This window comes from Schistocerca americana, chromosome 7, assembly GCF_021461395.2.
Source record: "Schistocerca americana isolate TAMUIC-IGC-003095 chromosome 7, iqSchAmer2.1, whole genome shotgun sequence".
In the NCBI taxonomy this organism is placed as follows: Eukaryota; Metazoa; Arthropoda; class Insecta; order Orthoptera; family Acrididae; genus Schistocerca; species Schistocerca americana.
The window spans coordinates 366,531,599-366,675,777 of NC_060125.1; positions in this window are offsets into that span (position 1 = coordinate 366,531,599).

The window sequence follows — 144,179 nt, forward strand, 5'->3', positions numbered from 1 at the left end:
TTTGAGAAAGAACTTACTCTCCAGCAGGAACATGTTTGGAAATGGGTCTTGAAAAGTCTTATTTGGAGTTTGGCTTTACAAGGTGGCGAAACTTCGCCAGTAGGAAAACAAGAGGGAAGACGATGGAGATTTGTTGCTACAGAAGGATGAGGAGGACCAGCTGGAGAGACAGAGCTCCCAATGAACAGGTGCTGAGAAGAGTACAGTTTAGGCACGTCCAAACAAGAACAGACAATCTCGTATGACACATTTTAAGACCCAATAACATCACTGAGACAACAGCAGAAGGGAAAGAATCGCCGGTGATGCCCAAGGATGTCATACATGCAGCATAGCATGTGTAATGTGGGATGCACTACACACGTGGAAATGAAGTGAAAGGCAGACAGAAAAGGGGAATGGCGTGCTGCTGCAAATCAACCTCAAGATTGAATACGAAAGAGAGAAAGAATTCCTTTTCAGCGTCTGAATTAGAACAACGCTGCAACAATCCATGCTAAGTTAGTGGAAGGGTACTGCATCAGTGCACCAAAGTATGACGCATTGGTCAGACAGCGCGGATGCTTCCAGCGTGGTCAATAAAGTAAGAAGAGGCAGCCAAGTCAAATCGTCGGGGTGTAAGTTACTCAAAGAGGTATTCGTACTCGAGAACGATGCACCTGCCTATTCTGCATGACACACATTGTCTTATTCTTCTTCTTTCCTCATGTGAAGAAACCATTGGGCGGCGGACATCTACAGAGTGACAACGAAGTGTTTTTAGAGGTGGAACGTTGCTTGGAATGCCAAACTGCAGACTTGTACGTCCAGGGTCTTCGCCGTTTTATCCATCACTGGGAAAAAGTATTGAAGGGTGAAAGTGTAGAAAAGAACTAACATCACGAGCCTTTTCATGGCCGCAGCTTGATTATTTATAGATGATGATTAAAACTTCCCTTGTAATTTTACTACTAAGTTTGGATATGTAAATGTTTAGAGTTTATAGATACAGTAATTTGGGATATGTAAATGATTAGAGGTGCAGTTCTTTGTGACAGGTATAACAGCCACCAGAATGTATTATTATTGTTCGTGTTTAGTGTTGTCAGATGTTGAGCGATCAGTGTGGAGGATCAGAACACGGAGACTTCGCGTAGTGGTATGAGACAGCGTTATCAGCACCTGATAAGAGTTTGGAATGGACGTTATTGTGCGTCTCAATTTGGCCTGCTGGCCGAAGCGTGCAATATCCAGATTTGTGGAGCGTTCTAAAAAATGGCTCTGAGCACTATGGGACTTAACATCTATGGTCATCAGTCCCCTAGAACTTAGAACTACTTAAACCTAACTAACCTAAGGACATCATACAACACCCAGCCATCACGAGGCAGAGAAAAATCCCTGACCCCGCCGGGAATCGAACCCGGGAACCCGGGCGTGGGAAGCGAGAACGTGGAGCGTTCTGATGTGACAGTGGCCCAATGTTGCATGAGAACGTCTGACCACCACAAGAGAGGATCGCCGTGTTGTGTAGCAGGCATCATAACCTCTTCATATATGCACCTACCATACGAGAACAAGTAATGGACCTTCTGTAACATACTGTGCAAGCCTACACCACTGATCGGAGACTAGCAACAGCCAGTCTAAGAAATTACTGTCCCATGCCTAGGTTGCCCTTAACACCACAATATAGTAGGCTACGTCTAGAATGGTTCTGTGATCAGGAAGTAGGACCACTGATGTGACGTCACAATTCTGCAGGTCTGCACTACCCCCCCCCCCCCCCCCCCCCCCGATTATCATCATCGGTGAGTATGGTGGTCACCTGGGGAGAGGTCCCATTCCTCTAATCTTTTGCAGGGGCATAACGGTATTAATATTTGCAGCCTGCCGTCCGTGAACATTCCGTATTAAAGGGCAGACACAGATGACACTCTGTTAGCCATGCCAACGCACTATATGCTGGCGGACGATGTTGAAACCTTTATCAAATGGTTCAAATGGCTCTGAGCACTATGGGACTCAACTGCTGAGGTCATTAGTCCCCTAGAACTTAGAACTAGTTAAACCTAACTAACCTAAGGACATCACAAACATCCATGCCCGAGGCAGGATTCGAACCTGCGACCGTAGCGGTCTTGCGGTTCCAGGCTGCAGCGCCTTTAACCGCACGGCCACTTCGGCCGGCCAAACCTTTAACAATGGATCTAATATCGCCCAGGTGGATGCCGTCATCGGATCAATATCGACGTCTTCTTACCAGGTGTACTGTTTTTTTTTCTCCGGCAGTGTATTTTCCCCTGCGCGATGCGATGCAGCCGAACATTTCCCCACATCCGTTTACCATCCACTCGGCTCCTGCCGGCGATGGACGCGGGGTGGCGTAACGACTTGCAAGAAGACACCGGCCCGGCTGATGGATCGTTATAGAGGGCGGCCGATTGCTACATGGCTTGTAACGGCGATATTGCCATCGGCCGGTGTCCATCTGCTGGCGCGGCCAGTAATATTTCGTCTTATTGGTGTCGCGGAAACAACGAGCGCGGGGCTTGGATATTGCGGGGGTCGCAATATTTCCCCCTTGCCCGACGCGGTCATATTTTTGTCCGGCTTGTTTACGGCGAGGGCCCCGTCGCGCGGCCGTATTGGAAACTCCGCCGGCAAACAAATGGACTGGCCCGCTGACAAATCGCCGCGACCGGCACAGTATGGCACAGGCGAGGCGGTCCTAGCCGCCGCCGCCGACTGTGGGCGGTTGCTACCGTGCCGATATTTGCCCACCGTTTCCGCGGTTTTATTTTATGGTACTCGTCTCTGCTTTGAAAATGGGCCGTGCTGACCGGATACGCCGCTGTACCGAAAGTGGTGCCGTATAGAAAGCAAAAAACGACAGTCATTTTTGAAACTTTCATATCGACTCGTTTCATAAAGAAAGTTACAAAAATTAACATCAGTGGATAGTAGCGGATCATTATGATTAAAGTGCAGCTACTCACAGAGGCCCAATGTGGGCTGTTATTGTCGTATATCAGTGAAACTCGGTAAATGTGCTAATGTATTAATGCGAAACCGATTTACGTTGGAAAAAAATTAGTTCGAATTTTGATGATGTTTGGTTTGTAGGGCGCTCAACTGCGCGGTCATCAACGCCCGTACAAATCGCCAATCTGTACACAGTCCAATCTAGACACTTTCACGAATGATGATGAAATGATGAAGACGACACAAAGACCCAGTCCCTGAGTAGAGAAAATCCCCAACCCAGCCGGAAATCGAACCCACGACCCCATGATCCAGAGGTAGCAAGTTCGAATTTTGGCTACCATGTGCAAATCTGGCGCTGTACAGCATCTTATCGATGTCTCCAGTGCTCGTACTGAACAAATTATGCAAGCGGCAGTTAATGATAAAATGAATATTATTTCATTCACAGTTGTTTGACCTTTTCTGAGTATTTCCTGTTCGCAATCCACTACATATGGAAATATTTCTATACGTCTTTCTAGTACTCACAGCCCCAGATTTGCACCTGGTGGCCATAATTGGAACTATTTTTTCCCAGTGTAAATCGGTTCCTCATTAAGACATTAGCATATCTACCGAGTATCTCTGCCATACGATAATTACAGCGCAGACTATACCTATGTAAGTAGCTGCAGTTTAATTATAACCACCCAGCACATTAAATATTAGTCATCCCCTTAAAAGGACACATACGTCCCTTCTTGACCGCTTTAGATGGTGTAGAACTGGTATCTGGTGGTTATGTGACGCTTCACTGCCGAGGTAAGTCATGGCAGTGAAATGGTGTATATGTGCCACACGGTTGTATTCTGTCACCTCAGTAAGAAGAGTCGACGGGGAGGCATGAATAATTGCAGAAAACAGCTATCGTGTTCGGACGTGAGAACACGTTGAATGAAGTCCCCCTATTTGTTGGTATATCAACATATACTGTCCAGCGTCTCTAATGGCGTGCCGCTCACAGACATGTAACTAGGCGTAAGAAGAGTGCTCCTACGAGGTAGGTTCCCAGATAATGAAACTATTTTTCAACGTAATCATCCTTTGCTTCAAAACACTTTTCACATCTGTGAATTAAAAACTCCATCTCTTTCAAAAATTAACCTGATTTTTTGTCGCCAAAATGTTCTGTTACAGCAACATCAAATGTTCTGTTACAGCAACATCAAATTTCCTTCCTCGAAGATCTTTCTTCAGTTTGGAGAGGATACAGTAATCACTTGGAGCTATATGTGGACTCTAGGGCGGGTGGTTTGCCTACTTCAGCCTTCGCAATTACCGCGGTGTGCAATGGCGCATTGTCGAGGAGAAGACGAACACCGCGTGACAACCTTCCACGCCTCTTTAGTTGAACGGAGTCGCATAGTTTGTGTAGAAGTGAAGCATAGTACTGTGTGTTCACAGTGGTATTCCTTTCTTTGAAATCAGCTAAGAGAGTTCCCCTGGAATCCCTGAATATTGCTGTCGTAACCTTCTTTGTGGACGGAGTGACCTTCGCCTTTCTCAGTAGAGTTCACCTGGTTTAGGCCACTCAAGAGATTCTCTTTCGCACAGAGGATGGTAACACAGAACCATCTCATGTAACAATGGATTCCAGTACTTCTTTCTGTTTACCACAGCACAGCTCCAAAAACTTGGTGCAATAAGACATGTGCTTCTCCTTCTGCGAAAAAGCCTGCGCACCCATCTTCCACTAACCTTTATCAGGCTTTCCGGGCGGGAAGGAACGCCTGGTCCCCGGCACGAATCCGCCCGGCGGATTTGTGTCGGGGTCCGGTGAACCGGCCAGTCTGTGGATGGTTTTAGGCGGTTTTCTTTCTACCTCGGCGAATGCGGTCTGGTTCCGCCTAAGTTACACTATGTCGGCGATTGTTGCGCAAACAAGTTCTACACGTACGCGTACACCACCATTACTCTACCACGCGAACATAGCGGTTACACTCGTCTGGTATGAGATGTTCCCTGTGGCATCCACCGGGGGCCGAACCGCACAATAACCCTGGGTTCGGTGTGGGGCGGCGCTGGGGGGAAGTGGACTGCAGTAGTCGTGGGGTTGTGGACCACTGCGGCTGCGGCGGGGACGGAGCCTCTCCGTCGTTTCTAGGTGCCCGGTTAACATACAATACAATACAATACAATCCGCCTTATTCTTCTTCTTCACTTCATGTGTTAGACAACTGCCTGTTCCGGTACTCCATCTCTTATATGACCTTCCTAATTTCTTCTTTTACTGCAGTTTTAATTGCGAGCCTTCACCGGAAGTCTTACTCCACCGTTTGTTGAAAGTTTTCTGTAAGAGGGGGAAGAAACTGTGTTTAAGTGAATTTCTCACCATGAATCGGAAAACTGCCTGACTTCTAAAATTCCGATTACAGATTCAGATCTAGAATAGGCGTAGCGTCCGTACTTTTGAGCATTAACTTACTTGTGCAGATTACTTTTTATGAGTGCGATTTTATTAATCTAAAATGCATTTGGTTCTCTGCAAATAAGAGTGCATAAGAGAGCGATCCAGACGAATACTCAGACTGGTTAAGGGTTACATAATTTAAATGTGCTGTATTACAAAAACGCATGTGTTGAATTTATGTTAAATTTCACCAGCACTATTTCTAATACTCAAAAATGATCATTTATGCCGGCCGGGGTGGCCGAGCGGTTCTAGGCGCTACAGTCTGGAACCGCGTGACCGCTACGGACGCAGGTTCGAATCCTGCCTCGGGCATGGATGTGTGCGATGTCCTTAGGTTAGTTAGGTTTAAGTAGTTCTAAGTTGTAGGGGACTGATGACCTCAGATATTAAGTCCCATAGTTCTCAGAGCCATTTGAACCATTTTTGATCATTTATGCCCTACAACAAATTCTTGCCGGATAACTCGACTCTGCTCTGACTGCACTGCAAATCATGACCTGAAGTAAATCACTGCGCCGCAGTTTGCCTCTTTTTTTCAGGTTTCATTTAACTTGCTCTTTCAGTAAATAAGTTTTAACTCTTTTTTACAAATCATTAATTAGTGTTCTCCCAAGGGGGGGGGGGGGGGGCTGGCAGCAGTGTAATATGCCGCTCTGCAGCCTATAGATAACGTTAAAAAATGTAATGAGGTGACCTAACCTAAAAAATAAAAGGAGTGATAAAACGATGACTGGTAGGCCCTAAATGGCGAAAAAGTTGTGAAGAAAACATAAAAAACAAAGAGGTCAGTGATGCTGATTAAAAACACTTAGAAAATAGACAAGCACAATTAAACAACACGGTGGCAATCTGGTTTCTATTCGCAACACTGAACACTCACGGAAAACACTGCACTATAGAGTACGAAGGCACATGGGTATGGGTGGGTGGATGGGGGGGGGGGGAGGATCCAGGTAGATGAGGGGGATGGAAAGGGAGAGCCGATGGAGGGAGAGGGCACAGAAAAAGCGGAGAGCAGGGCGGACGCGAGAAAGAATTGGGAAAGAGAGTTGAGGGGAAAGAAAAAGGACTTGGGGGGAGAGAATGGAGTCAAGGAGTGGGTAGGTGGAGAAAAAACAGGATGGAAGGGGGGGAGAGAGGGACCGCGGGAAAAGAACAGAGGGAGGGAGGGGGAGGTGAGGATCAGAGTTGATAGGAGGGATAAATGGAGGGAGAGAGGGCATCATCTAGAAGGTGGAGTTGATGGAAGACCTCGGGAAAGGAGATGAAGGCGCGGCAGTGAGCAAGGGTTGGAGAGGAGAGGAGCAACCAGGGGACGAGGGAGCTAAAGTCGGCGGGAAGCGTAGAGGACATGGACTTGTTCGAGGAAAAGGAGTAGATGAGGGAAACGAATCAGGTCATAGAGGATAGGCGTGGGGGGGGGGGGGGGGGGACGGGCGGCGTATACGGAAGGCGAAGTGGAGTCAAGACGCTCGAGGATCTGGAGGGACTTATAGAATTTTGGGGGGGGGGGGGGAGGGATATCCAGGCGCATTGTTGAACAATATAATCAACAGGGAAAAGGGGGAAAGACATGGGAAAATCGAGTACGAGCCGGACAGAGCATCTATTTGTAGCGACTTGACGCGGCCACTTCTTGTCTGTTAGTATGAAACTGTTTCAAAACTGTTTTAAATATCTTACAAGAGTAAAGTACTGTCATCATTGTATATATTATATAGAAATGGAAGAATATATTATATAGACATGGAAGACATGTATATATTAGGGTTTCGAAGGTCTTAAGTAGGAGCCTGCTGCCATCTGGCGGTACTCCATAACACCATACAGCCCGGTTGGCTATTGCCGGACACTGCAGTGTCAGCTGTCAGCACGGACAGAGCAAGTAACATTTTGTATACTAAATATAACACCAATTTTTTCGAGTGTCTACGATATGTACGGTTTTATCATTACATGCATGACGTGACTGACACTAATGCGTCTGCTTCATCGAGGTATGTACACCTCTGATACTTTTTATTGTACTGTTGACGCTGGTTGTTCCCTAACTATCGCGCCGGCCGGTGTGGCCGTGTGGTTCTAGGCGCTTTAGTCTGGAACCGCGTGACCGCTACGGTCGCAGGTTCGAATCCTGCCTCGGGCATGGATGTGTGTGATGTCATTAGGTTAGTTAGGTTTAAGTAGTTCTAAGTTCTAGGGGACTGATGACCTCAGATGTTAAGTACCATAGTGCTCAGAGCGATTTGAATTTGAACTAAGCCTCGCAGATTGGCGCGTGAACAATACACACAAATGACAGCATTTTAGAGATGACGTGTGGTTGGGCTGAAAGAAGCCTGTTAGAGTAATCGACGAATCACCTGTCATTTGAACAGGAGCGATGCCACTACTCACGAAAGGGTGAACCGTGGCCGAACGCAGCGCCAAGAAGGAAGCGGTCGACCTGGAGAGACGATGGAACGCGAGGATCGAGCAATCGTCACACAGGCTCTAAGTGCCCCGGATTCATCATTATCCGACCTGCAGCCGGTGATTCAGTGGTCACAAGCTGCATTGATAGCCGGCTCACAGAAAGGGGGCTGAGCTCACGGCGACCTTTTCGCCGACTACCATTGACCTTTGTACACCAACAAATCCGTTTGCAATTGTGTCGGGCACATTCGGCCTCGAATCTCATTAACTGGAATGTAATTTTCAGTGCTGAGACCTGCTACGAATTTGGCTCCGGTGACGATCGAAGGCATGTCAGGAGACGACCCTCACTGCGGTGGGATACCAGCTTGATTGTCACCTACCATACGGCCCGAAAATCACGAGTGGTAGTCTCGAGTGCCATTTCGTTTCATAGCAGGACCCCTTTGGTTGTCATCCGTGGCACAGCGGTACGTCGACGATATTCTAGGTCCTATTTTGTTGCCCTTCATGGCAACCCATCCTGGGCTTCCATTTCAGCAAGATAATGCCCGCCTGCACATGGCGAGACTTAATACTGCTTGTCTTCGTGGTTGCCAAATCCTACCTTGGACAGCATGGTCGCCGGATCTCTCCCCAGTTCAGAACGATTGGAGCGTTATGGGCAGGGCCTTCCAACCAGGTTAGAGTTTTGACGACCTAATGAGCCAAATGGACAGAATTTGGCACAGTATCCCTCATGAGGACTTTCAACAACCTCTATCAGTCGATGCTAAGCCGAATAACTGCGTGCATAAGGGCCAGAGATGGACCGTCGCGTTATTGACTTGCTCAATTTGAGAAGCTCTTTTTCATTTATCCATCCCATTTTTCTGATATTGCAATCATTGATTCGTCCGGGCACATCTATCGATTTCCGTCCTATTCGGGTGGTGCCTCGTTTCTTTGTCTTAGAGATATTTTGAAAAATGTTCTTCTAAATGTACTTGCACCTTTAGAATGTAAAAAAACCTTTGAAAATGCTAACTTAAATTTAAAAAATACTTTCAGTTTTGAAAATGGCAATTAAAATTTGTCGAAATTAGTTGTCCACATATGTATTTAATGCAGTCTGGGCTAATTAAAACTCCTCCAGCTAGAAGATTATGTTTTTCATAATACGAGAGCGCTCTCATGCCGACGATGTCAGGTAAACACAATTCTTCAACTGTCGTACGCACCTCTTTTCCAGAGCCACCAACTACACAATGAATCGGATCCCAGTTGGTATCACAAACAGCAGAGAAATACAGAGAGCCCTGAATGAGCGCACATGCATTTAAGTGAACTCTGTGAGTGACTCTGCGTTCTCTCATTAGACGCAGACCAACTCGTCGCTTGGAAACGACAAGCAGAGAAGTTTCATGAGCGGCAGAAACCGACTCTTAACATAAGCTCGGCTCAAAGACTTTATTCAGTCATATCGCCAGCAGACCATGCATTCCTGCGGATTAAATTAAGGATAGCAGCATACTATGAACATTGACGGAAAAATCTCAATACCAAAAATGATTCATTAAGAGTAATGAAATTATGGGAATATGTTTGTCTAGGTAACATAAAATGGCTTCCACTGAAACCGTATGCGGGTCTTTTTAAACTTACTGGACTACCGAATGCTAATGCAAAAAAGAGCTCTGATATTTTCTTTTATAGTAAGTTATTTAGGGTCGCCACCCAAGGAAGTTGAGAATAAATTGATTAAAATTAATTAAAGAAATAATTAACTTGTTGCATAGTAACCATTAATACGTCAGTACTCTCATCAAATGATCATACTGAATGAAAGCAGTTATTTAAATTAAAACATAATTATTTAGAATCTAATTAAAATCCTGAATTTGGACCTGCAAGAATACTGCGCTTTGGTAACGACAGGTTGGATGTACTAAGATCGATTTCGGAAGGGGTGGCTGCGTTGATGGACACTCATGAAGTGTAAATACAATTTATTTAACCAAAAACACGCGTTAAACGCTATACGATAAACAGATTGTAATAACGCTTGCCGTTGCCTTAGTTAAGTTTAACACTGTTTCAAATGGTTGAATGGTGACGGACCACATGAAGGGGAAGGTATGTGAAAATTCTGGGAAGAGGATAGGATAAATGCACGTACTTACGCAAGATCCATACTGAAGAACAAAGCTCTAGACACATTACGCCTTCACCAAAGAGTCAGGGAAACAGATTCATCCTTTCCGAAGTCGTAATCTTCTGACAAATGCAATTGCTTGAAATATTCTCACATAAATAAAACCGATACAAGGTGGGGAGGGGGAGCGAACCACGTGGAAACTAGATTTTAAAAAAGGTAGCACATCTACCAGGAGGCTGAATATTTTCAAAAAACAGATAAATTACATGCGCGACGCGCAAAGAAAGATAAGATGAACTGCAAGAAATTTATCTCTCGATGGACACAGGGAGCTGAGAGCTCAACTGGCTCGTCCAAGCACCTAGTTCAGACTAACAAAGCAAGCACGCTATCTATTTGAAATTTCGCACGGTAAAATACACTCAAATCCATTAATTACATAGAACATTCAAGACAACCTAAATTCAATCTAGGGAACACGATTGATTACCGCTGAACAACACAGAAGGCAAGTTAGTGCCATGTGATGCAAAATATAATGGCATATTTATCAAATCACAGATGAAACTGCAATAATAAATGGAAATATTCACACGAGAATGTGTCCACGCACCCCTACACACTTAGGAAAATATAGTGTAACGTAGTGTCAGCATAACTAGACGGGAAGACTTTGGACATTAGAAGATCTGGTAGCACAAAGAAAGTCCAGAAGACACTTTTTTAAATTGGTAAATTGCACCATGGCCTATCCTGGGTAAACTTCGGATCATATAATGAACCTATCGCTATAATAAAAAGTGGACTATGCTACTTCAGCTAGCCTGAAGACTTACACATCTCACTCTAAGCTCAGTATTAAGTTACCGACCACACTGACCGACTGCCCCAGCACTCCCGAGAACAACGAATCTCCGCAAGTAGCCAGAACAGACCAAAGGGTTTGCTTCCGGTACCAATCTACCCACTGTCGCTAAAGACGACTTAGAAGGCACAAAACTCTTTGCTTTGACAGAACACCCAAAGTTGGCCAGACTGACCACAGAGACAGCAAGTTCCATACTACAAGCTACCAATGGAAACACGAAAAATACATTCGCTTGCACTTTTCACACAGACATTAATGAGAAGGATGGAAATATATAAGCATAAAATATATTCAGTGTAAACCTAATTTAGGGCTTGTATGTGAACAATTAGTTAATTTAAGTATTTTTATAGTGATGCCCTACACACAGATCTTTCAACACATTTAAGTGATTAGCATTGCAGGATCACAAGTTAAAGATAAGCGCGAGATAAGCCATTGTAAACGTGAAATGTTGGTACGTCAACAATCAGTGTAACAGCCAGAATGTTGAACGTAAGCGTGGAAAGGTGCATGCAATGTGTTGTACGGATGCCGGATATCAGTTAGTGGGATGGAGTTCCAAGCCTTTTGCACTTGCTCGGTCAGTAAAGGGACGGACTGGATACAGATGTGGTGATCGAACGGACCAAGGCAACATGTCGACGGTAGACCACGTTTGGTTACATCAGCTGTTATGTGGGCGAGCGATATCCTGTTGGAAAACACCCCCTGGAATGCTGTTGACGAATGGCAGCGCTGGTGGAATCATCACTGTATCTAGCACACAGACAGGTTTGGTGCAGGTCCTCAAGTTGTCTCCTCCTAACGAACACACGGCCATCACCAGCATTGACGCAGAATCGGCTTTCACCAGAAAACACAACAGATCTCCACCCTGTCCTCCAATAAGCTCTCGCTTGCTACCACCGGAGTCGCAAGTGGTGGTGGTTTGGGATCAGTGAATGCACGCTACAGGACGCCGGGCTCGGAGCTGTCCTTGTAGTAACAGATTTTTTACAGTTCGTTGTGTCACCGTCGCGCCAACTGCTGCTCCCGCTGCAGCTGCAGATGCAGTGTGAATCACCAGAGCCATACGCTGAACACGATGGTCTTCCCTCTCAGTAGTGCCACCTGGCCGTCCACAGCCCGCTCTTCTAGCGACCGTACATTTTCGTGACCACCGCTGGCAACTATAATGTACACTGACTACATTCGTGCCAAGTCTTTCTGCAAATTCACAGAAGGAACATCCAGCTTCTCGTAGACCTATTGCACGACCTCGTTCAAGCTCAGTGAGCGTCTTTATCGACTTAAAGGCGACATCAGCTCTCCAAGTCCAATCTCAAATGTATCTAACGCTCACGACCCTTACATCGTACCGAGCGAGGTGGCGCAGTGGTTAGACATTGGACTCGCATTCGGGAGGACGACGGTTCAATCCCGCGTCCGGCCATCCAGATTTAGGTTTTCCGTGATTTCCCTAAATCACTCCAGGCAAATACCGGGATGGTTCCTCTGAAAGGGCACGGCCGACTTCCTTCCCCATCCTTCCCGAATCCGATGAGACCGATGGCCACGCTGTCTGGTCTCCTTCCCCAAACCAACCAACCTTACATCGTGTACTTAAGGCAAACCTAATCTGCATCCTCATAACGGCGCTATTAACGATATTCTTATGCGACTGGCGCAAAATCTGAATAGAAACCATCTTTCAGATGTAGAAACACGCCTACCAACTGTCGTTGATGTCGCACAAGTCCTTCTTGACCTTGCTAGTCCTTTTTCATTATATGTACTGCCTTTCTTCGAACTGATACTTAAATAACAGATTTGTCTGTTTAATGGAGTAGGATATGAGTTTTAGTGTTGCGAAGTATCTTTTTTTTTCTAGGAGGGGGCAGGGGGCAGCTGCCTTCCCTTACCTGTCACTGGGTATGTCCTTGTATACTGCAAATAATGTAGATTGTAACAGTCAGTTTTAGTCCTCTAGATACTAATGATCAACTAGAAAATAATTAAATTTTTGCTGTTGGGACATCCACACCTCTTATATGTAATGTTCATGATTAAAACATCCGTTATACACTCCTGGAAATTGAAATAAGAACACCGTGAATTCATTGTCCCAGGAAGGGGAAACTTTATTGACACATTCCTGGGGTCAGATACATCACATGATCACACTGACAGAACCACAGGCACATAGACACAGGCAACAGAGCATGCACAATGTCGGCACTAGTACAGTGTATATCCACCTTTCGCAGCAATACAGGCTGCTATTCTCCCATGGAGACGATCGTAGAGATGCTGGATGTAGTCCTGTGGAACGGCTTGCCATGCCATTCCCACCTGGCGCCTCAGTTGGACCAGCGTTCGTGCTGGACGTGCAGACCGCGTGAGACGACGCTTCATCCAGTCCCAAACATGCTCAATGGGGGACAGATCCGGAGATCTTGCTGGCCAGGGTAGTTGACTTACACCTTCTAGAGCACGTTGGGTGGCACGGGATACATGCGGACGTGCATTGTCCTGTTGGAACAGCAAGTTCCCTTGCCGGTCTAGGAATGGTAGAACGATGGGTTCGATGACGGTTTGGATGTACCGTGCACTATTCAGTGTCCCCTCGACAATCACCAGTGGTGTACGGCCAGTGTAGGAGATCGCTCCCCACACCATGATGCCGGGTGTTGGCCCTGTGTGCCTCGGTCGTATGCAGTCCTGATTGTGGCGCTCACCTGCACGGCGCCAAACACGCATACGACAATCATTGGCACCAAGGCAGAAGCGACTCTCATCGCTGAAGACGACACGTCTCCATTCGTCCCTCCATTCACGCCTGTCGCGACACCACTGGAGGCGGGCTGCACGATGTTGGGGCGTCAGCGGAAGACGGCCTAACGGTGTGCGGGACCGTAGCCCAGCTTCATGGAGACGGTTGCGAATGGTCCTCGCCGATACCCCAGGAGCAACAGTGTCCCTAATTTGCTGGGAAGTGGCGGTGCGGTTCCCTATGGCACTGCGTAGGATCCTACGGTCTTGGCGTGCATCCGTGCGTCACTGCGGTCCGGTCCCAGGTCGACGGGCACGTGCACCTTCCGCCGACCACTGGCGACAACATCGATGTACTGTGGAGACCTCACGCCCCACGTGTTGAGCAATTCGGCGGTACGTCCACCCGGCCTCCCGCATGCCCACTATACGCCCTCGCTCAAAGTCCGTCAACTGCACATACGGTTCACGTCCACGCTGTCGCGGCATGCTACCAGTGTTAAAGACTGCGATGGAGCTCCGTATGACACGGCAAACTGGCTGACACTGACGGCGGCGGTGCACAAATGCTGCGCAGCTAGCGCCATTCGACGGCCAACACCGCGGTTCCTGGTGTGTCCGCTGTGCCGTGCGTGTGATCATTGCTTGTACAGCCCTCTCGCAGTGTCCGGAGCAAGTATGGTGGGTCTGACACACCGGTGTCAATGTGTTCTTTTTTCCATTTCCAGGAGTGTAGTTCTGCAATTATTTCTTGACTGAAGTCTTTAAATAATCAGCTTTCAGGGACTGAATCCCATCTTCACGTGTATCTACAAGCTGCCTTACAAGGCTTTGACTTGAAACTGAACGATTTTATAGATACACCTTAAGATGGGGCTAAGTCCGTGAAACCTGGTAGGCGCTTCAGTCCGGAACCGCGCTGCTGTTACGGCCGCAGGTTCGAATCCTGCCTCGGGCATGGATGTGTGTGATGTTCTTATGTTAGTTAGATTTAAGTAATTCTAAGTGCCAACAGTGCACACTGCACACTGATGACCTCAGATGTTAAGTCTCATAGTGCTTAGAGCTATTTGAATTTTTTTGAAACCTGTTAGTGTAAAGACATCATTCAGGAAATAACTGTACAAGTTAAGCGGACGAGTTAAGCATGAACATAAAAATAATTAATTAAATAATCCTGATACCATTTTCATGATCCTAGTTTAGGTTCGCGTAGATCATTTTCGGAGAATGCGAGTATGATGCTTTCAGCAGTAACAATGATTTCATCCCGGATGTTTGGCTGTCCCTGACAATCTCGACGTCGACGCCGCCCTTCGCTTCGTCTCTCGCGAATGTGGCCGTCGCGCGTGTAATCGCTGGTTCCAATGGTCCCTGTGTTCGATCTAAGGTGAGGCGTAAAGCGCGCTGCCGCTGCGCTGAATGACGCCTTTGTGGGCGGAGAGGGGCGCGGGCGGATCCCACGCGGCAGGTGGGTGGCAGAGGTCGCGCACTGTTGGCACAACTGCGCGCCCTTCAAAGGCGCCGCCGGGCCGCGTCTTTCGGGCCGGGCTCTTTCGCCGGCGGCTGTGTGTTGCATTATTCGGCGCGCCTCTTGAGGAACCGCCATCGCATTGTGCCAGGCAGGGCTTATACGGGGGCGGGTCGCCACGTGCGACATCGGCCTGTCCACAGTTTACCTAGCTACTTTCCAGGAGACAATGGAGGACGGGACAGCTGCCGGTGACCCAGAGCCTGGAGCGTCGCAATAGCCCCACAGTGGAAAAGAAACAAGATGATCCGACATGAAAGAACCCGACGATTCTCAAAGTCTGAAGTGTTGAAATCACACTATTAATTTCGTATCCTGGAAGTTTCAAACATACACTGCCATTTACAAATGTCCATCGAGAGTTTCGCATTGTGGGGCTCGGATTCAAGTCACCGAGCTCGGTAGCGCAGTGGTTAGCACTGAGACAGAGAAGTTGCTGTCCATGCATCAGCACGGCTTTAGAAAGCATCACTGCTGCGAAACGCAACTCGCCCTTTTTTCACATGATATCTTGCGAACCATGGATGAAGAGTATCAGACGGATGCCATATTCCTTGACTTCCGGAAAGCGTTTGACTCGGTGCCACACTGCAGAGTCCTAACTAAGGTACGAGCATATGGGATTGGTTCCCAAATGTGTGAGTGGCACGAAGACTTCTTAAGTAATAGAACCCATACGTTGTCCTTGATGGTGAGTGTTCATCGGAGGTGAGGGTATCATCTGGAGTGCCCCAGGGAAGTGTGGTAGATCCGCTGTTGTTTTCTATCTACATAAATGATCTTTTGGATAGGGTGGATAGCAATGTGCGGCTGTTTGCTGATGATGCTGTCGTGTACGGGAAGGTGTCGTCGTTGAGTGACTGTAGGAGGAGACAACATGACTTGGACAGGATTTGTGATTGGTGTAAAGAATGGCAGCTAACTCTATATATAGATAAATGTAAATTAATACAGATGAATAGGAAAAAGAATCCCGTAATGTTTGAATACTACATTCGTAGTGTAGCGCTTGACACAGTCACTCGATTAAATATTTGGGCGTAACATTGCAGAGCTATATGAAGTGGGACAAGCATGTAACGGCAGTTGTGGGGAAGTCGGATAGTCGTCTTCGGTTCATTGGTAGAATTTTGGGAAGATGTGGTTCATCTGTAAAGGAGACCGCTTATAAAACACTAATACGACCTATTCTTGAGAACTGCTCGAGCGTTTGGGATACCTATCAGGTCGGATTGAGGGAGGACATACACTCCTGGAAATTGAAATAAGAACACCGTGAATTCATTGTCCAAGGAAGGGGAAACTTTATTGACACATTCCTGGGGTCACATACATCACATGATCACACTGACAGAACCACAGGCACATAGACACAGGCAACAGAGCATGCACAATGTCGGCACTAGTACAGTGTATATCCACCTTTCGCAGCAATGCAGGCTGCTATTCTCCCATGGAGACGATCGTAGAGATGCTGGATGTAGTCCTGTGGAACGGCTTGCCATGCCATTTCCACCTGGCGCCTCAGTTGGACCAGCGTTCGTGCTGGACGTGCAGACCGCGTGAGACGACGCTTCATCCAGTCCCAAACATGCTCAATGGGGGACAGATCCGGAGATCTTGCTGGCCAGGGTAGTTGACTTACACCTTCTAGAGCACGTTGGGTGGCACGGTATACATGCGGACGTGCATTGTCCTGTTGGAACAGCACGTTCCCTTGCCGGTCTAGGAATGGTAGAACGATGGGTTCGATGACGGTTTGGATGTACCGTGCACTATTCAGTGTCCCCTCGACGATCACCAGTGGTGTACGGCCAGTGTAGGAGATCGCTCCCCACACCATGATGCCGGGTGTTGGCCCTGTGTGCCTCGGTCGTATGCAGTCCTGATTGTGGAGCTCACCTGCACGGCGCCAAACACGCATACGACCATCATTGGCTCCAAGGCAGAAGCGACTCTCATCGCTGAACACGACACGTCTCCATTCGTCCGTCCATTCACGCCTGTCGCGAAACCACTGGAGGCGGGCTGCACGATGTTGGGGCGTCAGCGGAAGACGGCCTATCGGTGTGCGGGACCGTAGCCCAGCTTCATGGAGACGGTTGCGAATGGTCCTCGCCGATACCCCAGGAGCAACAGTGTCCCTAATTTGCTGGGAAGTGGCGGTGCGGTCCCCTACGGCACTGCGTAGGATCCTACGGTCTTGGCGTGCATCCGTGCGTCGCTGCGGTCTGGTCCCAGGTCGACGGGCACGTGCACCTTCCGCCGACCACTGGCGACAACATCGATGTACTGTGGAGACCTCACGCCCCACGTGTTGAGCAATTCGGCGGTACGTCCACCCGGCCTCCCGCATGCCCACTATACGCCCTCGCTCAAAGTCCATCAACTGCACATACGGTTCACGTCCACGCTGTCGCGGCATGCTACCAGTGTTAAAGACTTCGATGGAGCTCCGTATGCCACGGCAAACTGGCTGACACTGACGGCGGCGGTGCACAAATGCTGCGCAGCTAGCGCCATTCGACGGCCAACACCGCGGTTCCTGGTGTGTCCGCTGTGCCGTGCGTGTGATCATTGCTTGTACAGCCCTCTCGCAGTGTCCGGAGCAAGTATGGTGGGTCTGACTCACCGGTGTCAATGTGTTCTTTTTTCCATTTCCAGGAGTGTAGAAGCAATTCAGAGGCGGGCTGCTAGATTTGTTACTGGTAGGTTTGATCATCACGCGAGTGTTACGGAAATGCTTCAGGAACTCGGGTGGGAGTCTCTGGGGGAAAGGAGGCGTTCTTTTCGTGAATCGCTACTGAGTAAATTTAGAGAACCAGCATTTGAGGCTGACTGCAGTACAATTTTACTGCCGCCAACTTATATTTCGCGGAAAGACCACAAAGATAAGATTAGAGAGATTAGGGCTCGTACAGAGGCATATGGGCAGTCATTTTTCCCTCGTTCTGTTTGGGAGTGGAACAGGGAGAGAAGATGCAAGTTATGCTACGAGGTACCCTCCACCACGCACCGTATGGTGCATTGTGGAGTATGTATGTAGATGTAGACTCGCATTCGGGAGGTCAACAGTTCAAACGCGTGTCCGGCCGTCCTGATTCAGATTTTCCGTGATTTCCCTAAATCGCTTTAGGCAAATCCTGGGATCGTTCCTTCGAAAGGGCACGGCCACTTCCCGCCTCCATCTGTCCCTAATCCGAACTTGTGCTCCGTCTTTAATTACCTCGTTGTCGACGAAACGTTAAATACTAATCTCCTAATCCTCTTCCTTCGAATTCAAGTCCATAGTCAACAGAATGTCAGTCCCAGAAAATGGTGCTGGGGTTCGAGCCCACAACCGCTTTATACAGATTAACCTGAGAACACAAAGGTTACATCGAACGTTCGTACCTGCCCATTATGGGCAAGAGACTTCACAACTGAAGTAGCCAGCCAACTGTCCCGTCAACAACACCGTACGACCAATCCAAAGAGAAATTTACAGAATCCAAGTATAAAGCAGGATCGTCAACAGGGGCTAGTACGCCGCATTCCGAATAGCTCTATACGTAAGAGTGATCCGATCTGGCTTTTTTAAACATCGTCAGTGAGCTAAAATCTTCCGACGATATTTATTTTTAATGGAAACGGTCGACTCATCAGAACGTTGTGGGAGGAAATGATGGAGAGAATACATTTATTTTAAAAATACTGATCTATTTGCAATGAAACAATGTTTTTCAAGTTGAAATGGGAATGATTTACAACTACTTTCATTAAAAAAATGTAAACAGCAATATGCTTACAATGTTAAGATTTTTCTGAATCTCTAGTGTGATTCTGATTTATAAACACGGTATCTGTGCGGAAGGGACGTGAATGCTTTCTGGAAGACTTTAAATTCAGGCGCAGATCACTTTCCAAAGTCTGAGCAAGTCACAAAAGGGACATATACTGGATAGCATTAACTTTTGATCCCAGCATGACTGAGGACCTGTGATAAAAGTAATCGCAAGTTGCGGAACAAACTCACAAAACTGTGAGTTATGCAGTGCAAAGACAACACAAATGGTAAACGCGACACTTATTCCTAAACAACCAAAGGAGCACCCAACTAAAGCAGGGTACCGAACAGTGAGTCCCTGACGACGAGACACGAACCGGCGCCATGTTCTCTCCCCAAAATCGACTGCCAACTGCCCACTCTCACACAAATTCTCAGAATTAACTTGGAAGGACTAGAAATCGCAAGATTTGCTGCAGTGACAACTGAAAATCACCAGCTTTCTTCCTGCATGCAGGAAAAGCTTTTTTTTTAAAAAAAGAATCTTTATTACAAACCATAATAATTATAAAATATTAACCCACTTCCTTATCTCATTAGTGGGTCATAATAATTATACAACTAGTATTTATATTGCAGCTAGTTACAATTTTCAGGTGAGCTACAGTTAGTGTTACATACAATGGGCATTTAATGTCTAGTACCTAGGGCTTATATCTATTTCTTATAACTAATTCCTATCGCCTGCAGCGTCACGTGTGTGCCAGTGAGAGATATAAACCTACTTTGATAGCCTTGCTCATCGAACTAAACCCGAAGAGCGTGCCCCTGGCACCGGGCAGGCCACGATGTTGATTCGCTGCAGTTCCCTAGCATAATTTTCCTAAACTAAGTCCTACAAACTCACTTATCCTACGTCATTTCCGGTGCATGTCCTTATCGGTAGCATTGACCGCCAATCCCCCTAATCCTGCACGTGGCGGATTCCAACTATGATGGAAAGTCGGCCAGTCCACGCACAGGCGGTATGGGAACAGGGCTCTGGACGCAATCAGTGTTGGTTGTCTTAGTTATTCAGTTCATGTCCCTCAAGTATTCTGTTAAAACTTTCCGTGATACCTCGTTGGCCAATGTATTTAGCATTTGGAAAGTGTCCCCACGTCTAAGCAGTTGATATGTTTCGTGGTTTGGAAGTCTGTCTCGAAATGTAGTCGCAACATCATTGAAGAGGGGGCACTCGTAAACTACATGTTCGGGGGTACCCTCCGGATCGCCACCGTCACACGCTGGTGTAGCCCTCTTCCCAAATCGACATAAGAATGTCGGGTAGGGTCCTTGGCCAGTGAGAAAATGGATCAGTCCTCGTGTGGGCTCAAAGTATTTCAATTCCAAGCGTTCCCTTACATCAGGTATGAACTGGAAAGTTCTGCGTCCAGCCTCTTCTACCTCCCAAGACTCCTGCCAAAGTTCCTCCCCTCTTTTCCTTATTTCCCTTTTATTCCCCACCCTAATACCCATGATGTCTACAATATTCTCATAATTTCCCTTTTTGGCCCAGTACCAAGCCGCTTGTTCTCTTATTTTTATGTCCAGAGGGCAGAGCCCCATTATGACTAATAGGGCCCCCCGTGGAGATGTTCTGTAGGCCCCCACAGATCTTAATATCGTGCTTCTCTGGACCCTTCTGCAGGAAAAGCTTTTTTTTCTATTAAAAAAAATTCTTTATTCAAAACCAATTATAATTATACAAATGTAACCCACTGCCTTAATTCATTAGTGGGTCCTAACAATGATACATTTACATTAAATCTTGCAGCTTAGTGTACTTTTAGTACAGTTAATGTTAGTAACAATGGGCATCTAATGTCTACTTGTACTACTATTTATACCTAATTACTATTACTAATTTAATTATATATGTATTCTGCAGTGTCACATGTGTGCCAGTAAAGAAGATATAAACCTACTTTTTCACGCCCTGCTCTTCGAGCTAATCCCGAAGAGCATGCCCCTGGCACTGGGCGGACCTCGATGTTAAATTCGCTGCAGTCCCTATCTTAATTTCCTATAACTAAGTCCTACAAACTAACCTATCCTACGTCATATCCGGTGTGTGTGTCACAATCGGTAGTTCCCTACTCCCCCTAGTCCTGCACGTGGCGGATCCCAACTTAGATGTAGTCGGCCAGTCCACGCGCAGGCGGTATGGGAATAGGGCTCTTGGACGCAATTGGTGGTTATTGTCGCTTATTGTTTACTGTATCTCTCCTAAATAGTCAATTAAAACTTTTCGAGATACCTCGTTTGCCAAGGTGTTTAAAGTCTGAAAAGTCTCCTCTCGTCTAAGCAGTTGGTGTGTGTCACGGTTGGGTAGTCTGTCTCGCAGTGTGTTGGCGATATCATTGAAGAGGGGACACTCGTAAACTACATGCTCGGGCGTGCCTTCCGGTTCGCCACAGTCGCGCGCTGGTGTTGCCCTTTTCCCAAATCGACAGAGATAAGTCGGGTAGGGTCCATGGCCAGTGAGAAAGTGGATCAACCCTCGCGTAGGCTCGAAGTACTTCATTTCAAGTCGTTCCCTCACATCGGGTAGGAACTGGAAGGTTCTTCGTCCAGTCTCTTCTGCCTCCCAAATCTCCTGCCAAAGCTCCTCCCCTCCTTTCCTTATCTGTCTTTTATCCCCCACTCTAGTACCCATAATATCAGCAATCTTCTCATAGTTTCCCTTCTTGGCCCAATACCAAGCCGCCTGTTCTCTTATCTTTATGTCCAGAGGGCAGAGCCCCATTATGACTAATAGGGCCCCCCCTGGAGATGTTCTGTAGGCACCCACGGATCTTAATACCATGCTTCTCTGTACCCTTCTCACTGCCATGGCGGGCACAACCCTCGTGAGCCTGTACGCCCAGACTCCCGAGCCATAGCCCACAACTGAGGTTAAGATACTATTATGATACAGTCTAATCAGGTGTGGAGGAAGATGGAATCTTTTGTGGCCTATGGAAATTAGGTTATTTAATATCTGAAGGGCTCGCTGAGTGACAGTTTCAATGTGTTTTCCGAAGCTCCACCTCTCATCAATGATAACTCCCAGGTAACGTGTCTCTCGTCGTCGGAGAACTGGTGTTCCGTCTATTCTGATAGTCGGGTTTCTAATAAGATTTCCTTTTAGTAGTAAGTAGGTGGATTTACTGGGTGAGATCGTCATTTTAGTCGCGTGGCACCACTGTCGGAGTTTGTCTAATGCTGTCTCTATTTTCGGTTCAATGTCTTCGCGGCTACGGCCGCCAACCAACAGGAGGAGGTCATCCGCGTAGGCTATCACCTCTAGCACCTCATCGCTCTGTTGTAATTTATCTAATAAAGGCTCCATATGGATGTCCCAGAAAAGGGGGCCCAAGACGGAACCTTGGGGACCTCCTTTGGTAATTGTCTTTCTGATTCTTTCGCTAGATGATGATAACCATACCTCCCGATCGCTACAATAGCTCCTCAGGCAACCATAAGCTTGCAGTATTTCCTCCTCCATCTCTTATTGTATTCTCTGTCAACCAACTGAAGGTTGATAATGTACTGACCCTCGTCTTATGATTGGCGGAATGATGTATGCGTGTTTAAATGCAGCTTGTTTCCCACACTGCTTACGGAAAAACAGTTGTGACTCTGTTGCGCGCTTCCACTTTTAGGACAACCTGAGGGCTTTCGATGAAATCTCTAGGGAGCTCACGAGGCACGCACTGCTTTGAGAGGTGCTGTTGAAGTACTCTGCCTTAAGAAATGCCAAAAGCGGCTGACTGATGTGACCACTGCCCATGGGAGTTCCTCGTGCGAAACCTCCTGGATTTCTGTCCTTGTCTACCCACCGCCTAAAACTCGCAGGTGGCAGCAGCTGGGAGAAAAACAGCCTAAAATGACAGAATTCACAGGACCTGCTCTCCCATTCACAAAGTTTACGAGAGTGCAACATAAAAATTATTAAAAATAACAAATATGGCATTTCAGTCTTTGGTCGCTTTTTTTTTAAATTTTCAATGACCGGTTTCAGGCTAGCTGCCCATCTTCAGATCATATATCGCAGTTACAGAGTAACCTGTCGATATAGAAATATCTATGACAGCGAACCAATAGTTCTGTGCCGACAGTTACTCTGTAACTGCAATATATGATCTGAAGATGGGCAACTAGCCTGAAACCGGTCACTGAAAGTAAAAAATAAGCGATCAAAGACTGAAATCCCATATTTTTATTCAAAGAACGATCGCGGCAATCCCGGTAAAGACAATCATGTCTAGTTTTGATATAAAATTATTCCATGATTATAGTGTCGTTTAGAGACATGTGACAAACCATTAATGTCACACTCATATTATTTCCATTTTCCATGTAGAGCGGGCTGTTCCATTAATGACCCACACGGAGTCACGGACTTTTCAACCAAATACTAGGGGAACTGTGAGTGGGACAGAGTCCGCAATTGGGAAACGGCGACTGTAGTGGACTGGTGGGTATTGCATTAGACTCCAGTCCTGATAGGGGCTGGTATTTTTCCTTCCAGTCCCTCCAGGACAGTCCTAGGTCCACTCAGCCTGATATAAAATTGATACCAATTTATTTCACTGGAGTAAAAAGCGCCCAGTCCACTGAACTCACCGTCCATCCCTTCCTGGTGTCACGGAGAAGAACGCCATATTCTACTTATAGTCAGGCCGAAAGCCCAGGCAGGCGAGTGTGCCAAAAATTTTACTTCTTGCAAGTGAAATCACCCGAGACCTTGGCCAGAATCGAGGGGCAGGAACTATATTTAATTAAAGACTGGAACAACATCTCCGAAATAAAAAAATAAAAGCCTAGTATGAGTGAAAGCGATTTTGTTTGTGCGTGTACATAGTAAAGTCGATGACATGCTCGACATGTGCAGCGTAGCTACGAGCGATGGACAAAAGTATGAAAACACCAACAACGCAACGTACAGAACCCCGACCATTTCACGAGTGTACAGTGAATATCAGGGATCCGGTAACACATGCGACATCGATATGGCCGGGAAAAGATCCTGCAAGAACGGGACCAACGACGACGGAAGAGAGTCATTCAACGTGACCGAAGTGCAGACCTTCCACAAATTGCTGCAGATTTCAATCTGGGCCATCAACAAATGTCAATGTGTGAAGCATTCAACGAAACATCATCGATACGGGCATTCGGAGCCGAAGGTCCAATCATGTACCCTTGATGACTGCACGACACAAAGCTTTCCGCCTCGCCTGAGCCCATCAGCACTGACGTTGGACTGTTGATGACTGGAAACATTTTGCCTGGTCAGACGAGTCTCTTTTGAAATTGTACCGAGCGGATGGACGTGTACGGTTATGAAGACAACCTCATTAATCCGTGGAATGTTCAAGCTGATGGAGACTCTGTAATGGTGTGGGGCGTGTGCAGTTGAGGTGATATGGGACCCCTGATCATTATTAAGGTAAATACATTGTTTGTACTCTATCAAAATCTTTCATTTGCTGACTATGCCTATCAGTAGTTAGTGCCTTCAGTAGATAGAATCTTTTATTTAGTTGGCAGTATGGCAATATTGGCGCTCGCTGTATTGCAGTAGTTCGAGTAACGAAGATTTTTGTGAGGTAAGTGATTCGTGAAAGTTATAGGTTATTGTTAGTTAGGGCCATTCTTTTGTAGGGATTTTTGAAAGTCAGATTGCGTTGCGCTAAAATATTGTGTGTCAGTTTAGTATTGATCAGAATAGGTAAAGAGCGAAATGTCTGAGTACGTTCAGTTCTGCTCAGCTGTTTGAAACTCAAATAATGTAAGAGGTTTATCATCACAGTCATTCATAAATTTTTCTAAGGAGATGTCTCAATATAGCGCTGTTGGCTCGGATATCCAACGGGGTGGATTCAACCGCCCATCAGAAAGGGGTTCTTTCTCTGTGCACATTGGCCCCTTTCCTTAGAGACATATGAGAGCAGTGTCGAATGGGAATTTATAAAGTTTGGGTGAGTGTAACGGAGGCGTGTACACTGTACTGTTATGTTAGCGATGTTTGACGATGATAATGACGATGATGAGATAAGAACGAGTGTGAAACGCGATGCTGGCACTTAGCTTACTTACCTTGAATAGTACCAAAGGGTACTCCGAGATTAATTCCCTATCCGACGGACGGATCATGATCAAGAGTGTCACGTGGCCTTAGTTCATGAGACACTGCGGAGAGATTTGGACTTTAACCCAGCACGTTGGCTGGTATCAGAAACCTTAGACCACCACCTCTCCTTCCACAACCGACCAAATACTGGCAGTGAGAATTTCATCCAACACCGGGATTCTAACCGGCGTACTTCCGAGTCGAGCGCCGCTACTCGGACTGCGTTAGCGACCTCGACTAGGAGGCACGCTACGTTAACAGTAATTAATACAGTATTCTTGTTGTAAAGGTCGTTCTAGTCACCAGGTCGAAGTCTGGTGGTGAGGTTGAGCTCTTAGTTCGTCTTTCTTATCAAAGCCTTTACGTATCTGCATAACAGCTGTACCGTACTGTCCAATGCTGAGAAGAATAGGTGATAGGATGCTGAGGCAGCAAATAGATGACACTGAGACGTGCTGTAGAGCAGAACAGTGTGCGCCGAGATGTTACACTGAGATTACCAAATACAGTAAGCCATAATTGAAGGAAAAGAAGTAATAAAGGAGTAGTCAACCCTGCAATTAAGCTCTGTTCTCCGCCAGAGGAAAAAATGTCCCCCATACACTCTTACTTACACACACACACATACACACACACACACACACAAACACATACACGCACACAGTGTCAGATACACACCTCAAAAGATTTCAAACTTGTGCAAAAAATATTTAGCGGTTATATTATAAACCATTTGGTTTCCGTAGGTTATAAACAGTGACAGTGAAAGTTAAAAAAATGCAGTTTTTTCCGTAAGTTTTTTCACCGTGAAGGTAATAGGGAAACCTGTAAAAGTATGTGAAACATATCGTGCACGCGCCAACACTCACATACTCACTCACACACACACACACACACACACACACACACACACACACACAGAATCTTCCAATGCTGTAACTTCAGCGAAACATGTCTCGGTAAAATAAGAAGGAAATGTGTTTGGTCAAGACGGATTCCATCCACAAATATACACTCCTGGAAATTGAAATAAGAACACCGTGAATTCATTGTCCCAGGAAGGGGAAACTTTATTGACACATTCCTGGGGTCAGATACATCACATGATCACACTGACAGAACCACAGGCACATAGACACAGGCAACAGAGCATGCACAATGTCGGCACTAGTACAGTGTATATCCACCTTTCGCAGCAATGCAGGCTGCTATTCTCCCATGGAGACGATCGTAGAGATGCTGGATGTAGTCCTGTGGAACGGCTTGCCATGTCATTTCCACCTGGCGCCTCAGTTGGACCAGCGTTCGTGCTGGACGTGCAGACCGCGTGAGACGACGCTTCATCCAGTCCCAAACATGCTCAATGGGGGGCAGATCCGGAGATCTTGCTGGCCAGGGTAGTTGACTTACACCTTCTAGAGCACGTTGGGTGGCACGGGATACATGCGGACGTGCATTGTCCTGTTGGAACAGCAAGTTCCCTTGCCGGTCTAGGAATGGTAGAACGATGGGTTCGATGACGGTTTGGATGTACCGTGCACTATTCAGTGTCCCCTCGACGATCACCAGTGGTGTACGGCCTGTGTAGGAGATCGCTCTCCACACCATGATGCCGGGTGTTGGCCCTGTGTGCCTCGGTCGTATGCAGTCCTGATTGTGGCGCTCACCTGCACGGCGCCAAACACGCATACGACCATAATTGGCACCAAGGCAGAAGCGACTCTCATCGCTGAAGACGACACTTCTCCATTCGTACCTCCATTCACGCCTGTCGCGACACCACTGGAGGCGGGCTACACGATGTTGGGGCGTGAGCGGAAGACGGCCTAACGGTGTGCGGGACCGTAGCCCAGCTTCATGGAGACGGTTGCGAATGGTCCTCGCCGATACCCCAGGAGCAACAGTGTCCCTAATTTGCTGGGAAGTGGCGGTGCGGTCCCCTACGGCACTGCGTAGGATCCTACGGTCTTGGCGTGCATTCGTGCGTCGCTGCGGTCCGGTCCCAGGTCGACGGGCACGTGCACCTTCCGCCGACCACTGGCGACAACATCGATGTACTGTGGAGACCTCACGCTCCACGTGTTGAGCAATTCGGCGGTACGTCCACCCGGCCTCCCGCATGCCCACTATACGCCCTCGCTCAAAGTCCGTCAACTGCACATACGGTTCACGTCCACGCTGTCGCGGCATGCTACCAGCGTTAAAGACTGCGATGGAGCTCCGTTTGCCACGGCAAACTGGCTGACACTGACGGCGGCGGTGCACAAATGCTGCGCAGCTAGCGCCATTCGACGGCCAACACCGCGGTTCCTGGTGTGTCCGCTGTGCCGTGCGTGTGATCATTGCTTGTACAGCCCTCTCACAGTGTCCGGAGCAAGTATGGTGGGTCTGACACACCGGTGTCAATGTGTTCTTTTTTCCATTTCCAGGAGTGTATTTGTAAGCAAACACGGACGTGAGAGCTGTACCCTCGAGAAGAGCATGCGCCGTTAACATTGTAACTACGACTGACTTGATGAGTTTGGAACGACTAAGCATACTGTTGGCTATTAAAATAGATACATAAGGAGGGGTAGTAAGTAACGAAATTTTACTCATTGTGCGTATATAGTTTACTAGGATTACATTTGTAGGTCTTTTTCATGTTATATTGTTCAAAGATAACTGTCTCGAAGATTGGGCACAGTCAACGGCCTTAACACGTCAGAAATGTAACTCCTGCTCTCCAAATTCACGGATACTGGAATCGCATTCGGTAGGACGACGGTTTAAAAAAAAAAAAAATGGTTGAAATGGCTCTAAGCACTATGGGACTTAACATCTGAGGTCATCAGTTCCCTAGAACTTAGAACTACTTAAACCTAACTAACCTAAGGACTTCACACACATCAAAGCCCGAGGTAGGATTCGAACCTGCGACCGTAGCGGTCGCGCGGTTAAGGACTGAAGCGCCTAGAAACGCTCGGCCACACCAGCCGGCCGAAGACAGTTCAAACCCACGTCCGGCCATCCAGATTTAGATTTTCCGTGATTTCCCTAATTCGCTTAAGGCTAATGCCGTGACGGCTACTTGGAAAGGGCAAGGCCGCTTTCCTTCCCCATCCTTCCCTCAGCCGAGAGAGTGTTCGGTCTCTAATGATCTCGATGTCGACGGGACATTAAACACTAATCTCCTCCTCCTTCTCCTCTTCCAAATTCTCGACTATGCGAACCAGAGTTGATAGTGTTGTCAGCCCAGAGGTACCCCATGTAACTAGCCGGGACTGAGTTCGTAAGACGATGAGGAAAGCAATCACGTATACGTCCATCGTACGCAGGCCCGAGACTTGTCTGAAAAGACGACGTGATGTTACATCTGCGTTCAGTGTGGTCTTTGCCACGTCAAAGGAAGCTGAAACCTGGTAATTAAGGAAGGCAGGATTGGGTTACGATTGTGGACGGAGCCTGAATCAATTACTATTGGTTTGCTTTGTGATTTCACTCATTTATTTTAGTAAATAATTTTTGAAAACAAGCCAATGAGGTCGCAATCATATTTTTAAGGCACGTAACCACAATCACTGCTGAAGGTCTTTAACGCGAAAATGGCAATTATTTAAAATTTAACAAATACATAAAATACAGACAGGCAATAATTTTGAAGACAAGCCAATGTGGTCGCAATCAGAATTTTAAGCCAAGTAACCACAGTCACGGCTGAAGGCCTTTAACGCCCAAAATGGCAATTATAAAAGAATTTAACAAATATACTGTCAAACAGGAAATGGCATAGCAAAAGTTAATTTAAAAAACAAACAACTGATCACCAAACAGTTGAGACAAATGATGGTAACTTAACAATGCAAAAATATAATAAAACACAAGGGCCAGTGACAGACGGTGCTCCAGAAATCGACCTCTGAGTAGGTCACACCAAAAACACTTTCGTGAGCAAAGAGAAAGGCAGCCAAGAGTTGCATTCAGATCACAAGATGGTAACTCGGACTAGCGGCAGTCTGACGAGCGACTAATGTTAATCTTGGTGAGGCTACCTGACATCAGACAAAACAAATGCAAGATGTTCAATTACGCCACCCTCGTGACCACTGCCCTTCGATCTGGCAGTCCACACACGCCGCCAGCGGTCCCGGCGTGTTGCCCCTCTGCACGGGCCTCGCTGCTCCTGCGTCCCCAACCGAACTCCGCCCTTCCACCACACGCTAGAAGCACGATGTCGCCCCAAAGATAGGGCCGCAGAATAACATATCGATAAGCGCCGCTGCTGCCACTAGCGGACAGGCAACGCTTACGAAACAGAATGGCGCCAGTCAACACGAGAAGAAGACAAACAGCGCAACCAAGCCAACTAAACGATACGGTCTGACAGAAACCTACACACGGCACCACGCGAGCCGCAGCACGGCTCAGAAGCCGCAACAGCAGCTGCTGAGAGTCTGTATTTCATGCATTCCCTCTAACCACAGATAATGCAGTTGCCAACGGCCTTCACTTAACGACAGATAGCTGCGTCTTTTACGTATAGACAAGCAACGCTGCGAGAAATAACCACAGCATTTACATTGGGTTGATTTGCGGAGTATCCATATAGATTTCTATGCCATCGGTGTTTGCTAAAGTTATCGAGAGGGTTGTATATACAAGGTTACTGCAGCATTTAAATTCACATAATTTGCTGTCAAATGTACAGTTTGGTTTTAGAAATGGCTTAACAACTGAAAATGCTATAGTCTCTTTTCTCTGTGAGGTTTTGGACGGATTAAATAAAAGGTTGCGAACGTTAGGTGTTTTCTTTGATTTAACGAAGGCTTTTGACTGTGTTGACCACAAAATATTACTGCAGAAGTTGGAACATTATGGAGTAAGGGGAGTAGCTTACAATTGGTTCGCCTCCTACTTTAAGAACAGAAAGCAGAAGGTAATCCTCCGCAATATTGAGAGTGGTAATGATGTTCAGTCCCAATGGGGCACTGTTAAATGGGGCGTTCCCCAAGGGTCGGTGCTGGGGCCACTGCTGTTTCTTATTTATGTAAATGATATGCCTTCTAGTATTACAGGTGATTCAAAAATATTTCTGTTTGCTGATGACACCACCTTGGTAGTGAAGGATCTTGTGTGTAATATTGAAACATTATCAAATAATGTAGTTCATGATATAAGTTCGTGGCTTGTGGAAAATAATTTGATGCTAAATCACAGTAAGACTCAGTTTTTACAGTTTCTAACCCATAATTAAACAAGAACTGACATTTTAATCAGACAGAATGGGCATGTTATAAGCGAGACGGAACAGTTCAAGTTCCTAGGCGTACAGATAGATAGTAAGCTGTTGTGGAAAGCCCATGTTCAGGATCTTGTTCAGAAACTAAATGCCGCTTTATTTACCATTAGAACAGTATCTGAAATAAGTGACATTTCAACACGAAAAGTAGTATACTTCGCATATTTTCATACGCTTATGTCATATGGTATTATTTTTTGGGGTAATTCTTCTGATTCAAAAAGGGTATTTTTGGCTCAAAAACGGGCTGTTCGAGCTATGTATGGTGTAAGTTCGAAAACCTCTTGTCGACCCCTATTCAATAGTCTGGGAATTTTGACATTGCCCTCACAGTATGTATTTTCTTTAATGTCGTTTGTTGTTAGCAATATTAGCTTATTCCCAAGAGTTAGCAGCTTTCACTCAGTTAATACTAGGCAGAAATCAAATCTGCATGTGGAATGCACTTCCTTGACTCTTGTGCAGAAAGGAGTGCAGTATTCTGCTGCATCCATTTTCAATAAGCTACCACAAGAACTCAAAAATCTTAGCAGTAGCCCAAACACTTTTAAGTCTAAACTGAAGAGTTTCCTCATGGCTCACTCCTTCTATTCTGTCGAGGAGCTCCTGGAAGAGCTAAAAAATTAAGCAAATTCCAGTGTTACATTGTTGATTTTCTTTATTTAAACTAACGACTTGTCGCCTGAATATGTTTCTTATATTTCATTTTATCTGTTTCTACAATCGTGTTATAATTTCATGTATTGACTCGTTCCATGATCGTGGAGGCTTCTCCTAAATGTGGTTCCACGGAACAATAAATTAATAAATAAAAATAAATAAAAATGTAGATGAACACTGTGAGACGTTAGCCGAACGTATCCGTTAGGACAGTGGAGCGAAATCTGGCGTTAGTGGTCTATAGCAGTAGACGACCGACGCGAGTGCCGTCGTCTGCAGCAGCGCCCCTCCTGAGCTCGTGACCATATCGGTTGGACCCTAGACGACTGTAATCACTGACCTGGTTGGATGATCCCCGATTTCAGTTGGTACGAGCTGATAGCAGGGTACGATATGTGGCACAGACGACTCCATTGAGCCATGGGTCCAACTTGTCAAGAAGGCACTGTGCAAACTCTTGGTGGCTTCATAGTGGTGTGGGTTGTGTTTACACGGAATGGACTGGATCCTCTGGTCCAGCTGAACCGATCTTTGACAGGAAATGATTATGCTCATTTACCTGGAGAACATCTACAGCCATTCATGGCCTTCATGTTCCCAATGAACGACATCATGTCACTGGGCCACAATTGTTTGCGATTGGTTTGGAGGACATCCTGGGAAATTCGAACGGATGATTTGGCCACTTAGAACACCTGACGTGAATCCCCAAACATAATCAAGAGGTCAGTTTGTGCGCAAAATAATGCACCGGAAACAGTTTCGCAATTATGGACGTCTAGAGAGGCAACATGACTAAATATTTCTGCGGTTGACTTCCAACGGCTTGTTGGGTCCATACCACCTCGAGTTTCTGTGCTACGTCGGGCAAAAGGAAGTCCTACAAAATATTGGGTGGTATCCCAAGACTCTTGCCACCTAGGTGTGTGGTTGGTATCAGTGGCTGTAGTACCGTAGTTTATTGAAATTAGTATGAAACTACTTAAATGAAATTTCCTGGCAGATTAAAACTGTGTGCTGGACCGAGACTCGAACTCGGTACCTTTGCCTTTTGCGGGCAAGTGCTCTACCATCTGAGCTATCCAAGCACGGCTCTCGAGCCGTCCTCACCGCTTCAATTCTGCCAGTACCTCGTCGCCTTCATATCAGCGCACACTCCGCTGCAGAGTGAAAATCTCATTCTGGAAACTAATGAAATGCTCGTTTTTTCGTCATGACATAAATTTCATTTTGTTCAGTCAGAACAACGGAAGCGTTTTGCAATCCGTTTCTTGTTTCCAGTGAGGATGTCACGTCTGTATGTACTTTTCACTAATATTTCCCTCTTTGTCACTCGTGCCGTAATTAAAAAAAAATAGAAAAAATCACTGGGAGAATAACGAGCAATGAAATACAACAAGGTTGATAATGAAGGCAATAAGGCAATATTTTTCGGACGTCTAGTAACACACACCACTGGCAGCCGCTTGGGAAGGAAGGAAACGAGGCCAAAGAGTGTTTCCCCGCTCTACCCTCGCAGGCATTCTTATGTACTGCCTACTGCACATCCGTTTCAACCCCCTGGTGGCATTCAAGCCTTGGTCTCATTTTAAAGTTTCATGTAGCCTACATAACGTAACTGTCGTGCGTTTCCTTCTTCATGTCAGTTCTCGGCTGCCTACTACAAGTGCAACAAAGATGCCCCTGCAGCGTTTTCGATGGGTAGTGTTTAATCACCCACCATACAGCCCAGAGTAGAAATATCTCTGGAGTGAACATTCAGATGCGCAGAATTGATTTTCTGTGCTGGCATCATACATTGCCACAGTGATCAAGTGATCTCAGGACGGCGTAGGTTTGTGCGTTATGCGTTCTACAAATATGGAATATCGTTATACAGGATGTTACAAAAAGGTACGGCCAAACTTTCAGGAAACATTCCTCACACACAAATAAAGAAAAGATGTTATGTGGACATGTGTCCGGAAACGCTTAATTTCCATGTTAAAGCTCATTTTAGTTTCGTCAGTATGTACTGTACTTCCTCGATTCACCGCCAATTGGCCCAAGTGAAGGAAGGTAATGTTGACTTCGGTGCTTGTGTTGACATGCGACTCATTGCTCTACAGTACTAGCATCAAGCACATCAGTACGTAGCATCAACAGGTTAGTGTCCTTCACGAACGTGGTTTTGCAGTCAGTGCAATGTTTACAAATGCGGAGTTGGCAGATGCCCATTTGATGCATGGATTAGCACGGGGCAACAGCCGTGGCGCGGTACGTTTGTATTGAGACAGATTTCCAGAACGAAGGTGTCCCTTCAGGAAGACGTTCGAAGCAATTGATCGGCATCTTAGGGAGCACGGAACATTCCAGCCTACGACTCGCGACTGGGGAAGACCTAGAACGACGGGGACACCTGCAATGGACGAGACAATTCTTCGTGCAGTTGACGATAACCCTAATGTCAGCGTCAGAGAAGTTGATGCTGTACAAGGCAACGTTGACCACGTCACTGTGTGGAGAGTGCTACGGGAGAACTAGTTGTTTCAGTACCATGTACAGCGTGTGCAGGCACTATCAGCAGCTGACTGGCCTCCACGGGTACACTTCTGCGAATGGTTCATCCAACAATGTGTCAATCCTCATTTCAGTGCAAACGTTCTCTTTACGGATGAGACTTCATTCCAACGTGATCAAATTGTAAATTTTCACAATCAATATGTGTCGGCTGACGAGAATCCGCACGCAATTGTGCAATCACACAATCAACACAGATTTTCTGTGAACGTTTGGGCAGGCATTGTTGGTGATGTCTTGATTGGTCCCCATGTTCTTCCACCTGCGCTCAGTGGAGCACGTTATCATGATTTCATACGGGATACTCTACCTGTGCTGCTAGAACATGTTCCTTTACAAGTACGACACAACAAGTGGTTCATGCACGATGGAGCTCCTGCACATTTCAGTCGAAGTGTTCGTACGCTTCTCAACAACAGATTCGGTAACCGATGGATTGGTAGAGGCAGACCAATTCCATGGCCTCCACGCTCTCCTGACCTCAACCCTCTTGTCTTTCATTTATGGGGGCATTTGAAAGCTCTTGTCTACGCAACCCCGGTACCAAATGTAGAGACTCTTTGTGTTCGTGTTGTGGTCGTTTGTGATACAATACGCCATTCTCCAGGGCTGCATCAGCGCATCAGGGATTCCATGCGACTGAGGGTGGATGCATGTATCCTCGCTAACGGAGGACATTTTGAACATTTCCTGTAACAAAGTGTTTGAAGTCACGCTGGTACGTTGTGTTGCTGTGTGTTTCCATTCCATGATTACTGTGATTTGAAGAGAAGTAATAAAATGAGCTCTAACATGGAAAGTAAGCGTTTCCGGACACATGTCCACATAACACATTTTCTTTCTTTGTGTGTGAGGAATGTTTCCTGAAAGTTTGGCCGTACCTTTTTGTAACACCCTGTATATTAATGACTTGACATTCTATATTCACGAAGATGCAAAACTGGTACTTTTTGCCGATGAAACTAGTATAACTATCACACCCAACAGACAAGAATTAACTGGTGAAATTGTAAATGATGTTTTTCAGAAAATCATTAAGTGGTTCTCTGCAAATGGGCTCTCATTAAACTTTGACAAAACACAGTATATACAGTTCCACACAGTAAATGAAATGACACCGTCGATAAATATAGACTTCGATCATAAATCGCTAGCTAAGGTAGAATATTCAAAATTTCTAGGTGTATGCATTGATGAGGGGTTGAACTGGAAAAAACACACTGAGGATCTGCTGAAACGTCTGAGTTCGGCTACGTATGCTATTAGAGTCATTGCAAATTTTGGCCATATACATCTGAGTAAATTAGCTTACCATGCCTATTTTCATTCTCTGCTTTCGTATGGCATCATATTCTGGGGTAACTCATCATTGAGTAAAAGAGTGTTCATTGCACAAAAGCTTGTAATCAGAATAATTGCTGGACCTCATCCAAGATCACCCTGCAGACACTTATTTAAAGAGCTAGAGATCTTCACTGTAGCCTCACAATATATATATATATATATTCACTTATGAAATTTTGTTACTAACAATCCGAATGAATTCAAAAGTAATAGCAGTGTACATGGCTACAACACTAGGAGAAAGGATGATCTTCACTACTCAAGGTTAAATCTAACTTTGGCTTAGAAGGGTGTAAATTATGCTGCCGCGAAAGTCTCTGGTCACTTACCTAATAGCATCAAAAGTCTGACAGATAGCCATATAGCATTTAAAAGGAAATTAAAAGAATTTCTTAATGGCAACTCCTTCTACTCATTAAATGAATTTTTGGATATAGTAAGTGGGTAATTTCCCCAACACCCACAAAAAAATTAAAAATATTAAGTGTCATGTAATATTTTGTGTAATGTAATATCTTGTATAGACACCTTTTATTAACCTAACACGTTCCACATCATTACGAAGTGTCGTATTCATGATCTATGGAATGAGTACTAATCTAATCTAATCTAATCTGTGAGACTTCCAGCTTAATGTTGGCAACATGCGCAGAACACAATGTTCACTCCGAAGATTTTTCTACTTTGTGATACAGCCTGGACTTGGCTACTTCTGATTTTAATTTCTTCACTCACATGAACCGCTGGCAATGAGGACGGTATTTTGGCATAGACAACAACCTGCAAACCAGAGTAGCGAACTGGCGGAAATCACAGGTGACTGCCCTCTGTGATCGGGGTGTTGGGAACTTGGTACCACACTACGACAAATGTGTAAGTCGGAGCGGCGACCAAAGCTGGAAGGTGTAGCTAAATGTTGCAAATGCAACATTTTTTATCTTCACTGTTCTTTCTATTTCGCAACCGATCGGAGAAAGAAATAAAAGACCATCCTATTTGGGTTATATTCTAACAGCTGTTCCTCTGTAACGGATAAAAATAGGATACGGCAAGTTGAAAACGGTGAGAGGGAGAGAGAGGGGGATATATACTTCCGTGTGATAAATCCCTTCCCTCGAAATTTTCTCTCCTTCGTACCTTCTCTGTGTTACCACTGATCTGTGATCACTGATCTCATTTGTGCCAAAGACCTTGCCACAGTGGTAATACCGGTTCCCGTCAGATCACCGAAGTTAAGCGCTGTAGGGCTGGGCTTGTCCTTGGATGGGTGACCATCCGGTCTACCGAGCGCTGTTGGCAAGCGGGGTGCACTCAGCCCTTGAGAAGCAAACCGAGGAACTACTTGATTGAGAAGCAGAGGCTCCGTTCTCGGAAACTGACATACGGCACGGAGAGCGGTGTGCTGACCACATGCCCCTCCATGTCAGCATCCAGTGACGCCTGTGGTCTGAGAATGACACGGCGGCCGGTCGGTACCGTTGGGCCTTCATGGCCTGTTCGGGAGGAGTTAAGTTTTTAGATCTCATTTGTAGTAAGAGTGCAGTACACCCGAGGAGCCTATTTGCTTCCACCACCCTGAGTGGAATGCATAAGTTCTAATTAATGTTCGCCAACCTGCAGTGTACTATAGTTGTCGTACCCTACGCAGAAAATAGCGCGTAGGTCGTGAATCCCTTATCTTGAGGCTGTAATAACCTCTTAGCGAGGAACTGATATTTTATAAATAATTAAATTTCAATTAGTTTGCTTATACAGGATGCCACTCGCATTCTATTTGCAGAATACGAGAAACTACAATTATAATCCACTTTATGAATCACAAATAATCTCCAGTCTTCACACTTCCATAAAAACAAAACAAGGAACTACGTATTTGCGTAATTACTATCAAATTGTTCTGAATTACGTGTCCACATAAACATAAATTTGCTAATAGAGTCTTAACTGACACCGACCATTCCAGACCACAAGTTTGTCTACCGAGACTGCCGATTCACCTCTGATTTGCGAATTAGACATTGCTAATTAAGCCTAAACTAATACAGATCGCGGCAGCCAACATGTCTGTCCTCCGAGACTGCTGAACCAACTCTGATATTACAGCCGAACCACTTCGCCCGCCATAGATGTTAGGCGCGATCCGAAGATCACCGAAGGGCTTCGTCTGCCTTTTTATTTAGCAGTTTTTTATTATTCGGTTGTTTATTAATACTTTTGAAATAATGGAATGATAGCACACTATTCAGATATGCTTTAATATGAAATTCAAGTACATATATTTTTCTAATCTTAGTAACAGAAGATTATCATTTTGGCGCACAACTTAGGAACACAGCAGCCAAACGCGGAGAAGGACCAAAATTTCGGCGTTCTTTCCCATGATACCTGTACCGAACAAACTATTCGTCACCAGTACCATACGCCACATTACATCTTGCCACTGGTGCCTTCTCAACTGCTCTAAGAAGAACTTCTTGTAGCCGAATGATGGTTGCAAAGCGAGAAATATTACAAGTATATACGTTATATGGAATATTTTATTCAAATTTGTTTATACTGCCACTTCCTAAAATATATATTATTCCTCCTGTAACATCATGTTTCCTCCACGTATATCTCACAAAAGATCATGAAGGTAAAATCTGAGGGATTTTAGCTCACGCACCCTACGGGACAGGAAAGTACTCTCCAACACACGTCATAAAGTACGTTAGATGAACGCGAGAATCCCGGTCGTGGAAGCGTGTGAGACATTGCACGACTGTACGAAGTTACAAAGGAAGAGAGAAGGAACTTTTTAAACTTTTTCATTGAAAATAAATAAAAAGGTTATGAAACGACTGGTGATAAATAATAAAACTAAAATATTGTGTTTGGTTACAATTTGACCATCCGCGCTGTCAAATAAATTGACAGCCAAGGGCATGGCAAAAGGCTGTTTTGATAGTAATCTGGCAGACACAATATCACATGACAGTTCGAAGGTAAATTTCCGAGGCATTATATGTTTTATGATTTGAGACAATAGCAAGAACAAGCTTGACCGAGTGACGTACGTTCGTTACGTTATCGGTTACTTGTTTAAAAAGTGGTTGACTGGATTAACCCTGGGTCAGAACAGTCTCTACGTCTTTCAGAGTCATTTCCCCGGTTGTAAATGCACTCTCCAAGTGCTACTTACTATGATAAGCAAACGCGATCTGATAGCAAATAACAAATACTCAGAAATACGCCATCAGTGATAGAATCTTGTATGAAATACCTTTCGTTATGAGCAGATAGGATATTAGAATTATATATCAAGCACAACATACAGCGTCATATGAAATTTTGCTCATTTGAAGTGCTAATGACATATCTTAAAAACTAAGCAGAAGCCAAATACTACGACAACACACCGTCTTCCATTCCCTTTATACGCTAGTGCTACAGCTTTACATCCTATATGTACGGAGCATTTCTGCTAAGAGAAATAATCCCGACAGAAAAATCCCTGAAGTTCTGTTGGAAAAATGTCACATGCTTTCACTACACAAACTGGTCTCCCAAACACGACGGTCTTACTGGAAAAAGGATTAAACGAAATTGGGCGTCAAATGAAATAACGAGAACTGCAAAATGACTCGCAGTCTGCTAATGTTACTGCGTTAAAAGTCGCAGTATATTTCTGCGCAAAGTAAAACCGCGTAGGCTTACAGCACTGATAAGTGGCGCCATCGGCAACAGTGGCGAAACTCTGAACTGACGGTCCTCCCGCTGTCACCGGAACGTATACTGCGGGCAAAACTACCTCCCAGGCGAGCGGCTGTCAGGAGAAACGGCAGTCACAGGCACATACAAGCTAACCTGCGCCACTCGGAAACAGCTATGACACCAGGCTGACAGAAAATACACTACTGGACGATTGCTGCACACACGTCGTGAAACTATGATTCTGATTCGACTGACGGTAATTTTTAAACTATTTAGTTCTAGATCTCGGTGGTAAGCAGGGAACCTGAAGCCTTGGTCGTAGTAAAACACTGAGAAATATCTCGAGTCTGCCGAAAGACAAACTGATAAGCCCCATATTCGTCAAAACTGAGCAATACACAGCCTACTGTGAGTTTCCGAAGTCCTGAAATAAGCGGAGCACTTACGCTAAGGGAAACATCCCCGCCAAAAATAACCTTCTTTTCTGGTAGGAGAAGGTTGATCAGATTACTAAAGAATACCTCTTGTAGAATTATCGCCTACTTATAGTATACAAACTGTCCTGGAAAACAGTAAGATCTCCAACGAAAGAGAAAGGACAAATGAAAAGGGGGCCTCAAGTAAAATAAGTAATGCAAACCAGAAAATGTAGAGGAATGACACAAAAAAAAGTTATTTAGTTAAGCACCTGAAACAATCTAAGATCGAATTTGGGACGAATACTGAAACTAGGAGAAAACTGAAAGAGTAAATAGGCTACAGGGTAATAAATAGCTGAGTGCACCTTTAAAGGAGAGCTATTACTTACCTACAAGAAAAAATGATGAAGAATTATGAAAATATTAATTATAGCTTTGCGAAAGCAAGGACTGAATAGAACAAAGAAACAGAACGACCATAGCAGTATTCACCTCACAAGAGCGCAAAATGACTCAAGAATTTCCTGCAGCCATCTACAAAATGTGCTCAACAAGAGACAATCGAATTATAATAACGAGAGACTGTATGCGATTGTACGAAATGTTCCTATACCACGCCCGGGTTCCCGGGTTCGATTCCCGGCGGGGTCAGGGATTTTCTCTGCCTCGTGATGGCTGGGTGTTGTGTGCTGTCCTTAGGTTAGTTAGGTTTAAGTAGTTCTAAGTTCTAGGGGACTGATGACCATAGATGTTAAGTCCCATAGTGCTCAGAGCCATTTTTTTTGTTCCTATACCAAACTTGTCGGACCTCGTGGAGAAATAAGAATTAATGAAAATTAAAACCTACTAAGGGCCTTCGTGACAGTGAATTTTTTAGTTGTTAGAAGTACCTTTTTTCAAAATGAAAGATGTACAAAATACATTTAGACAGACAAAGATTAGAGATAAAAAATCGACTATATAATGACAAGTAACAAAATAAAGGTCACCTAAGAGGTATCAGAGATTATAGACGAGAGGATGACGTTCTATTAGTCTCCTAAATATACACGTAGGCAGAAAAGAAAACAGAATATGAAGAAGTGTGAACAGTACATCTTAAATGAGATCAGTATAAGGCATACGTATTAAAGTTGATTGACCAAAGAGCTCGAATTTGCTGATATAAAAAAACGAATATTATTGAATAAATATGATGTAACTTGGAAGATGCAGTCAGAAAATAGCAGGTAAGGACCTAGGACAAAGTAAATATGGAATAGGGCAAGCACCGACCGTTTACAGTGTACACATCAAGTCAGTCTCTACAGAAGCAAAACGAGTATTAAGAATGTATCAGTGGCTTCACAGAGAGCGAAAGAGAAAGGTACAATCAAGAAATACCGCCAAAAGTCTAGTGACGAGAGCAACAGTGAGACATATTTTAGCGTAAATTGACGGTTATGTACACGGATGAGAGGTAATACCTTATAACACAATGAAAACTTTAAATTCGAGAGAAAATGTAAGTATATATTGACAACAACCAGGAACGGAAGAAGAAAAACTTCTCGAGTAATGTATGGCACAATTCAAATGAAAAATAAATAAACAAGAAACCAAAAATGGAAGGGGTAGTCGATGTCTGGAGACCACTGAAGTGGGAGAATGAGTGAAATCACTAAAATGTGTAAAAAAGGAAAAATGGGATTGGTTTGTTGATTTGGGGGAGGACCCAAACAGCGAGGTCATCGGTTCCGTCGGATTACGGAAGGAAGTCGGCCGTGCCCTTTCAAAGGAACCATCTCGGCATATGCCTGAAGCGATTTAGGGAAATCACGAAAAACCTAAATCAGGATTGACGGACGCGGGTTTGAAGCGTCGTCCTTCCGAATGCGAGTCCAGTGTGTTAACCATTGCGCCACCTCGATAGGTGAAAAATAGGATACTAGGTTTAGACAGTTTAGTAATAACGGAAATAAATTTCTTACTGCAGTCCGCGAACATTATGAATGTTACGTGAATAAACCCGTCTTGATCGCGAAATATTTTTTTTATTTATTACGCCGTTTCGGCTACTGCCATTATCAGATATCAAAAAAAACTTTGAACTTGCGAGACAAGGTTCAGAGTCAATGTTAAATTGGATATTAATATGCTTTACTTAGAGATTTTAATACTGATACCTTGTCTCGCGATTTCGAAGCGTCTTTTAATATCTAATAGCGGAAGTAGCCGAAACGGTGTAATAAATAAAGAAATTTGTTTGGCGATCAAGACAGTTTGATCCACATTAGACAAATTCTTCCAATCCATATGTGGCATACAGCAAACCAGTGCTTAACAGTATTGTTTAAAAACTGTTTTGGTTGCAATTTTAGTTTTTTATTTTTCAACGACGTGTTTCGCCTTATTTAAGCATCTTCAGGTTATCTTTTCTAGATGGACGCGAGAGGCACCAAGATCTGCATAATGCATTCCCGTTCACAGGAGCGAGTAACAGATTAAGGTGTTACTCGCTCCTGTGAACGGGAAGGCGTTATGCAGATCTTGGTGCCTCTCGCGTCCATCTAGAAAAGATAACCTGAAGATGCTTAAATAAGGCGAAACACGTCGTTGAAAAATAAAAAAAAAATAAAATTGCAACCAAGACTGTTTTCAACCAATAACACTAGACACTTTAAATGCAGGGTGGTGCAAATATGAAGTCCTTCTTCTGCACTCAAGATTATTGTACTTATTCAGTATATGGTGGAAGGAGTTAAAATATTTCAAAACTGGGTGAATGAAAAGTCTTATCAATATTTAAGATTTTTCATAAAGAGCCATATGACACTCTGGGTTCAACCTATAAAACTGATGAAAGAGTTTTTAACCAAGTATCGAAAAATGGCTTAATAATCTTTAAACAGAGAAGAACTACTGGATTTTGGGTGGATCGCTAAACTACTGGATGTAAGGAAATTTGTAGAAGCATGCAGAAGTTCTGAATCTATCCAACAAGAATCCTTAAATAGTATAGTAAGAAGTTCGTGTCGAAGTCAAATCTTCAGTTTTCTAAGTTGAAAAAGGATAGTGGAGCCGCGATTAACTATTATCGCCAAATGAATTGACCCCTACAAGAAGCTTCCCGATAGAGAAAGCGCAATTCCCACCTATACTACATATGCGATGAAGGCAACCTCGGCTACCAAGAGGGGAACTGGTTGCCTTCCCTCCAGGAGTAGAAATGCCTGAGCTGGAACTTTACACAGAGTTAGTGGATAATGTGGTTCAGAAGTGAGCACAACATGGTCCGTAAAATCCTATGTGAAAATCTGTTCGCCTTCTACATCTACATCTATAGTCAGCAAGCCATCTCACAATATGTAGCGGAGGGTACTCCTGGTACCACCATAATTTCCCCCATTCCCTGTTCGATTCTCGAATGAGAATGAATGGCTGTCAATAAACCTCGGTATGAGCTTTAATTACTCTGATTTTGTCGTCGTGGTCATTTCGCGAGAAATATGTGGTAGGAAGTAATATATTGAAATGCACGCCCTCGGAATTTCAACAGAAATGCATAATAAATATCTTATAGCGTCTGCCAATGGAGTCTCTTGAGCATTTTCTTATCGCCCTCGACCGACCAAACAATCCAGTGATGAAACTGTAGCTCTGTTATTCTATTCTCGTCTGTACTTGTTATACTACCTAATTTTATGACAGCTGAATTAAAGCCTAATCCAACTGGCCTGTTCTTGTAAAAAATTAAATTGTACGGAACAGTATATTAGTGACTGCCTGAAACGCCGTTGTCCCCCACTAAACAGATTTTCTACCATAATGCTGGATTCACTTCATGTCTTTCAGAGGTAAGTGTACCTGGCACGCACACACACACAGACACACACAGACACACACACACACACACACACACACACACACACACACACACACACACACACACACGCTCTTTCTCAATCATACTACAGAATAACAAACAATTTAAAGTCCAGGATGCAATAAAAAGAATATTATGAGAAGGGGAGACTGCTACTCACCGTATAGAGGGAACGTTGAGTCGCAGACAGGCAGAAGAAAAAAGACTGCTATACGTTTAAGCTTTCGCTCAAAAGCTTTCTTCCGAATTCGAATACACACACGCACTCACACGAGCACGACTCACACACACATGACCTACAACTCTGGCTGCTTTCAGAGCCTTCATATTTATTTTAGTCCACACACACAATATGTAAAATGCGTGAATGGCCCACACAATCGGTAGTTTCTGTCGATCTAAATATCACTTAGCTGTGCATAGAAAGTAGACTGCCTAAAATCTTGGTCTCTCCTTAACACAATTCTGAAGAACAAATGTCAGTTTGATATAATTCAGCGTCGAGTTAACAAAGTTCACAGTTGTTACCAGGCTATCTGACCTTTTTTTCGCGATAACGCTGTGTCCCGGATGGCGCAGTGGTTAACCCACCTGCCTAGTAAGCAAGAGATCCCGGGTTCGAATCCCAGTCAGGTACACATTTCCACACGTCGGCGCTGATTCCGCGTAATGTCCCGATGCAACTGACAGCAGTGATCCCTTGTCTTCCCTTTCCTTTCTTCCCCTCTCCACCTTCCATTTACATACAGCTGTGGACGACATGAACGTGATAGCGGACTATCTACGTCCCTCCAGGCGTGATGTCTTCCCCTGCAGCGATGTCAAATTCTATCCCGATAGCAGCTATTTTTGTTACTAGGCCAGAAATATGCTGCAGTGCTTCCAGGAGCGTAATAGCGAACTCACGTTGATGTCTTGGCCACTAAACTCGCCCGATCTGAACCCAATGGAACACATCTGGACGCCAGCTCCGCGACCACAAACCACAGGCCCGTAATTTGCAGGAAATGCGTGATCTGTACGTAGTTATCCGGTGGGACTTACCTCCAGATAGCTGACAAAGACTTGTCGAATTCCTGTCACGTAGACTCGCCACAATAATGCGTTCCAAAGGTGAACCAAGGTGTTCTGCCTCATCAGTGAGTCTTTAGTGTTACACATGGTTATTGTATGATTTGCATTTTTCTCTGGAAGTTCACGACCTCTTTGCAGTTACGCCAGATCAGCAGCTCCACTACTCTGCTCCCTCGAGAGGAACCCCAAGTTATGTGAAGAGTCGTAGACGTCCAGCCATCTAGTCTCTAGTGGTAGTGTCGCTGTCCTTCTACATCTACATCATACTCCTTAAGCCACCTAATGGTGTGTGGCGGAGGGTACTTTCGGTACCACTCTCTGATCCCTCCAATCCCGTTCCACTCGCGAATAGTGCGTGGGAAGAATGATTGTCGGTAAGCCTCTGTATTGGCTCTCATTTCTCAAATTTCCTCCTCATGGTCAGTATGCAAGATGTATCTGTGTGTGTGTGTGTGTGTGGAACGGGGGGGGGGGGGGGGGGGGGGGAAGGGAAGGTAATATATGTTGTCCGACTCCACGACTCCACCTGAAAAGTGCTGTCCCGAAACTTCAGTAGTAACTCTCTCCGCGATGCACAACGCTTCTCATGTAACGTCTACCAGTGGAGTTTGTTTAGTAGCTCCGTATGGCTGTCACGCCAGCTAAACGATTCCGTGACGAAACGCGCCGCTGTTTGTTGGATCTTCTCTATCTCCTCTATTCAGTCCTACCTGATAGGGATCCCAGATGGATGAACAATACGCAAGTATCGGGCGAACAAGCGCCTTATAAGCCACTTCTTTCGTGGATGAGATACATTTCCTTAAGATTCTTCCGCTGAATCTGAGTCTGGTGTCTGCTTTTCCCACTATGTGTTTCATATGGTCATTCCCCTTCAGGTCGCTCTGGACAGTTACGTCTAGATATTTTACGGCCGACGCTGTCTCCAGCTGTTTGTCATCAATAGCGTAGCTGTGCGCTAGTGGATTTCTTTTCCTATGTATGCGCAATGTGTTACATTTATTTACGTTCAGGGACAACTGCCAGAGCCTACACCAGTCATCAATTCTCTGCAGGCCGTTCTGCAGATTCTTACTATCTTCTGGCGTTGCTACTTCGGTACAGACAACTGCATCACCTGCGAATAGCCTTAAATAATATCCGATGCTTCCTTCTAGATTATTTATACATATCGTAAACAGCAACGGCCCTACCACACTTCCCTGTGGTACTCCGGATATTGCCTTTACATCTGTCGATTTTGTTCCGTTAAGAGCGACGTGTTGAGTGCTCACAACAGTAGCCCGTGAACATTAGACCAGCTTCACCGTTTTCGAGATAATCGTTCACAGGCTCTGCGTAATAATAATCTGCCCTTTGTCAAACTCGCTTATCTAAATAGATTTGCCCATTTGCACCCATACCTTCGCTAGGGTGATCCCCCGTCCGTGTCTGCTCTGCTGACATATTTTTGTTTCCGCGTCACGTGCGCGAAACAGCACCAGGCGGCATCCTACGTCGCGGTGGCCAGCAGTCATAATGTTTTGGCTGTTCGGTGTATATGTGTTTCTCTTGAACAAGTAAGAACGACCAGTAATACTAACGTGGCACAAAAAGTTTAAAAAATGTGGACCCGAAATATCATATTAGCTAGACTGGAACTTGTGAGAAAGATATGGAACTTGCACGAGCTGTTTTTCAGTGTTGACACACAAGAATGTTCCAAAGGAATTCCTATGACAGTACAAGGTAATTTCGCCGTGTCTGTAACAACTGTAATTATATGGACTGAAGGCGGTTGTATCCGAAAAACATGCGGTTTTGTGAGATGACACTTTCACGTCCGGGTTAAATAAAATATTTCATAAAGAAGGCAGGATGTTCCGCTGACTCACCGTTTCATCTCTATACAAAACAATGCTAACTCCCGTACCTGGGGCTCAATATACTTACATAGTGTACAAAAAATAGTATATTTTCTCCTCCCCCTTTTTACCCCTTTTTATTTTTTAGAAGGTACAGTTAATGATACAAATTTCCTTGAAATACTGGAGTCGTATCCGATCCGTAGCTAAACGCCAACCGAGAGGCCCTAGTGTACAACACCAGTGGTCCCTTTAATTAAGTCACGTCCTGAACAACAGATTTCCTGAACGTTGGCTACGTCTCCCACTACACACTCTTGATTTCGTCTTCGTAACGTGTTAAAGACCGCGGTTTTACCAAACTCCTGCTGAATTGCTGTGAATCGTTTTTGTAAACATCTCACAACCGACGTGGAAGATATTTGGATTTATTTAAAAACAAACGTTTACGAGAAGAGATTACTACGAGTTACGCATGTGTATGTTCGCAGTCCATAAATGCGTCTTATGACTAAGAGCAATTCACGTAATTCCAGCCGCAGCTGTAGCACAATATCAGGCGAAAAAATGCAGGAGAGCATACATGAAGTGGCGCGTGCTACGTGGTAAAAACTGTGCATTTGGATCCAAGCGACGATGAGTCGGAATGGTACTAAACTGAATGTGGAACGCTCAATAAAAGTAATTATCTCAAAGCGTGTAGAGCTTTATTTACATTTTCCATAAACTCTTTGGCTTTGTGCATCATATGAAAGACAATTATTGTTTTGCCATATAACACCAGAGCAACGGCGACTCAGTTGAGGCACAATCACTTCATTAATTAAGTTACAATCATTCCTTTGTTGCATTGCTATTACCGGTTCGACAGAAATGTGATAGTCAAATAACCATTCTTCACTCCCATGCTTAAAAAAAATTGTGCCTTAGATCGTCTCCGGTATGTTAGCCACAAAATAACTCATTCAGTTGCTGGTCATCACTAAAACAAGAGTGAGAAGTGCTTCTTCGTGGCTAATATATTGGGCGTCACCTGTAACTGGTTTATGTGGAACAAATGGAGTGAAACTTATTCTAAGATGATATTTATATCGAAACAAATGACAGCTATGTAAAACAGTACAGTACCGTAGTCAGTCTTCGAAACCAATTACAATTCATACTATAGCCGAGTGAAGCAGCAAAATACCTCTTGAGGCATTTTGTTATTATTTTACCTCATTATACCCAGCTGAGGTGCGCGAATTAACTTAATTAGACGAATACCATCCTTTCTTCCAAAATCTCTTTATCTTTTCACGTTTTCTACTTCCTCCTACTTCGGTATTCTATGCTATAGTAACTGTTTTGTCTCTAAATCTGTAATTGTCACGTGGACTTATGAGTGCAGTAATGAAATCGGGAATGTCTATTTCCTGAGGTCTCTTTCAATTTCAAGTCTCCACAGCTGCTTTCTTTCATTGAGAGAGAAAGGTTGGGAACTCATTCCAACAGTCAGAAGTCGTTCATTTTCTGTGACCGTAAAACTTCATTCGGTGTCGGAGATCTTTTCAGCGCGTTAACACCAATTGAGGGGTTTTCTTTTCGTTCGTACACTCTCGGCGTTCACTAGGTCGAAATTTTTTAAAAGATTTTCCTCTCTTTTTTACATCGTCAGTTTATGCTCTACCTCCAATTAATCAATACTTCAGACTTAAATGCCGTGTTGTAATTTTGAGTTTTGAATTGCGTAATATAGTTTTTCGTTAATGTATCTATTCCATGTAGTTCTAAAGCCTTTTGGTAGTTTAAATATTCTCTTCATAGTGATTTCTAGATTCAATCCTGAAGGTTTGTATAACGTCTTCTGGGTATTTCGATTTAGATTCTTGTCCGGACTGAATTACCAAAGGCTGACCATGGAAGTGTATAGTGCAGAGCCTCCCATCGACTGCGTTTTTACACGTTATACTTGTAACCCTCTTAAAGCTGCAATCTCATGCAGTTTTCAAAGAAAATGGATCGTTTCTTGTCGTTTTTTTTAGAAAAGATACGAAGATCATTTGCAAAGTCCAAACAACGGAGTTGAATTTTAGATGCACGTGATAAATTATTTTTATAGGTTTGATGTTAATTTATTTTTCCCGGGTTGACGATGAACTGGCGGCAATCTGGCTGTCATTCTTCAGCCACTGATAAGGACAATTTAAGTAGATACAATTGCATTTATATGACAAATACATTGATGAAGTGCGAAGTACTATGATCTTTGGAGATTTTTGTCACGAGGGTTCCTGATAATTTTGGAACAGGCTTTTGTCGTAGATAACTTTAAACCAGAAGTTGTATAACAGGATGCGAGCACGTGCATGGGTATTCATGAACACCTTCCGGGTTTCAGAAGACCTCCACGAACCCTATATGTACGGCGTTATTCACTAACACCTCCAGGGTTTCAGAAGACGACCGCATGAACCCTAACAGACGTACAGAAAAAAGGCAAGTATCAGCATTTCTCCAGGTGTCGATTCGTAATGTGTGCCGTGGTGTACAGAGGGGTCCAAAAAACGTATCCGCTGTTTAAAAGTCCATAACTAGCAAACTAACTGACGGAACTATGTTATCTTTGGTAGTGTAATAGTTTGTAGCGTTGTATTGCGTTGTTTTGTTTTGTCGGATGACAGTCGCCAGATAGTCAGTGTTTTGTTCTTAGTTGCACCTAGTTACTCGAGTAAACATGGCTCGCGCAAGGCTTACATTCGATGAAAGGAAGTCAGTTTTGAAGTGGTATTTTAAGTACGAAAACATTAATGAGGTTCAACGGCAATGGCGAAATGAGTATCAAACAGAGCCACCGACACGTTTAACGATTCGTCGCATTCGAGACAAACTTGAAGCCGAAGGCTGTGTTAAAGAGGTACACAAACAACAATCTGGATGACCTGTCAAAGTAACAAGTCCAGCTAACTCCCGTCGTGTGCTACAACAATTCACTCGCTCACCACAGAAGTCTGTGAGGCAGTGTGCCCGTGAAAATGGAGTGAGTCGCTCAAGTGTTCAGCGAATTTTGAAGACAGCAGAGTGGAAGTGCTACATCCCACGATTGCTACACGCAATGAACGAGGACTACCCAGATCGTAGAATGGAGTACTGCGAGTGGTTTACTATCATGGTGCGCAACGATGAAGAGTTTGCAGAGATGATTGTGTGGTCTGATGAGGCACAGTTCAAACTCAATGGTACAGTAAATAGCCACAGTTGCACCTACTGGGCCGCCGAAAAACCGAACGTCCATGTAGACAAAGCCGTGAATTTGCCAGGAATAAATGTGTGGTGTCAGTTGTCTTACCGAGGCTTGATTGGGCCATTCTTGTTTGACGGCACAGTTACCGGTGAGGTGTGCCTTCAGAAGCTTCAGACATCCATTTTACCTGCCATCCGAGACTTGTATGGAGACGGAAGAGTTTACTTTCAACAAAATGGTGCCCCAGCCCACTACCAAAATCGTGTTAGGGCGTATCTCGACGAAAATCTACTAGAAAGATGGATAGGCCGTAGAGGTGCTGTGGAGTATCCATCACGTTCCCCAGACCTAACTCCTCTGAACTTTTACCTGTGGGGAACACTAAAGGACGTCGTTTATCGACAAAAGCCACGCACATTGGATGAACTTCGAGAATCCATGGTACATTCACGTGCAAATATTCAACTGAACACGTTGCAGTCAGTAGTTCGTGCTGCAGTTCGGCGTCATCGTTTGTGTGTGGATGTTAATGGGGACCATTTCGAACACCTACTGTGATATCTTTAAGTTGGACTTTAAGCTACACTTTCACCAAAAATGAGACAACTCCGTCAATTAGTTTGCAAGCTATGGACTTTTAAGCAGTGGATACATTTTTTGGATCCCTATGTATTTGCACAGGAGGCAGGCATATTAGAACATGTAGACGAATCACCCCCAAGCCGTATTATCGTGTCGAATTAGTTCAAGTTTCCAGTGGAAGTCCCCTGCAGAAACACTGAGCCATTCTGCCTCTATAGCCGTCCATAATTGCGACAGTGTTGTCGGTGCAGGATTCCGTGCACGAACTGACCTTTCGATTATGTCCCGTAAATACTCGACAGGATTCATGTCGTGCGATCTGAGTGGCCAAGGAGCTCAAATTGTCCAGAATGTTCTTCAAATCAATCGCCAACAATTGCGGCCCGGTGACATGGAGCATTGCCATCCATAAAAATGCCATCGTTTTTTTGGGAACGGGAAGTCCATGAACGGATGCAAATGGTCTCCAAATATCCGAACTTAGCCATTTCCCATTAATAATCGGTTTACTTGGACCAGAGGACTTCACTTGGACCCTTCCATGTAAACACATTCCACGCCATTATGGAGCCACCACCAGATCGCGCAATGCCTTGTTAACAGCTTCGGTACTTGGCTTCGAGCCACACCACCAGCTCCTACCAACTGAATTCGGGACACATCTGACCTGGCCACGATTTTGCAGTCGTCTAGGGTCCCATCCCAGAAGAGGCACTGCAGGCTGTTAGCAAGGGCACTCGCGTCCGTCGTCTGCTGCCATAGCCCATTAACTTCAAATTTCGCCGTACTGTCCTAACGGATACATTCGTCGTACATCACACAATGATTTCTGCGGTTACTTCACGCCGTGTTGCTTGTCTGTTAGTACTGACAACTCTACGGAAACACCGCTGCTCTCGGTGTTAAATGAAGGCCGTCCGTCACTACGTTGCCGTCTGAGATGTAATGCCTGAAATTTGGTATCGTTGGCAATTTTAGAATACTGAATTCCCTAAGGTTTTCCGAAATGGGATGTCCCATGAGTTTAGCTCCAACTACCTTTCCGCATTCAATGTCTGTTAATTCCTGTCACGCGGCCATAATCACTTCGGAAACCTTTGCACGTGACTCATCTGTGTACAAATGACAGCTCCGCCAACGCGCTGCCCTTTTATACTTTGTGTACGGCGATACTGGCGTCATCTGTATACAGGGTGGTCCATTGATCGTGACCGGGCCGAATATCTCACGAAATAAGCGTTAAACGAAAAAACTACAAAGAACGAAGCTTATCTAGCTTGAAGGGAGAAACCAGATGGCGCTATGTTTGGCCCGCTAGAGACATCAACGTAAGTTCACAATAATGCACCTCAAACCACTGTAGCACTATTCTGGCTTCGAGACACGGACAATTATGCCGCTGACGGATGACATCGCCATCTGGAAAGACATCAAGCATGAAGGAACGCAGCTATCAGAGTGTCTTCGATCACTACCACAAGTCCTATGAAAGAGCAGGAGAATGCCACCCATAGCATAATACTGTTCCCATCAGCCTGTGTCCGAGGCGCGCTGCACGTTTCGAGCGGCCTTTCACCTCTGTGACGGCGTTTGTGGAGACGACCAGTGATCTAGGCAGCAAAATGTGTTTCAGCTGACGAGCCGCCACGTTTCCATTGATCGACGTTCGAATATGAACACGTAGGGCTGTACGATGAATGGCGTTCTCCGAAGCACGTGTGCTCACAGAGGCCACAGATCACCATCTGTCCTACTTTACAGAGCAGACAAGCCTCCGAACCCCACGTTCTGTGAAGAGTCGTGGACGTCCAACTATTTAGCATCTAGTGGCAGTTTCACTGTGCTTCTACCTCTTTCCGTAGCTGCTCACGGTAGTAGCACGTGAACATTCGACCCGCTTCGCCGTTTTCGAGATACTCGTTCACAGACTCTGCGTAACAATAATTTGGCCTTTATCGAAGTCGCTTATCTCAATAGAATTGCCCATTTCCAGCCCATATCTTCGTTAGGGTGATCACCCGTCCGTGTTTGCTCCGCTTCATACTTCTGTTACCCCCTTCACATGACCGCAACGATTCCAGGCGGCATTCAGCGTCGTGGTGGCCAGTGGTCATAGTGTTTTGTCTTATCAGTGTATCAAGTGAGCAGCCTTCACGTTCTGTGAAGAGTCGTGGACGTCCAACTATTTAGCATCTAGTGGCAGTTTCACTGTGCTTCTACCTCTTTCCGTAGCTGCTCACGGTAGTAGCACGTGAACATTCGACCCGCTTCGCCGTTTTCGAGATACTCGTTCACAGACTCTGCGTAACAATAATTTGGCCTTTATCGAAGTCGCTTATCTCAATAGAATTGCCCATTTCCAGCCCATATCTTCGTTAGGGTGATCACCCATCCGTGTTTGCTCCGCTTCATACTTCTGTTACCCCGTTCACATGACCGCAACGATTCCAGGCGGCATTCAGCGTCGTGGTGGCCAGTGGTCATAGTGTTTTGTCTTATCAGTGTATCAAGTGAGCAGCCTTCACGTTCTGTGAAGAGTCGTGGACGTCCAACTATTTAGCATCTAGTGGCAGTTTCACTGTGCTTCTACCTCTTTCCGTAGCTGCTCACGGTAGTAGCACGTGAACATTCGACCCGCTTCGCCGTTTTCGAGATACTCGTTCACAGACTCTGCGTAACAATAATTTGGCCTTTATCGAAGTCGCTTATCTCAATAGAATTGCCCATTTCCAGCCCATATCTTCGTTAGGGTGATCACCCGTCCGTGTTTGCTCCGCTTCATACTTCTGTTACCGCGTTCACATGACCGCAACGCTTCCAGGCGGCATTCAGCGTCGTGGTGGCCAGTGGTCATAGTGTTTTGTCTTTTCAGTGTATCAAGTGAGCAGCCTTTTTCCTTCCTCAATCATCCTCTGAGTACTTTTGCAAAGGCGCGCGAAGTGGCCGCGCGGTTTGAGGAGCCATGCCAAGGACTGCGCGGCCTCTCCTGCCGGAGATTCGAGTCCTCCCTAAGTCATGCGTGTGTGTGTTGTTCGTAGCATAAGTTAGTTTAAGTAGTGTGAAAGTCTAGGCACAGATGACCTCAGCGGTTTGGTCCCTTAGGAATTCACAGACATTTCAACGTTTGAAGTTTTGCAAATTGAGAAGATGAACGATTTTGAACGTATTGGTTGTGATCAGAGAGAATTATCCTCAGTAAAAGTACTCGTGGTACCACCTATCCTTGGATCCTATCATAGATACTCACTATTCACAGTATTCCAGCTATTTTGATGTGTACTGTTGGTTAGGTTCAGGAAACGTAAGCTTCCCCCACCATATCAGAATACCTTTGAAACTCCAGCAATCCGCCATTGGCTGGAAATGTGAACACACTCTCTCCTACCGCCGATTTGTAAGTACTACCGTTTCTCGTGACAAAGGTTGAAGAAATCACCAATGTCCTTGTGAAGCATAGCTGCTAATTTGGTTAGGAAACACGTTCATTCACTCCTCTATGTCCGCACCTGGTAGCTGAGTGGTCAGCGCGACGGAATGTCCTACCTAACGGCCCGGGTTCGATTCCCGGCTGGGTCGGAGATATTCTCCGCTCAGGGACTGGGTGTTGTGTTGTCCTTATCATCATCATTTCATCCCCATCGACACGCAAGTCGCCGAAGTGGCGTCAACTCGAAAGACATGCACCAGGCGAACGGTCCACCCGACGGGAGAACTTGCCACACGGCATTTCCATTTCCATTCCTCTTATGCAGTAGGAAGTTCTCTAATTATTTCATTAAGATCAATGCGTGAGTTTGTATTGCACTGTGTGTCCTCGACAAGTCGGTTAGTTAGCAGTTAGCTTTTAATTGTTTTCGCTGAGCTTGATGGTTAATGTACCTCGTTACTTGAAGTGAGCAGTAACTGATTTTGTCGTAATTTTTGGATCCCTGAGGGATTCACGATCTGAATAGTAGACTCCAGCTGTGGTGCCCAATACATGGGAAGTTGTAAATATTCAGTCATCAAATCACCCGCTCTTAGCGATTTACAGTAACATTTGCGTGTGTCGCATATTGCATTTACCGTGGTTTTACAGTAATTCCCTTTATAATGAACTTGTCCCTCTGTGTGGGAATGCCACCATATGCAGTCAAATCACATACAAAAGTACGGAGGATTACGAATAGAATGATCCCTCATATGTACAGAGAATTTTGACGCATTGTTTATATGCAGATTTTTATCTACTTTTGAGACATGACCATCACTTTGTGTGAGAAAGGAGCGATGTGTATTCGAAACAATAGTGTGGTAATGGGGAATAGCTGCATTTCATTGTACAGACAATTTTGAATAAAACGAACACCTATATGAACGGAGGAATTTTCAGGGATCAGAACATTCTCATTTTAATGTTACCTCGCTTTTTAGGGTTTGAAACTGGCCGTTGATCTGTGTGACTCCCCTCTTCCCTCCCCCATCCCCCCGTCCCCCCTCCCCCCTGACTCTGAAGTAAGTTTCCTAGTAGTGGTATGTAAATATCAAAGACACAATGAAAAATTAATACTTTCTTGGAGATTCCCCACCTGATTAAGGCGACCACGTTGACATTCCTATTAAAGAACATTATTTCGTACGTCCCATTCATGTTAAGGGACTGATCGTGGTTAATATAGTTGTGAACTGTTCAGATGATTTTGAAGAGTGACATTTAGAAGACGATAATAAATAGCCACTTTACCCATACATAATCTCCTGCTTGCTATCACCCCACGCATACGCCACTTTTCCTTATAGACCACATTAGACGATGTTTCAGAATATTTAAACCTCAAAACCTTTCCTTCGATAGATTTCTAACACTTACCACATATATATTACTACATGGTTGTAGTGATCCCATAGCGTTACCCGTTGCGTAATTCAAAAGACAATAATTATTAATGTTGTTGGACTTAGTAACAGAAGTTGCTGAAGGTTCCGCCCTACATTGCGCTTTTACTGGCCGATAATAAATAAAAAGAAAAGACGCTGGGACTCCTTCCCCTTTAAATGGCTAAAATCAGAAGCTAAATGTTTTTAAAAACACTCCATTGTAATGAAACACAAACCGCTTTGCAGGCTGACACTGATATAGTAATCAACGTGGCGAAACGCCCTTTGTGTTGAGCGACCACGTGATAAAATTCGTCAGTACGCAGGTTCTCGCTGTAAAGAAATACCACGGGTGTTTGTTCAGGGGAACCATAGAAATTCACAAATACGACAAGAATTTAGTTAGTTCTAATAAGATAAACGGAACCTGGATTCCTCCGCTGCAGCGAACGACCTTTGGAGATAAAAAGGGGAGAACTACAAAATGACCAGGCAAAAGCTCTCAGACGTTGGAGAGGTAAGTACGTGTAACCTCCGGTCGCGGGCTCAACTCCAGTCCGTCGCTGGCAATAGAGGGTGAAACGTTTAGAATAACAGCTACCCGTGCTGGCGAAATGTCAAATCACAAATGTCACTCACAAAACGACTGTCGGCCAAAGCTTGCGAGACGAGCGCCAAAAGGCAACACGTTACGATTGAGACTTCAACGGCAAATTCTACGGAGAAGGTGGCTATTGGTACAGGGGAAGCAACTCGGCCTTTGTGTGCGTGTGTGTGTGTGTGTGTGTGTGTGTGTGTGTGTGTGTGTGTTTGTGTGTAATAACTGTATACATTATCTGATCAAAAGTATCAGAATGCCTATTAATAGACATTAATATGGCTTGTGATCACCCTTCGCTTTTGTTCCGGCTTGAACTCCCCTGGATGCTGGAGACACTTTCAACGGCGAATGTCGGTGGAGGAGTGGCAACCCAATGTTGCTCAAGAGCCGAAACCAGAGAAGATAGTGATGTTGGATGCTAGGGTCTGGATCGAAGTCGACATTCTTAATTCATCCCTAAGATTTTCCATTGGTTCAGGTCGGGACTCTGGGCAGGCCACTATATTTCAGGAATGTTACTGTCCACAGACCATTGACTCACGGACCATTCTTAATGACAGCGTGCGTTGTCACACTGACACAGTCATCGTCTTTGGAATATTCCACGCCGTGCGGAGTGGCCGCGGGGTTTGAGTCGCCATGTCACGGATTGCGCGGCACCTCCCTCCCTCGGGCATGGGCGTGTGTGTTGTTCCTAGCATAAGTTAGTTAAAGTAGTGTGTAAGTCTAGGGACCGATGACCTCAGCAGTTTTGTCCCTAAGCAATTCACACACACACACACACACACACACACACACACACACACACACAGATACATTTGAATATTGCACTGCAGCACACAACGCACTTTGCTTTAGAATGTGTACATATCCTTCCGTATTTAGCGTTTTCTTAGGCTCAATAAGGGAACAACACCCTAGCCACTTACTGTACTTCACCGTTGGCAATACACACGATGAGCCGGCAGCTGCTACGGTCGCAGGTCCGAATCCTGCCTCGGGCATGGATGTGTGTGATGTCCATAGGTAGTTAGGTTTAAGTACACTACTGGCCATTAAAAATGCTACAAGAAGAAATGCAGATGATAAACGGGTATTCATTGGACAAATATATTTTACTAGAACTGACATGTGATTACATTTTCACGCAATTTGGGTCCATAGATCCTGAGAAATCAGTACCCACAACAACCACCTCTGGCCGTAATAACGGCCTTGATATGCCTGGGCAGTGAGTCAAACAGAGCTTGGAAGGCGTGTACAGGTACAGCTGCCCATGCAGCTTCAACACGATACCACAGTTCATCAAGAGTAGTGACTGGCGTATTGTGACGAGCCAGTTGCTCGCCCACTATTGACCGGACGTTTTCAATTGTTGAGAGAGCTGGAGAATGTGCTGGCCAGGGCAGCAGTCGAACATTTTCTGTATCCAGAATGGCCCGTACAGGACCTGCAACATGCGGTCGTGCATTATCCTGCCGAAATGTAGGGTTTCGCAGAGATCAAATGAAGGGTAGAGCCACAGGTCGTAACACATCAGAAATGTTACGACCACTGTTCAAACTGCCGTCAATGCGAACAAGATGAGCCGAAACGTGTAACCAATGGCACCCCATACCATCACGCCGGGTGATACGCCAGTATGGCGATGACGAACACACGCTTCCAATGTGCGTTCACCGCGATGTCGCCAAACACGGATGCGACCGTCATGATGCTGTAAACAGAACCTGGATTCATCCGAAAAAATGACGTTTTTCCATTCGTGCACCCAGGTTCGTCATTGAGTACACCATCGCAGGCGCTCCTGTCTGTGATGCAGCGTCAAGGGTAGCTGCAGCCATGGTCTCCGAGCTGATAGTCCATGCTGCTGCAAACGTCGTCGAACTGTTGGTGCAGATCGTTGTTGTCTTGCAAACGTCCCCATCTGTTGACTCAGGGATCGAGACGTGGCTGTACGATCCGTTACAGCCATGCGGATAAGATGCCTTTCATCTCGACTGCTAGTGATACGAGGCCGTCGGGATCCAGCACGGCGTTCCGTATTACCCTCCTGAACGCACCGATTCCATATTCTGCTAACAGTCATTGAATCTCGACCAACGCGAGCAGCAATGTCGCGATACGATAAACCGCAATAGCGGTAGGCTACAATCCGACATTTATCAAAGTCGGAAACGGATGGTACGCATTTCTCCTCCTTACACGAGGCATCACAACAACGTTTCACCAGGCAACGCCGGTGAACTGCTGTTTGTGTATGAGAAATCGGTTGGAAACTTTCCTCATGTCAGCACGTTGTAGGTGTCGCCACCGGCGCCAACCTTGTGTGAATGCTCTGAAAAGCTAATCATCTGCATATCACAGCATCTTCTTTCTGTCGGTTAAATTTCGCGTCTGTAGCACGTCATCTTCGTGGTGTAGAAATTTTAATGGCCAGTGGTGTAGTTCTAAAGTCTGGGGGACTGATGACCTCAGATGTTAAGGCCCATAGTGGTCATAGCCATTTGAGCCATTTTACACACGATGGCTGGTATTCTTTTACAGGTACATGCCTTCCATCGCATTGGCACGGGGTATAGCGTGATTTATCACCCCAAATAACTCGTTTCCAGGCATCCACATGCACCTTAAGCGACGCTTAGCACTGACTACAGAAGTGTGTGGCTTATGAGAAGCTGTTCGATCACTGTACCCAATTCTTTGTAACTGCCTGCGGACATTGTGTACCTCTACTACTGGTCGCAGTCTGGAACTACGAGAGACTCCTTCTGCCGAATTCACGTAAGTTTTTGTAAACACCATTCTGAATGCTGGGCGATATCTTTCCGTCGGTACGTGAGGTCTGTCTGGTCTTCGTTTAGGTATGGCTTATTCCTTCGTGTTTCCACTTCGCAATCACAGCACTAACAGTCGGCTTGGGTAAACAACATGCCGTTCGGATCCAGAGTTTTGCGTTGCACCATGAGGGAGGACATCAAACAGAATAACCGCTTCAGAGAAGACCATCGCAATGACTTAACTGGCTCAGGGTGCGGCTTTGAACTTTTTCTTTCGCAGGAGAGGTGGTGTGGCACCTCTCCATGGACTGCCGTTTCGTTTCCGCTTCGAGGTGATGACCCCACGTTTTAGCGTCTGTGGCGGTGTTCGACAAAAAATTGTCACGATCAGCCTCGTAACGCACAAGCAATTCCACACATAGGGTCCTTCGTTGCTCTTTATGGAGTCCTGTTAGGCGGCGAGGAACCCCAACTGGCGGGCGAGTATATCAGCACTACCAATAGAGAAGGAGGTTCAAATGGCTCTAAACACTATGGGACTTAACATCTGAGGTCATCAGCCCCTAGACTTAGAACTACTTAAACCTAACTACTCTAAGGATATCACACACATCCATGCCCGATGCAGGATTCTAACCTGCGACCGTAGCAGTCGCGCGGTTCCAGACTGAAGCGCCTAGAACCGCTCGGCCACAGCGGCCGGCAGAGAAGCAGAGAGGTGTTTGGTTATGATCGGTCGATCACCTCAAATGAGAGTGTCCGCACGTTCTACCATTGCGTGAGTCACAGCTGTGTGCCGCTGGCCGGCACGCGGTGGATCAGACAGGTTTGCGCGACCTCATTGCGATGATGATAAATGCCTCGCACCCAACGACTCACCGTGCTTTTGTTTATAGCCAGGTATCCAGGTGACATTGGCCGGCCGAAGTGGCCGTGCGGTTAAAGGCGCTGCAGTCTGGAACCGCAAGACCGCTACGGTCGCAGGTTCGAATCCTGCCTCGGGCATGGATGTGTATGATGTCCTTAGGTTAGTTAGGTTTAACTAGTTCTAAGTTCTAGGGGACTAATGACCTCAGCAGTTGAGTCCCATAGTGCTCAGAGCCATTTGAACCATTTTGAACCAGGTGACATTCTTCAAGAGCTTATTAATATCTGCGATGCTTTGCCTTGGAACGCGCCTCCATTACAGACGATACACCTATTGGAACTTCAGGAAACTATAGGGCGGGAGTATTCCACTATGGCGCACAAGAAATTCGGCATTTTTTCAACTGAAAAACAAGTTCCTCGTAGGTGTATCGGTACGCGATTTCGGCTGGCACGGCACGTTCGCCAGGTCGGCATTAAGTTACCGGAGACGGGCCGGCTGCGCCCCCGCGGCCACGGCAGGTGGCGACAGCTGGTTGGTGGCCGAGCAGCCCGGCGCGGCCAGATGCAGGTGTATCGGCATCGGGCAGCAGCGGCCGGCGCGCGCTACGCCACGCCACCCCGCGCCGCGAGCATCGCTTTGTGCGCGCGTTACTTCCGACACGGCGCACCCGAAAAGCCTGTATATGAACCTGGCTTTTCGCACAAAACCCGCGCCCCGCCGCTCCCTCGCAGCGGCCGGCGCTGCGCGCTTCGTACGATGCAACCCTCCCCCGTCACCCCTCCCCCGCCGTGGCACTCACCCCCCAACGGCCGCCCCCAATCCGGCAGAGTTACTATATCTGCCCGCCCCGGCCGCCGACAAGACGGGAGGGGGAGGGAAAAAAATAATCTCGAGGGAGCTTTTAAAATCTAGCGGAGCAGACGCAGCCGCGAGGGCAGGGGTAGGGGGACGGGAAGGAAGCGCGCCTTTGCAGCAGATGAGGGGCCATATCTAGATGAGAGGCGAGGCGGCGCACCGCAGACCGCGCGCCGGCCAGCACCAGCAGCAGCCGCAGCAGCGCCCGGCTCCATTGTCCACACTAATTGGAGGCGAGACAATGAACGCGTCCCGTTATCGGGAATAAAGAGACCGTCGCCACAGGACGCCGCTCCGCACCCAACCCGGCAGAGCCGGCGCTGCACCCCGTGCCCAGGATCGCTCTAAAACTCGCCCTAAACTTGCACCAAATTTATTTCACCGCGAGGCAATATCGCTCGCGTGTTCTGATTCCGCTGTAGATACAGTCTGCCAGCTGGAAGAATATCTCCGTAGAATCTTATACGAGGCGGCGTTCAATAAGTAATGCAACACACTTTTATCCTCGCCGATTTCAGCTGAAAAAAATGCGGAATTTCTTTTGTGACATCATGGAATATTCCAGCTTTGGACCCTATAGCTTCATGTAGGTGAATAGCCTGCGGCGCTATACGTAGCCTTAAAAATGGTGTCTACACGGTAGTCCATTTGAAACCCCCCTTAGAAAAATTATGAATTACCCCTACAAAAGAATGGCCTTGACTAACAATAACCTATACCTTTCATGAATCACTTACCTCACAAAAATCTACGTTACTCCAACTACTGCAACACAGCGAGCGCCAATACTGCCAGCTAAATAAAAGATTCTAAGTACTGAAGGCACTAACTACTGATAGGCATAGTTAGCAAATGAAAGATTTTGATAGAGAACAAACGATGTATTTACCTTAATAGTGTTCAAAAGTCATTATATATATATATATATATATATATATATATATATATATATATATATATATACTGTAGTGTTGACAGATTGCCAACACTACGCACATTATTCAAGGGAGGCGGCCATTAAGCAAGCAGGCGGACTTGATGGTCTGAAACAGGATACTTCATAAATGATATAAAGAAAAGTACGTAGCTCCTGGAATACTTAACTTTAATCCACCATTTGTATACAGCGTTCTTGATGAGACATTTCATACGATAACTATCAAACTATCAATTGCTATGTAAGGCTAATGGCGCCTTGCTAGGTCGTAGCCATGGACTTAGCTGAAGGCTATTCTAACTATCTGCTCGGCTAATGAGCGATGCTTCGTCAGTGTAGTCGCTAGCAATGTCGTCCGTACAACTGGGGCGAGTGCTATTCCGTATCTCGAGACCTGCCTTGTGGTGGCGCTCGGTCTGCGATCACACAGTGGCGACACGCGGGTCCGACATGTACTAATGGACCGCGGCCGATTTAAACTACCACCTAGCAAGTGTGGTGTCTGGCGGTGACACCACATACACATCAGTTCATGGCAACCAGTCTTACAAATTTACTGTCTCTGATGGACACACGTCCAGATCATCCGCTCTCAAAACTCCGCCATCTCTCCCCCCACATCCACCACTGCTGGCGGCTCACCTCCAACTGCGCAACGCTACACGCTGTTAACAGCCAACTGCCCAACACTGCAATACCAAATTCCAACAATGCAAACCAGCCACAGACTGCACACAGCACAATAGTGATTTTCGTATAGAGCGCTACATGGCGTTACCAACATAAAAACCTAAACAACCTACTTACACATTGATCGTGACCGGGCCAAATATCTCACGAAATAAGCGTCAAACGAAAAAACTACAAAGAACGAAACTCGTCTAGCTTGAAGGGGGAAACCAGATGGCGCTGTGGTTGGACCGCTAGATGGCGCTGCCATACATCAAACGCATATCAACTACGTTTTTTTAAAAATGGGAACCCCATGTTTTATTACATATTCGTGTAGCACGTAAAGAAATATGAATATTTTAGTTAGACCACTTTTTTCGGTTTGTGGTAGATGGCGCTGTATTAGTCACAAACATATAAGTACGTGGAATCACGTAACATTCCGCCAGTGCGGACGGTATTTGCTTCGTAATACATTACCCGTATTAAAATGGACTGTTTACCATTTGTGGAAAAAGTCGATATCGTGTTCATGTATGGCTATTGTGATCAAAATGCCCAACGGGCGTGTGCTATGTATGCTGCTCCGTATCCTGGACGACATCATCCAAGTGTCCGGACCGTTCGCCGGATAATTACGTTATATAAGGAAACAGGAAGTGTTCAACCACATGTGAAACGTCAACCACGACCTGCAACAAATGATGATGCCCAAGTAGGTGTTTTAGCTGCTGTCGCGGCTGATCCGCACTTCAGTAGCAGACAAATTGCGCGACAATCGGGAATCTCAAAAACGTCGGTGTTGAGAATGCTACATCAACATCGATTGCACCCGTACCGTATTTTTATGCACCAGGAATTGCATGGCGACGACTTTGAACGTCGTGTACAGTTCTGCCACTGGGCACAAGAGAAATTACGGGACGATGACAGATTTTTTGCACGCGTTCTGTTTACCGACGAAGCGCCATTCACCAACAGCGGTAACGTAAACCGGCATAATATGCACTATTGGGCAGCGGAAAATCCACGATGGCTGCGACAAGTGGAACATCAGCGACCTTGACGGGTTAGTATGTGGTGAGGCATTATGGGAGGAAGGATAATTGGGCCCCATTTTATCGATGGCAATCTAAATGGTGCAATGTATGCTGATTTCCTACGTAATGTTCTACCGATGTTACTACAAGATGTTTCACTGCATGACAGAATGGCGATGTACTTCCAACATCATGGCTGTCCGGCACATAGCTCGCGTGCGGTTGAAGCGGTATTGAGAGGCATATTTCATGTCAGGTGGATTGGCCAGCACGTTCACCAGATCTGACGTCCCCGGATTTCTTTCTGTGGGGAAAGTTGAAGGATATTTGCTATCGTGATCCACCGACAACGCCTGACAACATGCGCATGCGCAATGTCAATGCATGTGCGAACATTACGGAAGGCGAACTACTCGCAGTTGAGAGGAATGTCGTTACACGTATTGCCAAATGCGCTGAGGTTGACGGGTATCATTTTGAGCATTTATTGCATTAATGTGGTATTTACAGGTAATCACGCTGTAACAGCATGCGTTCTCATAAGTGATAAGTTCACAAAGGTACATGTATCACACTGGAACAACCGAAATAAAATGTTCAAACGTACCTACGTTCTGTATTTTAATTTAAAAAAATCTACCTGTTACCTACTGTTCGTCTAAAATTGTGAGCTGTATGTTTGTGACTATTACAGCGCCATCTATCACAAAGCGAAAAATGTATTCCAACTAAAACAGTCATATTTCTTTACGTACTACGCGAATATGTAATAAAAAATGGGGGTTCCTATTTAAAGACACGCAGTTGATATCCGTTTGACCTATGGAAGCGCCATTTAGCGGGCCAACCATAGCGCCTCTGGTTTCCCCCTTCAAGCTAGACAAGTTTCGTGCTTTGTAGTTTTTTCGTTTGACGCTTATTTCGTGAGATATTTGGCCCGGCCACGATCAATGGACCACCATGTATAACGGAGTTGCGTTCCAAGCAGAGAGCTGTCATTGAATTTCTTGTGGCGGAAAACCAGAGCATCTTAGATGTTCATAAGCGCTTACAGACCTAAGACCTGGTAATTGAGCAAAAGCACGGTAAGTCGGTGGGCGGGGCGTCTGTCATCTTCGTTACAGAGTCGTGCAAAGTTGTTCGAATTCCCGCGTGCTGTGACTCTGCAATGTTGGAACGTGCAGAGACTTTCAGGTGATCGACGGACCACCATCAAACACTTCTGTGATCAACTGGATGTCTCTGTTGGTGGTGCTGATACACTCATCCATCAGATGGGGCACTCAAAGGTGTCTGCCCGCAGAGTTCCTCGCTGCCTGACAGAAGACCATAAAGAGCTACCATCTGTTTGGCCCACTGAACGAACCAGTACGTGGATAACGGGAAGTTATTGCTGCAAAAAGACATTGGCTCTGAAGTCGACTATCAGAGAGGTACCATGAGGACATACAGGCCCTCCCGTAATGTGGCGTAAGGCCGTCGCATATCGTGTATTACAGTCCTGAATGAAACCAACTCACTTCCAGAAAAAAAATTATTGCATTACTCACTGAACGCTCCTCGTAGTTTTGTCGTGCTGTTACATTCAGGGTATTCGAAGATTCTACATGCAGATATCCAAAACTTGCACAAACGATGCGTTCTGTGAAACTAAAATCTTGTGAACGATTAGGCAACCTCATTTCCCTTTTCTCTTCTTCAACAGCTCGGGATTTCGATCCTTCTGTTCCACATCTACCGGATAGTTTCAACTAACGTACAGCTACTCAGGGAAGTTCAGCGTGGGCTGCAACTATTGTATGGCAGCGAAACTTGGTACATATGCAAATGTGCCAACGCAGAACCGTTTTACGTTGGAAAAAATTAGTTCCAGTTTTGGCCACCAGGTGGAAATCTGTTGTTTTACAGCACCTCGTCGACCTCTCCGATGCTCATATTGAAAAAAATTGTGTACATGGTGATTAATAATAAAATCATGAATGTACATTTTTCAGCTATTTGACCTCTTTTTGCCCACGCCCCGTTCCTGATCCGTTGCATATGGAAACATTTATATAAGTCTTCCTTGCATTCACAGCGGCGGATTTGCGCTGGTGGCCAAAACTGGAACTAATTTCTTTCCAACTTAAATCGGTTCCACATTAACACATTGTAATGACTACCAAGTTTCGCTGCCATGCAATAATTATAGCCCGCATTGGACTTCTGTCAGTAGCTGCATTTTAGTTATAACCACCCGGTAGATCTACATCTACAGAGAGGAGGAGGAGAAGGAGGATAGTGTTTAATCTCCTGTCGACATCAAGGTCATTAGAGACGGAGCACGAGCTCGGATTAGGGAAGGAGGGGGGAGAAAATCGGCCGTGCTCTTTCAAAGGGACCATCCCAACATTTGTCTGAAACGATTTATTGAAATCACGGAAAACCTAAATCAGGATGTCCGGATGCGGGTTTGAACCGTCCTTCCGAATGCTGCATCTACAGTGTGTCGTAGGAGGAATGATTAGTATTCAGGGATATGACATTAACGATCTTTCAAACCAAAAAGTACAGTAATCGTGGGCTCTAAAACGCATAACTTTAGACCTATGAACGGTTCTTCATCTTCTATGCTTGTTAAACAAATCACCTCTTCTGCAAGGTCTTTGCTTTCCAAATTTTTGAGAGGTAGTAGTATGGGCTAAAACAAGAAAAAATGTTCAGAAAACATGGGTTCTAAAATACACGCCTTAGGAGCTACGAAGACTCGTTCACCTTCGCTACCGAACAAGTGCACATAGATATTAAGATACGCATTTTAGAGCCTATTATTTAGTGGGCCTTTTTGCTTTAATGATCTCTCATATCCTTGGATATTGATCATTCCCCCTGAGACACCCTTTATACTGCGCAAGCCACCCTACCGCGCGTGGAGGAGGGTACTTTGTGTACCGTTCTCAGTTCCCTCTTTTTTTTTCATTCTCCTCTCGCGAATGGTTCGTGGGAAAAACGATTGCTGGTAGGTCTCTGTGTGGTCTGGAATCTCTCTAATTTTACCTTCATGGTCTTTTCGCCAGCGTGTAGGGAAGCGATATATTGCTTGACTCTTCGCTTAAAGAATACTCTCGCGGCTTTAACAGTAAAGCATACCGTGATGCAGACTGCCTCTCATGCAGCGTCTGCCAATGGAGTTGTCTGAGCATTTTCGTGGGGCTTTCGTGCTTACTAAATGGACCTGAAATGAAAAGCGCTGCTCATCTTTGCATCTTCTCTGCTTTGTCTATCGGTCCTATCTAGTACGGATCCCAGACTGACAAACATTATTCAGAACGAATAAACTAAAAAACATTATTCAAGTGTCGGTCGAACGACGGTTTTGTAAGTTACCTTCTTTGTGGCTGGGCTACATTTCCTAAGGATGCTTCCAATGAATCTCAGTCGGGCACCTGCCTTACCTGCCATAAGTTTGTGTGCTCATTCTACTTAAAATCGCTCCGTACGCATATTCCTAAATATTTTGTGAAAGTAACTTCACATACAGACGACATTTTGAAACTGTCCTGCAGTTACGCTATCTGTTGGAAGTGACGGAAACATGGCGCGCTCTCTCAGGAAACTTCAAATAATACGTTTCGTATTCGTATCATTGTTTTCGGCTGAGAAAAAATTGCCGTGCATTACTTTCTGGGCAACCCTCGTACCTCCTTGCGGTATGTCCGAAGTTACTTTTACGTTTGAAGATTTCACTCTGTTGAGACTGTCCGCGCCTGGTAGCTGAGTGGTCACCGCGACACAATGTCATACCTAACGGCCCGGGTTCGATTCCCGGCTGGGACGGAGATTTTCTCCGCTCAGGGACTGGGTGTTGTGTTGCCCTTATCCTTTCATCCCTAACGACACGCAAGTCGCCGAGTTGGCGTCAACTCAAAAGACTTGCACCAGGCGAACGGTCTACCCGAGCGGAGGCCCTAGCCACACGGCATTTCCATTTTTACTCTGTTGAGAATGATATGCTACGGTAGTGGAAAGTATACTAACATACTGTGCAGAGGAATTGACCCTGGAGTAGCGGCAGAAAGCAGAGTACAGGCAATAGAGACGGATAGAATGAGGAGAGCAGCCAGGTATCTGAATAGTGCGAAGAAGAAATGAGGAAATTATGGAGACAATGGATATGGAACAATCAGTCGTGCAAAGAGCTAAGAATAGAGCTCTTCAATGGTATGACCATTTACGGTGAATGGAGCAAGGGCGATGACCAAAAGCAATCCTGGAATGCCGCGCGGTCTAGGGGCACATTGTAATGGTTCGCGCGGCTTCCTCCGTCGGAGGTTCGAGTCCTCCCTCGGGCACGAGTGTGTGTGTTGTCCTTAGCGTAAGTTAGATTAAGTAGTGTGCAAGCCTAGGGACCGATGACCTCAGCAGTTTGGTCCCACAGGAACTTAACACACACACACACACACACACAAAAATACTGGGATGGTCGCCGCCAAGGAGAAGGAAGCGTGGATGGCCTAGATTAACATGGAGATCAGGAATAATTACAGAGGCGAGAAAGAGCGACATGAAAGAGGAAGGTCCATGTTAGCGAAAGTTGGCCAATGGGAATACAGTGCAGCTTCTGGACTGGAAAGTTGCACAGGTCACATCAACATTCAAAAAAGGCAATAGGAGTAATTCACTATATTATAGGCCCATATCATTAACGTCGATATGTAGCAGGATTCTGGAACATGTATAGTGTTCGAACATTATGAATTACCTCGAGGAGAAAGATCTGTTGACACACAGTCAACACGGATTGAGGAAACATCATTCTTGTGAAAATCAACTTGCTTTTTACACACACGAAGTTTTGAGTGCTATTGACAAGGGATTCAAAACTTACTCCGTATTTGTATATTTCCAGAAGGCTTTTGACACTGTACCTCACAAGAGGACAAGAGGCTTGTAATAAAATTGCGTGTTTGTTGATTATCGTCTCAGTTTTGAGATTGTATTCGTGATTTCCTGTCAGAGAAGTTACAGTTCGTAGTAACTGACGGAAAGCTATCGAGTAAAACAGATGTGATTTCTGGCGTTCCCCGATGTTGTGTTACAGGCTCTCTGCTGTTCCGTATCTAAATAAGCGATTTAGAAGACAATATGAACAGCCGCCTCGGGTTGCTTGCAGATGATGCTGTCGTTTATCGTCTAGTAAAGTCATCAGAAGGTCAAAACAAATTGCAAAACGATTTGGAAAAGATATCTGTATGGTGCGAAAATTGGCAGTTGACCGTAAATAATGAAAAGTGTGAGATCATACACGCGAGTGCTAAAAGGAATCCGTTAAACCTCGGTTACACGATAAAGCAGCCAAATCTAAGGCCCGTAAATTCAACTAAGTATCTAGCAATTACAATAACGAACTACTTAAACTGGAAAGAAAACTTAGAAAATGTCGTGGGGAAGGCAAACCAAAGACTGCGTTTTACTGGCAGACCACTTAGAAGATAGCCGGCCGCGGTGGCCGTGCGGTTCTAGGCGCTGCAGTCCGGAACCACGGGACTGCTACGGTCGCAGGTTCGAATCCTGCCTCGGGCATGGATGTGCGTGATGTCCTTAGGTTAGTTAGGTTTAAGTAGTTCTAAGTTCTGGGGGACTGATGACCTAAGATGTTAAGTCCCATAGTGCTCAGAGCCAGACACTTAGAAGATGCAACAGATCTACTAAGGAGACTGCCTACCCTACGCTTGTCCGTCCTCTTTTGGAATACTGCTGTGCGGTATGGGAACCTTACCAGATAGGATTAACGGAGTACATCGAGAAAGTTCAAAGAAAGGCAGCAAGTTTTGCACTATCGAGAAATAGGGGAGAGAGTGTCACGGACATGATACAGGATTTGGGGTGGAGATCATTAGAAGAAAGGCGTTTTACGTTGCGACGGAATCTTCTCACGAAATTCCAATCACCAACTTTCTCCTCCGAATGCGAAAATATTTTGTTGACGCCGACCTACCTAGGGAGGAACGATCATCATAATAAAATAAGGGAAATCAGAGTTCGCACAGAAAGACATAGCTGTTCGTTTCTTCCGTGCCCCGTAATAGAGTGGAATGATAGAGAATTATTGTGAAGGTGGTTCGATAAACCCTCTGCCTGGCACTTAAGTGTGATTAGCATTCATGTAGATGTGGATATAAATGAACTGCTCAAGAATGGAGAAGCCCTTAAAAGTAAAAGAAAGTAAATGTGAACGACATTCTCTGACCTGTTTGTTAGAAGCTCTTCAGTCCATTCGCTCCGCTTGTATTTTGTTCATTAGGCGGCAGTGCCGAACTGTATAAAATATTTTTCAGAAATTTTCTAGTGTCCGCAGATGTCTGAACAAAGCGGGACTCGATCTTTCGGCCCCGCTGCTGGGTCTTCTTACTGGTGTGAGAAGGTTGCTGATCACAACTGACAAGAAAGACCCCTGAAGTTCTCAACATAGCTGGCTCGAAAGTCAAATTGCTGAAAAAAGAACACGTTTCGATCTCACTGCTGGGATCTTTTTCAGTCTTCTAGTGTCTGCAGGTGCTTGAACGCAGTGGACAGCGAAACAGTTCGACTTTTCGAGTCCTATGTTGCGATATTTTTTAGTAGTCATAAGGGTGATGAGCACATCAGATACTAGAACAACACGGCGTTTTCACCTGCCTGTTGAAGTCTTAGGAATCTTGTATTGTCCCCAGCTGACTGAACACAGCGGGTGGCAGGACAGCTTGACCCAACTTCTGTCTTTTCTTCAAGAACGGTGCTAGGGTGTTTGTGCTGTTATGTTGCACATGTATTCGCACTTGCTTTCCTCGGAAATTCAATTATTATATTCCTTTCAAAATCATGCGGAACAATACTACGTTGTACGTTAATGAGAAGTGTGGCAAGGATGACTGTATGATGTGCTAAACACAAAATGCTAAATAAATAAAGGGAAAAAATTCCTTCGCCTCTCACTTTTCAACAGCTGCTAGAAGCTAAGCAGACAACCTGACTCGACAGATCTCTCAGATGCGCATACAGCCGAACTAGATGTTACATGCTCCGCAGACAACTTTGAGAAACAGCGGGTAGTCATATTAATGTGACCAGACAACGTGGCCAACTAATTCGATTAGAGTTCTCAATTTAAATGATCAGTGGAATCAACGTGCACAGGAGAAATTAAGCAAAAATTGTGACTGATAGGAGCAAATGTTTTGATGGTAAATCTATACTAATAATATAACTGAAAAACCGACGTGTCTGATACGCTGATCTCCAAAACTACTGAACGAAGTTTCGTTGGATTTGTACAGTTAACTCGAGCGTAGGCTTTGTTTCACAAATATCATACCACGAAAAAAGATGAAAGCTATTGACTTACTCATGTTGAGAGATAAAATGTAGAGGATATCTCTATTAACGGAGTTATGAAGCAAGATGATTCTACCACTTATCCAGTCGAATCTTTAACTCTTTAAGCGTACCTGAACTTCCATCACACAAAATTAATTTCAAAACGGCGTCTCGATTATTCTGTAGTGGAATTTAACCCCACCGAACTTGTCTAGTGGAACGAGGCTTGAAGTTACTCATCTCCAACGTAACATCATTGAAGCGGAAATTTTTACTCCATATCCCGCTCATTCCTACAATTCACTATTTCGCTTTAAAAGAGTACAATTCCCAGTGAGATTATGTGATACCACGACCACATTGAAGCACAAGATCTGACAGTGAGTGTTGCAGGTGTGGACCTTAGGGTCAACTGCTTTTCGCGCTGCCAGCTCTGCGTGGCTATCACCTTTATTAGAAGCAACCAAGTCCTTCGTTCACGTCCAAAATCACAGTACTTCAAACGCAGCATACAAAGAAGCTTTAAAAGTAAAAAATATATTCCATGCGTACGAAGTCTCACGCACAGCTATAAAAAACAAACGGCGAGTTTCTCACGTAGTAGGAAATAGTACTTCCACGTTCTTCGGCTTTCCGAAGAGTTTTTTAATTGTTAAAGGAAAGAGGAACCACTGTGGAATGCAAGTTACCTATAGTTCCATGGTCCGAAAATCACTGCATGATGTGTACCAGAGCCGAAACACTCACATGGCATTATCAATTGTCTTGGAGTCCTTGGGGCGCAGGAGGTGGCCAGTTTAGAATACTCGAGCAGATGTACGGGGAAAAGAAATAGTAAAATTGAGCAATCCTTATCCCATTTACAAATATTTAATTTCAATACGTACACGACATCTTCAGATTGTTTCCTCCACTTGGCGTAGGGGACATCTGTTAGACCATGACACATTGTATAATTTCGAGCCCTTAGTCTTGTAAAGTGAGGCTCGAAGATCCACCAAACGCTCTTCATTGACCAAGTCTAGTACAATTCGTCCCATATTTTCAATAAAATGGTCTGTTCGCCAGACATAAACATAATTCCCCCACACATGGACGGCGCGTTCGTTTGCTGAGAAACTGAAGATCGAGCGGAAGTTTGGAGCAAGGGGGCTGTGCACTTCTTCGTGAGTTTGTAGTCAATGGTGTTCATTGAGCAGATCTTAATCTGTGAACAACAATGTTTTATGGTAGGCAAAATTGTAACTATATCCACTCCTAAGTACATGTGCCTTCCCGCCAAAAACCCCAAAACACAACGAGCTCTTACTGATCACTGAATTCAATGGAATCGATCACTTTCCTCAATTTAACGTGGGTGCATGTAACGCATGGAAACAAAAATAGTAAGAAATTTGTAACTTGCACCAGGGTGTTGTACGTTCGCGCCTCACTCCAGAGAGTGGAGGTCGGAGGCTTGCTGCTCTGTAAAGCAGGATATATGGTGATATGCAGCAGATACGAGAACTTAGTACAACGTAGGCGGGCGCAGGCACAAGCTGTTTCGAATAGCCCAGAACAGCACACATTGTCGAACATTAGGCTCCACAGCAGACGAACCCGACTTTTCCACATTTACCCAACGACATCGTAGTTTACGAATGAAATGGTCGCGGAATCATCGTGATGGACCTTAGAATCGCCTAGTCACATGAATCGTATTTCCTGTTACACCTGGTCGATGATCGTGTTCAGGTACTCTGTCGTCCAAGCGAACGGCTACCCGAAACATGGCCGTGTCGTGGACGCGGGACATTCGCTTGGGCTTCCGTGAGGCCAATGGTGGTTATCGAAGGCATAGCGACAGCTGTGAATTACATGAACATTACTGGAGACTGCGTTCGCCCCTCCATTTCCCCTACGGCGGTGCCATTTTCCAGCAGGATAACTGCCCGCACCAGAATCGTACTATAGAGGTTCGGTAGTATGACAGTGAACTAATGATAGCGCCTTGGTCACCACACTCGCCTGATATGAAGCCACTGGAACACATCTGGGACGCTATCGGCCGCTAGTTACACATCCACAAACAACCTGCCTGTTATTACATGACCTGTGCATAGACGGAAGGAGAGGTACACAACAGTCCGATTAGCTTTTATTATTCTTGAAAATCTATATTTCAGCTATAAACAGTCATCTTCAATGATAAAATACAAGGAAAAACTACAGAATCAAAATTTTTACTTAATATACACCGAAGAGCCAAAGAAACTGGCACAGCTGCCTAACATCGTGTAGGGTCCCCGTGAGTACGCAGAAGTGCCGCAACACGACGTGACATGGACTCGATTAATGTCTGAAGTAGTGCTGGGGGAAATTGACACCATGAATCCTGCAGTGTTGTCCATAAATCGGTAAGAATACAAGGGGGTGGAGGTCTCTTCTGAAAAGTACTTTGCAATACATCCCAGACATGCTCAATAATGTTCATGTCTGGGGAGTTTGGTGGCCAGCGGAAGCGTATTAAGTCAGAAGAGTATTCCTGGAGCCACTCTGTATCAAATCTGGACGTGTGGATTCTCGTATTGTCCTGCTGGAACTGCCAAAGTCCGTCGGAATGCACAATGGACATGAATGGATGCAGGTGATCAGACAGGATGCTACGTACGTGTCACGTGTCAGAGTCGTATCTAGACGTATCAGGGGTGTCATAGCACTCCAGCTGCACGCTCCCCACACCATTACAGAGCCTTGGGCTCCGAAAGCCCATGCCGATGATGTTTCGTTCAACAGTTGACACGCTGACTTTTGTTGATGGCCCAACATTGAAATCTGCAGCAATTTGTGGAAGGGCTGCCCTTCGGTCACGTTGAATGAGTCTCTTCAGTCGTCGTTGGTCCCGTTCTTGCAGGATCTTTTTCTTGCCGTATCGAATAGCATGTGTTACCGGATCCCTGATATTCACGGTACACTCGTGAAATGGTCGTACGGGAAAATCCCAACTTCATCGCTACCTCGGGGATGCTGTGTCTCATCGCTCGTATGCCGACTGTAACACGTCACGTAAATCTTAAAAACCTGCCATTGTAGCGGTAGTAACCGATCTAACAAGTGTGCCAGCCACTTGTTGTCTTCTATAGGCGTTGCCAACCGCAGCGCCGTATTCTGCCTGTTTACATATGTCTGTGTTTGAATATGCGTGCCTACACCAGTTTCTTTGGCGCTTCAGTGTAGAGCAATAAGTAAACACCATGTTATCCAATAGCAACAATCCACTCTGGACAACATACCATTTTCGTTATATTTCAACAGAATCGTGGCAGTTCATGTCACCACATGTTCTTACAAGTGTATAGGCAGAAGGACACTGAGACGGTTGTTTACAGCAAATACAACAGCCTTAGTTTAGGTCATGTATTACAAGTAACGCCCTATATGTTACAAATTAACGAACGGAGTTTTGTTTCAATACAGTCTTAATGTCCTTCTGCCTGTACACCTATAAGAACATATGGTGAGTCTCTTGAAACATAACTAAGATGGTATGTTGGTCAGTGAGGATTACTGCTATTGGATAACATGTTGTTTACTTATTGTCCTGTGTTAAGTAAATTAGTTTTGAGTCTGTAATTTTTCCTTGTATTTTAGCACTGACTGTGGCTATTTATAGCCGAAATCTAGATTTGCAAGAATAATAAAAGCTAATGGGGATGCGACTGACTGCTGTGTGCCTGTTCTTCCTTATAGTTTACGCTCGCTATGCACGACGGTTGCTGATAGAATTGGCTGTGCGTAGAAGTCTGATACCACATGCCTGTGGAAAGCTACTAAGAACTTGGCGAATCCATGCCATGCAGAATCACTGGGCATTAGGTTCCGAAGGTAGACCAACAAAGTATTTAGCGGGTAGTGACAAGTTTTGGATCTACCACGATAGCTGAGTGATCAACGCGGCGGTTTGTCATGCTAAGAGCCCCGCGTTCGATTCCCGGCTGGGTTGGAGATTTTCTCCGCTCAGGGACTGAGTGTTATGTTGTCCTCATTATCATTTCATTATCATCAGTGGAAGGCAACGGAAAACCACCACTGGAATCCCTTCCCTAGACGCTCATGCGGTGGACCTCTCTGACGAGGCTTTCCCATGCCAAAACCTGCCGTAAGGCAGAACACCAAGTATTCTTTACAAGGTTTGGCTCATCACAAAGAGAAAGAACTCGATATTATGTGAACGCAAGTTTAGCGGCGAACATATTGAGGATGTCGCATCTTAAAAATAGCCTTTACTGCCTGAAAAAAGCGAAGCACCAACAAAAAAAGAAGGAAACGAAATGAAGCTTCGTTGGAAAAGAGGGGCAAGTGATGGGATTTCAGTAATTTAAAAAAAAATAGTCAAATTCAGAAGGAAGTTGGCAGTACCACGTTAAACCGCCTCTGATGTGGATGCATGCATTTCTTCATTTTGGAAGTGTATAGTAGAGCCTTTGTATCCTCCCCTGAGGCAACCTGACCTACAGCTATTGCAATTGGTATTTGATGCCCTGGATACAAGCACTGGGACGAAGCTGACGTCTGAGGTAGTTCCATATGTGTGCTTTCGAGGACGGATCTGGGGCTCTTGCTTGCTACGTAAGAACCTGAACATCAAGCAGACGATTCATAGAGACTTGTGCTATTTTGAACGAGCTTTGTTCTCTTGACAAATGGCTCCACAATGCTGTAGCAAGTGAAGTCGAAGGTTGTCTGTGACGTGCCAGTGTTTCTTCAGTCACAACGTGCCGTAACCTGAAGCCATATGCGATGGCTCCCAACACCCTGACGCATGGAGTAACGCTACTGTCCCGCTCCAAAACATTCGAAGAATGGTACCTCTCCCCAAGTCACCACAATACATGCCGATGATGCTTGTCCGCCGTTGTGCAGAAGCACGATTCATCTCTGAACATACTGTGACACAATTCATCACCTGCTGCACTTGGTCGGGCAATGCAGGGACGTTAAATGCTGCTTGTGGATTACGCTGGAAGTATTGTCCGACAGACGGCCGAAGTGGCCGTCCGGTTAAAGGCGCTGCAGTCTGGAACCGCAAGACCGCTACGGTCGCAGGTTCGAATCCTGCCTCGGGCATGGATGTTTGTGATGTCCTTAGGTTGGTTAGGTTTAACTAGTTCTAAGTTCTAGGGGACTAATGACCTCAGCAGTTGAGTCCCATAGTGCTCAGAGCCATTTTTTATTGTCCGACAATGTCCCGTATATGCTCGACTGGAGACAGATATGATGATCGAGCGGGTCAAGGCAAATGTTGACAGTCTTTCGAGCATGTTCCGTTACAACAGCTGTGTGTGGAAGAGAGTTATCCTGTTGGAAAACACTTCCTGGAATCCTGTTCATGAATGGCAGCACAACAGATCGAATCACAGATTTATGTACAGTTTGCAGTCCGGGTGCTTGGGATAATCACAAGAGTGCTTCCGCTATCGTACGAAATCGGACCCCAGACTCTAACTCCAGGTTTAGGTCCAGAACGTCTATCACGCAGACAGGCCCTCAACTGGCCTCATTCTACCCAACACACGGCCATCACTAGCACCGAGACGGAACCGGGTTGGGTTGGGTTGTTTGGGCGAGAAGACCAGACAGCGAGGTCATCGGTCTCATTGGATTAGGGAAGGACGGGGAAGGAAGTCGGCCGTGCCCTTTCAAAGGAACCATCCCGTCATTTTCCTGGAGCGATTTCGGGAAATCACGGAAAACCCAAATCAGGATGCCCGGACGGGGGATTGGACCGCCGTCCTCCGGAATGCGAGACGGAACCGGCTTTCATAAAAAAATCATAGTAGACCTCCACCCTACCCTCAAATGAGTTCATACGTGACACCACTGATTTCGAATGGCAGTGGTTTGGAGTCAGTGGAACGCTCTCTGTGGGGCCGCGGGCTAGGAGTTGTCCTTGAAGTAACCGACTTGTCACAGTTCTTTGTGTCACTGTGGTGCCAAGTGCTCGAATTGCTGCTGCAGATGCGGTACGATGCGCCAGAGCCATACACCGAACACGACGGGGTTCCTTCTCTGCAGGGCCAAGTGACCGCCCATACCTTCCCGTGACCGCCGCTGCCAGCAATACGTACAGTGGCTACATTCTTCCAAGTCTTTCTGCAACATCGGTGAAGGAGCATCTAACTTTTCTTAGCCCTGTCAGACGACCTCGTCCAAACTCGTGAGGCGTTGATAATGGCGTCTTTGTCTTGATAAAGACATTCTTGACTAACATCAACTCACCACGCCGAAGTTCAAAGGTAACTAACGCCTACGATTATGACAGCGTGTATTTAAAACAAACATGATTTACGTCTTGTTAGTGGTGCTACTAGCGCCACTCTTACGCGCGGCGTTGGATTAGACGTCGTCTTTCAAATGTAGAAACACGCCCACCAACTTGCGTTTATCTCGAAAAACTCCTTCTTGGTACTGGAATTTTATTCCGTCAGTGAAGTAATAGAAGCAATTTGAAATGGGACTATCACGTGAAAAAAGTAATTCGGAAGCCTTGTATGCATCCTGAGGAAGTCTGTAATCTCTCACGTAGCAACGAGAGCGTGCTCGTGCTTTCGCTGGGTCTGGCTTGAGGTTGTTAAGGTCGTAATAAGCTGCGAGACGCGGGAGTGCTCCCCTCCGCCCCCCGGCGCGGGCATGTCATCTGGCGCGGAGACGCGCGACCAGCGACCACCCTCGGCAGCTGCAGGTAGCGTCGCCGGGAGCGCCTGATTGATCAGCCGCGGCCACGCGCATCGATCCGTCACCGACGCCGCAGCCGACGCCACCGACGCCGGAGCGGCGGCGGCAGCGGCAGCGGCGGCCACGTAGAGCGCGCAGGCTGTGATTGGCAGCGCAGATAACAATTTGTCATCGTCAGCGGCTGCCCCCTCCCACTCCCCCCGCCTCAGGGCCCGCCATTACTATCTGTCGGCTGCAGAGCCGTAGCGCCCGTTTGCGCCGCCCCATTTGGCCAATGGCGGCAACATCGGGGATTCGGCTGCCTTCCCCTCGCGCTCGGCCGCTCCGGAGACAAAAGAGCGCAGCCGCGCCAGCCGCGCCGCGCCGCCGCCTCTACGTCATCGCCCAGCGGCGCCACCTGCTCCACGCGCCTCTTCACTTCTACAGGTGTGCGAACCTCGCCACGTCAGCAGTAATCTCAGCCGAGTAGAGGCATAGCTTCAAATTTCACAAAAAGAGGCGGAAATCCTCTCTCCACGGATGTTGTTGTTGTTGTGGTCTTCAGTCCTGAGACTGGTTTGATGCAGCTCTCCATGCTACTCTATCCTGTGTAAGCTTCTTCATCTCCCAGTACTTACTGCAACCTACATCCTTCTGAATCTGCTTAGTGTATTCATCTCTTGGTCTCCCTCTACGATTTTTACCCTCCACGCTGCCCTCCAATGCTAAATTTGCGATCCTTTGATGCCTCAGAATATGTCCTACCAACCAGTCCTTCTAGTCAAGTTGTGCCACAAACTCCTCTTCTCCCCAATTCTATTTAATACCTCCTCATTAGTTATGTGATCTACCAATATAATCTTCAGCATTCTTCTGTAGCACCACATTTCGAAAGCTTCTATTCTCTTCTTGTCCAAACTATTTATCGTCCATGTTTCACTTCCATACATGGCTACACTCCATACAAATACTTTCAGAAACAACTTACTGACACTTAAATCTATACTCGATGTTAACAAATTTCTCTTCTTCAGAAACGCTTTCCTTGCCATTGCCAGTCTACATTTTATATCCTCTCTACTTCGACCATCATCTAATTCCCTCAGCAACACCCTACTGAATTCGTCTACATTCCATTACCATCGTTTTGATTTTGTTGATGTTCCTCTTATATCCTCCTTTCAAGATACTGTCCATTCCGTTCACAGATATCAAAACGAAAATACACATATCACAAAAAGTTTTGCATCACCCCGGTTCCCTGAACTCCTGAAGACTGACGTTAACTGTGGATATTGTACTACAGACACAGTCCCTCTGATTGTTCAGAGATGTCACTAAACCCGCACTAAGATTTATATAACCATGCATGAACAGCGCCTATTAAACGGAGGGGGTCCGACAGCCGATCCGTTCCTGTCAGTCCACCAGGAAGGAGGTACACGGCTCACGTTGTCTGTAGTTCAACCATGCCTTGATAGTCAATACCGCGGTTCGATCGCGACCGCGTTGTTACTTTATGCCAGGAAGGGCTCTTAACAAGGGAAGTGTCCAGGCGTCTCGGAGTGAACTAAAGCGATGTTGTTCGGTCATGGAGGAGATACAAAGAGTCAGGAACTGTCGATGACATGCCACGCTCAGGCCGCCCAAGACCTACTACTGCAGTGGTTGACCACTACCACAGAGGAACCCTGACAGCAATGCCACCATGTTAAATAATGTTTTTCGTGCAGCCACAGGACGTCGTGTACGCAACTGTACGCAATAGGATGCATGAGGCGCAACTTCAGTCCCGTCGTCCATGGCGAGGTCCATCTTTGCAACTACGACACCATGCAGCGCGGTACAGATGGGCCCAACAACATGCCGAATGGACCGCTCAGGATTGGCATCACGTTTTCTTCACTGATGAGTGTCGCATATGCTTTCAACCAGACAATCGTCGGAGACGTGTTTGGAAGCAACCAGGTCAGACACACTGTCCAGTGAATACAGCAAGGTGGAGGTTCCCTGCTGTTTTGGGTGGTATTATGTGGGACCGACGTACGCCGCTGGTGGTCATGGAAGGCGCAGTAACAACTGTACAGTACGCGTATAGCCAACCTCCGGCTGATAGTGCAACCATATCGGCAGCATATTGGCAAGTCAGTCGTCTTCATGGACAGCAATTCGCGCCCCCAGCGTGCACATCTTGTGAATGACTTCCTTCAGAATAACGACATCGCTCGACTAGAGTGGCCAGCATGTTCTCCAGACATGAACCCTATCGAACATGCCTGGAATAGATTGAAAAGGGCTGTTTATGGACGATGTGAATCACCAACCACTCTGAGGGATCTTCGCCGTATCGCTGTTGAGGAGTGGGACAATTTGGACCAACAGTGCCTTGATGAACTTGTGGATAGTATGCCACGACGAATATAAGCATGCATCAATGCAAGAGGACGTGCTACTGGGTATTAGAGGTACCGGTGTGTACAGCAATCTGGACCACCACCTCTGAAGGTCTCGCTGTATGGTGACGCAACAAGTAATGTGTGGTTTTCATGACCAACAAAAGGGGTGGAAATGATGTTTATGTTGATCTCTATTCCAATTTTCTGTACAGATTCCGGAACTCTCAGAACCGAGTTGATGCAAATTTTTTTTGATTTGTGTAATTCAAATCCTAGCAATACTATCATCAATTTTTGTCGTAGTATCAAGTAGAAGAATAGGTTACAGAAAAATATAGGCTTGCTTCACTCCTAGAACGAGAAAGGGCTAAGACTAATTGAGTGCCGCAATAAATTTCAGCTAGTAATAATGAATACTCTGCTCAAGAAAAACAAGAAGAAGACGTATACTTGGCCGGGCGGTACGGGAAGTTTTCATTTGGATTACATCATGGTTAGACAGAAATTCCGAAGTCAGATACTGGATTGTAAGGCGTATCCTGGAGCAGATGTGGGCTCAGATCAGAATGTGGTAGTGTAGGCTGAATTTCAAGAGATAGAAAGAATCAATACGCAAAGAAGTTTAACAGATTAGTTAAGAAGAATGAATACGCTAAAAAGTGGGATACAGAAGTACTAAGGAATGACGAGGTATGCTTGAAGTTCTCTAAGGCTGTAGATGCAGCAATAAGGAATAGTTCTGTAGGCAGTACAGTTGAAACACTATCGTTTGCTGTTTGCAAGGAAAAAAAGAAACTGTTCTTAGTTTCGGTGTAGTGAGAGGCGTTTGGGTAATTACTAGCAGCTGTGTCTCAGACATTCAGCCATCTTCTTTGTAAACGTATCCCTGCAGGCGACTATTCAGTCAGTATTGGTGGTTTGTTGAAGGTCTGCACCCTGATACCTATATGATGGTAATTAATTAAAATCGTGGTAACTATTTAAATAGTATTTGTTTGGTTTTGGCCTTAATAATTTTTTATTTTTGCTCTGAGCCTGTTGAACGCTGTAGCAACCATTTCGGGACCCCAGTCCTTCCATTTGGGGATACCTTCTGAACCTTCCCACCCCAGTTTCACCTACCAGAATTATTTCCGGCTTTATCTACCTTAATTGGCTTCTACGCGTTAATCCCCCCCCCCCCCTCCCATTTTTTGTAGCCAATAATGTGATTGTCTCGTCAAGCTCCGTCATACCCTCCTTTTCCCGACTCAGTTACTCACTGAGAGACCTGACTCCTTAAGTAAGTATTGACGCAGATGGTAATGCTAAACTGTGGTAGACTAATCATACACCATTTTAATAAATACTGATCTTTGTTGTAATAAGCTAACGTTGGGAATTTCTTCTCTTAATAACATAAAACCCCAACAAAATCGTAGGTGAAACGCATGAAATTTCATAGAACTTGTCATGGTCTCCGTAAGGAGAACAAATAAATTCCTAAAAATAGCATCTGGTTTTCGTATGGTAGCCACGGATCTCGCGTTGTCATTTGTGCATCTGTTTTGCTAAATTAAACCTTGAGGTCAGGGCGTTACATTTCAAAATCTGTCACGGCCATTGCACGTGCGAAAGACTGGTTGAATATCATTCCTTCTAGTAAAGGAAGCATCGTGTCTTATTGCTAAACACAAAATAAAATTCCACTTGATGTGGTGAAAGTTGCTCCCTTTTGGAAGGTTATAATTATGATATCACACGTCGATACCACCGTACTGCCGTTCCACAGTTGGTAACGGAATAGCAAGTTCCCGTTAGACGCCGACAGCAGTCGCGTGGGATTGGTGGACCCAATGGTGCGCGCCCGCTGAGCCACGCCTCCATTGACTCTGGGCTACGTGCGCCCTCTGTCACCGCGATATGGAACGGCCGGCAGTAGCCACACAGACCACTCGCTTTTGGAGCCCCTTCCTTGCGACGCTGTGATAGCAGGACTGTGTTTTTAGCTCCAGTATTTGTAATGAGTCTTCGTATGCTTGGAGAAATACGAGTTAAGTAAATCTTCTGTTCACTATGATAGCTTGTTCGCTAATTACTTCTGCTAGGTGGCGCAGTGGTTAGACACTGGACTCGCATTCGGGAGGACGACGGTTCAATCCCGCGTCCGACCATCCTGATTTAGGTTTTCCGTGATTTCCCTAAATCACTCCAGGCAAATGCCGGGATGGTTCCTCTGAAAGGGCACCGCCGACTTCCTTCCCCATCCTTCCCTAATCCGATGAGACCGATGACCACGTTGTCTGGTCTCCTTCCCCAAAACAACCAACCAACTTCTGCTCCTCTCCAGCTTTCCTGCGACGACCATTGGTGCACCACTCTCTAGCCCACGATTGTGTATGAAGTCTTACGCAATAATAATTATGCATTTATTCTTTCAGATCTGAGCCGTGCTAAAAATTGCTGTTTTGAAGAGCGCGCCCCAGCGCGTTGTGTGAAGCAGTCGTCCTCCGTTTCTGGCGGTGGCGCCGCCGTGGCAATCGCAGCGTTGGTGTCTCCCTCTGGTGGGAAAAGGGAAAGATTGCCTGTTCACGTGCATTTAAGGGGCGCTATGAGCTCGCCACCAGGTCAGTCTGGAAACAGTCTGGAGTCAGTCTCAGCGAGTGGTCGCCCGGTCGGGGGCTTAGTTCTTGCATCTGAGTCTTCGCGTTAGGACGCCAGTCCGCTCGAGTTGCTAAGGCAACGGTCATTGGCGGTTGGATCGGTCGCGCACTGAGGCACAAGATGACTTGTCCGCCTTGAGCGTCGGCGCATGTGAGGTCGCCACGTGAGTCCAGTGGGCCGCGCCGTGTAGCGAGGGGTAGTGGCCTCGCGGCCGACACGAGAACAGGAGTCAACCCGACATCGGTCTGGCCGGTGCGGGATGCGACGCCGTGAGACGGGAGTTCGGCGCGCCTTCCTGCGTCTGTTGAAGCGGCTGGCAGCGGACGTTTCGGGAGAGCGTTTTGGGGGGTGCTGCGCCAGGTCTTCGCCAGAAATCGCAGTTTATTAGAAGTTAAGTGATTGGTGATATGTTGTTCCATTTACTTGTGAAATTCTACTTGTTTTCTTGGTGAGGTCACCAGCCGCTTTGTTTTGGGGTCGTCCCACCATTCTTCTCCGTTTGCCCACCCGCGGGAAGGTGGTTATTTATGAATTGGGTGGTCCGTTTTTCCCTTGTGGAGTAGGGGCGGGTTAGAGCAACCTGCGGTTCGGGTTGTTCGGTAATCTCCCTATCAATCTACCGTACGTTAATAGCTGCCTCTGTCATGTTTGTCGGATTCGGTGCGTTAACGAATTTATTGCTTGAAGTATAACGGCCTAATTCCTGAAATATGTTTTTAACTTGCCTATCATCTTGAGAGGTAGTATATGTGTACTGTAGAGCATGTTTGGCCAACCTTCTATAATTTTATGTAAGATTGCATTTCATGGGGTTTTATTTAAATGGTCATTTTAGTATATAAAGTTGCCACATTTCCACCGTAAGACTTTTCTTAGAAGTTAAAACCAAGTTACATCTTTGGTGACAAGTTAATCTTTTAATTTTAGTGTTTTGTACCATTTCCATCCCTCCAACGGGGTGCATAGTTTGTGTGCTTGGTGAATTGTTAAAACTTTTACTTTAAGGTAATCTGGTGTGTTGCAGATTTGCACCTGTGTAGTCTTTCAGAGGTTGTTGTGAGCGGTCGTGACTACGGCCGTGTCAAAAGGGAGCAGCAAGGTTCTCAGCCCGAGAGCTCATACACTCAAAAATTTGTTTCTTTCTGCCTCTGAATAAATTGTAACTTGATATTTAGAGGGTGCTTTCTGCTTATAATTTTAAATCTGTTTCTTAAAAAAAACGCTTTTAGGAATAAAATTCCCATTTGTTAAAGCAATTTGATTGTGATTTCATCAGTTACTCCCTGGCAACTACTTCCACGCTCACATAGTGAGATTAAATGCGTTAATGTTCTTGATGAATCGCTAGTAAATAAATAAATTAAATTTTTAAGAATAATTTTTTGAAAATAAATCACGGTTCATGATCATTCTATGAAAGCAGTCTGCCTCATATGCCGTCCTGAATATCGACGTTTATGACTAAAATCTATCGTCTACAAATCACAACCTTTCCCCTCTTGCTTTATTGAGCTACGAATCCTAGCAAAATCCTATTTCACTCACCCAGGCACCTCTTTTAACGCTAAGCAATCGATAACCCAGATACGGAACGTCCTTGCAACAGACTCACCACTCAGAACTGACGTAAGAATGAATAGCGTGAAGGTTGGTATTTTAACGAACGACTTCCAAGGTGACGAATTATAAGAAGTAATACGGTCCACGGCTCAAATTTCTTTCTGTAGAGTAACCGCTGTTGCTTTGCCGAGGTAGCGACCTGCAATCGAATCCTCAAGTCAACAGCGGGGGCGTGCAGCTTGGAAAGCCCTCTCTCTACGCGGAAACAGGCTCTCCGTCCGAAGCTCCGCTGATGAATTAAACTCGACCGCTCGCTGCAAATTAAAGCGCTTCCTCCTTCCTACCTCTCCCCCCCCCTCACCCCCCCCCCCCCCCGGTTCCCGGCGCAGCCACTCTTCCTCTCTGCGAACGTATTTCTTTTTCTTTGTGGTTTTTTTCCCCTTTCCTTGCCCGGGCTGCCTACTGTTTCCAATTTACTGGATGAAAACCGCAACTAAATTAATACGTCGAGACTCCAGCTCCGAGACGTGCGGCCTTCAGACGTCGGCTGAGTGCTCCACTCGGAAGAGCCTGCTCTGGGGTCGCCAAAGAAACGCCCGGCTTGTTGGGGGAAATATCCCCTGGAGAGCTAATGAACTGGGGTACTACTACAGGACTGTCCCTAAAGTAATGAGAGTGTTTGCGTAAGTGGACAACTAACTGTGCAATTGATGTTGGACGTTTCACAGCCGGCCGGTGTGGCCATGCGGTTCTAGGCGCTTCAGTCTGGAACCGCGTGACCACTACGGTCGCAGGTTCGAATCCTGCCTCGGGCATGGATGTGTATGATGTACTTACGTTAGTTAAGTTTAAGTAGTTCTAAGTTCTAGGGGACTGATGATCATAGACGTTAAGTCCCATAGTGCTCAGAGCCATTTGGACCAATTGACGTTTCATAGCGCAATATGACATTCAGACTTCCAGACATCCTATGCTCTTAACCGGCCACAGGTGAGAAGACGTTATGTACAATAAAGCACTACGTTTCCGTATAATTAATTTGATTTTGTGTTTAAATTGCACTCATAGCAAATAAACATTTATTTCGTTCTGTATCATGTGGAGCGTACCAGCGACGCGACATTTCAACGACAATATACTCACAGCAGCAGAATTACACGCAGAACCAGCCATCGAGACAACGTAAGCGACAGCCTGTAATCGCGAGATCTCACTGTTCAACGCTTACAGACCTCTGCGTTCATTATATCTTTTGTGTTAGCAGAAGAGCCAACACCGTGTTACGAGTGGAGGCCGAAATGCACGCGTTTTAGCTCACGCAGGCTGGCGTGAGGAGGGAAGAACCATACTGACGTGAGGTCTGGAGCATGACAAGGAATGAGAATTCAGAAAGCGGACGTAATTAGTTTGATACTTAACTTTAATCCATTGATGAACGTCGCTCTTGACGGTACATGATTCACAATATTATCTGTTCAGAATACATTCTTGAAGTAATTATAGTAACTGAGTATGGCGCCTTGCTAGGTCGTAGCAAATGACGTAGCTGAAGGCTATGCTAAACTGTCGTCTCTGCAGATGAGAGCGTATGTAGACAGTGAACCATCGCTAGCAAAGTCGGCTGTACAACTGGGGCGAGTGCTAGGGAGTCTCTCTAGACTAGACCTGAAGTGTGGCGGCGCTCGGTCTGCAATCACTGATAGTGGCGACACGCGGGTCCGACGTATACTAACGGACCGCGGCCGATTTAAACGCCACCACCTATCAAGTGTGGTCTGGCGGTGACACCACAATATCAATATGGAAAAAAATGGATAGTATATTCTTTGTGCGAAGGTCGCCCAGATAGTAATTCCCCACATTCATTTCTTCAACACTAATTTATTCCATACAGTGAAAACTACACAATGGAAGAATGATGTTTTATCTACACACTCTATTTTTCCACGTAATCCTCTTCCTGTTCTATCGCCTTACTCCTGCGAGAGGCAAGGACGGGTATGACCTGTTGCTGTCACTCTTTGTTCTAGTCACGAAGCCACTTCTTCACTGCGCGAATCACCTCTTCCTCAAATTGTCTTTCAAGAATGCTACCATTTAATGGTCCAAACAAACGCACGTCATAAGAAGCTAGGTCAGGGCTGTGGGGGGTAACGCTGTCACTGCCGATTTCGTGATGTGTGCAGAAATCCTCCAACTTTTGAGATTGCAAGAGCGCGCAAAATTGGATCCAGACTTCATCTACGAGGTGCATTCAAGTTCTAAGGCCTCCGATTTTTTTTCTAATTAACTACTCACCCGAAATCAATGAAACTGGCGTTACTTCTCGACGTAGTCGCCCTGCAGACGTACACAATTTCACAACGCTGACACCATGATTCCATGGCAGTGGCGAAGGCTCCTTTAGGAGTCTGTTTTGACCACTGGAAAATCGCTGAGGCAATAGCAGCACGGCTGGTGAATGTGCGGCCACGGAGAGTGTCTTTCATTGTTGGAAAAAGTCAAAAGTCACTAGGAGCCAGGCCAGGTGAGTAGGGAGCATGAGGAATCACTTCAAAGTTGTTACCACGAAGAAACTGTTGCGTAACGTTAGCTCGATGTGCGGGTGCGTTGTCTTGGTGAAACAGCACACGCGCAGCCCTTCCCGGACGTTTTTGTTGAAGTGCAGGAAGGAATTTGTTCTTCAAAACATTTTCGTAGGATGCACCTGTTACCGTAGTGCCCTTTGGAACGCAATGGGTAAGGATTACGCCCTCGCTGTCCCAGATCATGGACACCATCATTTTTTCAGCACTGGCGGTTACTCTAAATTTTTTTGGTGGTGGTGAATCTGTGTGCTTCCATTGAGCTGACTGGCGCTTTGTTTCTGGATTGAAAAATGGCATCCACGTCTCATCCATTGTCACAACCGACGAAAAGAAAGTCCCATTCATGCTGTCGTTGTGCGTCAACATTGCTTGGCAACATGCCACACGGGCAGCCATGTGGTGGTCCATCAGCATTCGTGGCACCCACCTGGATGACATTTTTCGCATTTTCAGGTCGTCATGCAGGATTGTGTGCGCAGAACCCACACAAATGCCAACTCTGGAGGCGATCTGTTCAACAGTCATTCGGCGATCCCTCAAAACAATTCTCTCCACTTTCTCGATCATGTCGTCAGACTGGCTTGTGCGAGCCCGAGGTTGTTTCGGTTTGTTGTCACACGATGTTCTGCCTTCATTAAACTGTCGCACCCACGAACGCACTTTCGACACATCCATAACTCCATCACCACATGTCTCCTTCAACTGTCGATGAATCTCAATTGGTTTCACACCACGCAAATTCAGAAAACGAATGATTGCACGCTGTTCAAGTAAGGAAAACGTCGCCATTTTAAGTATTTAAAACAGTTCTCACTCTCGCCGCTGGCGGTAAAATTCCATCTGCCGTACGGTGCTGCCATCTCTGGGACGTATTGACAATGAACGCGGCCTCATTTTAAAACAATGCACATGTTTCTATCTCTTTCCAGTCCGGAGAAAAAAAATCGGAGGCCTTAGAACTTGAATGCACCTCGTATTGATGGACAGAAGAAGGGCCAACTGCCTAGTCGTAATACGTCGATCCTCGTGAATGAGAACATCAGCATACTGCAACATGTCAGGTGAGACAGCTGTGGAGGGTCTTCCTGTTCGTTGCAAATCATGGAGCTCGTCGAAACGCCATCTGATGGCTTCACCATGTTTGCCCCACCCATCAACTCCATTACTGCAGATGTTCCGTACACTTTACCCAAACGTTTGTGAATACTGCAAATAGTTTCTTTCTACGAAGTGCGAAATTCAATGTTGGCACGCTGATGGTAACGTAATCCAGTTGAAGACGCCATTTCGAAACATTGCTGAGCTACGCTCTCTGCCGAAAAGAAATTGAAATTTTGCACGCCACTCATTAATTCATACCTAACGTTTCACGTTCGCAACATTGAGAAGAAAAAAGTGCGACGTTAGTTTTTGGGCACCGTTGTAAGTGAAATAACAGGAGCCGGCCGGGGTGGCCGAGCGGTTCTGGCGCGTCGCAGGTTCGAATCCTGCCTCGGGCATGGGTGTGTGTAATGTCCTTAGTTTAGTTAGGTTTAAGTAGTTCTAAGTTCTAGGGGACTGATGACCTCAGAAGTTGAGCCCCATAGTGCTCAGAGCCATTTGAACCATTTGAAATAACAAGAAATAATGGAATGTGAGTTGCTGGAACGTATTGTGTGCCAATTTTAAAGGAGTCAGTTCTCTGTTAGAAGCTCATGACAGTAGATATTTTCAGGACACGCTTGTTTGGTCATTTAGACATCACAATTAAAGTGTGAATGGTGGCAGTATAGTCAACAAAAGTGGTTGGATACAACGTAGCACCGTTCAAAGGGAGTTAGCAGATTAAACGTTACTTGACTGGTACTCGTCTAAAGTGTTACTTGACAGAAAGTAATTAGCCAGCTGACCGTGAACTTTGTATTCCAAAGACCTAGATAATTCTGTTGGAATGGATAGTAGCCGGTAATCATTATTTGACAGATTTATTTTTAGATAATGATTTAACTAGTTCCTGCTCCCAGGCTGTTGGAAAATGCCTAAGTCAGATACTAGAAGATGTTATTTTGTACAGAAGTCGATTGTCAATAAATCTGATGATTTGAACTGTAGCTACCACCTCCGCCCACACAACCTTTCGTCACAAGCAACAAAAGCGGTATGGATGGCAGCGGATGCACACGGTTTGGATGTACCCCATCCAACGCCACTTCAAACCTGAAAACTGACTTCTGTCCAAGGACCGCGAAGTTTCATTCGCACTGTCCATCTGCTTTACCAGTTTATTCTTATTCTAGATTTCCTGTATCAGGATGATGTTTCCAGCATTCTACCGTATTTTAGGACGTCTGAACATTTTTATCACAACTGGATAAGGACTGTTGGGTCATCTACTGGTTATGGTTTGAAATAAATTACGAAATAAATGTGAGACACAATTTTCCTATATAGTTTCATGTATAGTTAAAGTACATTTTATCGGAAACAGGGTCTTCATATGTTTCGGTCTTTTTTTGTATACAGATATATCCCTGAAGGTGTGGCTCTAACGCCCCAAAGTTGCTGGATCATAAAAAATATTTATTACACAGCTGAAGTGGTCTTTTCCATCCTAGTACACTCAAGGGGCCAAAGAACCACATGTAGCTCGCAAGCCGCGATTTGACGATGACTGACCTAAACGTTCTACGATCAACAAGCGCAGCACGTGTAGAAGTGTATACACAAAAAAAAAAAAATCTGTGAGCTGAGCTATCATTTGCAACAAATTTCTCACCTGTGTCTAGCAAAATTCCATAGAAATAAAATTTTGTAAGCCGGGGAGGACTTTATACTGACCTTGTATATTGTTGTTGGCCCCCTCGTAAAATCTTTCAGTTTGAGGACTGAAGTTTTGAATATCCTGTATATCATAAATATTATGTCTCAAGTGTACATCCCTTGTTCTCAACACATACAAATTGTACAGGGGTAAATGAGGTAATCGGCTACCTCGTCTTTCTATTCGGCTCCCGATGTTGCACATGGATTTTGTGCTAGAAATTAGTATTTGTGGAAAATTTTAACATAACAGACTTTTGTCTGTAATACGCGGAAGGGCATCATGGACGCCCAGCTACATACCTGTATTTCAAGAAATGTATTGTTATTAAAATATCAATAACCACTCTTATATGAGCAACAGAAGAACAAGCAATTAAAGACTTTAAATCAACCTGATGAAAAAGTAAATAAACCTAACAACGTGAATAAGAGACTCCCTTTCCATATTATTTTATTACGAATTCCGTCTTATTTGCTTTAATGTGCTTATGAACTGGGTAATTTATATACAGCATAGTCATAGATAATAACCGTGACCACAGCGGTAGTTCATTATCTCTACCCGGCGTAGAAGTTGACATTCTTAATCGAATATACTTTCTGAAACGACAAACATCCTGTAGAACTCTTACATTCAATAGATCTGTCAGGATTACCGCCTCATAAACTTGTACTAACGAAAAACACTCTTGTCATATTGATAAGAAACCTGAACGCTAAACAGGACTTAGTAACAAAACTCGATGAATTTACAACTAATGGTCAGCTGATTGATACCGGGAAAGATGTTGTAATACCAAGGCTAAACTAAGCACCGTGTGATCCAAGCATGCTTTTTCAACTGTCAAGAAGACAGTTGCCTGTTAAAATTGCATTTGTGATCACTACAAATAAAATCGCAGGGACAAGCAGTTGGAAGGTTACCACATCCCGTCTTGGCCCACGGACATGTTGGGGGTAACTAAATCAACTAACATCTTTGTAAAGAAAACGAAAAACAAAAAGATTACATTCTTACATCGAATTTCGTTTACACCTAGCTATTGTAAGGCGCTGAAAAAGAATTTTGTTCAAAATTATGAGCATGGAAATGTACAGGGTGATCAAAAAGTCAGTATAAATTTGAAAACTGAATAAATCACGGAATAATGTAGATAGAGAGGTACAAATTGACACACATGCTTGGAATGACGTGGGGTTTTATTAGAACCAAAACAATACAAAAGTTCAAAAACTGTCCGACAGATGGCGCTTCATTTGATCAGAATAGCAATAATTAGCATAACAAAGTAAGACAAAGCAAAGGTGATGTTCTTTACAGGAAATGCTCAATATGTCCACCATCATTCCTCAGCAATAGCTGTAGTCGAGGAATAATGTTGTGAACAGCACTGTAAAGCATGTCCGGAGTTATGATGAGGCATTGGCGTCGGATGTTGTCTTTCAGCATCCCTAGAGATGTCGGTCTATCACGATACACTTGCGACTTCAGGTAACCCCAAAGCCAATAATCGCACGGACTGAGGTGTGAGGACCTGGGAGGCCAAGCATGACGAAAGTGGCGACTGAGCACACGATCATCACCAAAGACGAGCGCAAGAGATCTTTCACGCGTCTAGCAATAGGGGGTGGTTCTAGTAAAACTCAATGTCATTCCAAGCATGTGTGTCAATTTTTACCTCTCTGTCTACATTATTCCGTGGTTTATTAAGTTTTCAAATTTATACAGACTTTTTGATCACCCGGTATATACAAGGATGTATTATAAATTCATGATTGTTGTATCACGCCGATCGGTTCATTTGCCAAGATATCTTATCTTCGTTCGCACAACTAGCCTTATCCCAACGACTACACGTATTCCAAATACTGTCATTATTCAAAACTATAAAAGTAGGAGAGTTTCGCGCGGGGCCCATGGTTGCACAAATTTCAGACTGGCACCATTTTCGGCAGTTTTTTCCACAGGTAACGGATTCGCCATCGTTACCTTCTTTCGCCACTGTTGCGGACAGATGCCGCGTGAACTTCGTTACGGCAGCGAAAGGCAGCCCTCAGTCCCAGGAGCTTTAGTCGAGGCCCCTGCTGTGTGCACGCAGTGCGGGAACATCCTTCGGCAGCGAAAAGGGACGCCATAATTAAGCAGGGGCCCCAGCGCGGCAGAAGAAAAGGATTGTAGCGCCGCCAGCCAGGAAGCCAATAATCACCGTCGCGGGTGTGGGCGGGTTCGGTTTATTAAAGGGGCGGGGGCGGCGGGGACGGACACGTTGGGGGCGAAGCGGCGCGGCGCGGCGCGAAGCGGGGGCCGAGTCGCCGCCAGCGGCGAAGAATTCGCTTGTCGCTTGTTATGTCAGTCGAGTGGCGCTATTCTTCATTTATGGAAATGCGGGCGCACTTTGCATGCGTCGCGGGGGAAATACGACATCATTACAGGGGCTGGCGGCTGCACGACCCCTCCCGCCTAAAGGGATGGCGGCGACTCACTTCGTTAAAGGGTAGCACTTTCTGATTTATGGGCCGCGCGCCGTATAAAAGTGCTTTATATCGTTATGTCGGCTTCCTGCGCCGCGTCACGTTTTTATTTCGCCCTGCTCACCGTAATTGGGTGGTATAAATCGGATAGGGTTCTTTTTCCCCCCAAAGTCACTTTTATTTTACTTTTCGGCTTCAGCGACGACACGGATACTCCGAGGCGGGCCTCTGTGCTTTTATAATACGCTCACCTGGCGTACAGCCACTATCACCGTAGCGTAATAAGGTATCAGTACCTGCGCCCATTTCGGCAGCAGTTAATTACTCGAATATGGCGGAACTTGCACAGCTACGCTCCGCAAGTCATCTTATGTTGAGTGGCGAAGAGTACCTCTTGCACTGCTATAATTTTCCTCCTTCTCGGTTACATTCGGGAATAGTGCGTGGGAAGAACGACTTGTGACATGGTTTTCCTGGTGTGTGTGTTTATTCGTTTTTCTTTTTCATTAATTAATATTATTATGTAACCTGAAGGTGCAGGGAGGAGAAAGGGAAGCAACTAATGAGATAAGCTGCGTCGGCGCTTTATACGGAATCAGCGGCGGCGAGTGAAATATGTGCGGAGCCGGGACTCGAACCCGGGATCTCCTGTTGATCACACAGTTACGTTAACAGCTGCGCCAACCAGACACAGTCTTCCTTGCAAATGCGCGGACTATGTCGACTCGTTCCCTGACCGACTCACGTTCCCACCTACCACCAACTATACACAGTCCCCATCCATGTCTTTCTTCCACGCTCGTTTAGATTTCCCATTGGAGGTCGAAAGTAAATGTGCATCCGCACTGAAGATTGTGATTTCATTGCCCATAGATATGCATCAGTGATATGAACGCGTGGTGTCTGTTCTCTTGGATTCCACATAAGGCCTGATGAAGCTGATATCATGAGTTCCATTTGCTTTCTCCCCCCCCCCCCGCCCCCCCCCCCCCCGCCCACCTCTCCATCTTCAGTTTACATACACTACAGGCCATTAAAGTTGCTTCACCAAGAAGAAATGCGGATGATAAACGGGTATTCATTGGACAAATATATTATACTAGAACTGACATGCGATTACATTTTCACACAATATGGGTGCATACATCCTGAGAAATCAGTACCCAGAACAACCACCTCTGGCTGCAGTAACGGCATTGATACGCATGGACATTGAGTCAATAGAGCTTGGATGGTGCGTACAGGTACAGCTGCCCATGCAGCTTCAACACGATACCACTGTTCATAAAGAGTAGTGACTGTCGTATTGTGACGAGCCAGTTGCTCGGTCACCATTGACCAGACGTTTTCAATTGGTGAGCGATCTGGAGAATTTTCTGGCCAGGGGAGCAGTCGAACATTTTCTGTATCCAGAAAGGCCCGTACAGGACCTGCAACATACGGTCGTGCATTATCCTGCTGAAATGTAGGGTTTCGCAGGGATCGAAGGAAGGGTAGAGCCACGGGTTGTAACACATCTGAAATGTAACGTCCACCGTTCAAAGTGGCGTCAATGCGAACAAGAGGTGACCGAGATGTGTCATCATGACACTGTAAACAGAACCTGGATTCATCAGAAAAAATGACGTTTTGCCATTCGTGCACCCAGGTTCGTCGTTGAGTACACCATCGCAGGCGCTCCTGTCTGTGATGCAGCGTCAAGGGTAACCGCAGCCACTGTCTGCGAGCTGATAGTCCATGCTGCTGCAAACCTCGTCGAACCGTTCGTGCAGATAGTTGTTGTCTTGCAAACGTCCCCATCTGTTGACTCAGGGATCGAGACGTGGCTGCACGATCCGTTACAGCCATGCGGATAAGATGCCTGTCATCTCAACTGATAGTTATACGAGGCCGTTGGGATCCAGCACGGAGTTCCGTATGACCCTCCTGAACCCACCGATTCCATATTCTGCTAACAGTCATTGGATGTCGACCAACGCGATCAGCAATGTCGCGACACGATAAACCGCAATCGGGATAGGCTACAATCCGACCTTTATCAAAGTCGGAAACGTGATGGTACGCATTTCTCCTCCTTACACGAGGCATCACAACAATGTTTCACCAGGCAACGCCAGTCAACTGCTGTTTGTGTGTGAGAAATCGAATGGAAACTTTCCTCATGTCTGCACGTTGTAGGTGTTACCACCGGCGCCAACCTTGTGTGAATGCTCTGAAAATCTAATCATTTGCATATCACAGCATCTTCTACCTGTCGGTTAAATTACGCGTCTGTAGCACGTCATTTTCGTGGTGTAGCAATTTTAATGGCCAGTAGCGTACAAATGGGTATTTAGCCTATGCATGTGTCGTACGTGTACAGGATAGTCAGAAACAGTCTGAAAAGGTTTTAAGGACGTTGCAGAGTAGATTGTGCTGAGATATAATTGTTAAGGAAAAAATTCGATGCGTTCCGCCGTTCCCGAGTTAATTAGCATTGAAGTTAGCCAGTCAAGCCGTTGCGCCAGCAAACCAAGGGACCAGCCAGAGACGATGGCACTAGAAGTGTTCTCCGTTTGGTTTCCTAAATCTGGATAAGTGAGCGATACATAAATTGCATGTGGGACGGTAGTAAGGATCGACCCCGAGCCAGAGGTTGAGCAGTCATCTACTCTATGAGAACAACTGAAACTAATTCTATCTGGCGGGCTACTTGGATTCGCACATAGCAAGGGCCTGATTGGACAACTTCAATGTTAATTAACTCAGAAACGGACCAACGTATCTAATTATTTTCTTAACAATTATTTCTCATCACCACCTACCCTGCAACACCCTTACAAGCTTTTGTGGCTGTTCCTGGTCACCCTCTATATTTTTTGTTGTGTTAGTGCGATGCCCAGATAGATTAACATCTGTGTAAAATCAGAGGAACCCGGACAGTTGAAGGATGGTGAGTAGAGGGAGAGTAATGATGTGGGATTTTCTAGACATAGGATGTGTGAAAACGAGGATTTCGACAATTCAAGTACTAGCAGTTAAACAAAAAGGTATATAAATATAGAGTAAGGGATGCGTGGTTCGTACTGATTGAGGCTGATGAAATTCTGCAAGCGATTTATAAGCATAGTGGTTTTGTATGAACTGTAGATGAAGGAAGAATGTGGATTTTTGCCGGGCGCGGTGGCCGGGCGGTTCTAGGCGCTTCAGGTCGGAACTGCGAGACTGCTACGGTCGCAGGTAATCCTGCCTCGGGCATGGATGTGTGTGATGTTCTTAGGTTAGTTAGGTTTCAGTAGTTCTAAGTCTAGGGGACTGATGACCTCAGATGTTAAGTCTCATAGTGCTTAGACCCATTTTTTGTGGATTTTAACTAAATTACGGTTAGGAATGATCAATTGGGAAACAATATTTGGTAATAGCACATCTAATTGTTTAACAAGGGTAACTCCAAAAGAAATGCACACTATTTTTTTTAAATCCATCTTTTATTTTACATGTTCGAAAGTTTTACAGTATGTAGAAACATCCTTTAGGAACAATATTTTCATTTCTCTACATAACTTCCATTCCTCTCAACTGCCTTACGCCATCTTGGAACCAGCGCCTGTATACCAGCACGGTAAAATCTGGACCAACCTGTTGGAGCCACTGTTTGGCAGCGTGCACAAGGGAGTCATAATCTTCAAACCTTGTTCCACGAAGAGAGTCTTTCAGTTTCCCAAAGAGGTGATAGTCACATGGAGCCAGGTCAGGACTGTAAGGCGGATGTTTCAGTGCTGTCCATCCGAGTTTTAAGATCGCTCCAATGGATTTTTGACTAACATGTCAACGTGCATTGTCGTGCAACAGCAAAACATCCTCCTTTTGCCGATGTGGTCAAACACGACTCAGTCGAGCTTGAAGTTTCTTCAGTGTCATCACATATGCATCAGAATTTAGGTTGTTCCATTTGGCATGACGTCCACAAGCAAGAGTCCTTCGGAATCGAAAAACACCGTAGCCATAACTTTTCCAACAGAAAGTGTGGTTCTGAATTTTTTTCTTGGGTGAATTTGCATGATGCCACTCCATTGATTGCCTCTTCGTCCCTGTTGAAAAATGATGGAGCCATGTTTCATTACCTGTCACAATTCTTCCAAGAAATTCATCTCCGCCGTTCTCGTACTGTTCCAAAAGTTCGCTGCATACCCTTTTTTTTTTTTTTTGTTTGTTTCTTTGTGAGCCACTGTCAACATCCTGGCAACCTACCTGGCACAAACCTTTTTTAGCGCCAACACTTTCGGTATTCTGCAAACACTTCCTTCCCCTATCCCAACGTAGTGTGACAATTCGTTCACTGTGTTACGTCTGTCAGCAGTCACCAATTCGTTAACTCTCTGCACATTGTCTGGTGTGTGTGCAGTACGAGGCCTGCCGCTGCGAGGACAATACTCAAATTGCCGTGCCCGCTTTCATCACGTAACCTGCTTGCCCACCGACTAACTGAACTGCGATCGACAGCAGCATCTCCGTACACCTTTTTCAACCTCTTGTGGATGTTTCTCACTGTCTCGTTTTCACAGCACAGGAATTCTATGACAGCACGTTGCTTCTGACGAACGTCAAGCGTAGCAGCCACCTTGAAGAGATGCTGTGGAAGCGCCACTCACGGGAACAGGTTGAACTATGTTTGAAAACAAGCGGGAAGGATGCATCTACACACACTAGAACTTTCACAAGCACAGAATGAAAACTGTATTTTTACAAAAATAGTGTGCATTTCTTTTGGAGTGACCCTCGTATGTATCTTTCCTGTTTAATAAATGATCACGCCTCCACAATGATATCAAATATGGCTGGAAATCGGCGACTGCGAGTAAATTGAAAATATTGGTCCCATCATAATGCTCCTTCATATACTGCTCCGAATTTATTTGTATCTTTCAGTAAAGATGTCTGACTCGAGCCACTATGTCATAGTGCCGCGCCATCTTAGCAAAATCAGCGAGGGCAGAGTGTGCAGTTTCATTCGCTGTTTTCATACGTCGCAGATAGGAGAGTTCTTTGCATATATTTTAGCGCATCGAAAACCACTGACAGCAAAAGTGAACAAAAACAAACCGTGTCCCGTGTACATGGAAAGAAACGAAAAACTACTGTTTTAAAGACTTCTCCCTCATATTTAACGAAACACATAATTTTGGAAGCAAAGGCGAAAATATTTGAACAGTTTTTGCAGTTACCTAGTGCTTCAGGTGTACGGAATGAAAAATAATTGAAACAAGTAGTGGTTCTGTTTATAAACGTGACACTCTCGACCAAAATTGGTGACAATCTTGTTGCTGGCTGTACGCTATACTTTTGTAGCCAGAAATGAATTCATTTACAATGCGTGGCAATCACTCATGATAGCAGAACTGTCCAAAATTACCAGCTTCTACAGGTGTCGATGTCATGTGCGTGAATGTTTATATGTGTGTTTTGAATGTATTTTGTCATATAACTAGAATTTATTAACAGTAGAACAGTATTAAGTAAGTAAAATAAAAAACCGCTGGTATCCTCTGTGAGTGGAGTTTCTTATCGATAAAATTTTAAAAATGTTATGCGACATCCGCACAGAAGCACTGACGAAAAAAAACAAACGACGAAGAAACAATCTAAAGATCGATGATAAACTCAGAAAATGGTTAGCGTCGCTGCCTTCGGTGCGGAAGGACCTGGGTTCGATTCCTGGAGCCTCTTAACTTTTTTCTGGGGTATGGAGATCTGTAGCAGCGCCCACTCAGCTTCTTGAGGCCAAATGAGGAGCTACTTGATTACAGGAACAGCGGCAATATCAAGGTTGAGCTACTGGCTATAACAGGTGGAGGGACTGGCGACATGCTAATCGCATGTCCCATGATCATAGATCGCACCTTGTACTGCCTCGTAGGCAGCAGCCGGACATTTGGTCCACTCCATGAATTATGTGGTGATGGTGATAAAATAAAATAAGGTGGATGAGCCGTGCGTGGCTCGTGTTCGTGCCATCTTTTATTTAACATCCTCTTTTTGCCGTACTGCCACGTCGTTATGTTAGTTTCAATTACTTGTGTCACTGAGTTGCTGCTTTGCCTGCCTGTGAGTGGCAGCAGCGGCGCTTATCGATATATGCCCTGCTGTATTACCTTTGCTGAACTACTATTACTTCCCGGTCGTCGTGTGTCGACCGGTCAGTTGGAACGCACCAGCAGTTAGTTCGGACCTGACAGTGTTTGAGTTGGCACGCGGCGCAAGTTCAGTCGGGGCGCGGCAGCAGTCAGGTCCGGACCGCCATGACTCCCCCGACGGTTGCCGACACACGTGATTGGAGTGGCGACGACTTCGGTTGGTCGTCTTGCCGAACGACGTGCGTTTGGCGGCGATCGCTTATGGGTTGGCTGTGTGTGCCGACTTGTGATTCGTCCGTGTTATTGTACAGTCACTGCAGTTAGCATTGCCTAGTTCTTCGTGTAAGTGTTCGAGAAACTGTGTGTAGTGTGTGTGATTTCGACTGACAGGTTATTTTAAATGTAGTCGGAGTACTAGCTCTGAGGGGTCGGTCGGTTGGTGTGGAGCAGTGAGGAATTCTCGGCGGGGCGTAGTTTGGCCGGGGCCCGCTGGCGGTCTCTACGCGTGTCGGAGTGTGTGGCGCTGTTCCCATTGCTACGAGGTTCATGCCTCACCGACCCTGGACACGAAAGTTGAGTTTTGATTTAACCTAGCAGCAAGTCAAGACTGTTCACATCGTGTCGTTTGGAGTCCGTTGTCGGCTGTTGGAATATTCCCGCGACCAAATGGTTCAAATGGCTCTGAGCACTATGGTACTTAACATCTGTGGTCATCAGTCCCCTAGAACTTAGAACTACTTAAACCCAACTAACCTAAGGACCACACACATCCATGCCCGAGGCAGGATTCGAACCTGCGACCGTAGCAGTCCCGCGGTTCCGACCCGCGACCAACAACGTGGTTTTCAAGTTGGAAAATTCTAGCCACCCTCCGGTGGAGTTTCACTGTATTTGGTTATTTGAATTGAAGTGCACCAGCGGAATCTTCTGCCTTGTGGCCACCGAGCGAGGTGGCGCAGTGGTTAGCACACTGGACTCGCATTCGGGAGGACGACGGTTCAATCCCGTCTCCAGCCATCCTGATTTAGGTTTTCCGTGATTTCCCTCAATCGTTTCAGGCAAATGCCGGGATGGTTCCTTTGAAAGGGCACGGCCGATATCCTTCCCCATCCTTCCCTAACCCGAGCTTGCGCTCCGTCTCTAATGACCTCGTTGTCGACGGGACGTTAAACACCACTAACCTAACCTAACCTAACCTTGTGGCCGTTAATGTTCTGGTTACCTGCCCTGGGCGTTGACGTAAATTTCAGCCAGTGTAGTTTCCTCTTCGTGTTGTTGCTGTCCAGCACGGTGTGTAGTTTGACAGCTCCATGTATGATTGCTTGTGGGCGCCAATATCTTCTACGTTGAACTCCCTGTTGTGCTCTGGTCGGGTGAAGTGGAAGTTATCTTGTCGGTGGGTCCACTGACTGTCGGTCCGTTGTGTTGTCGTCGGATCGAGAATGGTTGGCCCGACTGCCTGTCTCACCTAAGCGAGCGTTAGTGTTTGAATTACAGGCTGACCCTCGAACATCTGGGCGGCCGTATGTGTACTGCCTTATTTTTTAAAATTTGTTGTTGTTGTTGGTACTTGTATGGCTTCTAGACGGTGTTGTGTTTTAAATTAGAGTTGTTTTACTCTTAAGGCCTTCAGCGTAGTTTAAAGTATAGTTTTGAATTTTTAAGTCTTCTGCCTTCAGCCGGTTTGAGTTTCAATTGTTTGTTCTTAAGGCCTTCAGTCTAAATTAAAGAACTGTTTCATGCAAGGACTTTGGTATTTTTTTTTTTTTAAAGTAATGTTTTGGAGTTGTAAGTGTTTGGCCTTCAGCCGATTTGAATTTAACTTGTTTACCTCAGCGTAACTAAAGAGCTGTTTTAAGATAAGGCTTGCCTTTTAAATTCCTGATTATGCTTGCGTTTTAAGTAATTGTCCTTCAGCCGTTTTTAAATTAAAGTGGCCTTCAGCCGGTAATTACGTCCCAAAGATTCAAGCTGTGTGTTTAAAAAATTATTTTGAGGCTCTTGCAATGTTTGATCAAATAATAAAGTTTTATTTCGAGTGTAACTGACAGCCCTTTATTTTGGCCCCTTTCCACAATTTATTCTGTCTGTCCTGTTCTGCAGATTAAGCAGGACATTTCAGTGGAGGAAAAAGGACACCGATAGAATTATAGTCTGTAAACTTCCGTATAATGTCTAATTTCCCTAGTCTCTGGTTGTAGTCATTTCGCATGACATGTGTGCAAGTAATATGGTGAACGACTCTTCCCCGAACGCACGCTCTCGGAATTTTCTCAGTAACCCTCTCCGTGATTCACAACGCCTCTCTTGTAGCGGCTGCCCCTGGCTTTTACTGAACATCTCGCGCCGGCTAAATGATCCCGTGGCGAAACTTGCTGCTCTTCGTTGGGTCTTCTCTATCTCTTCTCTTAATCCTACTTAGTAAGGGTTCCAGTCTGACGAAAAATAATACTCAAGAATGAGTTTTATGTAAGCCACTTTTCTCGGGAACGAAATGTAAACAATGAAGCTTGTCACAAGCTGACGCGATAAACTCTGTGAGTATGTTTTGATACAAGATATAAACAAAAGTCACGAATTGTGTTGAAGATACGTTTATTTCATGGTGGTTTCCTGTGTCACTTTCGCTCACTTTTGCATTGGTGCCTGGATCTGAGGTTGCTGGTTCGAATACTGCTAGGGGTGATGGTGGTACAAATTTTCCTTTCCAATATCTGTCCAGTTAGGAGAGACAGGGTCTACATTTCTTTGCCATCAGACTTCGCACCAAATTCGAAATCTCTCCGCAGTGCTTCATGGAGTGAAGGTGTATGACACTGCAGGAGGTGTCCATTCGTTGGGTGGGACGTTAAACTCGACTTCCTCCTTGGTCTTACTCGAGAGTAATATGTGCCGGTTCCAGATTTCAGTGTCATCCTTCCATGTCATCGTCATTAAGGATCACGAAATCCGACACTGAAACTGCGTAAGCACACTTCACACTCAATATATATAGTGATAACGCATCAGGCTCCTTTGTCGCAAGAGCGAAGAAAGGAAATATTTCAGTTATACTCCCCCCCCCCCCCTCCCGCCCCCACACCAGGTCTTCACCCAGCAATGTCATATGATTCTTATGCTCTCTTTAGCGGTCTTTTAAATCCGAAGAAAATTGAGCATATAGCTATGTATGTTTTGTTAATGTAGCTACAAAGAAGACCATCAAAAGTAAATGATAAGAACTTCTGAAAAAGGAAGCTTACTTCTACCTTTCTGATATTTGTGGTTTCTTTTCAGTGGCCATGGTATTTAGGATCGTATTTTGCTTAGGCCTACTTATTCTGTAATTTCAGACAGAGTGAATCTAAACCTGTCTTGCTCCATTGTGAATTTGGGTCTAGTAAAACTGGAGTCAAGTATTAAATATTGTTATAACATAGGCGAGTTGTAAGGATTTGTTAAACTCGTCTTTCTGTTTGTTTCTTCGAAGTTATTTATTTAAATGTTGTACCGATTCTTACAAAAGCGAGTTCTTGCCTGTCAGACCTCTAGCGACGGAGAGAGTTATTTAATTTTCTACATCACCTTCACATATCTTTTTCTTCCTTCTTTGATAACAAATTCGGTGACAGAGGAGGCATAACAGCTCAAATAAGTTCCTAACTGATAGCAAAATATATCAAGAGGAAAAATATAAAAGTTACAGTAAACCAATAACCTGACCGGAGCAATTTAAGTTGCAGTTATGTGGAGATACAATATGACCCACAAAGATGGTGAAAAAATCAGTCGGAGCCAGTCAAAGGTTAGAAAACCGTGGAAAAACTAGATATGAATGGCTGGAACAGGGTTTCAATGGTGACCCTACTGTATACGAGTCTTGCGTCTAATCCACACCGCCACTTCCTTCTCGGTGTTTGCTTAGTTTTCCACCATAATTTTATTTAAAGTTAATACCAAACTACGTGTGCAATAAAAATTTGATGTATATTCGACTGAAAATTCAAATAACTCGGTGCTCTTCGTCATGGCGCTTGTTATAAACAAGTTTCCTGACTTTACCATTTGCCCATCAGTTTACTCGCAATACGAGATGTACGCGTACTACACAAGACCTAAGTTCTGCGTTACGTATAATATGGGATCTGGGCACTTGTTGATAAAGTGTACAATTGGAAAAATCACATAGTTGAATGCTGCATGAAAGGTTCTTACTTTTGTGTATTGTTAGAAGGCCATGCAAAGCACATAGTATGTGACGATATTAATATTTTCTGGGAACAAGCCTCACTGGAACGCCATCACCAGTCACAAAGACGACATGATTCAGTTACTTGTACACTCCTGGAAATGGAAAAAAGAACACATTGACACCGGTGTGTCAGACCCACCATACTTGCTCCGGACACTGCGAGAGGGCTGTACAAGCAATGATCACACGCACGGCACAGCGGACACACCAGGAACCGCGGTGTTGGCCGTCGAATGGCGCTAGCTGCGCAGCATTTGTGCACCGCCGCCGTCAGTGTCAGCCAGTTTGCCGTGGCATACGGAGCTCCATCGCAGTCTTTAACACTGGTAGCATGCCGCGACAGCGTCGACGTGAACCGTATGTGCAGTTGACGGACTTTGAGCGAGGGCGTATAGTGGGCATGCGGGAGGCCGGGTGGACGTACCGCCGAATTGCTCAACACGTGGGGCGTGAGGTCTCCACAGTACATCGATGTTGTCGCCAGTGGTCGGCGGAAGGTGCACGTGCCCGTCGACCTGGGACCGGACCGCAGCGACGCACGGATGCACGCCAAGACCGTAGGATGCTACGCAGTGCCGTAGGGGACCGCACCGCCACTTCCCAGCAAATTAGGGACACTGTTGCTCCTAGGGTATCGGCGAGGACCATTCGCAACCGTCTCCATGAAGCTGGGGTACGGTCCCGCACACCGTTAGGCCGTCTTCCGCTGACGCCCCAACATCGTGCAGCCCGCCTCCAGTGGTGTCGCGACAGGCGTGAATGGAGGGACGAATGGAGACGTGTCGTCTTCAGCGATGAGAGTCGCTTCTGCCTTGGTGCCAATGATGGTCGTATGCGTGTTTGGCGCCGTGCAGGTGAGCGCCACAATCAGGACTGCATACGACCGAGGCACACAGGGCCAACACCCGGCATCATGGTGTGGGGAGCGATCTCCTACACTGGCCGTACACCACTTGTGATCGTCGAGGGGACACTGAATAGTGCACGGTACATCCAAACCGTCATCGAACCCATCGTTCTACCATTCCTAGACCGGCAAGGGAACTTGCTGTTCCAACAGGACAATGCACGTCCGCATGTATCCCGTGCCACCCAACGTGCTCTAGAAGGTGTAAGTCAACTACCCTGGCCAGCAAGATCTCCGGATCTGTCCCCCATTGAGCATGTTTGGGACTGGATGAAGCGTCGTCTCACGCGGTCTGCACGTCCAGCACGAACGCTGGTCCAACTGAGGCGCCAGGTGGAAATGGCATGGCAAGCCGTTCCACAGGACTACATCCAGCATCTCTACGATCGTCTCCATGGGAGAATAGCAGCCTGCATTGCTGCGAAAGGTGGATATACACTGTACTAGTGCCGACATTGTGCATGCTCTGTTGCCTGTGTCTATGTGCCTGTGGTTCTGTCAGTGTGATCATGTGATGTATCTGACCCCAGGAATGTGTCAATAAAGTTTCCCCTTCCTGGGACAAAGAATTCACGGTGTTCTTATTTCAATTTCCAGGAGTGTATTTCCATTCATAGACAGGAGTGAAAAAGAGGACAAGCGTCTTAACATATCGTAGCACGTTGTTGACTGACTTATATGTTATCACTAATTATCTGAATTACTCAACCCATTCAAAGCAAGGCGAGAATTGATATATTGCTCAAAGACTTTCCGAAGAAATTCCAAGACTGCGCAACTCCATGCTGTTCTCGCTCTTGGCTGCTGATGTATTTCATTACTTTCGGGTTGGGGTTGGGTTGTTTGGGGAAGACCAGACAGCGAGGTCATCGGTCTCATTGGATTAGGGAAGGACGGGGAAGGAAGTCGGCCGTGCCCTTTCAAAGGAACCATCCCGGCATTTGCCTGGAGCGATTTAGGGAAATCACGGAAAACCTAAATCAGGATGGCCGGACGCGGGATTGAACCGTCGTCCTCCCGAATGCGAGTCCAGTGTGCTAACCACTGCGCCACCTCGCTCGGTCATTACTTTCGGCCCAATCCGACAGACATACAGTGTAACATCCAGCTCGAGAGACGATATTCTCGATCCCACAATTTACAAAAAGTTTGTGGCGTTACCTATTCTTGGAGTCGACAAAGAAAACGTCTGAGCCTCTATTCAATATAGCATACCACAAATCCAGCTTTTGGAATTCATCAATGTGATGTTATGCATCTGTTTACTGCAGTCGAGTTGCGTCTATCCGAAATGTATTTAAAGACATCTCGCTCTCCGCCAGTTTTAGGAAAGTGATGAAAATGTATTTAATAATAAAATTAATCTGCGTGAAGGTCAAGTTTGTTTTAATTTACATTTGTATTAAGACTTTTTATGTTGCATATTACATCAGTTTGAATGGATGTTAGTGTGGTAACAACCATAGTGGAGCCTACTATTATTTCCAAAAACCTGTCTTCCATCTTAGCAAAACGAAATTAGCGAAATTTGTAACGACTGAGAACGTACGTTTGCAATGTCTCATCTTAAAGGAATTTTCGTGCTGATTAAAAATCTGCTCTGAGATTTTGCAAGTCTGCAATACGTCCGAAGTTGTGATGATTTTGATAGTCTGCTTTATATTTTGGTAATATTAATTCGGATGATGCTTTTGGTTTACAGTTGCTTGAATAAAACAAGATCTTTTGTCCTCCAGACTACTACTCAAAGTAGTCTTTTAATTCAATTGAATACTGGACAACAGATTCCTTTGTTAATATTTGATATTGAGTTATCCCCCATTAAACCTACTACCACACAACGATCTTTAATTGGTATATGTCTTCAATTCGTGGAAGGAAAATATAAAGTAATATTAACATAGTAGTACTATAAAGTAGCATTAAAGTAGTTTCAACATTCGAAATACTTTTTCTATCACCGCTGTCAGCAAGCATTAGTAATATTGTGCTATTGTCATAAATGTATCTTACACATAAAAAATGGAATTTATTTTATATAATTTTGGTTAAGTTCAAAGAGTTTGTTGTTAGATCTCGCGAACGATTTTGCTTCGATAATCGATTATGAAATTATAGCGCAAACTCAAAAACAATATTCTCAAGTCCGCTGATAAAATATTTTGTTTTAATGTTTGGTTCATTATATTTGTGCAAACATTTGTTTCTGTAGTAAAATTTCCAAATCTCGCCTAAGTTAGGGATAAAAAAATTGAAACTATGTAATTATGCGTGTCAATGTGTCATGAGCCATTATTCCAGATACATCAAAACTGTAAAATCCAAACTTTTATAACCTTATAAATACAATGACGGAAATATAAACTGTTACACAGAGAGCACCTTAGCCGAACACGACCAAACGCATGCTCCAATATTTCCATACTTGTGGTGTATGTTGATTAAAATTTCATCTTTATTTCAGCTAGTTTTCAGTACTTTCAATACAGAAAAAACCATTCCTAAACAAGAAGAGTGGTATGATTACATAATGACTACTGAGAATGTCTAACATTACTGGAACTTTTTAGGTGGTTATCGAACACAGCTTGTACTGAGGGTATGCACGGGCAGCGAATCGCCATCTTTCGGACAATGATAAAGGTCGAATCATTGGCTTGAGGGACATCAGAGCATCATACCGACAGATCACACAGGTAATTGGCTGTAGAGCAATGGCTGCACGACCAGACGTCGGAAGAAGAATAGACACGAGTCTCACGAAAAGGATTATACCACGAAAAATATCGTATATCTGACGAACAGCCCTGTCTGAAATCCGAGAAGAGGTAAAAGAAAGGAAGGACGTTAAAAGCGCTTTTCTTGGATTATGTACCGAGCGAGGTGGCGCAGTGGTTAGCACACTGGACTCGCATTCGGGAGGACGACGGTTCAATCCCACGTCCGGCCATCCTGATTTAGGTTTTCCGTGATTTCCCTAAATCGCTCTAGGCAAATGCCGGGATGGTTCCTCTGAAAGGGCACGGCCGACTTCCTTCCCCGTCCTTCCCTAATCCGATGAGACCGATGACCTCGCTGTTTGGTCTCTTCTCCCAACCAATCAACCAACCAACCAACCAACCGGGTTGGTACGCGAACCCGGGTTCCAACCTTTAGGCCTTGGTGTACTCGCATAGTCACACTTGGATTATGTGTTTACACTGTGGATTATGTATTTACACTGTGTTTACACTGTTCATCTTTCCACTATTTCGCACATATTTTCCGCGTTTGACTTACGAAGTTCATAACCTAACATCAAACCTTTTTGTGACAGGAATATACATTTCACTTCATTCAGGAGAAAAAAATAAAGCATACATTAAGGCAAATTACACCTGATGATGGATCCACAGGGTGCGAAGTACATCGTGTACTTAATAAAACACGAAAAGTTGTGACTGAAGGTGTTTTTTAATTCATACCCCCGGTGTATTGAATACAGCCACGTTTGAAGCTGCGAGGTACGGATAAAATTAGAAAGGAAGAAAGATTGGGTTTAACGTCCCATCGACATCGAGGTCATTAGAGGCGGAGCACACGCTCGGATTGTGTCAGGGATGGGTAAGGAAATCGACAGTGTCCTTTCAAAGGAACGACGCCGGCATTTGCCTAGAGCGATTTAGAGAAATCACGGAAAACAATCTGGACGACCGGATGCAAGATTTAACCGTCGTCCTCCCGAATGCGAGTCCAATGTGTTACCGGGCAGAGGTTACAGGCAGAGTGTCACCATGAATTGTTGAGAACAGACTTCTGAAAGCTGTGTTGAGATCTCGAGTTCCAGTGCATCCCGCACCACTGACGCCATACCACACACAGGACCTTTCATGGTGCAGCCAGAGACAACTGGGACATTGAATGGTGTCCTGTGGGGTTCAGTGAGGAGTCTCGCTTCTGTCTGTTGCGGTCAGATCGACGCCAATGTGTCATCTACATCCGCGTACATACTCCTCAAGCTACCGTGTGGTGCAGGGTGGAGGGTGCCTTGTACTACTACTAGTCTTTTCCTTTCCCGTTCCACTCGTAAATAGAGAGAGAAACAAGTGTCTATATGCCTCCGTATAAGACCTAATTTCTCTTGTCTTATCTTCGTGGTCCTTCAGTCAGCTTCAAGTGCAAGTTCTTTAAATTGTTTCAGTAGTGTTTCGCGTAAAGAACGTCGTGACCCCCCTCCCCCCAATATTTCCATTTGAGTGCGCGACCTACCTCTCTGTAATACTCGCGTGTTGATCGAAGCTACGGGTAACAGAAGTAGCAGCTCGTATCTGAGCTGCTTCGACGCCTTTCTTTAATCCGATCTGGTGGGGATCCCAAAACTAGAGCAGTGCTCAAGAATGAATCGCACTAGTGTTCTGTACTTGGTCTTCTTTGTTCTTTGTAGATGAGCTATACTTTCCCAACATCTCCCAGTAAACCGTCCACAGACGAGCTTGTGAAAGGTCACGGGATACAGTGATTCTCTTTTGTGCTTCTCCAGAAATCGGCGTGTGTGGAGCTATTTGATATAACAGCAGGGCTGGTTTGGTGATTTTCGAAGTTTTAGTCGCCTCATTGGGCCAGTGGTTCGTTCGACACCTTGCATCATTTGAAAAGAAGTAAACTCACGACTCGGCGAACCACACTACATCCCTACTGACCAATTTCTGCTACGGCATTGAAGACGTGCAGCCTTATGTGCCACTGTGCGCGATGGACTTTTGTGAGGTCCATGACTAATGTTCACTGAAGCTCCATTTCTGCAAATGATTACAATATCAGAAGAATTATATGATTTATTCAAAGAAGGTGTTTCATAAACTAAGCTAGTCACTAATGCGTTTCCCACTTCTGGCCCTTATGCAACGAGTTATTCGGCTTGTCAGTGACTCACAGAGTTGTTGGATGTCCTTCTTAGGGGCATCATGCCAAATTTTGTCCAATTGGCACGTTAGATCGTCAAAATTCCGAGATGGTTGGAGGACCCTGCCCATAATGCTCCAGAACTTCTCAACTGGGGAGAGATTCGTCTACCTTGCTGACCAAGGTAGGGTTTGTGAAACGCGGAGACAAACGTTAGAAACTATCACTCTCTGCTGGAGAGCATGATCGTGCTGAAATGTAGACCTAGGATGGCTTGCCATGGAGGGCAACACAATGGGACGTAGAATATCGTTGACGTACTGCTGTGTTGTCAATTTGCCGCGGATAACAACTAAAGGGCTCCTGCTATGAAAAGAAATGGCACCCCAGACCATCACCTCTGATTGGCAGGCTATATGGCTGGCAACAGGCAGGTTGGTATCCCATCACTGTTGGGACGTCTCCAGACACATCTTCGCTGGTCATAGGGGGCTCAGTTCGAATTGGGACTCATCACTGAAGTGAATTCTATCCAAGTCAATGAGATTCCAGGTCAAACACGTTTCTGGAGACGCCCCGAACAGCGCTGGAATACCAATCTGCCAGTCACCCAGAACATGGCACGACAACTGGGAATCGTGGTTTGGGGTGCCATTTCATTTCATAGCAGGACTTCTTTGATTGTCATCTGCAGCACCCTTACAGCATAGCGGTAGAAAATATTCTACGCCCTGTTTTGTTGCCCTTCATGGCAAGCTAACCTGGGCCTACATTTCAGCAAGATAATGACCGCCTGAGCACAGCGAAGAGTTCATATTGCTTATCTTCGTGCTTGCCAAACCCTACTTCGCCAGCAAGGTCGCCGGATCTCTCCCCATCTGAGAACGGTTGAAGCTTTATGGATAGGGCCCTTCAAACAGCTCGGGATTTTGACGAATTAACGCGGTAATTGGACAGAATTTGGCTAAATATTCCTCATGACAACTCTGTCAATCAGTATCTGACCAAAAAATTGCTTGCATAGGGGCAGAGGTGGACCAACGCGTTACTGACTTTCTCAGTTTCTCTTAAAAAAATCGTCCATTTTTTGTGAAATTGTTATAAGTTATTTGTCTCTACATGTACATAACATCTATTGATTTCTGTCCCATGCGGTTAATTCCTCCGTGGTGTCTCGTTTTCTTTTTTTGTCATATAGTATACATAACTCCGAGTGGTGCACCATTTCTTGATATGTTGGACACTCCACATAGATACAACAAAAATTTGGAGTAGCAATTAAAATCCATGGAGAAGAAATAAAAACTTTGAGGTTTGCCGATGACATTGTAATTCTGTCAGAGACAGCAAAGGACTTGGAAGAGCAGCTGAACGGAATGGACATGGTCTTGAAAGGAGGATATAAGATGAACGTCAACAAAAGCAAAACGAGAATAATGGCTCAAATGTTTCTGAGCACTATGGGATTTAACTGCTGAGGTCATCAGTCCCCTAGAACTTAGAACTACTTAAACCTAACTAACGTAAGGACATCACACACATCCATGCCCGAGGCAGGATTCGAGCCTGCGACCGTAGCGGTCGCGCGGTTCCAAACTGTAGAGCCTAGAGCCGCTCGGCCACGAGAATAATGGAATGTAGTCGAATTAAATCGGGTGATGCTGCGGGAATTAGATTAGGAAATGAGACGCTTAAAGTAGTAAATGAGTTTTGCTATTTGGGGAGCAAAATAACTGATGATGGTCGAAGTAGAGAGGATATAAAATGTAGACTGGCAATGGCAAGGAAAGCATTTCCGAAGAAGAGAAATTTGTTAACATCGAGTATAGATTTAAGTGTCAGGAAGTCGTTTCTGAAAGTATTTGTATGGAGTGTAGCCATGTATGGAAGTGAAAGATGGACGATAAATAGTTTACACAAGAAGAGAATAGAAGCTTTCGAAATGTGGTGCTACAGAAGAATGCTGCAGATTAGATGGGTAGATCGCATAACTAATGAGGAGGTATTGAATAGAATTGGAGAGAAGAGAAATTTGTGGCACAACTTGACTAGAAGAAGGGATAGGTTGGTAGGGCATATTCTGAGGCATCAAAGGATCACCAATTTAGTACTGGATGGCAGCGTGGAGGGTAAAAATCGCAGAGGGAGATCAAGAGATGAATACACTAAACAAATTCAGAAGGGTGTAGGTTGCAGTAAGTACTGGGAGATGAAGAACCTTGGACAGGATAGAGTAGCATGGAGAGCTGCATCAAACCAGTCTCGGGACTGAAGACCACAACAACAACAACAATTGACAGTGTGCTTATGGGCATGTACACCCTGTAACTTCTACACTTTGATCCTCCTTACAGCACTGATTCCATACAAACGACTGACACATCGCACGTATTACTTCACTACCATCACGTATGTTAGCCGTGCAATATCACGTGAGTCTTTTAGGCCTACCAGTTCTACGTTATCTACAGCCCTGGAAAGCGACCAGTGTGCTTTTTAAGGGATAAGTAATGTTTTCTCCCGTGATTTTAATATCTGACTTCTACCTATGCATGCTCTAGCTGGCGTCCCGACGGAATATCTCGAGCAGTCTCCAGGCGTGAGAGGCCGACCGGCAGCCAATTTGTGCGTGGCACTGTGCCGTCAGGTCGTCGACGCAGCTGCGTGTCCGCGGCAAAACCTTGTTATCATAGTTACCGGCGCGCTATCTCTCTCTCTCTTGTCGCGTAATCAGTTTATATGTAAATGCAATATCGGCGCCCGCTCTAACAGCTCCGTCGCCAATTTAAACGCATTACGCGACTACACGTAACTTGTTAATAGGTTCGCCGGGGTCTTCACGGCAAAATGCAGTGATTTGCTTTGGACAGCGCGGCGCAGCGCCAGTGCGTAACGTCCGTTCTCGTGAAAGTGATTCACCTCGTCACAGCACTGCACGATTTATGAAATTTTCTTTTCGACTTCGATGTCGCGAGCAGAAGAAACCAGTACGGTTTTCGATGTCACTCAAGCCAATAGTTTTACTGAAGTTGAGGCAAGCAAGTTGTAAATGGAAGAATTTTTCTTCCCTCTTAATGTCGAAATGTTTATGGGGGTGACATTAGACGTTTATGCACAATGATGTGGAAATAAAAAATGCCTGAAGTTCTTTCATTACATATATAACATTAAGGTTTGATCACTTTGTAAGTCCTTAACCACAACCAGAACGAAAAGTTTATTGACTGTAATTCGTTTAAGCGATTAGGGTAATAAATACCAGAGACTCTGTATTGGTTGTTGCACAACAAATAATAAATAGCCAGTTCTTCTTAAAAGTCGTACCGTTAAGATTAAAATGAATATTTGTTTGTTGTTATTGTTTGTCTTTACTACATTACTTTACGAGGGTCATTTCGAAATTTCTGCACACTGTGCATGCGCGACCGTTACGGTGGCGCGATGAAAATTGGAATTCGTGTCAATACTGATCGAGACTTTAGACGTGACGGTCGTGTATGTGTTTGGTGGTTCGCGTGGCTGTGTCGTGAGCAGTTCAGTTTTAAAATGGAAACTGAAACCGCATCAGGTCGGATTAGACGTAGTGACCGGCGTTCCTACATCAAAATCGATTCGCTACGTGGAAAGAACCCAACGGAAATTTACAACACAGAGTGTTAACCCGCCGGCAGCGTAGCGCTGTGCGGAAAACTTGCGAGTATTGTGTTCGTCACCAACGTGCATGAGGGATGAATTGTAATCTGTCAATGTGACTGGCTGATAAGTTTGGAGGCTGCGCGCCAACATGCTATCATTCTTTCGTTAATATTTTAAAAGCAATCCATTAAACTTGTAAGTAGGCTGTTTAGGTTTTTATGTTGGTAACGCCATGTAGCGCTCTACATGAAAATTACTGACTGAGCTGTGTGCAGTCTGTGGCTGGTTTGCATTGTTGGAATTTGCTATTGTAGTGTTGGACAGTTGGCTGTTGAGATGGCGGAGTTTTGAGAGCGGATGATCTGGACGTGTGTCCATCAGAGACAGTAAATTTGTAAGACTGGATGTAATGAACTGATATATAAAATAATGACTTTTTAACACTATTAAGGTAAATACATTGTTGGTTCTCTATCAAAATCTTTCATTTGCTAACTATGCCTATCAGTAGTTAGTGCCTTCAGTAGTTAGAATCTTTTATTCAGCTCGCAGTATTGGCGCACGCTGTATTGCAGTAGTTTGAGTAACGAAGATTTTTGGAGGTAAGTGATTCATGAAAGGTATAGGTTATTGTTAGTCAGGGCCATTCTTTTGTATGGATTTTTGAAAGTCAGATTGCGTTGCGCTAAAAATATTGTGTGTCAGTTTACTGTTGATCAGAATAGGTAAAGAGCGAAATGTCTGAGTACGTTCAGTTCTGCTCAGCTGTTTGAAAATCAAATAATGTAAGGGGTATATCAGCACACTCATTCATAAACTTTTCTAAGGGGTCGTTCCAAACTTGCTTAACATTGTGGAATAGGTATCTCTATCGCCTACTTATTTAGAAAATCAGCATTGCATATAAAACTTGAAACAAAGACTGGAAATTTGCACAGGTCACAGCAATATTCAAGAAAGGTAGTAGGAGTAATCCACTAAATTGCAGGCCCATATCGTTAACGTCGATATGCAGCCGGATTTTAGAACATATATTGTGTTCGGACATAATGAATTTCCTCTCAGAATATGGTCTATTGACCCACAGTCTCCCTCGGGCATGGGTGTGTGTGTTTGTCCTTAGGATAATTTAGGTTAAGTAGTGTGTAAGCTTACGGACTGATGACCTCAGCAGTTGAGTCCCATAGGATTTCACACACATTTGAACATTTGACACACAGTCAACATGGGTATAGAAAACATCACTCTTGTGAAACACAACTAGCTCTTTATTCATATGAAGTGCTGAATGCTATTGACATGTGATTTCAGATCGATTCCTGATTTTTTTTTTCCGGAAGGACACTGTACCATACAAGCGGCTCGTAGTGAAATTGCGTGCTTGTGGAATATCGTCTCAGTTATGTGACTGGATCTGTGATTTCCTGTCAGAGAGGCCTCAGTTCGTAGTAATTGACGGAAAGTCATCGAGTAAAACAGAAGTGATTTCTGGCGTTCCCCAAGGTAGTGTTATAGGCCCTTTGCTGTTCCTTATCCATATAAACGATTTGGGAGGCAATCTGAGCAGCCGTCGTCGGTTGTTTGCAGATGTCGCTGTCGTTTATAGACTAATAAAGTCATCAGAAGATCAAAACAAACTGCAAAACGATTTAGAAGAAATATCGAAATGGTGCGAAAAGTGGCAGTTGACCTTAAATAACGAAAAGTGTGAGGTCATCCACATGAGTGCTAAAAGGAACTCTTTAAACTTCGGTTACACGATAAATCAGTCTAATCTAAAACCCGTAAATTCAACGAAATACCTAGGTATTACAATTACGAACAACTCAAATTGGAAGGAACACACAGAAAATGTTGTGGGGAAGGCTAACCAAAGACTGTGTTTTATTGGCAGGACACTTAGAAAATGTAACAGGCCTACTAAGGAGGCTGCCTACACTACGCTTGTCCGTCCTCTTTTAGAATACTGCTGCGCGGTGTGGGATCCTTACCAGATAGGACTGACGGAGTACATCGAAGAAGTTCAAAGTAGAGCAGCACGTTTTGTATTATCGCGAAATATGGGAGAGAGTGTCACAGAAATGATACAGGATTTGGGATGGACATCATTAAAAGAAAGGCGTTTTTTTGCGACGCAAACTTCTCACTAAATCCCAATCACCAACTTTCTCCTTCGAATGCGAAAATATTTTGTTGACACCGACTTACATAGGGATAAAATAAGGCAAATCAGAGCTCGTACGGAAAGATATAGGTGTTCATTCTTTCCGCGCTATACGAGATTGGAATAATAGAGAATTGTGAAGGTGGTTCGATGAACCCTCTGCCAGGCACCTAAGTGCGATTTGCGGAGTATCCATGTAGATGTATATGTAGATGTGGATGTAGAGGTAGATGTAAAAGAAAAGGCAAATAAAGATATTCCTGTGTCTTGGGAGCTCCATCTACACTGGGCTCCCGAGTGAAGCAGCACGACCGCCTAATCAGACCGGAAGGGGCAGTCGTGGGTATGGACGTGTTATCTGTTGCAGGCTGTTATATTTCAGTTTTACACAAATTCAGTGAAGTGTTTATGGGGTCGGAAGGCCTGGTCATGGTGGACAGACGTGTTGTCTGGCGAGATCAGTGACGTCACAATTTTTATGCAATCTGAGTTAGGTGTTTATCAGATCGGAAAGAGCAGGCATGGTGGACATTTATGTTGTCTAGTAGGGTTGGTAAAATCTCAGTTTTGTGCTGAAATAATGAACTAGAAGCTTTTAAGTGTCCGTAAAATGTTATCAGTTAACAGTGTCGCAAAATAAAGTTTGTAAATATATTAATAACGTATCACTTGCTCAAAAGACAGTGGATAAACTTCGTAACTTACAGTTTCTTCTGCTCTGCTAAAATAAACACGAGTGGATCCCTAATAAATGAACGAATCAGTTATTTATTAACATCAGTTCCTGGCTAACAGTTCATTACAGCCTCAAGATAACGGATCTGATGCTGTCTGGGCAGGGGAAGACTGCAGACGGATCAGTTAAGAGAGACAGATTAAGAGACGTTTACGCATTTCACCTAGGGCGGTCAAAGCAACTAAGCATCTGGTGTGCAGTGAATTACCATAACAAATGGGATCATTAACACATAATTTGTGGTTATATAGAGGAGATTGATGATATGATTCATTAGCTCACCTACTCATATTATTTTACGCCGTACTATTACGTGTCAACGGTGAATTTTTTCCTACGGTGTTACACGAATCAGTTGGTGTACGAAACCGCAATAAAAGCTGATGACGAGCTGATTGGTAGCCAACTGTCTCTCTATACAACAGAGAACATGGATATTTGAGAACGTTCTGCAAAATTTTAGGGGTCGTTGTACTGCACGCTGTGCCATGTGTAACACAATTGCCTAGGTTGCCATTATCAGGTCTAAGTCATAGGTTGGCAATACTACCTTGTGTCTTGTGGTCTTTTCTCTGCGGATAGCGAGTGTATATCTACGCGCGATATGTGTTTAGTGAACAATGATGATCAGGCAGCCACCTAAGAAGATAATTGTTGCTCGGTAGGCAGCCTGCGAGATCAGAACACGTTTGAGCTACTTAGCCATACGCAAGCATGGATTAATTACGGGCAGTTTAAGTTACAGTTAGCAGAGCGATATGGAAGGAAGTTAAGGCTCGGCAGCTGCCCCGCAAGTTGAGAGCAGGTTGTTTATGTGGCCGCTGGCGTATGCAGTTATTCTGAGCCTGATGAGATGAGCAGTTTCGAGATACGGTAACTTGTGGATGATGAATTTGCTGGTGGTGTGGCTGTGTTTCACCTACATTCGATACACAAAATGCTATCGTGGCCACGATGTGTGCATATTTGATTGTAGCAAGGTATCTTCATTTGAACAGGTACTGTAATCTTATAAATACGATTCCACAATTAGTTAATAAATATCCAATGCGTTGATACAGTAAGTAATAATTGACTGTATTCAGAGGGGCCCCAGTTAGGTCTTTTGTGTAATCTTATGGATCTTGTACGACAGTACACTGAAGAGCCAAAGAACCTGGTACACCTGCCTAATATCGTGTGGGGGCCCCCGCGAGCACGCAGAAGTGCAACATAACTTGTCATGGACTCGACTACTGCCTGAGGTAGTACTGGAGAGAACTGACACCATGAATCCTGCACGGCTGTCCATAATTCTGTAAGAGTACAAGGGGATGGAGATCGCTTCTGAACAGTACGTTGCGAAGCATTCCAGATTTGCTCAATAATGTTGAAGTCTGGGGAGTTTGGTGGCCAGCGGAAGTGCTTGAACTCAGAAGAGTGTTCCTAAAGCCACTCTCTTTGGCTATTCTGGACGAGCGTGGTGTCACAGTGACCTGCTGGAATTACCCAAGTTCATCGGCATGCACAATGGATATGAATGGATGCATGAAATTACAATGAAATCCAGACCTTTAGTTGCTTACAGGCGTTGATAAATATCAACGGGGACAGTTGAAAATGTGTGTCCCGACCGGCGCTCGAACCCGGTATCTCCTGCTTACATGGCAGACGCTATATCCGACTGAGCCATCGAGGACACAGAGGATAGTGCGACTGCAGGGACTTATCTCTGGCAAGCTCCCTGTGAGACCCACACTTCCAACTTATGTCCACACACTACATTTGTAGTGCCCCTGCCCGATGCCCACTATACTCATTACTCGCGGCAGTCAATCTACCGATTACCCTAAGAGTCCGAAAGAACAGATACCATCTTCACACACACACACACACACACACACACACACACACACACACACACACACACACGAATGGATCAGACAGCATGCATTCGTATGTATCACTGTCAGAGTTGTATATAGACATATCAGGGGTCCCATATCACTCCAGCAGCACTCGCCCCATACTATTCCAGGGCCTCCTCCAGCTTGAACAGTCCTCTGCTGACATGTAGGGTCCATGGGCTCATGAGGTTGTCTCCACACCTGTACCCGTCCATCTACTCGATACAATTTGAAACTAGACTCGTCCGACCGGGTGTAACACAGAAAATGCAGATAAAATACCTTCTGCAACATCCAAAATTTTCACCATTTAATATCCGTTGATAAATTACACTATACTTTTGATTCCGAAGCTGTTAACTACATTACAGAAACTTTGTTTAGTACGTAATCGATGTACTAGTGTATTTATTTTCGACTGTATGTAGTTGATTGTAATTATAATGATTATATAGTAAATTGCAGGGTAATAGCCAAGGGAACTTTATTGAAATGTATTGACAGCAATGGCGAAATGGTGGTGGTTGGTGGTTGTGCTGTTGTTTATCTTTGCGTGTCGGGGGTGTCTGTCGCGTGGGGGGCGGGGCGGGGTGGGGGGGGGGGGGGGGAGCAGGGCAGCTCGGGTTATGAAAGAGTGCGGAAGTGCTTGTTGGGCGTTCCCGCTAACGCGACGTCCAACTATGCTCGCGCCATTGTAGACGCGCCTGATTCGTTAACCTGCGAGTATTAAGAGCACAGTAGGAGTGGACAGGCGAAGGAAACTGCAGTTCCAACTACTATGTGTCACATAATTATCCGTGGCTCTGAAGGCGAGTCAGGTTTGTTCTTATCGAGCAACAGCAACAACGATAGCTCAGCATTGTCGTTGGCTACGTTCTCTGTCGTCCGCACAGATACAACATCGTAAGACTTAACCGACAAATACAGTGATGTAGAGGCTTTGCCCGCAAGATTTCTTTCACAAAGTATGAATAACTTGAATAATAAATTGCAATAGTTAAAACTTCTAGGGCACCAGTGTTGTCATTGTCCTCAGACACTATTACCAAGCAGGGCCGTTTACCTTTACATACAATCACCGAGTGTCGTAATAATACGAATATTGGTTAAATACTTACTGCCAGTTTCAGTCTAAATTTTCTGCCTCAGTAACTATTCGTTCTTGTATTGCTTAACAGAGGCTACTTAAAGCAAAATAAAATGTCGCCGGCAAAATAATATCTAAAGATACAACACAAATTAAGAGTGCGCAATTTCATTTATTGTGTATTTAGCTTAGCGAGTGACTTCTGCTGGCTTCGTATGTATTTTATTGTTGTTATTCTAAAAGTGAAACCAATTGATCACTTGTTTAAAGTAAATTCAGTTCAATCTTTCAATAATCAGAAGTAAAATGGTTGCCTCTTTCTAAATTTTGCATTAGGCTACACTGAGGTTACTGAAAGTATTTTTTTTTTTTACATAACAGCGTTTAAGTTAAGCCAGTAATTTATTTAGCCACTAACTTTATTTAATTATACTGTCAAAATTTAGTATTTCAGAATAAGTAACTGCAAACTCTGTGCTTCCTGATTCATTTATTCTCTCGTGAACTGTTGTGCTGTGGAAAAGCGTGACAACTTTCTGTTGCCACGCCAGTGATTATTTGCGTAAATTTGTTTGTCATTACCATTCTCAAGATTCTGGAGATTCGCTGCCCTACTGGACTGGCGACCGTTTAATTATCCTTTTTTTTTAACTGATCAGAGTTTTCTTTGTGTTATCAGTGATTTTGTAGTCAATATTACGTGGTACCCTTTTTCCCACCTGTGCGGATCGTGAGCGATTGCACCGTATTCCACCTATTTCAAAATTATCATCTAAATTTAGCTAAAATTTAGAGTAGATTCTTCCTTCACAAGAGTTTGTTGTACAATTTCCTCCAACTAACTGGTGTTCTTTCCCTTCGGTAACGGTAGCCTTATTCATTGTAGAATTTCATTAGGCATATGCGATCACGGTTAGTTATATCGCAATCCAGTAGGCCGATTAGGAATGGGTGGTTACACACACAACATGATTCCATTATCAACAGTCTTATGTCGGTGTTGACGGGCCCAAGCGAGGCGAAAAGCTTTGTCCCGTGCAGTCTTCAAGGGTTCACGAGTGAGCCTTTAGCTCTGAAAGCCCATATCGATGATGTTTCATTGAATGGTCCGCACGCTGACACTTGTTGATGGCCCAGCATTGAAATCTACAGCAATTTGCGAAAGGGCTGCGGTTTTTCACGTTGAAAGACTCTCTTCAGTCGCCGTTGGTCCCGTTCTTGCAGGATCTTTTTCTGGCCGCAGCCATGTCGGAGATTTGATGGTTTACCGGATTCGTGATATTCACGGTACATTCGTGGAACGTTCGTAAGGGAAAATTCCCACTTCATCACTACCTCGGAGATGCTGTGTCCCGTCGCTCGTGAGCGAAGTACAACATCACGTTCAAACTCACTTAAATCTTGATAACCTGCCGTTGTAGCACCTGTAACCGATCTGAAAACTGCGCCAGACACTTGTTGTCTTATATAGGCGTTGTAGGTCTCACCGCCGTATTATGCCTGTTAATCTATCTCTTTATTTGAATACCCATGCCTATACCAGTTTCTTTGGCGCTTCGGTGTATGTTGTAACCACACAGCTAGCTTGTTATGGTGTAAGTAGGCTGTTTAGGTTTTCTTATTGGTAACGCCACGTAGCGCTCTGTATGAAAATCACTGGATGTGCTGTGTGCTGTCTGTGGCTAGTTTGCATTGTTGTCTGCCATTGTAGTGTTGGGCAGCGGCAGCTGGATGTGAACAGCGCGTAGCGTTGCGCAGTTGGAGGTGAGCCGCCAGCAGTGGTGGATGTGGGGAGAGAGATGGCGGAGTTTGGAAATTTGTAAGACTGGATGTCATGATCTGTTATGTATATTATGATTTTTCAACACTATTAAGGTAAATACATTGTTTGTTCTCTACTAAAATCTTTCATTTCCTAACTATGCCTATCAGTAGTTAGTGCCTTCCGTAGTTTGAATCTTTTATTTAGCTGGCAGTAGTGGCGCTCGCTGTTTTGCAGTAGTTCGAGTAACGAAGATTTTTGGTGAGGTAAGTGATTTGTGAAAGGTATAGGTTAATGTTAGTCAGGGCCATTCTTTTGTAGGGATTTTTGAAAGTCAGATTGCGTTGCGCTAAAAATATTGTGTGTCAGTTTAAGCACAGTCATGTATAATTGTTCAAAGGGGACGTTTCATATGTCGACCCTTAGCAGACGATACCTCACTGGAATCTTCTGATTTTTTTCTTGTAGTTTGTGTAATTAGTGTAGCTTTTGTTTATTGCTAGCGTGTAATTATAGAGAGAATTTCCATTGTAGTTGTAGTTTTTCATTGTTGTACAGTAAAACAGTTGTGGCATGCATGTAGATTTGCACCAAGTATTTCGCAGCTGCGCTTGCAATTAAGTAGACATTATTTCCATTGCTATGTTATTTTATTTTGCTCTTCAAATTGTGCTTTTCTGTGTTATTGTGTGAAATATTGTGACAATTATGGCGTGTGAGAAACGTAATACTAGGCTCCAAAGTAAACTGAGAAATGACAGTGAAGACGAAAGCAGTGTGTTAGCGCCGCAGAGTAATGAATTAACTAATGTTCAAAGTAGTAATTTGGTAATTGTGCATAGGGAAATAGAGCGGGTTGCAAATAATGGTGTACACAGTGAAACAATTAGTGAACAGGGAAGCATTATCGATCGATCGGTCGGCAACAGCTCGCCTCAGGAATCCGAAATGACAGAACACAATATTGCAAATACTGTAGACTTAGGTTTTGGGTCCTCACCGTTTCCTCAAATGAGTCAAGACACATTTTCTGCTTGTCAAAATGTGAATGTTGCCGGTGAAAATGCACTGCCAAAAAGCATAGAGAAACAGATTCCAGACACTAATACATTATTATTGCAATTAATGCAACAAATGGAACAAAATCAGAGACAAATGGGACAAAGGCTTCAAAAGTTAGACACAATGGAACAAAATCAGAGACAAACACAGCAACAGTTAGACGCAATGGAACAAAATCTTCACACCACGCTTGAACAAACACGTGAAGATTTGACTACTGAGTTACATAAAATAGAATCGAAATGTCAAAAAGTCTGTAACGACGTAAAAACACAAATTTGTGAGCATTTTCAACCTATTTTTTCGCGGCATGAAAATGCATTACAGAATCACGAAGCAGCCATAAAAGAACTGCAAATTATTGTTCATGAAAATCATGAGACCTTGCAAGCTAAAATTGACTGAGTTGCATCTACCGATTCGGTTTCGCAACTTGCAAAAACCCAGGAAAACTTAAAGCACACAGTAGATACTCTGAAAATTGGTTCAGAAAGACACATGGAGGAAATTAGTTCATTATCAGAGAAAGTAGTTGAACTTTCGGATCAGCTAAATAATTTATCTACGAAGGTAGATGATAATCTGAATGACACAAAACCGGTAGTCTTTAATGACACAGAAGAGTGCGAACAAATTAGGAAATTCAAACAAAATCAGAATCAAATCAATACGCAACACCAAAGAGAAATCCGCGAAGTACAAGATCAGCCGACACAGGTAATACAAGAATTACGTATTTCAGAGGACACTCGCGCCCCAATACGGGAAGAGGGACATAGAAATACGGAACAGCCACAAAATAATAACACAGCGCATTTCGGAAATTATGAAAGAAATTGGCAAGGTGCACCGAATTTTGAAATGGAACCGCCGAAACGACGTAACAATGACCGATAAGCGACTCGCCGACATGATGACTTTGATTATAAGCTGTTCATTACTACACGTAAATTCAAAACATTTAAGAATTCTGGCAACGACATTCATCCACAAGCATGGCTCCATCAATTCTCTCATTGTTTTCCTCCCAACTGGTCGTTAGAACACAGATTAGAATTTATGTGTGGCTACTTAGAGAATGAACCAGCTGTAAGAACGCGATCGGTCATTCACGATTGTCACAGTGAAGGAGAATTTTACCATGCCTTCCTCTCAGCATATTGGTCTCAAGCTACACAAGACCAAGTAAAACATTGCATCATGATGATGAAACACTTCGAACAATCAGAATTTTCCAGTCTTGTCAAATATTTTGAAGACATGTTGCATAAGAATCAATATCTTTCAAACCCATACAGCCCTTCAGAACTCATCCGCATTTGCTTAATGAAATCGCCTGAACATTTAAGAAATATTATTTTGGCAGGAATTTGCAAAGACGACATTGAAGCTTTTCAGGGACTCTTACAAGAATTAGAAATTGACACTGACAATCGCGGAACGCGAAAACATGAAAACAACAATTACAGGTCACATCCGCCACATTTACGTGATGACAGAAATAATAAATGGACACGACAAGGTTATTCTCACAACACAAATCGTGACCAAAACAAACACCACCCTTATGACAACCGCTGGCAGAATAATAGTTACAGAGAAAGATCGCATTTCCGTAGTAATGAATATGACAGATATTACCATAGAAACAGACAATATGGGAACAAAAACAATTATTATCAAGGGAGACAGAATAACTTCAGACGCAACAGTTCAGCGCGCAGTTACGATTCTGGGAGAAATTCTCCACCACATGACCGACATGGTACCGATGTGTAAAGTTGTATAAGCAAATACCATATTAGCTAGGGCTCCTTGTGCTTGCCAAACACATGGTACACAAAGTAAGCTTGTACCCCCCTGAGGATTAATGTAATTATACCCTCAGGTGTTACAGATTACAGCAATGGAATGAAATATATCACAGAAAACCCTGGTACCATTGTACTTCAAATATCTTAAAAAAATAAATGTTTTAAGTGCGAAGTTAATCACTCAAATACGTGTGCTGTAGCGCTAAACTGTGCGTCATGTTGTAACATAATCTCTGTGGAAGTCTCGTAGTTATCGTCCTCCGAAAGCTAAGTTCTGCAGAAGTCAATGTACTTACGGCTCTAAGCACTATGGGACTTAACATCTAATGTCATCAATCGCCTAGACTTAAAACTACTTAAACCTAACTAACTTAAGGACATCACACAAATCCATGCCCCAGGCAGGTTCTAACCTGCGACCGCAGCAGTTGCGCGATTCCGGACTGAGCTAGCTTGTTAGATATTGTATGTCACGTCTATGTCAATAAACTGTGATATTAATTGGATATGTTCAGCTGGACCCATTGTATTTTATTTCTGTTCTTTAATATTATAGAGCTTTTATGGATGTAACATGTTCAGCTAGATTTTGTATGTTAGGGTTATTGCTTCTTTGTACTGGGCGGCTGCACCAATGATAACTTCTGTTACTTGTAGAAGGCACAGTTGTTTCTGTTGTTAATACTGAGCTGTTTCAGATTTGCATTGCGGGATTTCTTGTGCTTTGTATTTGCTGGCAGTCTGAGGCTCCAGTACCAAGGTCTATGCGATGGCATTATTTTGATTAGAAACATCCAGATTCCTGCCAAAAAATGGTTCAAGTGGCTCTAAGTACTATGGGACTTAACACCTGAGGTCATCAGTCCCCTAGACTTAGAACTCCTTTCGCCTAACTAACCTAAGGACATCACACACATCCATGACCGAGGCAGGATTCGTAGCAGTAGCGCAGTTCCTGACTGAAACGCCTAGAACCGCTCGGCCACAGCGGCCGGCAGTTTCCTGCCAAAGGAAACTTCGTTCCTAATCATCGTCTTTACTGCAACTATTACTTACTGTTCTTAATCGATTGATTGCACTCAAAGTGAATATTGATGCCTTTCGACTCAGCGTTGTTCTAAACTTGCTACACTGGTTGGTGTCCTACGTATAATACTGGACATAGTGCGAAATTTTAATGAAACGTTTCCTTAAGAGTCTTGTTATCGTTTTGATTTTGGGAGAAATGCCATTCATGAATTTAAATACTGAGCTCGCTGCAGTGGTTTGTCGTTTTATGCTATGGTACCGAACATGGTTCTAAGATTTAAATTAAATATTCTGTTTCTGTTGTTGTTACTTTTGAGACTGACGTATTCATGAAATAATTGAGTCTAACTTATTGTACAGATAAAATTAAAATTAACTCAATCAATGGATTCCACACTTTCATTTCTCCTATGGGCGCTGCTGCATGTACCATCACATTGATACTGAGGTTCGTTATTCCTAACAGTTTCTATGAGTTTAAGTTGCTGCTGTAAAATTTAAATAATTGATGTCAATATAAAAACTTAATATTCATTTCCAATCATTAGAACTTTTATTTCAGAGTTTCTACAGTCTGTATAGTTCTGACATTAGAGGTGTAGATCACCTTGTGTAAACTTTTTCCTCCTGTACAACAGTTATCAAAAACTGACAACTAATCGCATGTTATGTTAATCAACAGAATAATCGTCAAGTAAATGAAGTTTAAACGCAATAGGTGGCGAAAACAGTCATAAATTTTGAAAGTTCCTTGTTCATTCCACACCTGGCACTAACTTTAGTTCTATTTTTTCCTCACTTTCATAAGTGTTAATACCTGTTGCTCGTTTATATCACATTTAAATGAAAATGTAGTACAGTTGTGGCCAATGATGATGACAGATTTCAGCTCAACAGCTTGTCTACACATATGAATACTAGTAACCCTACCTCCAATTCTCTATAGCATCGAATTCTCAAGCATAAAACAGCGTCATACATCTTATCGCTCCATAAATGTGTTAATTGTTTAAATATTTGATGTTAAACATGTATAATCTTTATGTGTAAAGATGAAAAATCATAATTATGTTAGTTTTATTAGTTTTCAACAGTTCACTCACAGAATATTGTAAAAGTGAAAATCAAAAGTAAAAGCTATTTTTTAAAGCATATCATTGTTTATGATGCCATATCTCCTGTACAGTTTTGCATATACATTCAGTGGTATATGTGAGTTATGTCTGAAAAATCAGCTCCAAATGGAGTTTGTTGTAAAAAAGACTTAAATTAAATGGTCATATCTGACACTAATGTTTTGCTAAATGAAAACCGAAAATGTAAGCGATAAATGGATTTCCTTTCATTATTTTTGGGGCAAGAGGGAGCATCAGTAAGAAAAAGTTTAAAATTATGTGTAAAGTTTGTTGGAAGTGGATACATGCTCTCATTCACAAATTCTGGATAAATATAGTCTAGGTATTTTGCGCATCATGAGTTATGCTACCTCAGGACACATACAGAGTTTCCAACTGTAGCACTTATTGTGTTACACTGTTAATTTCAGATATGCCTCTTAAAGAGTAGATTATGACAATATTTTAAGTTTTTAAATGTGGTCAAAAGTTATTTGACGTAGGCACCGAAAATCAAATTTTTGTTGCCCCTGGAAGACATTAGACAGGCAACCAGGAACTACTATCAGATGACTGTTGCCATCATTTAGTAATATAGAGAGGTTTCAGGAGGGGGCTGTGACCACTAAACTACTCACAAAAAAAAACTGGATGTAAGTGAAACGTCCCCTTAGAAAAACCAATGAATCACTGTGCTGACAAACCTCCCACACTATTTGACCCTCAAACAGCTGAGCATAACTGAACGCACTCAGACACCCCGCTCCCCACCCATTCTGATCAACACCGAACTGACACACAACACTTTTAGCGCAACGCAATCCGGTCCTCAACAATCCCTACAAAAGAATGGCCCTGACTAACATTAACCTATACCTTTCACAAATCACTTACCTCACAAAAATCTTCGTTATTCGACTACTGGAATACGGCGAGCACCACTACTGCCAGCTAAATAAAAGATTCAAACTACTGAAGGCACTAACTACTGATAGGCATAGCTGGCAAATGAAAGATTTTGATAGAGAACAAACAATGTATTTACCTTAATAGTGTTCAAAAGTCATAATATATATAGCAGTTCATGACATCCATTCTTACAAATGTACGCCGGCCGCGGTGGTCTAGCGGTTCTGGCGCTGCAGTCCGGAACCGCGGGACTGCTACGGTCGCAGGTTCGAATCCTGCCTCGGGCATGGGTGTGTGTGACGTCCTTAGGTTGGTTAGGTTTAAGTAGTTCTAAGTTCTAAGGGACTTATGACCTAAGATGTTGAGTCCCATAGTGCTCAGAGCCATCTGAACCATCTTACAAATGTACTGTTTCTGATGGACACACGTCCAGATCGTCCGCTCTCAAACATCCGTCATCTCACTTCCCCACATCCACCATTGCTGGCGGCTCACCTCCAACTGCGCAACGCTACGCGCTGTTCACATCCAGCTGCGCAACACTACAATAGCAAACAACAATGCAAACCAGCCACAGACTGCACACAGCACAGCCAGTGATTTTCATACAGAGCGCTACGTGCCGCGTGGCGTTACCAATGAAAAAACCTATACAGCCTATTTACATAAGGAAGTGAAATAAAAAACAAGGGGTTGCTATGGAACTTCTGTTTCCAAAAGAAATGTGGAGAAACCTCATTTCAGCCACACAACATTTCCATTTCCATCAGATTGTTACACGAAGCTCTAAAATCACATGAAGTGTGTATACAAGTCCTGCTTCGCCATTCCCCAGGTGTTGAGGACGTGCATACGTGTGCCGCTTGGGTTTTGCTACGGTGCTATGGATGTCTGAAGGCATCCTGAGCCGCCGACCTCTCACTGCCTGCAAACGGGCTATTTCTATCCCTCGATGAATAAAAATGCTTCGAGTATTTATCACACAATATATGTGCCTTGTTGAGTATTATCATTTGCAGAAAACCTCGCTTCAAGACGTTGAATCGTTTGTGGTATGTGACGACTGTTATGACCACATGGTACGCGATGATCAAGGTCGTGAATGGGCGCGGAATGCTCTTCGGATATAAAATCCTATAATTCGAGAAAGAAATGCTTTCAATTTTAAATAAAATTTCGGTATATTATCTACATTTCATTCACTGCAATGTATGAGCTAAAATCAACTATACGTAATGTTTATGCAGTGCATTTTTTACCTCTGCAATATCTTCAAAATTTCGCGCAATGTTTTACTTAATTTTATACAACACAATAACTATGGCCTTTAAGGAAAAGAAATTCCTACCTTCAGCAAGGGAAGATACCAGACTGTAAGATGTGCAAAAATCAAATTTTTTTTCAACATCTCTAAAAAAGGACGATAGGTATTTCATAGCAGCGGGCAAGCCAGCATGGACGGGACTGGGTGCATACCACCTGACCGTCAGTCGGATATAAAACCCCATAATTCGAGAACGAAATGAGATATCGTTCTGCTCTCAATTTTAAATGAAATTTCGATATGCAGGGTGATTGTAATTAAAGTTAAACTTTCAAACCTCTGTAGAAATAACAGCACTGCTCAGAATGACATCAAATTGCAACGGAATATTATCGGAGAAGGGGGGAAAACGTATGGCAGAAGAAATATAAATAGTTAAAAAATGTAGCAATAGATTGTGCTGTAATCATCATAAGTTAATAGTGGTCGACTACAAATGAAAAAAGTCTCATACAACAATACCTAAAGTGTACGTTTGATGTTGAACAAGCTGTACTACTCAGTGTGGATGGGTGTACAGGTGTGATACTATTAGTTACGTGAGCCCACCCACCATACCATATCGGATGGTAAAAATCAGTTTTTAATTGTCCTGAGGCTAAAAACCGCATGAAAAACATCAAACAGAATCTAATCGGATTATTAATTTCCAATTGAATGGCGTAAAACATATTTAATATGCTGTCCACCGTTTTCTGCAACAAGTTGAAATCGAGAAACAGCATGTTCCACAACTGATCGAAGTGTTTCCCAGGTCATGTGCAGAATGTGTTGCTCAATGCGTGCCTTCAATGCAGGTAAGTTTGCAATTGGAACACTGAACACAGCGTCTTCAGATAGCCCTGTGTGCCACAAGTCACATCGAATAATCTCAGGTGATCAGGATGGTCAGGCTGTAGGGAAATGGCGGCTGATAATTCTAACATTTTCTAAATGGCGCTTCAGCAGCTGCTTAATTGGATTTGCAATGTGTGGAGGTGCGCCATCTTGCATAAAAATGATCCCATTCACACATCCACGCTGTTGGAGAGCTGGAATGATGTGATTGCGCAAAAGACACTCGTAACGGTTACCAGTAATGGTACAGGTAACAGGACCGGAAGCACCTGTCTCTTCGAAAAAATATGGCCCTATGATAAATGATCCCATAACCCCACACCACACGGTGACCTATCCAGGATGAAGTGATACTGATTGATTTGCGTGTGGATTTTCCTTTGCCCATATTCGACGATTCTGTTTATTGACATACCCTGTCAGATGGAAGTGGGCTTTGTCTGTCCACAAAATCTTCCACGGCCAATATTTGTCCACTTCCATGCGAGCAAGAAATTCTAAAGCAAAGGTCCCTCTTGGTGGCAGGTCAACAGGAAGCAACTCATGTACATGGGTAATTTTGAATGGATAACAAAGAAAGATGTTTCATAGGATTTTATGCACTGTGCTCAGAGGTATGTCTAATGTTCGGGCAATTCTCCGTGCACTACACATCTGCACACCACCACTCATCTCCTTCTGCATTGCTGTGGCCACTGCTTCTACTGACATCGAATCCGTTCGTTTCCTCCTTCTACCAGGTTGTACACCAAAAGGACCCGTGTTTTCTAATTTCCGAATCATTTTCTCCCTGCCCACGGCAGTCATCGGACCATAGCCTTTTTTCAAACCTTTCAGCGTCCGGAACTTCTGCAGAGCGACATGTGCACAGTAATCATTCTTGTAATTCAGCTTTACAAGCAGAACGTGATCCTGCATTGAGACAGTCATGCAAACGTCGCAGACTCGAAAGGAGAAAAAGCTGTGTACCCGGCGTGTTTATACCAACTTCAGTGGGTCGTGCGCATGACAGGTGTTATCATTTACGTATTCTGACACATACAGCGCCATCTATTGCTCAATTTTCACACTGTTTTTTTTTCTGCTGCCATACGTTTTCCCCCTTCTCCGATAATATTCCGTTGCAATTTGACATCATTATGACCAGTGGTGTTATTTCTACAGTGTTTTGAAACTTTAATTATAATCACCTCATATTATATACATTTCATTCACTACAATGTATGAACCAAAAACAACCACACGCAAAGTTTACACAATGCATTTTTAGCTCTGTGAACTCTTAAAAATTTCGTGTAATGTTTATCTTACTTTGACGGAATACAGTAAGTAAGAGGCGTGTTTTTAAGTAAAGTCCGTTTTGTTGTAGACACTAGTAGTTCGCACGGATACCGCAACGAGCGCATGCGTCATGTACCAGCATGCCGCGGGAACAACTGTGCTCAGTTTCAGCTCTGTAGCTAACCTGTATGGTTCTGTTCTGTGCTTTCAAAATGTTTGAGACTATCAACTCGGCGGCTGCGTGTGAGGTTCGCTCAGTGATACGGTTTTTGTCAGCAAGGAACCAGTCTGCTGCAGAAATTCATCGACAGATTTGAGAAGTGTATGGTGACACTCTTATGAGTCAAAGCAAAGTGCATAAGTGGGTACAACAATTCAAAGATGGTCGTGTCTATGATGAGGACCGCTCCAGTCGCCCTTCTTTAATTACAGACGATTGGGTGGATTCAATTGATGTGAGGATTCGTGATAACAGCCGCTTCACAATAACAGGTCTCTCAAACGAATTTCCTGACGTGTCGAGATAACTGTCTTACAACATTGTTTCTGAACACCTGAAGTTTAGGAAACTGTGCTCCCGTTGGGTCCCAAAACTCCCAACAGAGGACCACAAAAACCAGAGATTTGAGTGTGCAGTGAAGTTCTTTACTCGTTATCACAAAGAAGGTGACGGCTTCTCGAGTCAGATCGCAACTGGAGACGAAACATGGGTTTCGCATATCATGCCCGAATCGAAGCAACAGAGCATGGAATGGAGACACGCAGACTCATCTGTAAAGGTGAAAGGCCAAACAGACTCCGTCCCAGAGCAAAACCCTGGCGTCGGTGTTTTGGGATAGGAATGGTGTTTTGTTGGTCGACTTCATGCAACGAGGAACTACTATCACCGGAGAAGCATACTGGCAAACCCTGAGGAAGCTACACAGAGTGATTCAAAACAAAAGATGTGGCATGCTGACAAACGGAATTGCCTTCTCCATGACAATGCAAGATCTCACACTGCAGATCAGACTTGCGATTTATTGTACAGTGTTGGCTGGGAAGTTTTGACCATCCACCCAACAGTCCTGATCTTGCGCTGAGCGATTAACATCTCTTCCTCCACCTCAAACAACAATTCAGTTGCAACCATTACAATGATGACGACGATGTGAAAATGGCAGTGAACTCTTGGTTATTGGAGGAGGCAGCAAGTTTTTATGAAGAGGATATTTTAAAATTAATTGAGAGGTGTCGTCGTTGAGTGACTGTAGGAGGATACAAGATGACTTGGACAGGATTTGTGATTGGTGTAAAGAATGGCAGCTAACTCTAAATATAGATAAATGTAAATTAATACAGATGAATAGGAAAAAGAATCCCGTAATGTTTGAATACTCCATTAGTAGTGTAGCGCTTGACACAGTCACATCGATTAAATATTTGGGCGTAACATTGCAGAGCAATATGAAGTGGGACAAGCATGTAATGGCAGTTGTGGGGAAGGCGGATAGTCGTCTTCGGTTCATTGGTAGAATTTTGGGAAGATGTGGTTCATCTGTAAAGGAGACCGCTTATAAAACACTAATACGACCTATTCTTGAGTACTGCTCGAGCGTTTGGGATACCTATCAGGTCGGATTGAGGGAGGACGTAGAAGCAATTCAGAGGCGGGCTGCTAGATTTGTTACCGGTAGGTTTGATCATCACGCGAGTGTTATGGAAATGCTTCAGGAACTCAGGTGGGAGTCTTTAGAGGAAAGGAGGCGTTCTTTTCGTGAATCGCTACTGAGGAAATTTAGAGAACCAGCATTTGAGGCTGACTGCAGTACAATTTTACAAACTTACGTTTTGCGGAAAGATCACAAAGATAAGATAAGAGAGATTAGGGCTCGTACAGAGGCATATAGGCAGTCATTTTTCCCTCGTTCTGCTTGGGAGTGGAACAGGGAGAGAAGCTGCTAGTTGTGGTACGAGGTACACTCCGCCACGCACTGTATGGTGGATTGCGGAGTATGTATGTAGATGTAAATGTAGAGGGCACGTGTTTGAATAAACTTGGCGACCGAGCGAGGTGGCGCAGTGGTTAGACACTGGACTCGCATTCGGGAGGATGACGGTTCAATCCCGCGTCCGGCCATCCAGATTTAGGTTTTCCGTGATTTCCCTAAATCACTCCAGGCAAATGCCGGGATGGTTCCTCTGAAAGGGCACGGCCGACTTCCTTCCCCATCCTTCCCTAATCCGATGAGACCGATGACCACGCTGTCTGGTCTCCTTCCCCAAAACCAACCAACCAATAAACTTGGCTATTATGCCGAAAAATAGAGTGAAGTATGTACTTTCTGAAAATAAATTTACTTTTTTGAAATAACCTTTCGTTGTGTACTTATGTTAAGATGGACGTTACTTAAAAAACACGCCTCGTATGATGGACAACAAAAAGAAATGCAGTTCTTTCTAGAGTATCAGTCATAGAAAAGGCTGATGATAAATATTTTATATCAGCCGGAGCGTCATCTCTCAGCACAGGCACCAGCATTAGGTGAACAGTGCAGCCGTAACAAAAGCTGCCTCAGCAGGGAATGCAAAGAGCACGTCTGTAGCAGTGAAGAGTTAAGGGGGAGTATCGTCTAGGAATGGAACGGGAGGCCCAACCTCAGGAGAAGTGGGAGTGAAGAAGAGCGGCCAATGGGCAGCTCGCGTTTTAATCAGGGTGCGCCTCGCCTGGCGAGCAGATCCGGCGGGGGTTGATTACTGCGCGTCCGGCGGCGAGCTGCGACGCGGCGCTGTGGTGCCGTGTGCAGCGGCACTGTAGTGCCGTGTGGAACGGAGCTGTGGTGCCGTGTGCAGCGGCACTGTAGTGCCGTGTGGAGCGGCTCTGAGGTGCCGTGTGGAGCGGCGCGGCGCGTTGCGGCACACGCTGGCGCTGCTGCTGGCGGCGGCGAGATTGCGTGGCGGCGAGGCCGACCGGCCGGCCGGACGGGGCGCATAACTCCAGGGAAAGGGCGGCCGCCGCGCTGCAAGGAGGAGGCGAAAAAAGGAAGCGGCCGAGGGCGTGGGGGGCGGAGATAGGGAAGCGGACGAGAAGATCCGGGGGGGCCGCCGCAGCGCGCCGCGCCAGAGGAAGAGAAATGAGTTTGTTAAAAAGCCAGAAACGGCGCCGGCGAGGGTCCTGCAGGAAGGGCGAGCCTCAGGACTTGCACGCATCGCAGACATCAAAGTGGAAGGCACAAAATGAAATCCGGGCCGAGACGAGGTGGAGTGGAGGAAGGAGGCGGCGCCGGCAGGGGAGGGGAAGCAGCGCCGGCGGCCCTCATCTTGGTGGCCGCAGTAATTAAGGGCCGGCGGCCAGCGGCAGCGCCGGGCCACCACCTCCAACAGGTGCTGCGCTGGCCAGCGCCGTTGGCGCTACCTGTGTCCACACAGCTCTCACCGCCAATGGAATACTTCGTTTCAGGCTCTGGAAGACGTATTCTTCAGCTAGAGGCTCCTCAACGTGCCCTGTTCTCAGCTCCTTCCTCCACCTGTGTGTATGTTCGTCCACTTGTAATGTCGACCATCATTACAGTTCTCTTCCTATCTCTTTCTCTCGTTCTTTCCGCTTTTCCCTCTGTAATTATGAGCTTCAGACAACAGGCTATTTTCCTATGTTAACAATATGGTTCGGATTGCTGTTATTGTGATTCATTATAACATTTAAATAGCATTTACGGTCAATATTCTCATAATGTTGTTGTTATTGTGGTCACATCCTGAGACTGGTTTAATGCAGCTCTCAATGCTACTCTATCCTGCGCAAGCTTCTTCATCTCTCAGTACCTACTGCGACCTACATCCTTCTGAATCTGCTTAGTGTATTCATCTCTTGGTCTCCCTCTACCATTTTTACCCTCCACGCTGCCCTCAAATACTAAATTGGTGATCCGTTGATGCCTCAGAACAAGTCCTACCAACCGATCCCTTCTTCTAGTCAAGTTGTGCCACAAACTTCTCTTCTCCCCAATCCTATTCAATACTTCCTCGTAAGTTATGTGATCTACCCATCTAATCTTCAGCATTCTTCTGTAGCACCACAGTTCGAAAGCTTCTATTCTCTTCTTGTCCAAACTATTTATCGTCCATGTTTCACTTCCATACATGGCTACACTCCATACAAATACTTTCAGAAACGACTTACTGACACTTAAACCTATACTCGATGTTAACAAATTTCTCTTCTTCAGAAATGCTTTCCTTGCCATTGCCAATCTACATTTTATATCCTCTCTACTTCGACCATCATTAGTTATTTTGCTCCCCAAATAGCAGAACTCATCTAGTACTTTAAATGCCTCATTTCCTAATCTAATTCCCTCAGCATCACCCGACTTAATTCTACTACATTCCATTATCCTCATTTTGCTTATGTTGATGTTCATCTTGTATCCTCCTTTCAAGACACTGTCCATTCCGTTCAACTGTTCTTCCAAGTCCTTTGCTGTCTCTGACAGAATTACAATGTCATCGGCGAACCTCAAAGTTTTTATTTCTTCTCCATGGATTTTAATACCTAATCCGTTATTTTTCTTTTGTTTCCTTTACTGCTTGTTCAATATACCGATTGAATAACATCAGGGAGAAGCTACAACCCTGTCTCACCCCCTTCCCAACCACTGCTTCCCTTTCGTGCCCCTCGACTCTTATAACTGCCATCTGGTTTCTATACAAATTGTAAATAGCCTTTCGCTCCCTGTATTTTACCCCTGCCACCTTCAGAATTTGAAAGAGAGTATTCCAGTCACATTGTCAAAAGCTTTCTCTAAGTCTACAAATGGTAGGAACATAGGTTTGCCTTTCCTTAATCTACACTCCTGGAAATTGAAATAAGAACACCGTGAATTCATTGTCCCAGGAAGGGGAAACTTTATTGACACATTCCTGGGGTCAGATACATCACATGATCACACTGACAGAACCACAGGCACATAGACACAGGCAACAGAGCATGCACAATGTCGGCACTAGTACAGTGTATATCCACCTTTCGCAGCAATGCAGGCTGCTATTCTCCCATGGAGACGATCGTAGAGATGCTGGATGTAGTCCTGTGGAACGGCTTGCCATGCCATTTCCACCTGGCGCCTCAGTTGGACCAGCGTTCGTGCTGGACGTGCAGACCGCGTGAGACGACGCTTCATCCAGTCCCAAACATGCTCAATGGGGGACAGATCCGGAGATCTTGCTGGCCAGGGTAGTTGACTTACACCTTCTAGAGCACGTTGGGTGGCACGGGATACATGCGGACGTGCATTGTCCTGTTGGAACAGCAAGTTCCCTTGCCGGTCTAGGAATGGTAGAACGATGGGTTCGATGACGGTTTGGATGTACCGTGCACTATTCAGTGTCCCCTCGACGATCACCAGTGGTGTACGGCCAGTGTAGGAGATCGCTCCCCACACCATGATGCCGGGTGTTGGCCCTGTGTGCCTCGGTCGTATGCAGTCCTGATTGTGGCGCTCACCTGCACGGCGCCAAACACGCATACGACCATCATTGGAACCAAGGCAGAAGCGACTCTCATCGCTGAAGACGACACGTCTCCATTCGTCCCTCCATTCACGCCTGTCGCGACACCACTGGAGGCGGGCTGCACGATGTTGGGGCGTGAGCGGAAGACGGCCTAACGGTGTGCGGGACCGTAGCCCAGCTTCATGGAGACGGTTGCGAATGGTCCTCGCCGATACCCCAGGAGCAACAGTGTCCCTAATTTGCTGGGAAGTGGCGGTGCGGTCCCCTACGGCACTGCGTAGGATCCTACGGTCTTGGCGTGCATCCGTGCGTCGCTGCGGTCCGGTCCCAGGTCGACGGGCACGTGCACCTTCCGCCGACCACTGGCGACAACATCGATGTACTGTGGAGACCTCACGCCCCACGTGTTGAGCAATTCGGCGGTACGTCCACCCGGCCTCCCGCATGCCCACTATATGCCCTCGCTCAAAGTCCGTCAACTGCACATACGGTTCACGTCCACGCTGTCGCGGCATGCTACCAGTGTTAAAGACTGCGATGGAGCTCCGTATGCCACGGCAACCTGGCTGACACTGACGGCGGCGGGGCACAAATGCTGCGCAGCTAGCGCCATTCGACGGCCAACACCGCGGTTCCTGGTGTGTCCGCTGTGCCGTGCGTGTGATCATTGCTTGTACAGCCCTCTCGCAGTGTCCGGAGCAAGTATGGTGGGTCTGACACACCGGTGTCAATGTATTCTTTTTTCCATTTCCAGGAGTGTAGCTTCTAAGATAAGTCATTGAGTCAGTATTGCCTCACGTGTTCCAGTATTTTTACGGAATTCGAGCTGATCTACTCCAAGGTCGGCTTCTACCACTTTTTCCATTCGTCTGTAAAGAATTCGCGTTAGTATTTTGCAGCCATGACTTATTAAACTGATAGTTCGGTAATTTTCACATCTGTCAACACCTGCTTTCTTTGGGATTGGAATTATTATATTCTTCTTGAAGTCTGAGGGTGTTTCGCCTGTCTCATACATCTTGCTCACCAGATGGTAGAGTTTTGTCAGGGCTGGCTCTCCCAAGGATGTCAGTAGTTCTAATGGAATGTTGTCTACTCCCAGAGCCTTGTTTCGACTTAAGTCTTTCAGTGCTCTGCCAAACTCTTCACGCAGAATCGTATCTTCCATTTAATCTTCAGCTGACAGTATACCAGTTATTTTTAAGTAATTAAAGCTTAAAAATAATTAAAAAGCTCTGTTATTGGCTGATGCTCTGGTGATATCACAGGCTTGGAGTAAGACAAACGATACTTATGTTACAGGACCGTTAGCCAAAGTTACGAGGTTATTACGCACTTTTTCTGAAAACAGTTTAGCTATTTAGTGAAGAAAAATGCAAATATAACGTTTAAGTAACAATAGAAAAGAATATTGTGCACGGTGATAATAGAAGCCTTGCGAAAGTTGATGCGTTTATGCTCCACCCATTTAGAGCGGCAATAGGTGCAACGGCGGACATTCTTTTCCCTGTTTCCTGCAACGTAATTAGACTCGCTCAAAACTAAGAAATTGTAGAACTTTTGCGAATGAGTCCGTATATATGACTAGATATCGACTATCAGTCATTAGCTGCGACCCAAAACGCAACAAAATTATTCTTGGTAAAACTTAGTGCTCATTTCTTTTCTAGTAGACACTCAGCAGAGACTTCTTCTTCAGCAAGTACACAGTGGCGCAACGGGTAGCTTAACCACCAACAACGCGAGAGGTCACATGTTCAAAATCCTGGAAGAGTCATATTTTTGAAAGTTTTACATGAAATAGGAACATAGTGTTAGCAAGAACTGATTTTAGCAGTTGTTTGGATTGTGGGTTGTATTACATGGAGCTTCACATTAGTTTTAGTCTGAGAAATGGACAACGGAAGATAAACGCGTTCACTTTTTTGGAAAGCATTGCTAGTAATGAAGATACCAGCAAATGCCCACACTACAACAAGGTGTAGGAAGATGAGGTTATACGGAGAGATTTAAAACATGTACAACATGCAGGTGACAGAAACAAAAGAGCTATGATGTTTGTGAGTGGAAACTAACGCCAGCGTGTGAAGCACGTTTACTCCATCTTATGTTAAATGATGAAACTGCAAAAGTATGAACAATAAGGATCCTAGCTGGACATGACGAAGATAAAAACATTGTTTCTAATAAAGTAGAAAGAGTGTGGCCACATAAATTAGAAAGTATCTTTCCGAACGTGAACATCGATTCCAAAAGTAAGCGCATGTAAACAGCAATAACACTTTGTTTCTTATCAGTGTGGTGAAGTTTTGTAATTGTGATTCGGTTTTCATATGGGAGCACTGTCGAGTCATTTTAGAAATAAGTTAAAATGTTCTTTCGGGGTAGACACGAACCAGCGATCTATGGACATCTTCTTCTTCTGTGGCGCTACAGTCCAGGATGAACCTTGGCCTTCCCAACGAGCTTCCGTAGGTCTTCTTTGACTCCATCCAGCCATCTTGCTCGAGGTCGACCTTGCCCTATTTGTCCTCCTGGATTACGAAAGAGAATCTTCTTTATCACCTCAGACTCCTCCATTCTTGTCACTGTATGATTTTTTGTTACAGGAGCAGCGGCATATGTGGTGTACAATTCTGCATTGTACCTTTTCCTCCACCTTTCTCTGTCATACACAGGGCCAATTATTCTCCTCAAAGCTTTCCTCTCAAATCCGTCGAGCAGACTTGCATCAGTTTCCGTCAAGGGCCATGTTTCCGAAGCATAAGTGAGAACTGGTCTAACAAGGGTTTTAAAAATAGTGAATTTTGTTGGGTGGCTGAGAAGTCTTGACCAGAATAAATTACTCAAGGCGAAATATGCCTTATTTGCTGATATCAGTCTAATCTTAATTTCAGTTGAGATGTCATTAAAGCAAGTGACTGTGGAACCAAGATCCCACAGGCCCACGATGGAAAAACTTTTTTGCTGAAAATACCTTTTATGTTTTTTAGGGTGGGAAATCCAAATATGATACTTAAAAAAACTTTTTCACCCACCATTTGTTCACATTTTACAGTTAAATTTATTAAATTAAGCGATTTTTTAAAGAATTTAACAGCTTGTATATACTTAAAATAATTTAAAAAGAAGGTGTAATGAATGTAGATAACGTTGGTGGCATTGCTGAAAAACATTTGCTGCCAAAAAAAAGGTCGATTCTATTTTTGTGTTAACAGATAGTTGTGGTTCATGGTGTGGGTTCCTGTAGTCATGTCCTAGTTCATGAACCACGGGCAACGGATGAGTGGCCAAGTAAGTGGTCCTGACAGTCGGGATACCAGTTACTTTGGAATAAGGCTGGGCATCTCGGACATATTCTGAGTCGTGGTCACCTTTGTGCTCATACGGCAAAGACTACCAAATCCACTGGCTAGTCCCTCAGCCGTTAGGGGTAAAACCCAATGGGACTCGGGGCAAGTAAGGCTAGCAACCTGCTTCCCTGGTACTTTAAATATGATCCTGGCAACAATCAGAGCAAAATGCCTCGGACCTTTGGAGGTGACGGAGTCCCACCTCTAACTGACAAACCAGGGACTCCTAAGATACGACTTGGCAAACGAATGGTAATGAGATGGCGAGCTATTAATATCAATGGGGGCTACTCTGGGAAGAAGGTAGAGCTGGCAGAGGCTGCAAGTAAGATGGGGCTGGACGTTTTAGCTGTTGGTGACATTCGGATAAGGGGTGAGAAAGAAGAGGTAGTGGAAGAATTCAAGGTCTACCTGTCAGGAGTCAAAGCAGGAATAGCACAATGGGGTGTAGGGCTTTACATCAGGAAAGAAATGGAACCCAGCGTAGTTGCAATAAGGTATGTAAACGAACGACTGATGTGGATAGATTTGACAGTGTCTAGCAAGAAAATTAGGATTGTGTCAGTATATTCGCATTGTGAAGGGGCAGATCAAAATAAGATGGATAGTTTTTATGAGGCACTCAGTGATGTAGTTGTTAGAGTAAAGGACAAGGACAGGGTTCTGCTCATGGGTGATTTTAACGCCAGGATTGGAAATCGAACAGAAGGGTATGAAAAGGTTATGGGTAAATTTGGAGAGGATATGGAGGCCAACAGGAACGGGAAACAACTCTTGGATTTCTGTGCCAGTATGGGCTTAGTAATCACAAACTCCTTTTTTAAACATAAGAACATTCACCGGTATACTTGGGAAGGCAGGGGAACCAGATCTGTCATTGACTATATAATAACAGATCAGGAATTCAGGAAGGCTGTGAGGGACACACGTGTATTCAGGGGATTCTTTGATGACACTGATCATTATTTAATCTGCAGTGAAATTGGGATTGTGAGGCTGAAAGTGCAGGAGGTCGGGTCCATATGTAGGAGGATAAGAGTGGAGAAACTTCAGGATAAGGAAATCAGGCACAAGTATATAACAGCGATCTCAGAAACGTACCAGTTAGTTGAGTGTAGTCAATTACAGTCATTGGAAAAGGAATGGACAAGGTACAGGGACACGGTACTAGAAGTGGCTAAAGAATGCCTTGGAACAGTAGTGTGTAAAAGTAGGATGAAGCAAACAGCTTGGTGGAATGAGACAGTCAAGGCAGCCTGTAAAAGGAAAAATAAGGCGTATCAAAAATGGCTACATACCAGAACCCAGGTAGACAGAGAAAGTTATGTTGAAGAAAGAAACAAAGCCAAACAGATAATTGCAGCATCCAAGAAGAAATCGTGGGAAGACTTTGGAAACAGGTTGGAGACTATGGGTCAAGCTGCTGGAAAACCATTCTGGAGTGTAATTAGCAGTCTTCGAAAGGGAGGTAAGAAGGAAATGACAAGTATTTTGGACAGGTCAGGAAAACTGCTGGTGAATCCTGCAGATGCCTTCGGCAGATGGAGGGAATATTTTGAAGAGTTGCTCAATGTAGGTGAAAATGCGATCAGTAATGTTTCAGATTTCGAGGTAGAATGGGATAGGAATGATGATGGAAATAGGATCACATTTGAGGAAGTGGAAAAAATGGTCAATAGATTGCAGTGCAATAAAGCGGCTGGGGTGGATGAAATTAAGTCGGAACTCATCAAATACAGTGGAATGTCAGGTCTTAAATGGCTACACAGGATAATTGAAGTGGTCTGGGAGTCGGGACAGGTTCCGTCAGACTGGACAAAAGCAGTAATCACACCAATCTTTAAACATGGAAACAGAAAAGATTGTAACAACTACAGAGGTATCTCTTTAATCAGCGTTGTGGGTAAAATCTTCTCAGGTATTGTTGAAAGGAAAGTGCGAGTATTAGTTGAGAACCAATTGGATGAAAATCAGTGTGGGTTTAGGCCTCTTAGAGGCTGTCAGGACCAGATCTTTAGCTTACGGCAAATAATGGTGAAGTGTTATGAGTGGAACAGGGAATTGTATCTATGCTTTATCGATCTAGAAAAGGCGTATGACCGGGTTCCTAGGAGGAAGTTATTGTCTGTTCTACAAGATTATGGAATAGGAGACAAACTTTTGCAAGCAATTGAAGGTCTTTACATGGATAGTCAGGCAGTAGTTAGAGTTGACAGTAAATTGAGTTCATGGTTCAGAGTAGTTTCAGGGGTAAGACATGGCTGCAACCTGTCTCCACTGTTGTTCATATTATTTATGGATCATATGTTGAAAACAATAGACTGGCTGGGTGAGATTAAGATATGTGAACACAAAATAAGCAGTCTTGCATATGCGGATGACTTAGTTGTGATGGCAGATTCGATTGAAAGTTTGCAAAGTAGTATTTCAGAGCTAGATCAGAAATGTAAGGACTGTGGTATGAAGATTAGCATCTCCAAAACGAAAGTAATGTCAGTGGAAAGAAATATAAACGGATTGAGTGCCAAATAGGAGGAACAAAGTTAGAACGGGTGGACGGTTTCAAGTACTTAGGATGCATATTCTCACAGGATGGCAACATAGTGAAGGAACTGGAAGCGAGGTGTAGCAAAGCTAATGCAGTGAGCGCTCAGCTACGATCTACTCTCTTCTGCAAGAAGGAAGTCAGTACCAAGACTAAGTTATCTGTGCACCGTTCAATCTTTCGACCAACTTTGTTGTATGGGAGCGAAAGCTGGGTGGATTCAGGTTACCTTATCAACAAGGTTGAGGTTACGGATATGAAAGTAGCTAGGATGATTGCAGGTACTAGTAGATGGGAACAATGGCAGGAGGGTGTCCACAATGAGGAAATCAAAGAAAAACTGGGAATGAACTCTATAGATGTAGCAGTCAGGGCGAACAGGCTTAGATGGTGGGGTCATGTTACACGCATGGGAGAAGCAAGGTTACCCAAGAGACTCATGGATTCAGCAGTAGAGGGTAAGAGGAGTCAAGGCAGACCGAGGAGAAGGTACCTGGATTCGGTTAAGAATGATTTTGAAGTAATAGGTTTAACATCAGAAGAGGCACCAATGTTAGCACTGAATAGGGGATCATGGAGGAACTGTATAAGGGGGGCTATGCTCCAGACTGAACGCTGAAAGGCATAATCAGTCTTAAATGATGATGATGATGATGATGACAGATAGTGTTTTGTTTGCTGTCAACCTAACCTCACTTTCCCATTTTCTGTACATGTGCTCAGCACAATGTCTAATCATGGTCGTAAAAACTCTGCTGACAGTTTTTGTTATATTTGTGGCTTAAAAACACTAAAGAAACATTGCAGAGTTTGTGAAAGACGTTTATCTATTGTATCATACTTCGGGTCTAAACTTGATGATGAAGTATTTTCTGATGTACAATCTGATTTAGATGAACCAGATGATGATGAATTCCATTGTAATACAGGAAGTATAGAGCCCAAATTGTTTACCCAAACTGAGCTTAACGAGTTGGTTAGGGATCTGGGCTTAACAGAAGAAAAAACTGAATTGCTTGACTCTATATTAAAAGAAAATTACTTATTGGCAGTTGGAACCAGCATATACATGTATAGAAAGAGAGAACAGCAATTTTCCAAGTTTATTCAACAAGAAGGCGATTTAGTGTACTGCTCAGACATTCCTGGTCTGATGAATGAGTTTTGTATTGAATACTAAAAGGAAGACTGGAGGCTGTTTATTGATTCATCCAAAACTAGTTTAATGGCTGTTTTACTACACCATGGTAACATGATGAATCTATATCTGACATTCTGTACATATGAAAGAAAGCTATGAAAACCTAGAAATGGTGCTAAAGAAAATAGGCTATTCTGCTCACGTTCGGATGAAATGTGGTGATCTAAAAGTAACATGCATGCTCCTTGGTCAGCAAGGTGGCTTTACCAAATTTCCATGTTTCTTGTGTGAATGGGACAGTAGGGCTAGGGATCAACACTGGTGCGGAAAGAATTGGCCTGTGAGGTTGTCTTTAAAACCTGGTGATCCTGTAGATCCAAAAAACATACTACTACACCTCTACATAAAAAGTTAGGCCTAATGAAACAGTTTGTAAAGGCTTTGCCTAAAGATGGATCATGTTTTAAATATCTCTGCCAAAAGTTTCCACGCCTTTCAGAAGCTAAACTAAAAGAAGACGTCTTTGTCGTACCTGACATTAGAAAATTAATGTTTGATGTTAACTTTGAATCCACAATGACCCTAAATGACGAAGAAGCATGGGTATCATTCAAGCAAGTCGTTAAAAAGTTCTTAGGACATGAAAAAGCCCCAGAGTATGTTTCTATTATAGCTACAACGTTAAAGAAGTTTAAAACTTTAGGATGTTTAATGAGCCTGAAAATTCACTTTTTGAACAGTCATCTTGATTACTTCCTGAACAAAATGGGAGATGTTAGTGAGGAGCATGGAGAGCGTTTTCACCAGGACATTAAAGGGATGGAAAAACTCTACCAAGGCCGCTGGAACACCAACATGATGGGGGACTACTGTTGGTCACTTCACCGAGAAGTTCAGCAAGTGACTCATCATAGAAAAAGCTACACAGGAAGCTTCAAAGAAATAAGAGAAAGAAAATACAAACCAATTCCAATTGGCAAGTGAAACCTCTATTAACATACATTATTGTTGTAAGTAGCTCACTGTAAATACACACCATGCTTATGTTGTAACAAAGCATTTCATTAATTTCCCCATTTACTTGGTAGCATAAGCTTTTTATACTATATAGTAAAAAGCATATTGCTCGAAAACTATGGGTGATACAAAAAAACTAAGGCTAGATTTGGATTCAACTCACAAAAATCTATAAAGATCACCTATCAAAGTAAAAAAAGTTTTTCAAAAAAATTTTTTCGTTGGCCTGGGGATTCTTTAAAATGTGTATCCATTCACACTGAAAGTTGATGGCATGCTGGGTTGATATGCTTTCCCACATGCCATGTATTTAGTTTCATCTTCATTTATCACAAGACCCATCTTCTATCATGCTTGACTTAAGGCTGTAAAAGCTTCTTTCAGTGTTGGTACTGTCCGAACTATGATGTCTACGTTATCTACATTATCTGCATGTGCTAAAATCTGCATTGGCTTGTAGAAGATGGTGCCCCTGGTTTGCAGGCCTGCTTCCCTAATCACCTTATCGAGTGGTACATTAAATAATCAGCATGCTAATGCATCTCCTTGACGTAGCCCATTTCTTATTTCCAGAGGATCTGAGTAATTTCCTCGAACTCGAATGCAGCTTCTTACTTCAGACAAAATCATTTTAACCGTTCTCAGGAGCTTTCCATGTATCCCCATTGCCTGTAAGGCATGGAACAAATGGTTTCTATTGATGCTGTCATATGCAGCATTAAAGTCAATAAGGAGCTGATGTGTTCCAATTCTATATTCAACGGTTTTCTCCAAAATTTGGCTCAGATTGAAAATCTGGTCTATTGTTGACCTGCCTCGTCGAAATCCGCTTTGGTATATTCCAGTTTATTTTCCCACCTGTGGGAGTAGCCGATCAAAAATAACATTAGATAACACCTTGTACCCCATGTTCAGGAGGGTGATTCCACGGTGGTTTCTACACTCCATAGATCGCTCCTTTTACGTATGGGACATAATATTCCTTCATTCCTTTCGTCTGGTATCCTTTCCTGTTCCCATATGAGAGTGATACGTTCAAACAGAGACTACTCTGATGTTGCGCCTCCACATTTTAGCAATTCTGCAGGAATGTTATCAGTGCCGGGGGCCTTGTTATTCTTCAGTTTCCTTAAAGCTTTTTTAGCGTCCTCTAACCCTAGGCCATCCAGTGGCTGTTCGTCATCCAACCCTTGCTCACAATCATTAGAGATATCCTCTGCTTGCTCTATCTCTCCATTCAGCTGGTCATTAAAGTATCTTCGCCATCTTTCCAGAGTCTGTTTACTCTCACTTATTATGTTTCCTTCTTCATCTCTAATCAAGCTGGTTATTGGAGCAAATTGTCTTCTAGCATTGTTTATATTTATAAAGAAGTTCCTTGTTTCATTCTTCTTCTTGGATAATTCCATACATTCTATTTCAGCCTTAGTCCATTCCCTTTTCTTTCGGCGATGTGTCATCTTTTCGATCCTCCTTTTCTCTCGATAATCCTCCAACAAGCTTCTTGTGCAGTTCGCCTGTAATGTCTTTTGGTTTGCAGTATTCTTTTCTTCAGTCACTCTCTTACTCTCTTCATCAAACCATGTGGGCCTTACTGATTTTTTCCTTGGATGAAATGTCTTTAGCTCTTTTTATAGTCAGCCATTTTTGTTCTGAGTCATTACTGTCTCGCATTTTTCCTTGTTCTTGTTCTAGGTCCTGAGAAACTTTCTGACAGTACGATTTGTATGTTTAATTGCAATGCTGCAATATTGTACCGTTCTTTCCTAGTATGTCTTTCTTTCTGAGCATTTGATATCCTTGCTCTTATCTTGACCATTACAATAAAATAATCTGAATCCACATTGGGGCCACGAAAGGTTAGAACATTCAACAAGTTAAATTTATGCCTCTGGTCTATCAGTACATGATCAATTTCATTAATGGTTCACCATTAGCTGACTTCCATGTGCCCTTATATATCTCCTTATGGGGAAACCTGAAAGACCCCACTATCATATTCCAGGATGCTGCGAAGAGGATCAATCTTATTCCATTATCATTGGTGGATTCATGTTTACTACGGGCTCTAATTACGGACTGGAACATGTCTTCTCTCCAAGTTGTGCATTAAAATCATCCAGCACGATCTTGATGTCATTTCTTGGACACTTATCATAAGCTTTTTCAAGGGCGTCATAGAAATCATCTTTTAGGTCTTCAATAGATTCTCCTGTTGGTGTGTGTCCATTAATTATAATATAATTAAAGAATCTTCCTTTAATTCTAATTACTGACAGCCTTGTATTAATGGCTGTAAAATTTAACACCAAATGTTTCAGATCTTTAAGAACGAGGAAGCCTGTACCAAACTCATGTCTGTTATCATTACAGCTATAGATCATAGTCCCTCTTTCTTTTCCAATACCCCACTCCCTGTCCATCGAATTTCTTGGATGGCAATAATGCTCTCCTTGAGCTTCCCCTGCTGGTCTAATAACTTCTTTAGAGAGCCTGGCCTATATAAAGCTCAAACATTCCACGTACCAATTCGAAGATCAGTTTTGAGCTTTTTGCCCATTCGTTGTCCAAGATCCGTACCATATCGTCGGCTATTAATCCGTCAGGCTTCTGCTCTTTGGGTTTTCGTTACTTTACTTTCTTTTTTTACAAGAAGAAGGTGTTAGCAACGAGCCACCCCTCAACCTGGAAGACGAGGATTTGTATTAGGTTTACTCCTCTAGGGAAGCTGGCTTCACCATGCCTCTAGAGCTCTCCCTGCCCTACGTTGTGGCACTCACTTCGTGTGGCTCCTCAGTCGAGACAAATCCGGCTTGGGTGTCCCTGCCAGTAGCTACGCTACCGCCGGCACAGCTCTCGACTTCACGGAAGCACACAAGCCGTCCCGCCCAGCACTGAAGGTGCGTACTACAAGTCGATGGATCTGTGGACATCATCTTATAAAATTCGACGGTCTACCGCTCTAACAAGGGTGACACCAATAATGCAGATGTAGGTGGGTAAAACGACAATTTTCACAAGGAGTTTAATTTCGTTGTATGACACTATCCTTCGTTGTAACAGTGGGAAAGCATATCTTGGATGTAAGTCAATGTTAACTTCACAGTGCAACACATCTTTAATTAAGTTAGTGAACTTGTGTGTTGACTTGGTGGCAATTTGATGG